Genomic DNA, 126,408 nt, shown 5'->3' with positions numbered 1-126,408 from the left:
CTGTGTTTTACTTTGTTAAGATGGTTTTTATGGAACTGCTGTCTTTTTCTCTGTGTCCAAATTTCCTCTCCTTATAAGGACACTAATCATGTTGGATTTCGAGCCACCCTAATTCAGTTTGGACTCATCTTAACCAGTCACATCTTCAAAGATCCTATTTCCAAATGGGGTCACAGTCCTGGGAGCAGGGGTTAGGACTTTAACATATCAATTCAATCCATAACAATAGAGATTTATTTGACTTGATTTGATTCATGTGAGAGCTACTTGACCTGGTAGTCTAATGCCTTGTTTCTCAGAGTGAAGCACTTTGACACCCCTGGGAGCCTGTCCGAATCTCGAGCTCCATCTCAGACTTCTAGAATCAGAATCTGCATTGTAACAAGATGGCCAAGTGATTCTTATGCTCACAAAAGTATGAGAACCGCTGGTCTAATGAACGTTTTAGTACTTCCAATTTTAATAAGTTCAGCACCTGGCAAATAGAACTCATCATCTTCTTTGCTCCTTAAAACCTCAGTCATCCAAGCCGGAGATCTTGGAAACTTTGCTTCCCACCCCCCATGATGCCTTTCAAAGCTTAACCAAGTCCTATCGATCCTCTGTTTTTAAACTCAAATCTGTATCATTTTCTCTTCCCACTGTCTCCAGGCCCTCATATTTTCTTCTTATGGATTGCTACACTTTTCCTACTTGCTCTCCCAGTCCACAGTCAGGTTCTCCTAATGAAGTCAGAGTAATTTTCCAAAACTGCAACTCTGATCCTATCATTCTCCTGCTATCACCTTTGATATTTCACATGCCTTTAGAAGTAGATCTAAACTTTCATATGAAATACAAGACCCTTTTTTTAAAATAAAATTCCTACCCACCTGTCCAGTTACATCCTCCTTCTGCTATAAGCTCCAGTCATACTTGCCTCAGTTTCTAGGTGCCTGGTCGCTTGCTCTTCCCTCCATCTGGAATTCCTTTGCTCTCTTTCTTCACCTGGCTAATTCCTGCCTCTCCTTGAAGTTTTGGTTTAGATATCTCCTACTCTGAGAAACCTACTCTTTCTCAGTCTGGAGTAGGTGCCCCCAAGTCAAATGAACAAAATAAGAGATTATTGCTTCCTTTTTACCACCTGTGTTACCAACCTATGGAACCAACCACCAACTCTTATTATTGAGGCTTATCTAGGAGGAAGCTGAGGAAAACTACTCCATTTCAATGTAGAAAAAGAATCTGTTTGTGTTATTGGCTTCAAAATAGTATTTTGGTTACTAAGGACCCATGAGGAAAAAGAATCTGTATACACAGCTAATTATCTTCAGACATTGGTTGTCTCCTTGGTTCAAACATGGCGGTAATGAGGCTTAGGCCTTGGGTTCAGTCCCACGTGGCAGGTTAGCTTTGCCCTGCCTGTCACACAGTTAAAAACTAAACTTTGATTCAGCCCCTTAAAAATGCCTGGCACTCATCCCAAGAGGGCCTGAGTGAGATAGCAAAGGTGAGTCCATCAGCACAATTGGAAAAACAATTTAAAAGGACATGACTCATTTCAAGATCAACGGACAAAAATCAGCTGTGTGGACATAAACCACAATGAGCAATCCAAAAAGGAAATTAAGAAAAACAATTCCATTTACAATAGCATCTAAAGAATAAAATATCTAGCCATAAATTGAATGAAGAAGGTGAAAGAATTGTACACCAGAAACTACAAAACACCACCTTAAGAAATCAAAGAAGACCCAAACAAACGGTACAACTCTGTTCATGGATTGAAAGACTCAAAAATTGTTAACACTTCAATATCTAAAACAATCTACAGAGTCAACACAATCCCAATTAAAAATTTAACAGCTGGTTTTGCAGATATAGAAAAGTCAATGCTCAACTTCAGGTGGAATTGCAAGGGACTTGGAATACTCAAAACAATCTTTTTCAAGAGCAAAGTTGGAGTGCTCACACTTCCTGATATCTAAATTTATTACAAAAGCGACAGTAATTAAAATAGTGTGGTACTGGCATAAGGATATATATATGGACCAATGGAATAGAATTGATAATCCAGAAGTAAGCCCATATATCTCTAACCAGTTGATTTTTGAAAAGTGTGCCAAGTACATTCAGTGGGGAAAGAACAGTCTTTGTAACAAATGGTGCTGGAAAAACCAGATGTGAAAGGATGAAATTGGACCCCTACCTCACCCCATACAAAAATATTAACTAAAAATGGATCAATGACTTACTATAATAAAATTTTTAAAAAACCATAGAACTGTAGAACACAAGCAGCGAACTCATATGTGAGCTATAAACTATGGTTAATAGACTAATTATAAAATATTGCCTCATCAATTGTAACAATTGTGTGTGTGAGGAAAACTCTGTGTGGTAAGGAGAATGTATGGGAACTTGGAACTTTCTGATGATTTTTCTGTAAACCTACCCATGGCCTTGACCAATTCCTTATTCCCATGGAACTTCAGCTTATTCATTGGTGAAATGCAGGAACTACAATATCAGACAATTTTGGTGAGTATTATATGAGAAAAACAAAACCAAAAGCATGAGAAACACAGTGGCTGACACAGTGGAACAATCAACAACTGTCAGCTGAATCTCAGTATTCTTTACAATACTGAACATGCATCTTAGTTGGAAAGATGAAACCTTAATAGACATGACTAACAGGTGATCATCTCCCCTTTCAAGAGAAAGAAAAGGTATCTCTAGGAAATGTACTTGCAACTAAACTGGGGCACCTGCATGGTTGGCAGCAGGTAGAACCATACAACCTTTGATTCTCAAACTGGCTTTAATCCTCAAATTAGTAAAAATTCCTTCAATTGCAAATGACAGAAATCCAACTCAAACAACCTATGCAAAAGGGGTATTTACTGGGTGTGTTAGTTAGATTCGGTTGTCAACTTTGCCAGGTGAGCATACCTAGTTTTGTTGCTGTGGACATAAACCAATGTTACGTGAACCTCATCTGTTGCTAATTACATCTGCAGTCGGCTAGGAGGCATGTCTGCTGCAATGAATGACGTTTGACTTAATTGGCTGGTGCTTAAATGAGAGAGCGCAACGTAGCACAGTTAAGCAGCTCGGCATTCCTCATCTCAGCACTTGCAGCTCAGCCCAGGCCTTTGGAGATGCAGAAAGAAGTCACCCTGGGGAAAATTGTTGGAACCCAGGGGCCTGGAAGGAGACCGGCAGGTAAGGTCCATAAAACCACCTCCAATTGTAAGATTCATAAGATATCTCCCTACATTTTCCTCTAACTGTTTTATGGTCTCAGACCTAATGTTTAGATCTTTGATCCATTTTGAGTTAACTTTTGTATAGGGTGTGAGATACGGGTCCTCTTTCATTCTTTTGCATATGGATATCCAGTTGTCTAGGCACCATTTATTGAAGAGACTGTTCTGTCCCAGGTGAGTCGGCTTGACTGCCTTATCAAAGATCAAACGTCCATAGATGAGAGGGTCTATATCTGAGCACTCTATTCGATTCCATTGGTCGATATATCTATCTTTATGCCACCACCATGCTGTTTTGACCACTGTGGCTTCATCATATGCCTTAAAGTCAGGCAGCGTGAGACCTCCAGCTTCGTTTTTTTTCCTCAAGATACTTTTAGCTATTCGGGGCACCGTGCCCTTCCAGATAAATTTGCTTATTGGTTTTTCTATTTCTGAAAAATAAGTTGTTGGGATTTTGATTGGTATTGCATTGAATCTGTAAATCAATTTAGGTAGGATTGACATCTTAACTATATTTAGTCTTCCAATCCATGAACACGGTATGCCCTTCCATCTATTTAGGTCTTCTGTGATTTCTTTTAACAGTTTTTTGTAGTTTTCTTTGTATAGGTCTTTTGTCTCTTTAGTTAAATTTATTCCTAGGTATTTTATTCTTTTAGTTGCAATTGTAAATGGAAGTCGTTTCTTGATTTCCCCCTCCGCTTGTTCATTGCTAGTGTATAGAAATGCTACAGATTTTTGAATGTTGATCTTGTAACCTGCTACTTTGCTGTACTCATTTATTAGCTCTAGTAGTTTTGTTGTGGATTTTTCCGGGTTTTCGACGTATAGTATCATATCGTCTGCAAACAGTGATAGTTTTACTTCTTCCTTTCCAATTTTGATGCCTTGTATTTATTTTTCTTGTCTAATTGCTCTGTCTAGAGCCTCCAACACGATGTTGAATAACAGTGGTGATAATGGACATCCTTGTCTTGTTCCTGATCTTAGGGGGAAAGTTTTCAATTTTGCCCCATTGAGGATGATATTAGCTGTGGGTTTTTCATATATTCCCTCTATCATTTTAAGGAGGTTCCCTTGTATTCCTATCCTTTGAAGTGTTTTCAACAGGAAAGGATGTTGAATCTTGTCAAATGCCTTCTCTGCATCAATTGAGATGATTATGTGATTTTTCTGCTTTGATTTGTTGATATGGTGTATTACATTAATTGATTTTCTTATGTTGAACCATCCTTGCATACCTGGGATGAATCCTACTTGGTCATGATGTATAATTCTTTTAATGTGTTGTTGGATACGATTTGCTAGAATTTTATTGAGGATTTTTGCATCTATATTCATTAGAGAGATTGGTCTGTAGTTTTCTTTTTTTGTAATATCTTTGCCTGGTTTTGGTATGAGGGTGATGTTGGTTTCATAGAATGAATTAGGTAGCTTGCCCTCCACTTCAATTTTTTTGAAGAGTTTGAGCAGGGTTGGTACTAATTCTTTCTGAAATGTTTGGTAGAATTCACATGTGAAGCCATCTGGTCCTGGACTTTTCTTTTTGGGAAGCTTTTGAATGCCTGATTAAATTTCTTTACTTGTGATTGGTTTGTTGAGGTCATCTATTTCTTCTTGAGTCAAAGTTGGTTGTTCATGCCTTTCTAGGAACTTGTCCATTTCATCTACATTGTTGTATTTATTAGCATAAAGTTGTTCATAGTATCCTGTTATTACCTCTTTTATTTCTGTGAGGTCAGTGGTTATGTCTCCTCTTCCATTTCTGATCCTATTTATTTGCGTCCTCTCCTCTTCTTCTTTTTGTCAATCTTGCTAAGGGCCCATCAATGTTGTTGAGTTTCTCATAGAACCACCTTCTGGTCCTGTTGATTTTCTCTATTGTTTTCATGTTCTCAATTTCATTTATTTCTGCTCTAATCTTTGTTATTTCTTTCCTTTTGCTTGCTTTGGTTAGTTTGCTGTTCTTTCTCCAGTTCTTCCAAGTGGACAGTTAATTCCTGAATTTTTGCCTTTTCTTCTTTTCTGATATAGGCATTTAGGGCAATAAATTTCCCTCTTAGCACTGCCTTTGCTGCATCCCATAGGTTTTTATATGTTGTGTTTTCGTTTTCATTTGCCTCGAGATATTTACTAATTTCTCTTGGAATTTCTTCCTTGACCCACTTGTTGTTTAAGAGTGTGTTGTGGAGCCTCCACGTATTTGTGAATTTTCTGGCACTCTGCCTATTGTTGATTTCCAACTTCATTCCTTTATGATCTGAGAAAGTGTTGTGTATGATTTCAATCTTTTTAAATTTGTTGAGACTTGCTTTGTGACCCAGCATATGGTCTATCTTTGAGAATGATCCATGAGCACTTGAGAAAAATGTGTATCCTGCTGTTGTGGGGTGTAATGTCCTATAAATGTCTGTTAAGTCTAGCTCATTTTTTGTAGTATTCAAATTCTCTGTTTCTCTATTGATCCTCTGTCTAGATGTTCTGTCCATTGATGAGAGTGGGGAATTGAAGTCTCCAACTATTATGGTAGATGTGTCTATTTCCCTTTTCAGTATTTGTAGTGTATTCCTCACGTATTTTGGGGCATTCTGATTCGGTGCATAAATATTTATGATTGTTATGTCTTCTTGTTTAATTGTTCCTTTTATTAGTAGATAGTGTCCTTCTTTGTCTCTTTTAACTGTTTTACATTTGAAGTCTAATTTGTTGGATATTAGTATAGCTACTCCTGCTCTTTTCTGGTTGTTATTTGCATGAAATATCTTTTCCCAACCTTTCACTTTCAACCTATGTTTATCTTTGGGTCTAAGATGTGTTTCCTGTAGACAGTATATAGAAAGATCCTGTTTTTTTAATCCATTCTGCCAGTCTATGTGTTTTGATTGGGGAATTCAGTCCATTAACATTTAGTGTTATTACTGTTTGGGTAATACTTTCCTCTACCATTTTACCTTTTGTATTATATATATCATATCTAATTTTCCTTCTTTCTACACTGTTCTCCACACCTCTCTCTTCTGTCTTTTCGTATCTGACTCTAGTGCTCCCTTTAGTATTTCTTGCAGAGCTGGTCTCTTGGTCACAAATTCTCTCAGTGACTTTTTGTCTGAAAATGTTTTAATTTCTCCCTCATTTTTGAAGGACAGTTTTGCTGGATATAGAATTCTTGGTTGGCAGTTTTTCTCTTTTAGTAATTTAAATATATCATCCCACTGTCTTCTTGCTTCCATGGTTTCTGCTAAGAAATCTACACGTAGTCTTATTGGGTTTCCCTTGTATGTGATGGATTGTTTTTCTCTTGCTGCTTTCAAGATCCTCTCTTTCTCTTTGACCTCTGACGTTCTAACTAGTAAGTGTCTTGGAGAACGCCTATTTGGATCTATTCTCTTTGGAGTGCGTTGCACTTCTTGGATCTGTAATTTTAGGTCTTTCATAAGAGTTGGGAAATTTTCAGTGATAATTTCTTCCATTAGTTTTTCTCCTCCTTTTCCTTTCTCTTTTCCTTCTGGGACATCCACAACACGTATATTTGTGCACTTTATATTATCATTCAATTCCCTGAGCCCCTGCTCAAATTTTTCCATTCTTTTCCCTATAGTTTCTGTTTCTTTTTGGATTTCAGATGTTCCATCCTCCAGTTCACTAATTCTAACCTCTGTCTCTTGAAATCTGCCATTGTAGGTTTCCACTGTTTTTTTCATCTCTTCTGTATCTTTCATTCCCATAAGTTCTGTGATTTGTTTTTTCAGACTTTCCATTTCTTCTTTTTGTTCATCCCTTGCCTTCTTCATGTCCTCCCTCAATTTATTGATTTTGTTTTTGAAGAGGTTTTCCATTTCTGTTCGTATATTCAGAATTAGTTGTCTCAGCTCCTGTATCTCATTTGAACTATTGGTTTGTTCCTTTGACTGGGCCATATCTTCAATTTTCCCAGTGTGATTTGTTATTTTTTGCTGGTGTCTGGACATTTAATCAGATTTCCCCGAGTGTGAGACCAAGCAGGCTGAAAGATTTTGCTGTGAAGTCTCTGGGCTGTTTTTTTTTATCCTGCCCAATATGTGGCGCTTGTCTGTCTGTGGGTCCCACCAGCAAAAGATGTTTTAGCTCCTTTATTAATGCCACTATTGGTGTTTGGTTGGACCCAGTCCCTGCCACTGTCAGAAACTCCCTCCTCTCCCTCCGGGCAGCCGCCTGTGGGGGAGGGGCGCCGGTTGCCAGCTGCTGCGGCCCAGGGAACTCGCCGAATCGAGACTCGCCACCAGACCGGGAAGCCACCTGTGGGGGAGGGGCACCGGTAGCCGGCCGCCGCGGCCTGGGGAACTTGCCAATCCGAGACCCGCCGCCAGACTGGAAAGCCACCCGTGGGGAAGGGGCGCCACTCACTGGCCGCCACGGCTTGGGGAGCACGCTGATCCGAGACTCGTAGCTGATATGGGAAGCCGCCCGCAAAAGAGGGGCACCGGCTGCCGTGACTTGGGAAACTTGCCTCTCCGAGACTCTCAGTCGGTCCTGGAAGGAGGGAGGGAGGGGCGCCGGCCGCCAGCCGCCAAGGCCCGGGGAAGCGCGCGCCGCTCGGGGAGCTCACCACAGCGGAGTCTCGCAGACGGTCCAGCCAGTCCAGACTGGGGTATGCTGTGTGTCTGGTCCCTGCCGTGGCCCTGGGAGCTGTTCTGCACTGTTTCTGGTCACTTAGTAGTTGCTCTGGAGGAGGAATAAGACACGTGTACCTTACTAAGCCGCCATCTTGGCCCCCCCAAGTTGAATTCTTGATATTCTCACAAGCAGTGGGGACAACCAAAGCTATAGGCTGAGCCCCCAGTCTTGGGGTTTGTTTATATAAACTTAACCCCACAAGGGATAGGCCAAACCTACTTAAAATTAGGTCTAAGAGTCACCCCCAAGAGAACCTCTTTTTTGCTCAGATGTGGCCTCTCTCTCCAGCCAACACAGCAAGCAAACTCACCACCCTCCCCCTGTCTAAGTGGGACATGACTCCCAGGGGTGTGGACCTTCTTGGTAACGTGGGACAGAAATCCTAGAATGAGCTGAGACTCGGCATCAAGGGATTGAGAAAAACCCTAGAATGAGCAGAGACCCAGTATCAAGGGATTGAGAAAACCTTCTCGACCAAAAGGGGGAAGAGTGGAATGAGACAAAGTGGCAATGGCTGAGAGATTCCAAACAGGGTCAAGAGGTTTCCCTGGAGGTTATGCTTACGCATTAAGTAGATATCACCTTGTTATTCAAGATGTAGTGGAGAAGATGGTGGTTTAACAACGTGCACATTTTAGTTCGTCCTCCTGAACAACTACTAAATAACCAGAAACAGTACAGAACAGCTCCTGGAGCCACGATACTAACCGGACACACAGCGTACCCCAGTCTGAACCAGCTGGACTGGCTGTGAGCACCCCCCAGAACCGTGAGTTCCCAAAGCTGTGGTGGCCAGCGCCCCTCCCCCATAGGCCACTTCTCAGAGGGGAAAGGAAAGGACTTTACCAGCAGCAGGGACTGGGCACAATCAAACGCCAAATGTGGAACTAATTAACAAATTCTGACTACTAAAAATAGGCCCACAGCTTAGGTGAACCTGATCAAAGCAGAGGTTGCTCATTTTTGCCCCGGTGCCAAGGGGGCAGGACTGACAGAAAAAGGGGGAAAAAAAAGAAGGAAACAGAGGTTTTTGTGACTGTGTATCTACAAAGGCTTGACTGCCTCTGGATACAGCAGCAGGACTTTTCAGGCTGCAACTGCCCCATGCATAGGCAGAAGTGAGCTCTTTTGGGGGCTTATTTGGAACTTGTGCCTTCCCCAGGGGAGGGGTGAAGCCCCACCCAGGTGGAATCCCTCCATCAAGGAATTCAGACACCAGGGCTTGGTAATTTGAAGCCATTAAAACCAGCCTACAACCTCTCCTCTGTCTCCACCACACCCCCAGCAGGGAGAGTCTGCCAAAGTTAAAGGTACCACAACATCTTATTCTGGTGGGACCGGCAGTCAAACAAGCGCCACATACTGCGCAGGATAAGAAAAACAGAGTCCAGAGACTTCACAGGAAAGTCTTTCAACCTGCTGGGTCTCACCCTCAGGGAAAACCAACACAGGTAACTCTTTCCTCCTGATAGGAGGCCAGTTTGGTCTGGGAAAATCTGGCTGGGGTCTATAATATCTAAGTAGACCCTCCTATGTGTGTGGGGGGGAAAGGCACCACACAAGCAGGGCAAGAAACAAGAAAACAAGAACTGAAAAATTATCCTTTGTTAAATAAAACTTAAGCCAAAGGTCCAGATAAAGCTGAACGGAATGTCAAAGAACAGATAGACAACAAATTCATCCAGCAAGAAAACCCTAGGTAAGAGAAGTGAAAGCAATCTCCAGAATAAACTAATTAAGGTAATTAAATGCCTAGACACCAGCAAAAAATAACAAATCACACTAGGAAAATTGAAGATATGGCCCAGTCAAAGAAACAAACCAACAATTCAAATGACATACAGGAGCTGAAACAATTAATTCAGAATGTACGAACAGACATGGAAAACCTCATCAAAAACGAAATCAATGAATTGAGGGAGGATATAAAGAAGGCAAGGAAAGAACAAAAAGAAGAAACTGAAAATCTGAAAAAACAAATCACAGAACTTATGGGAATGAAAGACACAGTAGAAGAGATGAAAAAAACAATGGACACCTACTATAGTAGATTTTGAGAGACAGAACATAGGATTTCTGAACTGGAAGACGGAACATCTGAAATCTGACAAGAAACAGAAACTATAGGAAAAAAATGGAAAAATATGAGCAGGGACTCAGGGAATTGAAAGACTATATGAAGCGCATGAATATACATGTTGTGGGTGTCCCAGAAGGAGAAGAGAAGGGAAAAGGAGGAGAAAAACTAATGGAGGAAATTATCACTGAAAATTTCCCAACTCTTATGAAAGACTTAAAATTACAGATCCAAGAAGTGTAGCATACCCCAAAGAGAATAGATCCAAATAGATACACTCCAAGACATGTACTAATCAGAATGTCAGAGTTCAAAGAGAAAGAGAGAATCTTGAAAGCAGCAAGAGAAAAGCAATCCATCACATACAAGGGAAGCCCAATAAGACTATGCGCAGATCTCTCAGCAGAAACCATGGAGGCGAGAAGACAGTGGGATAATATATTTAAATTATTAAAAGAGAAAAACTGCCAACCAAGAATTCTATATCCAGCAAAACTGTCCTTCAAAAATGAGGGAGAAATTAAAACATTTTCAGACAAAAAATCACTGAGAGAATTTGTGACCAAGAGACCAGCTCTGCAAGAAATACTAAAGGGAACACCAGAGACAGATATGAAGATAGAAGAGAGAGGTGTGGAGAAGAGTGTAGAAAGGAAGACTATGAGTAAAGGTAAAAAGAAGGAAAATTAGATATGACATATAAAATCCAGAAGGCAAAATAGTAGAAGAAAGTACTACCCATGCAGTATTAACACTGAATGCTAATGGATTAAACTCTCCAATCAAAAGACATAGTCTGGCAGAATGGATTAAAAAACAGGACCCATCTATATGCTGTCTCTACTCAAAGGACATCAGGCCAAGGACACAAATGGACATTTACACACCAATGTTTATAGCAGCATTATCAACAATTACCAAGAGATGGAAACAGCCAAAATGTCCATCAACAGACAGTTGGCTAAACAAACTGTGACATTTACATAAGATGGAATATTATGCAGTCGTAAGACAGAATAAAGTTATGAAGTATGTAACAACATGAATGGACCTTAAGGACATTATGCTGAATGTGATTAGCCAGAAACAAAAGGACAAATACTGCATTGTCTCACTGATATGAACTGACATTAGTGAATAAACTTGGAATATTTCCTTAGTAACAGAGACCATCAGGAGATAGAAATATTGGGTAGATAGATATTGGGTAACTGGAGCTGAAGGGATACAGATTGTGTAACAGGACTGAATATAAAAACTCAGAAAGGGACAGCAAAATACTACCTAACTGTAATACAATTATGTTAAAACACTGAATGAAGCTGCATATGAGAATGATAGAGGGAGGAGGGCTGGGGCATAAATGAAATCACAAAGAAAGACGATAAAGATTGAGATGGTGTAATCTAGGAATGCCTAGAGTGTATAATGATAGTGACTAAATGTACAAATTTAAAAAATGTTTTTGCATGAGGAAGAACAAAAAAATGTCATTACTGCAGTGTGCTGAAAATGGATGGTACTTAATATTTTAAAATTTCAACTAATGTGTGACACTAAAGCAAAAAATGTTTATTTGGTACAAATCTATACTTTGACTAGCGCATCTCCTAAAATAATTTATGTAGATAGTTGATTGAACACCTTAAGTACATGGAACTTTGTATAGGACATGAGATTTTGTTGGTTTGTCCAGGTGATGCCCTGATGAATCCCAGAGTGATCTGATCAGTGAGTGGAAAAGTATTTGCAAAGTCACCTTCGGGGAATGGTGAGAATGGGGGAAAACTCAACTTCCCCAAGTTGAATTCTTGATATTCTCACAAGCAGTGTGGACAACCAAAGCTAAAGGCTGAGCCCCCAGTCTTGGGGTTTGTTCATATGAAACTTAACCCCACGGGGATAGGTCAAGCCTACTTAAAATTAAGCCTAAGAGTCACCCCCAAGAGAACCTCTTTCGTTGCTCAGATGTGGCCTTTCTCTCCAGCCAACACAGCAAGCAGACTCACCACCTTCCCCCTGTCTGCGTGGGACATGACTACCAGGGGTGTAGATCTTCCTGGCAACGTGGGACAGAAATCCCGGAATGAGCTGAGACCCAGCATCAAGGGATTGAGAGGACATTCTCGACCAAGAGGGGGAAAAGTGAAATGAGACAAAGTGTCAAGGGCTGAGAGATTCCAAACAGAGTCTAGAGGTCATCCTGGAGGTTATTCTTATGCATTAAGTAGGTATCACCTTGTTATCCAAGATGTAATGGAGAGGCTGGAGGGAACTGCCTGAAAATGTAGAGCTGTGTTCCGGTAGCCATGTTTCTTGATGATTGTATAATGGTATAGCTTTCACAATGTGACTGTGTGATTGTGAAAACCTTGTGTCTGATGCTCCTTTTATCTACCTTGTCAACAGATGAGAGGAACATATGGAATAAAAATAAATAATAGGGGGAACAAATGTTAAAATAGATTTAGTTTGAAATGCTAGTGATCAATGAAAGGGATTAGTAGGGGGTATGGCCTGTTTTTTTATTTCTTTTTCTGAATTGATGCTAATGTTCTGGGAAATGATCATGATGATGAATATGCAACTATGTGATGATATTGTGAATTGCTGAGTGTATGTGTTGGGAATGTTTGTTTCTTGTAATTTTTTTTTAATTAATAAAATTAAAAAAAAAAGATGTAATGGAGAGGCTGAAGGGAACTGCTTGAAAATGTAGAGCTGTATTCCAGTAGCCATGTTTCTTGATGATGATTGTATGATGATATAGCTTTCACAATGTGACTGTGTGATTGTGAAAACCTTGTGTCTGCTGCTCCTTTTATCTACCTTGTCAACAGACGAGTAGAATATATAGAATAAAAATAAATAATAGGGAGAAAAATGTTAAAATTTAATCTGAAATGCTAGTGATCAATGAAAGGGAGGGTTAAGGGGTATGGAATGTATAATTTTTTCTTTTTTTTCTGTTTTCATTTTATTTTTCTGTTGTCTTTTTATTTCTTTTTCTGAATTGATGCAAATGTTCAGGGAAATGATCATGATGAAGAATATGCAACTATGTGATGATATTGTGAATTACTGATTATATATGTAGAATGGAATAAGCATATCTTAAAAAAAAAAAGAATTTGAGGAAGATTTCTTGATCAAAAAGGGGGAGAGAAGTGAGATAAAACAAAGTTTCAGTACTGATAGATTTCAAATAGAGTTGGGACGTTATCCTGGAGGTATTCTTATGCACTGTATAGATATCCCTTTTTAGTTCATGGTGTATTGGAGTGGCTAGAGGGAAATACCAGAAACTGTTGAGCTGTGTTCAAGCAGCCTAGATTCTTGAAGATAATTGTATAAAGATATAATGTTTACAGTATGACTGTATGGTTATGAAAACCTTGTGTCTGATGCTCCTTATATCCAGGGTATGGATGGATGAATAAAAAGTATGGATAAAAATAAAAAAAAAATAGGGGAGACAAAGGGTAAAATAAATTGCGTAGATGGAAACAAAAGTAGTCAACGAGAGGGAGGTATAAGATTTATGGTATATATGAGTTTTTTTCTTTTTTCTTTCTTTTTTTGGAGTGATGCAAATGTTCTGAAAAATGATAATTTTTTGTGATCATTTTGTGATCATTTTGTGATGAATGCACAGCTATGTTATGCTATTGTGAGCCACTGGTTATACACTGTGTACAGAATGTATGTGTGTGAAGATTTTTCATAGAAAAAAATAAGAGGCCAGTGCAGATATGTGGGTGCCCAGCTGGGAGGATGTAGCTGTGCATGTGCACAGGTTTGGGTAGCGGGGAAGGACCCTAGTATGCACATGGTCAGAGCTCAGGGGGGTGGGGCAGGGTTGTGGGTGTGTGAGTTGGAGGTGGGTGTGGCCTGGATGCACAGGTCAGCACTTGCCCAGAGCTGAGGGGGCGTGGCATCTGTGGTGCTGGATGCTGATGTGCATGTGCTCAGAGCTCAGGGGGAGATTGGGCGGGGCTGAGTGACTGTATGGGCTGGTGGCAGACTAAGGTGAGCTCCTGCAGCCCGGATGCGCAGGTGACAGCCTGCAGGGGGGCATTAAGAGGGAGGTGGGGGTAAAGAGGCTGGACATGGGTGCGTGGGTCTCGGGAGAGGCTGGGTGAGACTGTGCAGTTATGTGGGAAAGGTGGGTCGGGCTGGGACAGGCTTGTGCACATGCGCCGGGTAGGGGTGGGGAGGGGTTTCAGGGTGGGGGTGCTTAGAGTACAGTGGGTGGGCAGGTGTTGGTCATGGGGAAGGGGCCGTGAGTAGGGATCCGGGTCTCCATTTGAAAAGGGACACACTAGGCTGCTTGCACTAGCTGGACTGTCTCCAGTTCTTTTGCATCTCAATTCATCAGCTTTTGCAACCAGGGTCTCCCCATGTGGTGTAGAGGATCCTCCCAGGTCACATTCACCCTGGAATCATTCTCCTCGTTGTTTTTCTGTCCCTTCTCTAGGTTCCTTGAAGCAGGGTTGACCTCGACCTGTCCTATTCCGCCATCTTCCCAGACCCTATATGATCCATTTTTTAATTAATTTTTGTATATGATAGATTTAGGTTGAACTTAAATTTTTTTTTTTGGCCTATGGAAGCCCAATGTTTCCAGCATCATATCTTCCTTCTATTGAATTACTTTTGCACCTTTGTGAAAAACCAACTGAATATTTATATCGGTTTGTTTCTGGGTTCTCTATTCTGTTCCATTGGTCTGTGTTATTTTTCTGCTGCCAATACCACACCTTCTTGATTACTATAGATATATAGTAAGTTTTAACAACACACAGACTTCCTCCCTTGTGATTCTTCTTTTTCAGAATTGTTGTAGCTATTCTAGCTCCTTTGCCTTTCTAGATAAATTTTAGAATCTTTGTCTACATGTACAAAAAAATTCTTTCTGGGATCTTGATAGGACTTGGGTTGAATCTGTAGTCCAATTCTGGAAAAATTGACAACTTTACTAATTGAGTCTTTGAATCCATGAACACATTGTATCTCTCCATTTAATAGATCTTCTTTGATTTATTTCATCAGCATGCTGTGTTTTTCCTCATACAGATTCTGTATGTGTTCTGTGCTGTGAAAAAAACCTGCCAAGAGGATGAAAAGACAAGCTACATACCGGGATAAAATATGCAAATCACTCCTGACAAAGACTGCATATCTAGACTGCATAAGGAACGCTTATAGCCTAACAGTAAAAAAAACTAGCAATCTAATCATAAAATAGTCAAAAGTCATGAACAGATATTTCACCAAAGAGGACATCCAGATGGCAAATAAGCACATGAAAAGGCATTCAAGTTTATTAACCATTAGGGAAATGCAATCTGAAACCACAAGATGATATCACCACACACTGACTAGGACAGCTAAAATAAGAAATAGTGACAATGCAAAATGCTGGCAAAGATGCAGAGAAACTGGATCTCTCATACATTGTAGAACAGCCCCTCTAGAAAGCAGTTTGACAGTTTCTTACAAACCTAAATAAGCGCTTTCCATATGACGCAGCAATTGTACTCTTGAGTGTTTATCCCAAAGCATGTATGTTTACACAAAATCCTGTCCACAAATGTTTATGGTAATTTTACACATAATAACCCAAAACTGGAAACAACCCAAATGACCTTCAATGGACCTAGGTTGAAGAAACTCTATTACACAGAATATAGTGAACTACTTATCACTCAGCAATAAAAAGGAATGAACTATATATGCATGCAGCAACCTGGATGGACTTCAAACACATATGCTTAGTGAAAAATGTTCATTTCAAATGGTAACTAACTGTATAATTCCTTTTATATAGCATTCTGTAAACAACAAAACTGCAGAGTGGAAAAAATAGATTAGTTGGTTTCCAGGTATTATAGAAGGGGTGAAGTGGTAGCTGGGTTCAAACGGAGAGGTTACGTGGGGGAGTTCTTCTGCAGTGATGGAACAGCTCTGTTTCTTGATTGTACGTGAATTTAGGCATGTGAGAAAATTGCATTAGACATGGACACGAATGTAGGTGGGAAAAATGGTGAAAACTGAATAAGGTCTAGTTGTCAGTCATGTATCAAGGTCAATTGCCAGGTTTTGATATTGTCCTATAGATATGCAAGATGTCACCATGGGGAGAAGCTGGGTGCAGGAGACCTTTACTGGAAAGCTCTCCATCTCTAGTAGACAATTGACAAAGCAACGAGGAAAGAGAAATGAGTTGTAGCCAGAGGGTTGGAACTTGGAGAGTGGATGGGAAATCCCTGGAGTCGCCAGCAGAGACATGGGAAGGGTCATAAGGATGCAAAAAGTATTCATCATATGGTACAAATATTCATTTGTTGATATTTGTATGTGTTGAGCACATAGAATTAGCTTAAATGATTCTCTTGATTCTAATATGTTACTATTTTGGTCATAAAATTCTCATGGTTTCTCCAAATGCTTCTTATTATTTGCTTAACTATATTGTACGTGGCCATAAATTTTATGGGAATGTGTAAAATCTGGGATTTTAACATTGCTTTAAAAAATAAAGCTAGTATCAAGTACCAATTCATTCTTCATCATATGTTTACTGAAGGCCAATTAGTTGGCATTTGTCAGGCACAGACTGTATAGAAAGAGGTTTTAAAAACTCTTCCAATTTTAAAATTATTTAGAAGAAAGTTTGTGTAAATAATAAATAATATAAATAACAGTTCAGGGTGGGCCATGGTGGCTCAGTGGCAGAATTCTCGCCTGCCATGCCGGAGACACGGGTTCGATTCCTGGTGCCTGCCCATGCAAAATAATAATAATAATATAATAACAGTTCAGGCCTCAAGCCTTACCAATTTTATAATGTTGATTAGATGATGTGTCCCAACAAAGGAAGAAAACCAGAAAAGGTAATACGAATACACTAATATGTAACCTAGGAGAGTTCTACTTGAAAAATATTTGCTATCTTTTTGCTCTAAGGTGTCTATTTATTCAGGAGAAATTGCCTTTCTTACGTATTTATACTTTGTAAATTGACCTTGGGGAGGAAGAAGGTATCATCTTAAACAGTAGCAGGAAATGACAGCCACGTTATACGTCTGAGAACCAAAGAGGAGTCTTCCGCTTTGACATATTTCTAAAATAATTGATATATTCTTTAGAAACAGTTCCTCCATTGATTAGTAATTTTTCCCCCAAATGGTAAAACTCAGAAAGCCATTCTCTAACTTTTAAAGTTTAAAATGATGCTCCTCTACTGCCCCCTCTAGGTTCTCACATTTTTCTCCAGAGGGACAAATTTTTAAATAACAAAAAAATCACCCAAAATAGAACATACTGCATGCCACTTTTCATCAGGGAAAAAAACACCCATTCATTCAATCTTACATTTAGTCTATTTTTTTCCTTATCCATCCTTCCATTCAAATAACTCATGGCACAGTGTGAAGATAGTTAAAAAAAACAGGTGTTCTAGTGTGGAAGGTCATCTCCCATCAGTAGATTCCCATGGGTAGAATCCAAGCAAACCAGCTGGCAAGGAAGTTCTGAAAAAGCACTTTGCCAAGTCCCAATCCCAGTGTTACAGAGCAGAGAACAGAAAGATAAGCCTGGAGCTGAGAGGTAATAAGTAAATAATCATAATTATGTGAAATGTGAACATGGGCATAGTTTCTTGAATGCTTAGTAAATGTTTCACAGCTTATCGTTATTTCATATAATTAGTTTGTAATATTTTTATATGTCAAAAATTGGGAGAATATTGGGCATTTCCATGATTCAGCTTATATGTATACTCACACTATATAAAATAAATGAAAAAGAAAAAAATAAAGTTCTAAATCAACATAATGACCCTATTTTTAACATTTTTAATGATAACCACTACTGAGAATTAACCTATATATTGTCGATTACTGGAAAGGGCAAAAGATATTTAACCTGTATAGTGGTTTATGGTTATGGACCCCAGAAAAACATGTTCTTAATCTTAATCCATCTAATCTAAATTGGACCTGTTGATGAGGTTACTTCAGTTAAGGTGTGGCCCAACTGAACCAGGGTGGGTTTTAATCCTGTTGAGATTAATCCTCCTAGAAAAAGCCAAAGAGGGAGAGAGAGCCATAGGGAGCAGCCAAAAATTGGAAGTTAACCAGGAGAGACCACCATGTGCACTGCCATGGGACAGAAAAGCCAGGGGCCAAAGATCACCAACAGCCAGCTCAAGAATACCAGTCTTCAGGGAAAAAGCATCCCTTTGACAATGCCTTGATTTTGGACTTCTTCTTGTCTCAAAATTGTGAGCCGATAAATTCCTGTTGTTTAAGCCAACCCGTTACATGGTATTTGTTTCAGCAGCCAGGAAAGTAAAACAACTTCCACTTTAACAGAGTTGGATATTAATAATTAATTCCTAATCCAGATGCTGTAGCTTTTATTAAAAAAAAAAAGTGATATTTATAACTCTGGAAGGATTCATAAAAACTGATAAAATCTTTCCTTCTGGGGAGGATGCTAAAAAAAACAGAAAAACAAAATCCTTTTCAGGCAACTCAGATTTAATTGTAAGCTTATTGCAAGGGCAACGGGCTTGAACATGCCAACTTCAAAGGTTTCTTTCTTGGTAGAGACTTTTGTAGGAAGAAAATTGGCTTATCTAATCATTGCCTACTAATTAAACAAACAAAACAAGGAAATTCAAATAGCTGGTTAAAGAATTCAGGTGAGAGGTCAATTGTCAATTAGGTGCATGGTTAATTTCTCAGAAGAGCTATTAATTCAATTTATATCCCTATCCATTAGAAAGACATGCATGCATTTTATCAGGATTGTTCATTTCCTTCCAAAAGGAGGTTATGGATTATGTCAAACAAAAACGTCCTGTCCTGACCAAGTTAGTGAATTTTTCTTTCATAAAGGGAGCTGAGACTCAAGAGTGGGAAGACTTTTCACTGAATAATACCAGTCTTGAGTCTTGTACTACATGAAAGTGGTCCATTGTGTAAAAGGCAAGAGAAACAGATTTTAAAAGCCAATTAAGGCTCTCTCTAGAATTTGTGCCTCATCTGAAAATGTTCACACGTTTTGTAATGTATGAAAAGTAAAGGAAAACACATTCCTTACTTATCCATCCACTTACCCCTGCCACGGAACAGGAGACCATAGGTCAAGGTTTTTTGTTTTTTTAACAAATGATTAACATTTTTTAAAGCAAAACTTTCAGTTGTGTACCAAAGTAGAAAGTTCAGATTAGAAGTAGGTTCTCAGTATTTGCTGGTTTTGGGACTGCTTGAATAAGGGTGGGGGGTGGGCCACAGAGCCCACAGGTGTAGCTGCTAAAATAGCCACTGAGCAGGCAGTGCCCCCAGCACTTTAATTACATTATTGCCTCAAATTCTCATCACCACTCTCCCCCACACACAAATCAGAGGCAACCTTTGAGGGGCATCCAAAGGAAGCTATTTAGAAATGATGCAATCTATTCTAGATAGCTCAGACAAAGGTGTGGCTGCTGAGATGGAAATTTTGCAGTGGAAACAGGTCCAGGAAAGAAGCAAATGTTTTTTATGCAATAATGCAGACGCTGGGATAAGGGAAACAGTTCCTGAACATCTGGCTGAAGGCCGAAGTGGCAATTTTCAAAACAGAGAAGAGCCTGTGGGTCCAGGGTCCACAGAAGTCCGGGGCTCCTTTACAGGCCTGTAGTGAGGTGGGGTTATTGCGGTCTTGCCAAGGGAAGCCCTTTAAGGGATGGCGACTGGAGCTGCATGGCTGGGGATAGCTCCTCCTCCCTTCCCAGTCCCCCAGCTTTGTACACCTTTTGCGATTTCTTAGAGTTTATCACTCCGCTGGAGTTGAGTGGATTCGGTTTGCGGAAGCCAAGACTAGCTGCCGAGTGAGGGGCAGGCCAGAGCCCCTCACCCACCCGGTTCTGTAGAATTGCTGGACACATGATTACAGATCAGCCGACGACGCCACCAAGCCTGCTCTGAAAGGTCTCAAGGTTTCTTTTTCTTTCCAAAGGATAAGAGACAAGCCCTTCTTTGAAACAGAAAGGAGCCTTAATATCATCAAATACGATGTCCGTTACATGTCAGGATCCTTTGTCATTGCTATTCAGGACAGCCATTGCTCTCCAAAGAAACAATTACTATTATCATCTCTGCCCATTATAATAGCTTCGCATGCCTTGTTGCTATTTTATGTTTTTACTCTCTTCTTGAAGTATCAGTGACCATTTGAGCTTTTATTTTATAGGTTTTACCTTATTGGTCATTACAATAGTGGGAACCTCTTCCCGTGAGAATCAATTCAAGAATACTAAAAAAAAATTGATGGGCTGCAATTTTCTTAAAATAGAACTAGCTTTTCTGACGCTTTATTAATAAACTTTAAAAAAGCCTATTGGAATTTTGATAGGGGCTTGTTGGATCTGTAAGTCTTCTAAGAACATGGAATGTGTTGCAAGTTTTCTGAGAACATGAGATGTCTTTCGTGTATTTAGGCCTTTTTAATCTCTTGAGCATATATCTAGGAGAGGATTTGTCCCATCCTAAAGTAATTCTATGTTTAACGTTTTGAGGAACTGCCAAACTATTTTCCACAGTGGCTGAACTATTTTGCATTCCCACCAGTACATTTTGCATTTCCCCCGCATCCTCACCAACAATCATTTAAAAAGAAAATCAATAGCCATCATAGTGGGTGTGAGGTGTTGTTTCATCGTGGCTTTGATTTGCATTTCCCTAATGACTCATGATGTTAGGCATCTTTTCATATTGTTGAAGAAATGTCTCTTTGGAGAAACGTGAATTTCAAGCCCTTTGCCCATTTTTAAAAATTGGGTTTGTTTGCCCTTTGGTTATTGAGTTATAGTTCTTCGTAAATTCCGAATACTAGATTTTCATCAGACATATGATTTACAAGTATTTTCTCCCATAGTTTGTCTTTTCAATTCCTTGATGTCTTTCAATGTGCAAACTTCTAATTTTGATAAGGTTCATTTTTTCCTTTTTTGCTGTTTGGGTTTTTGGTTTTAAAGAATCATAAGCATCTACTGCCAAACCCAAGGTCAAGAAGATTTTCCCCTATGTTTTCTACTGAGGGCTTTATCTCTTATATTTAGGTTGTTGACCCATTTTGAGGTTTTAAATCATTTTCCCATTTTTTGAAGACTGTTCTTTCCCTGTTGAATGGTCTTGGCACTCTTGTCAATCGATTGGCCATAGATCTATAGATTAATTTCTGTACTCTCAATCCTCTTTCATTGGTCTATATGCCTATTTTTATGGTAGCACCACACTGCTTTGATTACTACAGCTTTGTAGCAAGTTTAGAAGCTGGTAATTTTGAGACCTCCAACTTGTTTTTTTTTCATGATTGACTTGGCAATTTGGGATCCCTTGTAATTTCATATGAATCTGAGGACTGGCATTTCATCTCTGGAAAGAAAGTTTGTTGGAATTTTTCTTTATATATAATTTTTTATTAATTAAAAAAATACAGGAAAGAAATGCAAACATCCTTAATATATGCTCATTCCGTTCTACGTATACAATCAGTAATTCACAATATCATCACGTAGTTGTATATTCATCATCATGATCATTTCTTAGAACATTTGCATCAATTCAGAAAAAGAAATAAAAGGACAACAGAAAAATAAAACAAAAACAGAAAAAGAAAAAAAATTTTTACATACCATACCCTTTCCCTCTCCATTTCATTGATCACTAGCATTTAAAACTGAATTTATTTTAACATTTGTTCCCCCTATTATTCATTTTTTTATTAATTAAAAAAATTAACTAACATAACATTTAGAAATCATTCCATTCTACATATGCAATCAGTAATTCTTAATATCATCACATAGATGTATGATCATCATTTCTTAGTACATTTGCATCGATTTAGGAAAAGAACTAGCAAAACAACAGAAAAAGATATAGAATGATAATATAGAGAAAAAAATAAAAATAATAATAAAAATAAAAAATATATAAAAAAGAAAAAAAAAGGAAAAAGAAAAAACAGAAAACACAAACAAACAAACAAACAAAAAAAAACTATAGCTCAGATGCAGCTTCATTCAGTGTTTTAACATAATTACATTACAGTTAGGTAGTGTTGTGCTGTCCATTTTTGAGTTTTTATATCTAGTCCTGTTGCACAGTCTGTATCCCTTCAGCTCCAATTACCCATTATCTTACCCTGTTTCTAACTCCTGCTGGTCTCTGTTACCAATGACATATTCCAAGTTTATTCTCGAATGTCGGTTCACATCAGTGGGACCATACAGTATTTGTCCTTTAGTTTTTGGCTAGACTCACTCAGCATAATGCTCTCTAGGTCCATCCATGTTATTACATGCTTCATAAGTTTATTCTGTCTTAAAGCTGCATAATATTCCATCGTATGAATATACCACAGTTTGTTTAGCCACTCGTCTGTTGATGGACATTTTGGCTGTTTCCATCTCTTTGCAATTGTAAATAATGCTGCTATAAACATTGGTGTGCAAATGTCCATTTGTGTCTTTGCCCTTAAGTCCTTTGAGTAGATACATACCTAGCAATGATATTGCTGGGTCGTATGGCAATTCTATATTCAGTTTTTTGAGGAAACACCAAACTGCCTTCCAGAGTGGTTGCACCATTTGACATTCCCACCAACAGTGGATAAGTGTGCCTCTTTCTCCGCATGCTCTCCAGCACTTGTCATTTTCTGTTTTGTTGATAATGGCCATTCTGGTGGGTGTGAGATGATATCTCATTGTGGTTTTGATTTGCATTTCTCTAATGGCCAGAGACATTGAGCATCTCTTCATGTGCCTTTTGCCATTTGTATTTCCTCTTCTGAGAGGTGTCTGTTCAAGTCTTTTTCCCATTTTGTAATTGGGTTGGCTGTCTTTTTGTTGTTGAGTTGAACAATCTCTTTATAAATTCTGGATACTAGACCTTTATCTGATATGTCGTTTCCAAATATTGTCTCCCATTGTGTAGGCTGTCTTTCTACTTTCTTGATGAAGTTCTTTGATGCACAAAAGTGTTTAATTTTGAGGAGCTCCCATTTCTTTCTTTCTTTCTTCAGTGCTCTTGCTTTAGGTTTAAGGTCCATAAAACCGCCTCCAATTGTAAGTTTCATAAGATATCTCCCTACATTTTCCTCTAACTGTTTTATGGTCTTAGACCTAATGTTTAGATCTTTGATCCATTTTGAGTTAATTTTTGTATAGGGTGTGAGGTACGGGTCCTCTTTCATTCTTTTGCATATGGATATCCAGTTCTCTAGGCACCATTTATTGAAGAGACTGTTCTGTCCCAGGTGAGTTGGCTTGACTGCCTTATCAAAGATCAAATGTCCATAGATGAGAGGGTCTATATCTGAGCACTCTATTCGATTCCATTGGTCGATATATCTATCTTTATGCCAGTACCATGCTGTTTTGACTACTGTGGCTTCATCATATGCCTTAAAGTCAGGCAGCGTGAGACCTCCAGCTTCGTTTTTTTTCCTCAAGATACTTTTAGCAATTCGGGGCACCCTGCCCTTCCAGATAAATTTGCTTATTGGTTTTTCTATTTCTGAAAAATAAGTTGTTGGGATTTTGATTGGTATTGCATTGAATCTGTAAATCAATTTAGGTAGGATTGACATCTTAACTATATTTAGTCTTCCAATCCATGAACATGGTATGCCCTTCCATCTATTTAGGTCTTCTGTGATTTCTTTTAACAGTTTTTTATAGTTTTCTTTGTATAGGTTTTTTGTCTCTTTAGTTAAATTTATTCCTAGGTATTTTATTCTTTTAGTTGCAATTGTAAATGGAAATCATTTCTTGATTTCCCCCTCAGCTTGTTCATTACTAGTGTATAGAAATGCTACAGATTTTTGGATGTTGATCTTGTAACCTGCTACTTTGCTGTACTCATTTATTAGCTCTAGTAGTTTCGTTGTGGATTTTTCCGGGTTTTTGACGTATAGTATCATATCGTCTGCAAACAGTGATAGTTTTACTTCTTCCTTTCCAATGTTGATGCCTTGTCTAATTGCTCTGTCTAGAGCCTCCAACATGATGTTGAATAACAGTGGTGATAATGGACATCCTTGTCTTGTTCCTGATCTTAGGGGGAAAGTTTTCAATTTTTCCCCATTGAGGATGATATTAGCTGTGGGTTTTTCATGTATTCCCTCTATCATTTTAAGGAAGTTCCCTTGTGTTCCTATCTTTTGAAGTGTTTTCAACAGGAAAGGATGTTGAATCTTGTCAAATGCCTTCTCTGCATCAATTGAGATGATCATGTGATTTTTCTGCTTTGATTTGTTGATATGGTGTATTACATTAATTGATTTTCTTATGTTGAACCATCCTTGCATACCTGGGATGAATCCTACTTGGTCATGATGTATAATTCTTTTAATGTGTTGCTGGATTTGATTTGCTAGAATTTTATTGAGGATTTTTGCATCTATATTCATTAGAGAGATTGGTCTGTAGTTTCTTTTTTTGTAATATCTTTGCCTGGTTTTGGTATGAGGGTGATGTTGGCTTCATAGAACGAATTAGGTAGCTTTCCCTCCGCTTTGATTTTTTTGAAGAGTTTGAGGAGAGTTGGTACTAATTCTTTCTGGAATGTTTGGTAGAATTCACATGTGAAGCCGTCTGGTCCTGGACTTTTCTTTTTGGGAAGCTTTTGAATGACTGATTCAATTTCTTTACTTGTGATTGATCTGTTGAGGTCATCTATTTCTTCTTGAGTCAAAGTTGGTTGTTCATGCCTTTCCAGGAACCCGTCCATTTCATCTAAATTGTTGTACTTATTAGCGAAAAGTTGTTCATAGTATCCTGTTATTACCTCCTTTATTTCTGTGAGGTCAGTGGTTATGTCTCCTCTTCCATTTCTGATCTTATTTATTTGCATCCTCTCTCTTCTTCTTTTTGTCAATCTTGCTAAGGGCCCTTATTGATTTTCTCATAGAACCAACTTCTGGTCTTATTGATTTTCTCTATTGTTTTCAATTTCATTTATTTCTGCTCTAATCTTTGTTATTTCTTTCCTTTTGCTTGCTTTGGGATTAGTTTGCTGTTCTTTCTCCCGTTCTTCCAAGTGGACAGTTAATTCCTGCATTTTTGCCTTTTCTTCTTTTCTGATATAGGCATTTAGGGCAATAAATTTCCCTCTTAGCACTGCCTTTGCTGCGTCCCATAGGTTTTGATATGTTGTGTTTTCGTTTTCATTTGCCTCGAGATATTTACTAATTTCTCTTGCAATTTCTTCCTTGACCCACTCGTTGTTTAAGAGTGTGTTGTGGAGCCTCCACGTATTTGTGAATTTTCTGGCACTCCGCCTATTATTGATTTCCAACTTCATTCCTTTATGATCCGAGAAAGTGTTGTGTATGATTTCAATCTTTTAAAATTTGTTAAGACTTGCTTTGTGACCCAGAATATGGTCTATCTTTGAGAATGATCCATGAGCACTTGAGAAAAAGGTGTATCCTGCTGTTGCGGGATGCAATGTCCTATAAATGTCTGTTAAGTCTAGCTCATTTATTGTAATATTCAAATTCTCTATTTCTTTATTGATCCTCTGTCTAGATGTTCTGTCCATTGATGAGAGTGGGGAATTGAAGTCTCCAAGTATTATGGTATATGTGTCTATTTCCCTTTTCAGTGTTTGCAGTGTATTCCTCACATATTTTGGGCATTCTGGTTCGGTGCATAAATATTTAGGATTGTTATGTCTTCTTGTTTAATTGTTCCTTTTATTAGTAGATAGTGTCCTTCTTTGTCTCTTTTAACTGTTTTACATTTGAAGTCTAATTTGTTGGATATTAGTATAGCTACTCCTGCTCTTTTCTGGTTGTTATTTGCATGAAATATCTTTTCCCAACCTTTCACTTTCAACCTATGTTTATCTTTGGGTCTAAGATGTGTTTCCTGTAGACAGCATATAGAAGGATCCTGTTTTTTAATCCATTCTGCCAGTCTATGTGTTTTGACTGGGGAATTCAGTCCATTAACATTTAGTGTTATTACTGTTTGGATAATATTTTCCTCTACCATTTTGCCTTTTGTATTATATATATATATCTGATTTTCCTTCTTTCTACACTCTTCTCCATACCTCTCTCTTCTGTCTTTTCGTATCTGACTCTAGTGCTCCCTTTAGTATTTCTTGCAGAGCTGGTCTCTTGGTCACAAATTCTCTCAGTGACTTTTTGTCTGAAAATGTTTTAATTTCTCCCTCATTTTTGAAGGACAATTTTGCTGGATATAGAAGTCTTGGTTGGCAGTTTTTCTCTTTTAGTAATTTAAATATATCATCCCACTGTCTTCTAGTTTCCATGGTTTCTGCTGAGAAATCTACACATAGTCTTATTGGGTTTCCCTTGTATGTGATGGATTGTTTTTCTCTTGCTGCTTTCAAGATCCTCTCTTTCTCTTTGACCTCTGACGTTCTAACTAGTAAGTGTCTTGGAGAACGCTTCTTTGGGTCTATTCTCTTTGGGGTGCGCTGCACTTCTTGGATCTGTAATTTTAGGTCTTTCATAAGAGTTGGGAAATTTTCAGTGATAACTTCTTCCATTAGTTTTTCTCCTCCTTTTCCCTTCTCTTCTCCTTCTGGGACACCCACAACACATATATTTGTGCGCTTCATATTATCATTCAGTTCTCTGATCCCCTGCTCAAATTTTTCCATTCTTTTCCTTATAGTTTCTGTTTCTTTTTGGAATTCAGATGTTCCATCCTCCAGTTCACTAATTCTAGCCTCTGTGTCTTTAAATCTACCATTGTAGGTATCCATTGTCTTTTCCATCTTTTCTACTTTGTCCTTCAATCCCATAAGTTCTGTGATTTGTTTTTTCAGACTTTCTATTTCTTCTTTTTGTTCAGCCCATGTCTTCTTCATGTCCTCCCTCAATTTATTGATTTTGTTTTTGAAGAGGTTTTCCATTTCTGTTCGTATATTCAGAATTAGTTGTCTCAGCTCCTGTATCTCATTTGAACTATTGGTTTGTTCCTTTGACTGGGTCATATCTTTGATTTTCCTGGCGTGATCCGTTATTTTTTGCTGGCGTCTGGGCATTTAATCAGATTTCCCTGGGTGTGGGATCCAGCAGGTTGAAAGATTTTCCTGTGAAATCTCTGGGCTCTGTTTTTCTTATCCTGCCCAGTATGTGGCGCTGGTCTGTCTGAGGGTCCCACCAGTAAAAGATGCTGTGGCTCCTTTAACTTTGGAAGACTCTTGCTGTGGGGGAGGGTTGCCAGCTGAAGCGGCTTGGGGAGTGCCGATTCAGATCTCCCAGCTGGCCCGGGAATCTGCGCGTGGCGGGGGGGTGCCGGCCTCCGCGGCTTGGGGGAGTGCCAATCCAAATCTCCCAGCCAGCCCGGGAAGCCAAGCGTGGGGGGGGGTTGCCGGCCGCCGCGGTTTGGGGGAGTGCTGATCCAAAGTTCCCAGCCGGACCGGGAAGCCACGTGTATGGAAGGGACCCCGGTCGCTGGCCTCCGCGGCTTGGGGGACCTCTGATCCAAATCTCCCAGCCGGCCCGGGAGGCCGTGCGTGGTGGGGGGCGCCGGCCGCTGCGGCTTGAGGGGACTGCCTGTCCAAATCTCCCAGCCGGCCCGGCAAGGAGGTGGGGAGGGGCTCCGGCCGCCAGCCGCCATGGCCTGGGGAAGCGCGCGCCCCTCGGGGATCTCACCGCAGCGGATTCTCCCAGCCGGTTCAGCCATTCCAGAATGGGGTACGCTGTCTTTTTGGTCTCTGTCGTGGCTCCGGAAGCTGTTCTGTACCGTTTCTGTTTCTTCAGTAGCTGTTTTGGAGGAGGAACTAAGACCCGCGCGTCTTACTAGGCCGCCATCTTCTCCGGAAGTCGAGGATGGTATCTTGAGAGTGGTAACTCGATTTAGGGTGTTTTACTAGTTAGGGTTCTGAACCGGAGCACCAGCTCAGCGTGCCCATCCCAGGGGGCAGCAATGGCGACATCCAGCAAGGTGAGCTGGAGGCCCTGCCAGAGGCTGGGCCTCAGGGGATTTGAGCAGTCGAAGTGGACGGAGGTGCTTGGGCCCTGGACTGTTCGGACCGGTGAGCTCTGAGCAGTCTGTTGGAATTTTGATAGGGACTTTGTTGGATCTACAAGTCTTCTAAGAACATGGGATGTGTTGCAAATTTTCTGAGAACATGAGATGTCTTTCATGTATTTAGGCCTTTTTCATCAGTGTATTTTTTTAGTTCTCAGCAAACAAGTCTTTAACTTGCTTAAATTTATTCCTAGATATTTTATTATTATGCTATTGTAAATGGAACTGCCTTCTTGGTTTCCTTGTTGGATTGTTCATTGCTGGCATATAGAACACGGTTTTTGTGTGTTGAACTTGTATCCTGCAACTTTGCTGAATTCATTAGGTCTAGTTCCCTTTTCATGGCTTCTTTAGATTTCCCATGTCATATATAGGACCATGTCATCTGTGAATATAGTTTTACTTCTACCAATTTGGATACCTTTTGTTCTGTATGCCTAATAGCTCTGGCTAGAACTCAGTACAATTTTAAATAGCAATAGTAGGAAAGTGGGTATCAGTGTTTGTTTTAGTCTGCCAAAGCTGCCAAAATGCAACACACCAGAGATGTACTGGCTTTTAATAAAAGGGGATTTATTTAGTTAAAAACAGACAATTCTTCGGAGGAAAGGCGGCTAACTTTCATCAGAGGTTCTCTTTTACAAGGGAAGGCACAGGGAGATCTCTGCTGGACTTCTCTCTAGCCTTCTGGGTTCCAACAGCTTTCCCGGCCTGGGCTGAGCTGTGAGTGCTAAGATGGAGTATGCTGAGCTACTTGGGCTGTGCTGCGTTGAGCTATTTCATTTAAACATCCAGCCAATTAAATCAAACATCATTCATTGCAGCAGGCACTCCCCCTAGCTGACTGCAGATGTAATTAGCGACAGATGAGCTTCACATGCCATTGGCTCGTGTCCACAGCAACAGAACTAGGCACCTTCACCTGGTCAAGTTGACACCTGGACCTAACTACCAGTGTTGTTCCTGCTCTCAGGGAGAAAGCTTTTGGTCTTTCACCATTATGTTAGCTATGGGTTGATGCTATCCAAACTTAATTCCATCTCTTCAAACATGTGTACTCATAATAGCAAACCTAGTTTCAGATGAGGTAATGGCTTGCATTTCGGGGCCATATTTAAAGGATCAGGTATCCTCAAACACTAGAATCGCTCAGTGCCAAACAAGTAAAGCTGAGTCCATATAAGCAAAATGTGCCTATGGTCTAACTCCAATGACTTTACCAAGTTTCCCCAAACCATTATTTCCAACAACTATCCAACAGCTTTCCAAGCTGAGGTTGATCGGTGAATCTGCAATGAGATATTTCAGTAAATTATACTTTCAAACTGTTAATGGAGTTAAAACAATATATGGTTAGGTAGTGAAAACAGCTAACGCTTACTGTGCCTGGCTTCTAGTTAAAAAAGTATTAACATTCTCTATAAGGTATTGTGCTGTTATCATCCCCATTTTATAGAAAAGACAACTAAGGCATAGAAGGTAACTCACTCATTCAAGATCTCAGTAGATGTTAGAGAATTCTGAACCCAAGCATTGGCTGTGACCAGGGGTCAGCAAACAATGGCCCACCTGTTTTTGTTTAGTATTATCTATGATTGCTTTTCAGCTACAGTCAGATTTTAGTGTGGCAGAAAAGCTATGGCCTGCAAAGTCCCAAATACTATCTGGATCTTTTCAGAAAGTATGCCAATCTGTCTTAAACATACAGTACCATGATGTTTCAACATATGCAGCCTTTGAGCATCTTAGTGTACCTAAAGATCACAGGATTAAGTTGTTTATCCTGCAATTCATAACCTGTATTTTTTTCCCCATCCATTAAAACAACTCCCAGGAAGTAGGGAAATTACTTTCTAACCCCTGAAAAATAGCACCACTTTTGGTGTCCATTACAGTTTGAATACTAGAGGACAGAAATGTATAGACCAAGAATATACAATAAAAGGCCCCAAACCATGAAGGAATGCATTTCAAAATTATGCTGTTTAGTATGATTACTGAATAATTTTATTCATCTTTTAGTCTCCAGTGTCTTGGACCAGCTAGTGGTAAAACCTAAAATTGTGGAATTGTAGCCCATAACAAACTGAAATTTGTTCTACAACTAATTGTTGCAGTGTGCTTTGAAATTTATTTTGTGTATTTTTCACAAAAAAAGAAAAACAGTCAATAGTAATGATGAATGCACAGCTATATGATACTGAGAACCACTGGTTGTACATTTTGGATGATGACATGGTATTGAATATATAACAATAAATTGCATTAAAATAAAAAAATTACACTGTCTTTATCTGGAATTTTGAAAAACGTTTTGTTGTGTTTTACCTAAAAACACTGATTGTTTTCTAAGAAATGAGTAATTAACTACCATGTATCTGCATGTGTTTGTTTTCATCCATCCCAGTAAGTAATTCTGCAAATAACAATAACATAAAAAAAGCCTAAATGCTGCTTAGCAAATGACTGTCAACTAGGTTAAAATTAAAAAAGGATAAGTCCAGTTCAGGATGATTTTAGAATTGATACATATACACATCATAAGTTCAAGTGCTGGAAATAAATATCCAAGTCTACTTTCAAGTCTGATGTTTATATCATGCTTATAATTAATTTTCTTCTTAAGACAGTGATACTATACTTTTAAAGCCAAAAAAGATAATTTAGGGAAATGAAACATGGCAGGTCTTGGCTCTTATTCCTTTGTGGCAAAGAACAGCAAATTGAGTTCTGTGAAACAAGAGCCAGAAAACAGTTTGAGGTTAATAATTCTTCATTATGCCAAAGTAAAACACTTAGATGGCTTACCTTTTTCAAATTATCTATTCATGAGCTGAGACTCAGCAGCATCAAGGGATTGAGAAAACCTTCTCGACCAAAAGGGGGAAGAGCGAAATGAGACTTAAGTGTCAATGGTTGAGAGATTCCAAACAGAGTCGAGAGGTTATCCCGGAGGCTATTCTTACGCATTAAGTAGATATCACCCTGTTATTCAAGGTGTAATGGAGAGGCTGGAGGGAACTGTCTGAAAATGTAGAGCTGTGTCCCAGTAGCCATGTTTCTTATTGATGATTGTATGATACAGCTTTCACAAAGCGACTGTGTGATTGTGAAAACCTTGTGTCTGATGCTCCTTTTATCTACCTTGTCAACAGATGAGTAGAACATATGGAATAAAAAAAAATAATAGGGGGAACAAATTGTTAAAATAAATTTAGTTTGAAATGCTAGTGATCAATGAAAGGGGGTAAGGGGTATGGTATGTATAGTTCTTTTTTGTTTTCATTTTCTTTCTTTTTCTGAATTGATGCAAATGTTCTAAGAAATGATGATGATGATATGCAACTATGTGATGATATTGTGAATTACTGATTATATATGTAGAATGAAAAAAAATTAAAAAAAAATTACCTGTTCATAACTTCCAACTCAGCAACTGGGATTTGTGATTAGAACATAACATGCTTAAGTAAATATGAACCCACTTTCTTTTATTATGGGACCAGGTGCAACAAGAGCGTTTATTTGGTTTTGTATTTACTGATGTTTCTATTAGTCAAGATACAACTCCAGAGTTAAATCTGCCTCTCATTAATTACAGCTTTACAACAATTTTACTTTTACATTTTTTATAGCCATTAAAATACTCCTAGAAGCTAAGCCTACTTATTATGCCTGAGTCACCCCTTTTGGTGCTCAGATGTGATCTCTTTAAGCCAACTTGGTAGGTGAATTCACTTCCCTTCCTGCTATGCAGGACAACTCCCAGGGGTGTAAATCTCCCTGGCAAAATGGGACAGGACTCCCGGGATGAGTTGGAACCTGGAATCATGGGATTAAGAAAGCCTTTTTGAAAAGGGGGAAGAGAGAAATGAAGTCTCAATGGCTGAGAGATTCCAGAGTCGAGAGGTTATCTGGAGGTTCTTATGTATTATATAGATATCCTTTCTTGCTAGAGAAAGTACCTGAAACTGTTGAGCTGTGTCCCAGTAGCCTTGATTCTGGAAGACCGTTGTTTAACTATATAGCATTTACAGTGCAACTGTCTAAACTGTACTTTGTTGCTTTTCTGCAGGGTATGGACAGACAAGTAAAAAAATAAAGAAAAATAAAGGGGGATATGGGGTAAAATAAATTTAAAAAAAAGGGGAGATTGAAATACCATTCAAGAGTGGGAGGGGTAAGGTGTATGGGATGTATGAATTTTTTTTTTTCTGGAGTGATCCAAGTGTTCTAAAAGTGATCATGGTGATGAATACACAACTCTGTGATATTGTGAGCCATTGATTGTATACTGTGGAAGGACTGTTATGTCTGTGCAGGTTTCTCAGTAACATATTAAAAAATACTCCAATTGCCTTATGCTTAGTTTGTAAAACATGTGCATGCACCTTAATTCTTTATATTACAAAATCCCCAGAAAATCTGTCATATTTTTTCCTCCAGAAATAGCTGATTCATAAACATATTACTTGTTGACATGCAAGACCACTAAATTTGGTTCAAAAAGGAAAAAAGCATACATATTCATCTTGCATAGAGAGAACGATGTATTACATTTCTCCAAATAATTCCAAGACTTACTAGTTCTTGGAACATATTACAGTTAATTAGCCTTGAACTTCAGCATCATGTCCCTGATGAACTTTTTCAATTCCAACTGTTACTTTTTTTTCTACCTTGGATGTAGCTGCTCTGCACTTTATTGATTTGTAGCCATTTGATTACTTCTCTTCCACGGATCTCAGAACAGACCTTTCTTATAATTACATCTTCTGATTGTATTAGTTTTTAAACTAGAAGATAGGGAGGTTGTATATGGATCTGTAAGCACATCACATAGTGCTTTGCCAACATGGGATTCTCAAAAAAAAAAGTTTTTTCAAACTTCACACTTGTGGTATTTTTAACTTGTTTTCTTCAAGCATAGTAACAGTTAAATTAAAAACAAAACCAAAAATTGTTTATTTGACTGGCATTGTTACTTGAACTCATTTTCAAACCATTCTATGTAAGAAAGCAGAAACTGATTATCTTGATACATTTTTACTCCAATTCCCATTTTACTCCAATTGGAATGCAGGATAATAAAGTACCTCCAATTATTTTGCAGAAGAGTCAAACAGGTGCCTAATGAAAGTAATGACTGCACAGATGAAGTCATTCAATATGCTGTTTTGCTAGATACTGAATCAAACCTTCAGATTAATGGTGGTATCCTCAAAACTGAAAGTATGTTTGCATGGTATTTGCTAACAAATGAAACACTTTAATATATTTCCATTCTGTTTTCTATTGCATTTCAGATCCAGTTTTAATAAAGTAATGCAAATCATTTAAAGAAAAAAATCTTTAATTCTGATCTAAGCATAAAATTCACTTTTATATCAGGGTTAAATTTAGTACAAACTATAAAAATGTTAACACTGAAGTTTCAACAGAAATCTATTAAGATTCTTTAGAAAAAATATTTAAAGAACAGCAAACCATTTACCGCTATGAGGTTAATACATTTAAAAAATCCACATTTTACTGAACTTATCAGTAAATAATTTTAGCCATAATACTAATAAAATTAAAGTATCGAAAGCTGTATCTGGCTCTACAGCAATTACAATTGCAATGAAAATACTAAGCCAAATCTTTTAAAAATCTAATCAGAACAACCTAGTTTAAAAACTATTTGCTGCAATTTGCAAAACTTAAAAGGATACCAATCATGAATGGAGTAGGTATATCATAACTTAGCTTAAAGTGGAAGACAATAAAAACTAAAATACTTTAAAACTTGAATTGCACAAGGAAAATCTCTGGGAAAATAAGAGCATTCAGAGCCACAGCTATTACTTTAAAAAATATTATACTATTCCTATTAAAAACATAAATGAATAAAAGCCAGACAGTACTGAATTTTTACACAAGCTTCTTTTGTATTTCAATGTTGTTTATTGAGGAGTGAATGAGACTACTGTCAGACATGCCAACGACACTTCACATTCAAGGGCTGGAAGCTGAAAGCTTTCCAAATTGAGTCACTGCTTAAGCCTTTTGGGAAAAAGAACCAAAAGTGACATCAAATATGAGATCTTCATGCTTGCCTTTGTCTTCAGTTTTTCAACTTTTGGTTCTACTGGTTTGCCGGGTAGAAGGCTTCTTTCTACCTTACAAAAACTCACACTCCAATTAACAGAATCAACACTAGGTGTACAGCAATTTAATGTATATTTATGCTGAGCAACTGATCTTAAAATTGTTTTTTCTTCAATTTCCTTATGTCTAATGAGAAAATTTATCTTATTTCCCTTTCACCTTCACATGGGTGGGTTATACCAATAGAAAAATACTCTTCAGTGCTACTGTAGGTTTACAGGGAACTTCTTCAGTGGTATGATAGAAATCCATTTAAAAACCATTCTGAAACAGAGTTTCTTTCTGTTGTTGTGGCTTTGCAGAAGAATGGCCTACACAAACTACCGTTCTTTTTTTGCTCAAAAACAAAACAAAGAAACCTAAACAAAAGGGTAAACGTTTATTTGGAGTTAGTTTTCTGGTAGGTGATATTAAGGCCCTTCAAGCAGAATTCAGGAGCTCTTGTATGGCTGCCTGCTGCTCAGGACTGAGCTGTGCTATGCATTCAGTCCATAATCCTCCAGAAGTCTAAGGAAAAAAAAAATTTTTCAAAGATTTAGATATGGTGGCACAGTAATCTGGAAATATTTCAATATTCACAGGCAGATTGCAATGATGTCAAAATACATTCTAGGTAGATTAACTTGATGAATATCATTGTAAAAGTAAGAAATCTTTAAAGTTCACTTCATTTACAGTAATTTTTACATTGATAAAAGTTTTCCTAGGCAGGTGACACAATAAAGTAACCTATAAACCATAAATTTAGGAAATAAAAATCATTTAAGAACTTTTGGTAGCTGCCAAGTTTTTATTATCTCGCCTTTTTCTCTTCAGGTGTGGAGAAAAACTATTGCGTTTTGAGTGTGTTAAGCACCAACTGGAAGGCTGAAGACACCTCAAAATTAAGAGGAAGGTTTTAGTTCTAATAAATTATGAGAACATATGGATAGATATTAATGCTTGGAGACGAGAGGATTAATAAAAGAATGACATTTTCTCAGCTCATTAGCTTTCTGTTTTCTTCTAATATAAATACAAAAAGAATAAATTTTAGTCTCCTCTTCTTCAATCAAATCAGCTTACCTGTACTTGGCGAACAACATTAGCCAGACGTTTGGCACAAGGATCTTCATGTTTAATTGCCTCATGCATTTCTCCTTCTGCAATTATACTGAATATTTTGGGCAGATTGGTATTGTTTGGGCCAAGAACAACTGGGTGATTACTGACAAAAGAAAATGGAAGAAACCTTAATAAATGAAAATTTTTAGAAAGTGCTCAAACACTCAAACTTCATTAGCCCTTTTCCCCAACACTGAATTTTGTCATAGGACAAGGTCTTTATGAGAGGGTTATGCATTCTCAACTGTATTGTAAATTTAGTAGTAGGAAAAGTAGCTAATTTCACTTAATAGCTGCTCATTTTCTCCACAGGTAAATTAGGGAAAATACTTGGCTCCTCTCTCAGGATTGCAGTAAGGGCCAAACAATAGAATGCCTAAGTGCCTTAAAAGGAATACTGTGAATTATTTTTTTTTAAAAAGAAGATATTTTTAAAAATAACTTTCTCAGCACAAATTTCATTTAGTTACTTCAATATAGTTTCTGAAATAAATTTAAGGTTCAAAAGACAATATAGATGTTTTTTGAGAATAAGTTAAGAAAGAAAGAAACTCCAGGACAGTGTAATGGAAAAGAAACCTAATATACATTTAAACTAGAATTCCAGTCTTTGTCATTAAGAGAATTTCATCAAAGATGTTATATGAAATGGAGATGATCAAATAGCATGATCAAACACTGTAGGAACAGGTAAGGAATTCTAGGTAATTCCTAGAAAAGGAAGATGCAGTTATATTACTTGATAATTTTCTCAGGGGGAGGTTTCTAATATAAACATAATATTTAGGTGAACCTGAACTTGAACAGGTATGAAGAAAACATATTTCCTGGCCTATTTCTACAAACTCCAGGAGATGGGGGGGTTGTAATCTTGGCTTATTTATGAACTCAAAACAGTAATTAACAGTTAAAAGTCCAGAACCTGACTAATATTTAAAGGAATCTGGACTTCGAAAAACAGACACCAAAGAATGTGCTTTCTGATTTGATAATTTCTATACCTAATAGTTTGCTGCAACTCTTTGATATACAGATAGGAAAAAAGTAGCATTAATAATGCCAGATCCCAGGAAATTTCACTCCAAAGAAAAATATCAGAATTTGAAAAGACTGAATAATGATACTAACACAATGTATGTTAACATCTTTCTATAATAAACAGGGTGGAGTTAAAGACTACCAGACAATACCTTCTTAAAACATTATTTTCCATAGTGCCCTCATCTCTTGAACTTAATTCCATGAAGAATAATTTAAAATTAGATCTCATTATAAGGCAATCTTAACTGAGATATGGTTTCCTAACATGATTTATAAAGACAGCATTATTACAAACGTATACATCTGAAGACTGTGCACAGAAAACATGGGGTAAAAACACAGGAAATTGGAAGAAGGCAGAAACAACAAAGTACTGTTTTTTTTTTTACATGGGCAAGCACCGGGAATCGAACCTGGGTCCTCTGGCATGGCAGGCAAGCACTCTTACCTGCTGAGCCACCGTGGCCTGCCCCGAAGTACTGTGTTACGTGAAGGGGGAAGATGTAAGGTGTATCTGTGCTCTACTTACTTTTCAATTAGGTCACACAGATAACTGAAAGTCTGAACAGCTTCCTCTTTATCTTCATGCAGGGGGAGCCAAGATAACCAGTGTGGTAGGACCTCTTCAACATTTACACAGTCAGGTTTAAATTTCATAATTTTCCCTACTGCTGAAATGCAGTTCTCTGTAGCATTGACATTTTCTTTGGTCTTAGAATCTGCAGACTGAATAACTCTTACCAGCAGTGGAAGTGCTTCTAAAATAAGCATTTGAAAACGGTCAGTTAAAATCTCATTTTCATGCAAATGAACATAAATATAAACTATTGCCATCTTTGGCAGTTACAGATTTCAATGAAGAAATGTTAATGTGAAGGGAATGTTTTTTATTTTTCTGCTACATCATGGAGTATAAATGGGAGATTTTCCCAGCATGGCCAGCACATCATGGATCAGATGCATACAACACTAACTTAGCTACTACATGACATACATTAGTATCCACCAGATTTACACTGTGATCACTGAAGGGTATTTAAGTTATTGTTGGTTTTCTTTTTCTTTTGCATGGGCAGACACCGGGAATCAACCTGGGTCTCCAGTATGGCAGGGGAGAATTCTGCCACTGAGCCACTGTTGCACTGCCGGGTATTTAAGTTTTAAAAGCTGCCTATAACCTATATTTCTGGGCTAACTTTAAAGGGACCCCAGTATGTTTTAAAAGTCCTGTTAGGTCTTTGGCATACCCCTTAATTAGAAATGAAATGTACCCTAGAAGGTTGGGGTTGGGGAGGCTGGAGGCTTTGATCCCACTCAGACTTCATTTTCATTTTGAAGAGAAAAAAGATGATAAATACAAAAGTGCTACAGCTGAAGTATTTAAAAATGGGGAAGAGAATCAAGCAGAAATAGGCATGTAATGTTTGGCAGTATAGATAGGTATAAAAGAAATACCTGGGATGAAATGCATGTAATCTAATTTAAAAAAGTACCTGTACAAAATGGACGATAGTTATCTCCACCATACTGTGCCATGACTCCTAAGCCATATGCAGCAGCTTGTCTGACTTCTGGGCTGTTGTCACATACATATTGAAGCATTGGCCTTAAGAAATATTCTGCATATTTAAATGAGGCTGGACTACAGTGTTCTATAACATCATCAAAGATGCACAATCCCCATTGTCTGTCTGGCCATGGCCTATGTGGACACTGCAAAAGAGACATCGTTTAAGCTTCTAATACTGGAGTACATAAGGAATGTAAAGAAATATTCAATATAGAATATTTATACTGATATTCCTGATACAGGCAATGATAAAAAACACCCACAAAAATAACCACTTCTCACGAATGAATATTCTTTAAGCTAGTATACAGATTTAATGAAGTACAGATTTAAGACACCTGTGTGAATTGTTACAGAACTCCACAAAGAACTGACCATAGCAGAAATGAATATAAATTTACTTCACAAAAAAGATAATGGTGATGCTATATATAAAAATCAACAATAAAAAAGCTGCAAAGATGTTAACTGTATGTTATTGATTTTACAGGCTATCGGAAGTTATATATGCCTAAATCTTCTTTTAGATGTATTGCATTACTAAATGCAATAAATACAAGGCTGAAAAAAAAGACAATCACCTGATGATAGAAATACATTTACAATATATTTCTTAAAAAAAAAACACAACAATACATAAGTCCTCAGTCAGAATCTATGATTACTGGTTGAATACAATCATAACTAAATCTCCTGGGACCACTGAAAATGTAATAATTCTATTACCATTTATCAATGTAATAAGGGCATATTCTGAAATAATGAAAAATCACTTGTATATTTCTAGAATAGGTTCTAAATTAATTGCCCTACAGAAAACCTGGCCTTATAGAAAATATAATTAGCAATCTTCAAGTATATCAAGTGAGAAAATATCAACAGCAATGTAGTAAACTTGATAAGGCTAAAGATGAGGTTATACTTACAATTAGGTTGACAATTAACGGAAGCAACTGTTCAAACCATGGTAACACTTTTTCCTTGTAGCTACTGAATATTGAGTGTAAAATATCTGACACTTTGGTCAGAATATAAACATCATTATCATCCTAAAAAAAAAACCACATCTATATGTATTATGTATTAAAAAGTATTCCCACCACTATTAACAGTAATATTTATATAAATCTAATTACTACTTAATTAGAAATTCAAATTTATTATTTTATTAAGAGCATGTGAAGAGTATAGGGTCTGAGGTAATCTTAATGATTGGGTGTCATATCTTTTGCACACATATGAAAAGATAAAAGCTGCCTTGCAAGTATTAGATTGACTGCAATGGTTTTCCTTGGAACATAATTAGAAATATATGGTTAAGAACATGATACCAAGTATCAAAGTTTTAAAATGGAAGTGTTTTCACTTTATTATCATTTTTTCTTTCCTTGTAAGAATGTTTCTAATTCTGGGGTGAGATGGTGGGGAGAAGTGAATTAATTACTTATATCATTTCATTCCTGACAGCAGTTTGGACATACCAGCATGTGAACAACCTGAAAAGAATTAGAATAACCTGTACATTTTAGACTGGTCGACCATGATGGCCTGATATATATTCTGGACCCTAAATATATAGAATATGTTCGATGGTGTCAAGTAGTTTGATGAGGAAATTAGTAACAGGGTGAAGGAAAATTGTATCAACCATTGAATGTATGTCTATACCACTTGTAAGGAAATCCGCATTATTCTGTGGAACAGCAGAAAGACAGGTGAAGTTCAAGAAAGACCTGGGCTTATGCCCCAAGTCTGTTAACAATGTGACTTTAGGTAATCATTTAACATCTGAGTTTGAGTTCATCTTTGAAATGATGAAAAAACCAACAAATACTAATGGTTTTTGTGAGGAATATGTAAGAGAAAATGCTAGGTGAACTCCAAAGTGACGATATAAGCATGAGCTACTGCAATAAAATTTACATTTAGCACCCAAAAGACAAATCAGTCAATATCAAATTCCTCTTTTTGTAAATCAATAAATACCATATACATTAGGCTTTTCTGCTAAAGATGATGGCTAAATAATCATATCAGAATAGTAATTCAGCTGAATTTCAAACTCAAATTCAGGCATTTATAAATCTTTCAGATGAAAATGGTCATGTAAATTAAGCTCTGAAAGGAAAAATTTACCTCATCTTGTAGTGACTCTTCAACCTGTTCATCATAATCTTCATCTTGTCTTTTAACTAAAACACACCCAAACAAGTATTTTTTAAATGGCTGTCAAAATGGTCATCAAGGATTACATTCAGAAATAAAAGCAAAGAAAATTACCTTGTCGCAGTTCTTGATTTTTAAAATGTTCTTCAAGTTTTGCTTTCAGTATACCTCCCAGTTCTTCAAAGTGTTCATTATTAAGGCATCCATCTCCCATTACTTCAATACACTAATGAGGTAGATAGACAGTAAAGAGAGCAACTATTAAAAGATTAAGGATTTTTTTGGGGGGTGCATGGTCCAAGAATCGAACCTGGGTCTCCCACATGAAAGGTGAGCATTCTACCACTGAACCACCCATGCATCCAAGATTTAGGATTTTTAGAGTTAAAAGTTAGAAAGTTCATTAAAATTCAAATGGAAATAGGGAACACTGTCATTGTGTGCATGTGTGTGAAGGGTACTTTCTGTGTAATTTAAAAACTACTCTAAATTCTATAGAAAGAAAAATCACATGGAAATGTGAACATACAATTCTGTGCCAATGAAGTGGTTAAATAAGGAGCTCTGCTTGGTTTGTAGATGATGGGAATAGAATTATTTTAAAGAGAGGAGTTAAAAATACACTTTTCAATGTTTTAAACATATACCAAGTGCCAGGCATTATGCTAGGCGCTAAGGAATTGAAGATAAAAGATGTAAACCACCTTCTTAGAAGCTCAATTACTACAGTTACAGAAGAACATTCAAAGTATGAAGAAAGCATTAAAGAATGGTTAAGTATGCCCTGGAAGGGCCTTACATGTGGAAGAAATAATACGGGCAAAATCATGGAAGCATGCACTCTTCAGAAAAATAAGAAACTGAATTGCAGATGTGTAAATGGGAAGAAAATGCTGAAGAGCCTTTAAGCCAAACTATAGAGAGGGCTATGGAGCTGTGACTGAGTATAGGAGGGGAAGTGACTCAAAGAGCAAGTTAATGCTTGAGAAAATGAAAATGAATCAGGAAGAAAAGAGACTTTAGGGGTAGTCCGGCAGAGGCTAGATCAAAAGTGCAAATAAGAGATAAGGCAATGGGGAAAAAACAAAGAATTTAGGAGGGAGAATAGGACAGAAACAAGTAAACAGATGAGAGGTGAGTTAGAAATGATACTCAGACTTTGGTACTTGGATTACTTGGTACCTGATGGTGACAATTAATAAAGGCTAGAATATAAGAGTAGTTAGTAATTTTTTTTATTATAAGAAATATATATATTTTTGTTTTAATCATAAAAACAAAAACAATGAAAACACCAAAATATCAAAATTAAAGAGACATGTTCAGTAATATACACTACAGCTTATATAGCATAATCAAACGTTCTCCCTAATTTATTTAATAAAATAAAGACAATTTTATATATATTCTTTAAGAGAAAAATATCCACCTTTGCAAAAGAATGCATTATTTCTGAGAGGACATCTGAATCTGGTTCTGTGCCAATAGCCTTGATTAGAGCATCACACATAAAATGCCACATCTGTGTGAGATATTCAGGGCCACGAACTCTTGCACATTCCAGGAGAAGAGGCATGGATTCTGCTGCTGCCACTCGAACACGTTTTACTGTTAAGGAAATGTAATCACTAAAAGGCCTCAGAAGATGATTCCATCCTTTTACCTAAGTTAAAATGCTCTCTTGCATGAAAAGTAGTATAGGCAACTTATGTTTAAGACAAGAACTTACGTTAAATATAATGTGTGTATAAAACAGAAAAGCCTCCCTGCCCATAAGATATAACTCCCTATCTTTTCTGTCATTCATGATATATAGCAGAAATAATTCTAGTGGAAGAGAGGGAAGGGCTACACATATTGCTCAAACATAACCTTTATTAGCATGTCTCAAGATGTACCTATACCAAATTTTTAGATAAACTCAAATACCTATCTCTAAATAAATGCAACTGAATCTATAACTTAATTGAGAAAACTAGTAAGGGCATCCTCTGGTAGTAGCCTTTTCAGTTTTCAGTAAAGAGGCTGGTTGCCCCCTCCCTCTAATCACATTTATAAAGGTCCTGGTGATTTCCTCTTTAAAAAGTCCTCTGACATCAAAGGAAGCCTCTGCTTGGCAATGGCAGTCTCCTGTAAAGGACACCATAATATGATACTATATGAGAAATGACAGCAAAATGGCTATGGAGTCAGGCAGATCTCTGTTTGAGTCCTGGCTCTATTACTCTCTTGGGCTGTCCTGATTTTCCCCATTAATAAAATTATGTGTATGTGTAAAGATAAAAAAATATGAAATTAAAGGGACATGCAGAGTACCCAAGTTTATACTCCAAAAATATAATTGGTACAAACACTGAGACAGTAATGGTGATGTATACTAATACTTGAAAAAGCTACAGCTTTGCTAAATCTAGACAAGTTTTACGTTAAAAACTTGTAGGATATCATCATGGAAATAAAATTTCAATAAAGGGACCATCAGTTTGACAACTTGTTCAGTGTATTCCACAAAGCCTTCCTTTAATTCCTTAGCATAGCAAACCTAGAACAGAAGTATTGGGGGGAGAAAAAAAGATTTATGTTAGGTTTTAGGTATTTATTAACAAACAGCAACAGTTTAAGGACCACAGAATGCTATTACCTAACTAGAATTATATTTAAGGCTGCTTGCAGTACTATCAAATTAATCTTTTTAAAAAGAATTTTAAAAAGGTAAAGGGTTGTGAAATAATTCTAGTATGTCATTCAAAGGCTGGAATGCTTTATAGTTCAAAGTAATTTCTTGGTTGCAGGAGAATTTGCAAGTTTTAGCACTCTGAAAATAAATACTTCAAACAAAATATATATTTACCACTAAATTAAGGAAAAATAATTTCAAAAGACAAAAAACCTTCATCACTTATTTTGTAATCTGTAACAAACAGGCTTATGCTATTTTGTATTTTTAAAAAATCACTTCAACAGTATAATGAAAAAGCAGCGTTATCTTCTAAACAATTGTTTCTTCATTCTTTTCCATTTTAGCAAAAGATGTGATCATTTTGTTTAAAGATGCTGCATTTATATTTGCACTCCAGTTCACAGAAAAGATAACCACAAAAATCCGAAATGTTTATAAATTATAGGCCTAAGTACTGAATATAAGAATAGTTGAAAAAATAAATCAGAGAACACAATAGTGATACCATGCAGAATAAAACTGAAGCCACTTATTTCCATATTTCCACTCAGATTTACCTAACCGCTAAATTTGTAATATACCATAGTTCTTACTTCTATCTTTCTAGAAAATATTTTATCTACTCACTCTTTGTCTATAACACATACTCAAAAAGAAAACACACACAAAACAAAAATTAAAATACACACACACACACACACACAAGACCATTCCACAAGAGATAATCATTGTTAACATTCTGGTTTTCTATGTTTACTTTTTTTCCCACATGATTAAAATCATACCAATTTTATTTTACTTTTAATATCATGAACATACTTCCATTCATTCATTCAAAAAGTATTTCTTGGGTGCCTACAACACACCAAGCACTGATAACATACTGATACAGCAGTTAACAAAAACAGATAATCCTTGTCTTCATGTAATGTACTCCAGGATATAAATAGCTTATTGATCCTTTTCCTACTAATAGGTATGTAGGCTGTTATTATGTTTTTGCTATTAAAAAAACATACTGATAATGAAAGATTTTGTTCACATGATTTCTTTAGGATGGAAGTCAGAAGTGGAAATGTTAGGTTCAAAAGATTCTGACATTTTATTTTTTAAGGAATATAATCTTTGCCTTTGTTTTAAAACAATTTCTTCAGCATTTAGGCAAAGCATTACCATGAAATTTATATACATGTATTACAAAAGGCTGTAAAAATAAAATTAAGTAAAAATTATGATCACTTACCAACATCTGGCAAGCAGTTGACTTTTCTTCCAGTCCTGCAGTTTTAATACCAAAACTCTGCTGATCTCCAAGGTTCACAAATTCCCAACCATCATCATCACTCATATTCTCCATGTCTTGGGCTATTAATAGGGAAAAAGACAAGCATGTTAAAAATATTAAAAAGAGAGAAATTTTACAATTGATAGTTCCCTATGAAGACACCTACTATCTAAAAGAGCTACTTCGGGTTTAATTGAAGCTGTCTTCATTAAAGGCCCCATAACCACTGGAAGGTATTGCTGAAATTCTTTTCCAAGGATTTTGCACATTCTGGCCCATGCTGAGATCATGTAAGAAATCTGGAAAAAAAATTCGTAATTATATTAAAATTGATTAAAAAAAACTATATGGGGTAAATAAAAAAGAAAGCTATTTCCCTCTTTCACAGAAACAATGTTTTGCTGATGTGTTCATCACATTTTAAGCAATAAGTGCATTTCCTGAGGTCATACACTATAAATGAATCAATAATGAAACCACTATGAGCTCTGTAAGCTGGACTATAGATAAGGAGGGAAAAAAAGACCAGCACCCTTGCCTACATTTTCCAATTTCTGAGAAGCAATTATATAGTTTCTTAACATCCCAATTACCCAAATAAAACCTACTTAACCTTGTCAATTATTGGCTCTGGTTTTCTTGAACACAGGAACTTATTTGATCTGTGCAACCCTATTGCCTAGCACCCCATTCATTAAACAGAAAACCCAAGACAAAATATTTCTTTCTCTTCGTTCTTAAAATTTTCTGTGTAAGTAGCTGGGTATATTTAAGAAAGCTCCTGCCATACTGCATTTACACAAAACTTAGTCACCCTCAAATTCCCTACAGAGATGCTGCTCCTAATTCATCATCCTTGTAACTTAAAAAGTAATTTCTAAACCCCAACATCAATCTCATACACACTAACATGCATTTTCTCCTCGCCCCTTATTGAAAAAAAAACAAAAAACCAATAACTTTAAGTGTTAACCTTCATTCATCTCATAAATGTCAGGTGTGCTCTATGTCCAGCCATTCTACTATATGCTGATACAAAGGTGAGTAACACATAGTCCTTAGAGCTTACACTTCCTCATTCTTCCCACTGTTAACAGTTGCTAAGTATCCTTCTAACATTTTATCTATGTACATAAAAAGATGTTATTTATGTACTATTTTGCAAAGAAACCAAGAGAAATAAAAAACCCACATGCTCTTTCTACTATATCTATCCTGCTTATCCACAAAGTTATTACAACACAGTATACTAAGTTCCCACCATAGAAACTGAACAAATCAGGAAAAGTCTTGAAAATGACATGAAACAAATTGGATATTAGCCAGTGTGAACGGGGACAGGAGGGGATGAGGGTTCTAAGGTAAAGGAATGTTTATTCACAGACAAGAGAGAGGAGTGTATGGCACATTCCATAAATCAAAGAGTGTGGCTGAACAGAGCTAAGTGCAGTGAGGGAAGCAGAATTAGATCATGAAAGTCCTTATTTGCCACATCATAGAATTAGGAATCTATCTCAAAGGCAGTAAGAATCTTTAAAGAACAGACAACATGATGAGATTAACTTGTTTCCTTTAGTTCAGTGGTTGTTATGTGCACTATGGTAATGTACTAACACTGGCGTGAAGAGAGAAAAAACTGAACAGATTTAAGAGATATTCAGAAGACTGGAGGATTTCTAAGAGGAACTGGGAAGTAAGGGATGGGAAGAATTCAAAGATTATGCATGGATTTCTGGCCTGGTCAGAAGTAGAGATGGGACTGTCATATTTACTGAGAATGGTTTCTGTATTTCTTTTGACAGGGGAGAGAAGCCATGTTGGACTTAAAAGGCCAGTGGACATTCAAATGGAGATACCCAGTAAGTGGCCGAATAAATGAATCTTTAGTTCTAGAGATAGCGCTAGAAATCACGAGCATATAAATGAAAACTGGAGCCATGATTGTGGATCACACTGTATAAGGAAAGTGAGAAAACCAGAGAGCCTAGGATAGAATCCTCAAGAGTAGCAACATTTAAGAGAGTCAGAGGAAGAGGGAGTAGGCAACAATGGACTGAGAAAAACATGGCATGAGAAGCAGAAGGAAAACAAAGAATGTCTGAAATCAAGAGTTGATATTAACTTAAGGAAATTATTAGTCAATTTTTCTTTAGCACTTGTGCTATCTGCATAAATGAATAAAGACAAATGTATTCAGGTTGCTTTACCTGAGGATCATCATCTTCCATATCATTGAAGTCTGTCTGAGTCTTCAGTAATAGCTGCATCACATCTGATGCATCCTGCATGAACTAGAATAAAATATTTGGGAAAATCAACACCAACATTATTGGTATATATCAAATTAGGGAAGCACTTGTTACCTAATTGTTTCTTGTGTAATGACAAAACTTTCAAAAACAAAAAATTCTCATTCATACTGTAACAGACTTGTAGCTCTTTCTAGAAAAATGCATTTCCAGTGAAGGTCAAAGTGAATTGGACTATATGGTATTTCTAATGGCATTGGATCTGTTGGTTGGGTTATATATTTCAAACAGTAAAAGGCCAAATCCAGAACAAATTTTGGATTGTTTAATAGGATTCACTGCATATGATTTTTATTGCATATGATTTTAATTTAACTCTTTGTGCTGTCCTGGCAATCTCTGTTATATAAACAGGGAGCATTTCAAAGACAGTTTTAAAGCTAGAAATATAGAGTATGCAATACAAAAAATGTCTTATTGGTTAAGTTCCCTGTCCCACAGAAAACATTTTAAAACAAGTTAAACTGATGTTGGTTTTGGAGGAGACAAGATAGACAGGTTTCAAACTGATAGCGATGAGGGCTAAAGGACAGAGGAACTTAATTTGGATTAGCTTTGACAACTCTTGAGGTTCTGACTGGGAAGAAAAAAAATGCACTAGTCAATGGTCCTTGCTAATTATTTTCTGGAATTATATGTATAAAGGTTTGTGTCTTAGCTGCTTTTGGGATTAACAGAAAAGTGGCATGCTTCTAAGCACATATTTAACTGGATAAAAACAAATATGGATATTGAACTCTGTATGTCTCCCAAGACATACATTACATGTGTGGTAGGGGAAGAGGTGTTTTTCAAGACCATAACTGGATTAAGAAGAAACCTTCATATTAAAAATGAAAAAATGAAGGCAATAATTTATTTACATAGAAAATAGGAGTGATATGAGCGCAAGGCGCTGTTAAAGTCAAATAAAAGGGGAAGGGTTCCAGAAAACCAATTATAAGAAGGAAAAAAAATCTTCCAGTACTCTCAATAACTCCACAGCTAAATTACATATGGTAAATTCAGCATACTGCAAATTACTCACTTTTTCTTTCCCAACAGCCAGACCAATGAGGCTGATGCATTCAATAGTTTTTCCTCTCAGAAGTCTGAGTTCCTTCTGAACTGCATTCTCAACAATATGCTTTAGTGATGGCATAAATAAATCATAGTAGGGGACAAATTTTTCTTCTGCGGTATCTGCAACTGATGCAATGGATGTCACAACTTGTTCCAAAACTAACTTGGTGCCTTTCTGAATCAACTAAAAGAGATAAAATTACTTACATGAAAAATTGAAAGGAAAAAAAATTCAAATTTGAAGCAACCACCCTCTCCCAGCATGGCTGCGGCACCCTGACTCTGTGCCATCTCTGCCGCACAACCCCACTCCACCATGTGTTGGCAGCCAGGCACTCCCCAAACCCCAGCGAATGGGCCCCACACTCTGCAAGGCCTGAGGCCGAATGATGCTTCCACTGCCACGAGGTGGAAGGCCCATCCTCGGCCTTTGGGGCAAACTCACCCTCTCCACGGGCTTGGGTGTGTCCGCTCTCCTGGCCCGAGGCCTCCTGACTTCAGACCTCAGCCTCCATGATCATAGGATAACAAACTACACCCTTTAAACTCCTGAATGCTTTCTAAAAATGCAAGCTGAGACCACTTATCCCAGAAGACAGAAGCAGAGTCAGTAGATTCTGGAGCAAATTTCTACACAAATACCCTGTGTTGAACTGTCTATGGAGGAACTGTTCTCTCTCTTCTGTTAGTATCACACTCCTCACTCTTTTTTTAACATGGGCAGGCACCACGAACTGAACCTGGGTCTCTGGCAAGCCAGGAGAGAACTCTGCCACTGAGCCACTGTTGCCTGCCCTCCACTCATTTTTGCTTTATCTCAAATAGCAGCTAGTTCTTTCAAGTATATTTCTGGAATCCTTGACGTTTTGTATCCATGAAGCTTCATGTCTAACCTACTTACTCATTTTTTTTTTCTAATTTACCCCCACTACTTACATTGAAGTTTGAGCTAATGGCTGCCCTACTATGTCCTGGAGAAAACCCTTTTTAGCCCATTTTTACAACTCAGCCAGAATCTGACTCCCTAAAAGAGACAACTAATGAGCCCTATTGCCCCATCCAGCACCTATTTCTCCATTTTGGAGAAACAGATGAGATCAAGCTCTTCTTTTGCACCAATGATTTAGCCACTATTCTCTGACCTCACTAGTAACAAATACTGGATATTTGCAGCTGGGCCCATGCGGTCACCTGGCAATATATATATTCCTCATTGTTTCATATGAATACCTGATGCAGTAACTGCTCCAGATTGTCTTCATTTACTTCAACTACAATCACACTTTCAACAGAGGACTTCACTTTATGAGTTTTCCAACCCCTTCAAGAGGTAATCTTACTCTCATGGATCTCAGAGGAATGCCTTTCCTCCTCTACTAGATTTTTAAAGGCTACCCTCTCTTTTTATACAACTCTTGGTCATATACTTTATCTCACCACTCGACCTCAGCAAATTCTTCCTTCAGCCTTTAAATATACACATTATCCCTCTGCGGGAAAGGAGAGGAGGAAAGAGAGATTCTTGACACTACGGTCCTCTACTCAAGCCTAATTTTAAAGTCATTTTTTATCCATACATTTCTGATTTATCTAACCTAACCCACCACACTTCAACTTGGTTTTGTTTCTTTCTGTGTTAAGATAAACTAACATTTCCTTTTTATTCTTACACTGCTGCCACCTAACATTAAACTCAACCTTGTTTGAAACTCCTTCCATTAGCCTATGAGACACTGCATTTTTAAAATCTTCCTCATTCTTTGAACAATCCCTGAGACTAGTGTTGTGCATGCAGTGTGGTCTGTAAACTGTTACTGGCCCATAGTGAACTAAGCACAGAACCTGAATGTTAGAAACTTTTGTAGCAATTTGACAGTCATTTTATATCTTGATTCTAATAATTTTTTTAAAAGGGCTTTTATTTTATATGTCCCCTCCACCATCCCACCCCACCCCCATTCCCTTTTTATACAAGTCATTCAGTTGTACCGTATTTGACAAAAGCATTGGTACAACATGCATGGATTGGGGGTAAAAACTGATCCACTCCAGAGACAGCTTGAGAATCGCTGTTCTGGACTACAAACTGGGGTTCAATTCTTGCTTTTTTTTCTCTCTTTCACACTCTATTATACTAATACCATTCAATTATTGTTTTCAGATTGTACTCCTTACTTATGCTGCTAATTTTTGACAATCACATTATCACCATTTCTCACATAGCTTCAGAATATAAAGTGGTTCTTCCACATTCACACAAATAAGAGTTCACACTTCTCTGCTTTATTTTCAGGGCAATCTGAATGGATATTACCTAACCTCCTGGCCATATCTTTTTTTTTTCTTTCAATTTTATTGCAGAATATCCACACACCTAACAAACCATTCAAAGTATACCATCAATGGCCCACAGTATCACCATACATGTGCATGCATCCCCATTATCAGTTTTTTTCTTCACATAGTTGTGTATTTACCATCATGATCATTCTTAGAACATTGGTATCACTCCAGAAAAATAAAAAGATAAAAGAAAAAACCCATATATCCCAGACCTCTTACTCTTTCCTGTCATTGACCACTATTGTTTCCATCTACCCAATTTCTTTTTTTCTAACCCCTTATTCTCATCTATTTTTGTCCTTATTTTTTTTTTAACTCATCTGTCCATACCCTGGATAAAGGGAGCATCAGACACAAGGTTTTCACAATCAGACCATCACTGTGAAAACTACACAGTTATACAATCACCTCCAAGAATCAGGGCTACTGGAATACGGTTCAACAGTTTCAGGTATTTCCCTCTAGCTACTCCAATATACCATATACTAAAATGGGATACGTATATAATGCCTAGGAATAACCTCCAGGATAACCTGTTTGAAATCTCTCAGCCACTGAAACTCTGTTTCATTTCTCTTTTTCCCTTTTTGGTCAGGAAAGCCTTCTCAATCCCCAAACCCTGGCTCATCCCTGGGGGTCATAGTGGAGAGGGCAGCAAGTTCACTTTCTGGCCATATTTTTAACGGCCCATGCTCTGGTTAACCATAAATTCTTCCACTCAGAACAGTGTGGAAATCCTCCTTCTGTCTTTATGGCCACAATGAATTCTCTATTTCTCTAGGTCTTCTTCATCAAATCAATCTAATACAGGGTTTGGGAATATTAAGATCTTAAAACTTACCTCTTGAAGTTTTAGTACCATGATGGAATGCAAATGTTTCACCAAATTATCTAAATATGGAATTAGTAGTGACTTGGGACAGTCTTCAGTAAAATTAATGAGTGCAGCAGCTGCATGGGCTTGCACCCGTTGATTGCCTTGGTCTTCCATTGTCTGCAACAGAGCTGCAATCACCTGAAAAATGAAACATAAATTTTGAAATGTCTACCCCTCTCCTCAAAGTTTGATTTCAGTTCTTTGAGGACTTGTTACTTGCCTTCTCATGGAACTTCTTTTGGAAACCAGGTGCAAAATCTGTAGCCATCTGTCCCACAGCATTACAGGCTGCATACCTTACTCTTGGATGCTGGAAAATGTTCCCTTGTATTAGTAAAGGCAGTAAGTTCCCAAGGGTAACCAGAGTAATAATTATGAATTAAATATTGGTACTTACAGGATCCTGAAGAAAAAGCAAAACAAAATTTACTATCTCATTTAGAATCCCTTCCATTTGCTGGTGGCATCCTTCACCAATGGCAGATAAGGCCATCAATCCTGCATACCGGTATTTCCAATCGGCTATAGAAAAGAATTAAAAATAAAAGCACAGCAATTAGATAATTAAAACATTATAAATATTTCTCCCTGTGCCAAAGAGTTATTTATAGCATGTAATGGGTTGGCAGTAGATAGGTTTTAAGGGACAGTTCCAACAAACAGAAGGAATAATAAAAAATACCATTGGTGACAATTAAGAAAACAAGAAATTTTACCCCTAAGATCTACTATAAGAAATAAATATCTGGATTTTCTGTATGACACACTGTCTTGTTTAAAGAATACAGATTTACTGATTCCTACAGTTAAATTTCTTTTAGGAGAAAAAATATAAAGCAAAGGAGAAAATTTAACAAAATTTCATTTAATATTATATGAATATTGATGAACCTTACTGTACTTTAGTGTTAATAACGACTATCTGATTTCTGGTTAATGGATTATTAGCTAAGCAATGCTTATTTTACTAGTTATTCTATTCTAATTAATATTTCCCTACATCCTATTTCTAAATATTTATATATACACTATATTGTTTACTTCAGGTTGCTGCTAATTCTTTGTGGAATGATGCAGGATACACATACATACATCAAGCTATGATATACATATAAAGACAATGTTTCTCAAAGTGTGGCCTGAGAACCCTGGGATTCCCTGAAATGTTTTTAGGGACGTCTACTAGGTCAAAACTATTCTCATAACATTAAGACACCGTTTGCTCATCTCACTTTCTATGTCTGAGGTACAAAGGAGTTTTCCAGATAGTATAAGGGTGAAATATCAAGAAATTTAATGCAGAAGTAGATGAGAGAACTCAGCTATCTAAACCACATGTTTAGATGTTTTGAAAAGACATTTTCAAAAACACAGAACAAGTCAGTCTTGTAATTTTGAGGGTGGGGTGGAAAGAGTCATTTTCCATTAAATAAGTCATTTCTGTTAATAATGTATTTATTATTTTAAAATAAATATTTAGAATAGCTCTTAGTTTTTATTTCTAATACAGTAAACACTGATAGATATAACCTTAAAAAAACACTTTGAGATCCTCAGCAATTTTAAGAGTACGAGAGGGGGGTTCTGAGAACAGGAAGTTTGAGATTAGCAGTTTCAGGAAATTAACTAAATTTTGTAAAAAATATAAATTAGAGTAAATATTTCACTTTGGGAAATGAACATGTAAAGATGAACAGTTATGAAAAATTCTACTATAAACAATTCCTAAAAAATTCTTAATACTGCTGTAAAGTGTAAGAAATTTTTGATAAACATAACCAGCTTTAATTACTCTATGTACCAGGGAGTCAGAATTTCTCAACTGAGGAATAATGACCCCAGGAAACCAATAAATCAATTCTACTTGCATACTGAACTTATTAAAGAAGCGAAATACTTATTGATGTAGAAAGATGTCTATATTTGATTAGAAAGTGAGAGAAAAAAGATATACTTTCTATATGCCCAATCAATGTGCAGAGTTCCTCAAAGTAAGATGTTCAGTAGAATGTAATGCTAATGGTAGGAGGCTGGGAAATAGTTTTCCTCCTTTAAATTTTATAAAATATTTTAAAAATATGATGTTTATTATTTTGAGCAAAAACAACACAACTTATAAAAAAATAAAATGGGGCTAAATGTAGATATACATTAAATTTCCTAGTCAAAGAACATATTCAGTGGGGCAAAAACTAGAGAATGTATTATGCAAAAAGATATTAACCAAATGACTTCCACAATATCATTCACTACTATAAATGTTCAAACTAAGAAATGTGTATCATTTACCACTGTTAAAGCACTTTTCACATATATTAAATTCATATTTTGATCCTACCACCAACCCCAGGTACTGGATTTTTAAAAGCATCATTTTCCTACTTTATATATAATGAGATGAAGATGTAGATGACTTGCTGAAAGTCATTTACTTTATTATTAACAAATCTTTATTGAGAGTATATTTACAAATATGAAAAAACCTTCTAAAACCCAGAGTAAAACTCTGGAACTATAAATCTCAAATCACTTTCACAACAAATCAATTTGTAATGAGTAGTATAAGCCAATGGGGAAACACTCAAAAGTTTGCTGACCTTGTGCAAACTTTTAATGTTTCCCAGTTTCACTTTATGAACCACTGTTACAGACTCAGATACAAAATTACATTACTAAAAGGGATCATGGGTTTTGACCATGCCTTTTCAGGATAAATAATGATTTTAAAAGGATAAGAAAGAACTAAGTGAATAGCAGAAAGGTGAGGGTTTAAATTTAAACTTATTTAAGAATTTAAAATTATTGAGAGTTCTCAATGATCCACTTTTCTTTGAAGTTGGTTCTCTCCTATTCCATTTTACTATCCAGTATCAATGGTATGACCCTCAAGTCTGACTCTTCTAGTAATCTACCCTAAAGATACAAATACTTACACAAGGTGGGATTTCTGTATCATTATTTTTAATAAATAATAGCTACTGACATTTAATGAGGAATTATGTAATGTTATATGTCTTTTAAAAATAAGGTAAACCATATATGCCAATATGATTAACTGTGGCGCAAAAACAGGATAAGCAGGGTGTACCTGTCAGGTATTGTCACACTTTAAAGAAAAGTCTCAAAGCATTGTTAATGTGATATATTCATAGTAGTCACCTAAGAACGTAAGTTGAGACTTTTAGCTTATATGCTTCTGTATTTGAAGTTTTTAAAATATCAAGTATATTAAGTTTGAAATTTAAAAGACAACCATGTATACAACAATACTTTTTGATATTTTATAAGCACTTTTTTCAGCTGACAACAGCTGACCACATATTTGTTAGAGAAAAATCGGTGGAAATACAGAAGTGGTTTCTTTTCTGATTATACTGGTTTGAATTTCTTAATTAAAAAAAAAAGAGATACTGGACAAAGAGAAATTATAGGAATTAATTAACTAATAATAATAATCTTAATTAATTAATAATAAGTATGCCAATATTCCATAAACATTCCAATAATGATGTCTTATTCAAATTCAAATCAAAAGATTTCTGGCTAGGGAGTAAACTGTAAATTTTCTAATTAGTCATTTTTTTCTACATACTGGAGGGAGAACTAAATATTTACAGTAGTGAGGAAAAACATTCTTTAATGGCATCAGACCGAATGATTAAAAGGCTAATAAACAGAATGTTATCATGGTAGAATACAAGAATTAAACACTGAATATTAGACAAATATTATTAAACACAGTCCAAGTGTTTGTTAGAAAAGACTTTAAAATTTAAAAAGTGACAATCCACTATTCTAACATTTGAAGGAAATATAACTTACGATTTTGAAGCATTTGCATTATGTGTTCTTTGATCATTGGTAGAACAAGCTTTCCACCAAGTCCACAAGCCATTCGGTCTAAAGCACTCTCACCAGCAACTGCATTGCTAAATAAGCACAAAAATACTGTATTCAAAATTTGTGAAAAAGGCTATGTAGTACATATTATTACTAAGCACATTATTAAACTAGGGTTGAAAAATACGTATAACTCAATCAGTCTTTCAAATGTGATTTTGATGTAGTTGAGGGAAAATTGGGTAAATAAAATTTTATCATGATTTACTAAGGTCTTTGAATCTTATATTTCAAGATCTTTCTCCCTCTCTCTCCATATATAAACACATGCACCACTAACTGGTTAAAAATTGTTCTCAGAGATAGTTTTGATACTTTCAAGGCTCAGAGGTATAACCAGACATTTTAGGAGAGCCTTTCATATCTTATTTTCTGGAAATATATCCTTCAACTTCATCAATGAACGAATTATACAATACTGAAAAGATGCTGAAAATGTGTACGATTTTCCCTTTTCTCTGTGAGCTCACCCCATACACCTTAAGAATATAAACTGCACTGTCAAAAAATACGCATAGATGAAACACAATTGCTAAATTTTCACTGAATACTCAAGAAATTTGGGCCTAAAATCTTTTGCACACTTATTCTGGTTTGGCATAGTAAGATTAGTATGGAGTTTGTCATGTACATAATCTTCAAGTGTGTTCTGTGAAAAATAAAGCTATAACTAGAAATGATCCTTAGGATAGTTGCTTAATAGATTTTAAAAAACTGATCTTGAAAATATTTCTATGAACTATTTTCATCTAGCCTAAGAAAAATAGCTTCTCAGGTTATATAAATTTAAATGTTTTCACAAGGCAAATTAAAGAATTAATAGTTCCAAGAAATGATCATGATGATGAATATGCAACTATGTGCTGATATTGTGAATTACTGATGATATATATGTAGAATGGAATGATCAAAAGAGGAATGTTTGCGTTTGTTACGTGTTTTTTTGGTATTTAAAAAAAAAAAAAGAATAAATAGTAGCACATCACAGTAACTGGAATGGAGAAACATGAGCTAATATATATTTTTTCAACAGCCCTATTAGGTTATTTCCAGTAGAAGATTACTTTCATTAACTTCATAAATTTCTAAAGAGTATTTATCCAAAATTTAAGCCTTAAAAACATGTGATATATTAAGTCCAATGTCCTTAATTTTTCTTTGTTAACCTACTATGCGTTGTTGTAGTCTTTCAGTGGAATAGTCTACTAATTGCCCACATAATCCCAGACAAATTAATTTCTGAATCTATAATATCCATAGATAATATACCTTCAGGACCACTGAGAAATCAATTATAATAGTACCAAATTTCATAAACATATAAGAGACCATTTTTCTTAATGTACAGCAAATGTATGTTGGCTTAATTTTTCTGTAATCATCTGTATTTGTGGTGGCCTCCTAAACTTAAACAATTCTAGTGTTACAGTCATCTGGTATACAATCTTACCGCAATTGCACCCTCTATCCTAAAGTTAAAGTGCATTGTATTATACTAATGGTAATGAGAGGAAGGAGTAAGGGTATGGGATGTATCTTTTTTTTCTTTTGTTTTTTAATTTCCTTTTCTGGAGTGATGCAAATGTTCCATAATGGTGAATGCACATCTGTGATGATACTGTGAGCCAATGATTGTATACACTAGATGGACTGTATGGTGCGTGAAGATATATCAATAAAAATATATTAAAAAAAAGCAAAGAAAGACGGCATCATCTCACAAGTGCGTGCATACAGAAATGCATAAAAAATTGCATCGTATTGTGAAATTATGGTACTCTGCAAGGAATTTTGCAGAGTATTTTGCTGAAACTATTCTAAAGTCTATGCATAAAAAAGGCATTTATCACAAATAAGATTTTTAACACATTTTTTTTCTCAGTGTGTACAGCTCAAAATTTTAATGTGTAGTGAAAGCACACTGGAAGGGTGATGAACATGGGTCTCCAAAGGAGGAGAAGTCTTAATACATATTTTAAAATAAACTCTTAAAAACTCTTGGAGAAATCTTAAGAGTAAGACAGGATAGAACAGACAGCTACTTATTTGCTGTATTTCATGTCAGGGGTTTTTCTAAAAAGATAAATTTGCTTGCTGTTGTTCTAGGTATCTTTCCATTCCTAATTAAAAAATGCAGTATTTTATTTACTGTTAAAGTATATTTTATTAACCTTCATTGTAAACATAAATTCTATTAATATATTGAAAATGTTAAAATGCTGTTTTAAAATTTTGATGTAAAATTGTAAACAACAGGTAGCTTAAGTGTCTCCCATGTTTCATAGTGAAAAGTTTATCTGAGGGTTTATGTAACAGAGCAGTGAAGGGGGATGGACCTTGTAACTCCAAAGCTCCCACTGCCAACTTGGGTTTTCTCTAGTACATCAAGCAAACCTCTGCACAGTATCTTGTCTGTGTAATTACCTGTCAAAATCATCATCTTCTAGTTCATCAGCATTTGCCCAATCCTCATCCTCTTCCAGATCAACCATCATTGCTAACATCTGAGGAACTAAAGTAAGTAATTATTTCATACTTGAAGACTGTGGCTTTACTATTTGGTAAATTTGACACTATCTGGTGATGTGTCAACATAACCATTTATAAACAAGAATTTTAAAGTCAGAAGTGAATAGCAAAGTATTTACTTTGCCTCTAAGAGTGAGATAAAAAAATTTATTTGCCTGTGTCCCTAAAATCTGGTTTGTTAAACCTTTTGTCAAATTTATTTTAGATTTTTTTTCTCTTTAAGAATTAACACTAAGCATACGTTGAATGAACTATGAACTTTCCAAATCCTACTGCATTTTCTCTCTCCATCATCAGGAGTACCACCATAAAATAAAAGTTTATCGTTCCCAGTTTTTACACCCAAACTATAGATTTATACATCTATATACAAAGCACACTATTTTTAGATTTCATTTTCTATATAAAATGGTATCATACTGTAGCCATCCTTTGGCAATTTGCTTTTTTCTCAAACCACACTGACTTCATCTTAATTACTTTACAGCATTCTATTATTCAAGCACACAACTTAGTCACTGTCCTATTGATGGACATTTTGGTTGTTTCCATTTCTTTTCTATTACAAATTTGCTTTGAGGAATACAGAAATTTACTTTTGTATATGTCTCCTTTACAAATGTGAATTCTGATCATGAAACTGTTATGAGCATCTTTAACATTACTAAAATTCACCAAAGTGCTTTCCAAAATGGTTGTACAAACATACATTCCCATCAAAAAAGGAACTCTGAATATTTCACAATGTGTGAAGTATCCTGGAGCTACATTAAGAATTCCCTCTGCTCCACACCCTTATCAACACTTCATATTATCAAACTTTTAGATAATTTGAATTCCACAATTACACTTGTTTTTATTGAGACTCAGCAGAGTTCATGAGCTATATGGATTCCTCTTTTGTGAGTTTCCTGTTCTTAGACTTAGTCTATTTTCTAGATACCAAAGTTCTGTTGATTATGTGCAGTGAAATTATGGTATACTTGGTTGCAAAAAAATTCTGCTTTAGCATTTGCAAATTCAGCAATGTTTCCATCTATGGCTTGTGACTTGAAGTCTTAGAAAAATCTTCTTCTACTATTAAGCTTAACTTCTGATATATACCATAAAATTTAGGTCTTAGATAAAAATCAAATCCCAAATTGATCTTAATAGTATATTTGAGGTTGGGATATATTTTTCCATGTAAATAATCAGTTGTCTAAACAAGCTTTGATGGTTATCTTTTTAAGTCAACTCTGTTTCCATGTGAGTGTATCTGTTCCTAGACTCTATCTTTTGTTCCATTTGATCTATGTGTCTATACCTGCACCATCAACAAATTATAAATCTTTTTAGCTGATAGGGCAAGATCTCCACCTTGTTATTCAAAAAGGCCTTGGCTACTCCAGGCTCCATGCTCTTCTTCATAAATATTTAGCTCAATCCTGTCATGACTAATCCTATGAAATGCTGACTGAAATTGTACTGAATGTATATATTAATTTGAGAATTTACATTTAATCCTAGTAATGTTATTTCAATTTTCTCTATTAAGGTCTTACACATATTCTGATTTATTCAAGTCATGTGCAAGGTACAAGTCATGTCTGCTATGGTGAGATATTTTTTGTTCTAGTTAACTTTCTAAATGATTAATACTGGCATATAGAAACCTACTACTTTTTATGGTCTTCTTATACGGACAACTTTGCTAAACCCTTTAATCAGTTCTAAGAGTTTATATGTTGAGTTGATTCTCTATGTTTTCAATGTAGTTAATCATATAGGACTTTTGTTTTTGGTTTCCAATTCTTATCTTTATTTTTCTCTTCTTGCATTGTCTAGGACTGTCAGTACAACAGAGGCAGTGATAGTGGGATACTTTTTTGCTCCTGACTTCAACAGTAATGCTTCTAAAATTTCAACCATGACCTCATTGTAAGATTTTTAAAAGGCAGATCACTACAAAATAAATCTGGTGATGTGCAACATAATTTTCAAGAGCACTGAGCACAGTGTTACATCTGTGTACTAATCCTATCTTGATGTTAAATACAACAAAATGTTATTCTCAGTTTGCTACTAAATGTCTTTATATCTCCTCTGAAATTATGATTCTATTAATTTTGCTTAATATTTAACATGTCAATGATATAATGTACTATGATAGAAGTTTTTTTACTTAAGCATACCAGGTTTCAGGGTGTAGGCATTTGAAAGCATAGCCAAAATTTTGGTATATACATATAAAGAAGTATTGATATGCATTTCCCCAGATCCATCAGATTCTTCAAGTATTCACTATATTCTCAAACTGAAATTACACAATCCTCAGCCAACTTAAAGTTACCGCTTTACAACACAAAACTATCTTAAAGAACCTTTAACTTACTAGTCTGTGCAATAATATTGGTATGTTTTCTTAACATAGCAGCTGCTGTCTCAGACAGGGTCACAATGACTTCAAGTGCAAGCTGGCGCTGCATATTATTGAGACTAGTATCTCCGCATAACTACAAAGAAGAAATATTCAAAATCATTTAATAGTCAAAATTATTCAGTGAAAATAATAAACAGGAAATTTACTGAAGTATTTACCTTTAGACTTAGCTGTAGAGTAGCTTCTAAATGAGGACGCAAATACTTTGGAACAGTATCTGCAATCTCAACGAGAGATTTTAGAACCGAATCATCATTCTGGTAGCATGAATCATTTACAGCCTATAAAAGATGAAACAGAAAATGCCCATGTAAATATCAAGGTGCGCAAAGTCACATTATGATACCTCATTTAGCCAAAGAGGCAGATAACAGAGAAATACTACTAAACAGTAATTTTAGTTAAGTATGGATTTAGCGACATGCATTATGCGAATGCTTTATCTACTGCCACATGTACATCCTACTTTTGATTTATGTTAACACAAAACACAAAATTAAGATTTAAATCTAAATCAAAATTAAAACCAGTGGAGACTATAATCACAACAAAATTCAAAGCAACCAAGGAATTCTTTTGTACAGCTACATGTAATCCCTTCCTCTCTCCTTTCTATATTCAGTCCTAGTCTCTTTTATAGTAAATACTAATTGCTACATTTAACGTGTCTTATATTACTGCACTTATTTCTCTCTGAAGTCAAGTTTGGTCACTGTGGTACAAGTGCACTTATGTATTTAACATTGCCAATTTTAGAGCAACAACTTCTAGAAGTTCTAATACTTTAACTTACCAGAGGTAAAATACCTCTGAGATTAGAGATTTACACAGTAAGAAACAAAAGATTTCAAATAAACTATTAAGACAATCAAAAGAAAAAAAATGTTTGTTATTGACCTACAGTTCTTTTTCAACTTGAGAGCTTGAAAAGTTTTTACTACACTCTGTTAGTAACTTTATTATTTAGAAACCTTCCATTTTAGCTTCTCTAAGTCCTCTCTAACCCACTAATTCTCAACTGGGGTGCCTCAACTTCTCCTGGTAGGTATTTTTGGTTGCCACAATAACTGAGGGTGGGCAAAGCCCAGAGGTACCAGATGCTCTTTTTTCTTCAATGAAAAATCTTTTGATGAACTGTGCTGCTCCTCATAAATGCCATACATTTATAAAAACGAAAAATTTCCCAAGAATGTAACTACTGTATAAATCAAGGACTGGTAAATACTTTGTTCTCTCCAGAACATTACCATTTCAGGAAATCATTATCACCACGTGCAAGTATGGTGTTCGACTTGCCATTCAGCTCTATCAGTCCCCATTTTTGGCTATATGCATTTGTATAGACCACTTAGAAACCTATAGTCTACTGTATCTTTTAGTGTAGTTATGCCTGAGAATTTATAAATGGAAATACATGCCATTTTATTATATATTATTTTCTTTTATTTCTTCTTTGCACTATCCTTTCCTCCTAACATAAAATGGGCATTAAACCTTATATGTTGAGTGACTAGTCAATAACACTTGATTTAAGCATTATACAACTGCTTATATCATTTGTATCATAGACCTTTTGAAACTCTAACCTAAATATTTTGAGACTAAGAGTCTTTCTCTTTCAAAGGGTGATACACGTAAGCTCAGTGGGGACAGAGATTTGTATGTGCTGTCCAATCTTGTATCCCTAGTGCCTAAACTATTGTCAGCACATAGTAGGCAATAAATACTTACTGAATAAATGAATGTGTTACAGAACTCTGGTATGAATTTTAATAAAAGAAAATGAGTAAGGATATAATTAACATCTATACTATTTTCTTACCTGTAAGAATCCAGGTAATAAGTCTGAAAAATGTTTGAACAGAGCAACATTATGCTCATTTGCAAGTATAAATGCAGCTGTTGCTCTAGCGGATAATGTCCTGATCTAAAAAGAAAACAGTAAAAAATGTCAAACATGAGATATTTTTGATATCTGTTTCTTACTCAAGATGAAATTTTTATCGGCATAACCAGTATTTATATTTTAAAGTATAAAAGTCAAACCAATTTCCCAATACACAAACTTCTTTCACAAGTTAGATGTTAAATTAGATGTTACTCTTAATGGAATTGAAATTATTTACCGATGGATGTTCCTGATCTTGCATACACTGAACTAACATCCGTTTGATGACGTCTAAATAGTGCTGCTGTTGATTCCCAAAAATTCCAGGAAAGTTCCTAAAAAACGATCCAAAGCACTTTTTAAAATAACATTATTTCTTAGTGAGGTGTCAGCTAGAACTTCTAATTAAACATTTGCCCAACTCAAAACTATTATGCATTAGTCCTTAAGAGTGAAAATCATCTACCCATTCTCCAATTGATCCTCTCTTGGGTTTAGCACATGGAAATACAACAGACAGGATGAGAATGGGAGTAGATCGTAACCCAGGTGCCACAATACTGAGCCACCTGTTCCCCATCCTAAGCTTTACCTTAGTCCCTCTCAGTCAGAAGGTGACCTGGAATACAGGATGGGGACAAGAGCAACTACCAAGCTTCAGATGGTAATTGTAGTAACTATTGTTCCTAGCCTTGGTAACTCAGGTAGTCTAAATTTTCTGCTGTATTTCATAAATTTGGTAAGCAATTAAACTGAATGCTTTAATAAATTCAATCTTGACTTTGAGTATAAATAAGATACATATGATAACTAAAGTAGAATACTGTATAATATCTATGCTGTATTGTGTATCACTTTGATCCTCAAGGTGTGTCTCACTTTGAAAAATAATGTATATGACACTGAAAAGTTTCCATTGTTTTATATTTTAAATGCAGTAGATTGACTACAGAAAAACAGTAAGTCAAAAATATTAATGAAGATAATCATCCAATTCTAAACATGGACTGTTTTTTCACAAATGTTAAAATGCTATATTTTTATAAAGCTTGGATTCACCAGCATTCTACTCTTCTTCCACATACATCTAATATTAAAGTCGTTTTCTAAAAAATATGTTTGGTGCTGTATCCACCTCTAAATAAATAAGAAACAGTCTCAGGAAATTGTTTTCAGAATCAGAAAAGAAAAAGGAAAGAAATAAAATTGCAGAGATCCCTCATAAACAAAGGAAGGTAAGGTGAAATAAGCTTTTTTTTCTTCTTTCTCAATTTTTTTACAACACAAATGCAAAAGCTTATCTGACAGCACCATTTTATGTCTAAAAAGTAAAGCCAGGCTAAAACAATCAATTAAAATATTCTTCGGGCATCCATGACATGAAGTTCTTCAGAAAATTACATCAATGTATATACCAGAAAATGTGAAGGGCAGCTTCCCGCAGTCCTACATTTTGAGAGCTGACTGAATCAAAAAGGAACTTCAAACCCTCAGGCCACTGGTTGTTTCCATCCTCATCTAAAAGCAAAGAAATTCAAGAATTAAAGTAACTTCAAAATATTAAAGGTGATTCTAAGATAAGTTTCACTCAAAATATCTATCATTAGAAAATATCAACTGTTCTACATTTTAAAAAATTCTATTAAAATTAGGTCCTTTAATCATGAAAATGACATCATAACCTTGTAATAAAACAATTGTGTACATTTGGGTTACATAAGTATAGCTTGTATTAGTTGTTACCTTCAAGGAGTTGGATTTGGAGATAACTTAGCAGTTTTAACTTTATAAATTATGTGATTTTTTGAGTCTTTTATATATATTGTCATTTGGGGGTTAAAATAAGCGAGCATGACAGGGAAGGTAGAGTTTAACAAATGAATATGATTGCTGAATCATTAAATTGATATCTTTTAGTCTCCAGTATTTTGGAGCAGCTAGAAGTAAAACCTAAAATTGTGGGATTGTAACCCATACTAAACTCTGAAATCTGTCCTACAACTAATTGCCATGCTATGTTTTGAAAGTTATTGCTTTTATGTGTAGATGTTATTTTTCACAAAAAAGAAAAAAAGTAGAAGGTAGGGTTTAACAAATGAATATGACTGCTGAATCATTAAATTGATATCTCTTTTAGTCTCCAGTATTTTGGAGCAGCTAGAAGTAAAACCTAAAATTGTGGGATTGTAACCCATACTAAACTCTGAAATCTGTCCTACAAATAGTTGCCATGCTATGTTTTCAAAGTTACTGCTTTTATGTGTAGATGTTATTTTTCACAAAAAAGTAAAAAAAAGTCAAATGTGATGATAAAAAAATACCTATTCCTTCTAGCCTCCTATATTCTGGAGCAGCTAGAAGGAAAAATCTGAGATGATGGTACGGTAGCCCATGACAAACTCTGGGATCTGTCCTCTAACTACTTGTTGAAGAGTGCTTTGAAAACTATTGTTTTTTTCTTTCTTTGCTTTGTATATGCAATATACAATTAAAAAAAAAAAGTGACCATAACTTATATATTTTGGCATGGGCAGGCACCGGGAATTGAACCCTGTAACTAATATTATAGATAGCAAAATCCTGAAAAAAATCATTGTGGCTTTCAAACTGGAAAAGATTCAGGAGTACAATTCCAGGACCAAGAGAGAATGCGCAAAGCTTGAGTTGTAAGTACTACAGATGTCATCAATGTGCTTATTTTTAAGTAAGATTTTAAAGCATAAAATTTTTATTCTTTGTACCACAAAAATCTTCAGTGCTACTTATGAGATTCATTGGTTAAATGCCGTAAAAAATGTAGAAATTACAAATAAGCTTGTTGACTTTTTCTGAAGTGACACATGCTCTTCAACAGACAGAAAAACAAACTTTAATCTGCCCCCTTCAATATAAAGATGGTATTTTTTTGGGAAATAAAATAACTGCTCAAAAAAAAATGGTAAGGAAAGAGCACTTTGAAACATTTTGGAAATGTTTCCACTGAGCGACAATGAGTTAAAAATGACAACTTACTTTAAAAAATTTATATCTGTATACTTTAACATTGAAAATAGTTTTCTAAAACATTCAAAATTAAGAATGTCAGCGGATTTTGAACTCATTTATTTAAAATGTAAAATTTTAATACATTCCTTTTTAGTTTCTAAGAATTGACTGAAATCAGAAAGGATGACAGCCTGCCAGTTAAATTAAAAAAGAACTTCCGAGCTGACAGGAGGACTCAGTTTCTCACTCTGGGCATCTCCACAGGGCTATATTAAGTGTTATAAAGACACAGCAGCTACAGCAAGTGATTCAAGTGGGAGACCATGGTAGAAACTGAAATGCTTTTAAACCTAACCTGAGTCACACATCATCACATCTACCATATTTTACTGGATACACAGGAAAGCCATGATTCAGTGTGGGAGAGTACTAGGAGGTGAGAGTCACTGGGGGTCATGTAACTGAAAGATATTATCTTAAAGAATCAAGAAGCATTATTTGTGCCATTCTTATTCTTATGTATACAGAAAACTGGAATTCCTACTTTAAATCTAGAATGTCTTGATGTTGATTTTGATATATCTGCTATTATCAATTCTCAATTGGTGAAATTATTAAATTTTTTAATACTGAAAAGAAATAACTTCTGCATTTTTGGTAGATTAAAAAATTAGTGTCATAATTTACAAAGCAAAACCAACTGTCTTCCATTCAGCCCTTATCTTCATTAGGTATTCTTTTTAGCCATTAAAAATGACATCTAAATGAACAGAGTTTACAACCACAACTTTCAATCCCTGTTAAAAAATGACAAAGCGTATTCAATTATACGATTAATATTGTTAGTATGACAAAGAAGGGTTTTTAATTTATCAAATGCATTTTTAAATGTTTCCTTTGATCTCATCCTCTAAATATCTCTCTGGATATTTTATATAATATATAAATTAGTATAAGAGCATATGCACATAATTTATAAATAAATAACAAATTTATATGTAACATTGAGTTGGATTGGTGTGTAAACAAAAGCACCAATCTCTACTTTCATTTGCATGTTTAATCTAAACTTTAGCTAGACCTGTGCCTCCAAAACTTTATAGATTAAGCTGGAAAATAAGTTGACTGACAACTGTCAAACAAATTACAGAATTATTTTTCACATTGAAGTTTTGAAAAACATTAGGTAAGTATTGACTGTATTTCACAAATATCTGCCATCTTTAGCTCTAAATGCATAATCGATAATCACACTCATTTTGAACAGAATAAAAAGTACAGAGGTACGTATGATTCTTCCTGTAAAATATCCCATTAAATAAAAAGGAAGGAGTTTATATATTTGCATGTTGTTTTACTAATAAAAATATTTTTTAAAAAAAGGGAAGGAATGTGCAAGGGTAGTTCAGTGGTAGAATTCTTGCCTGCCATGCGGAAGACCCAGGTTCAATTCCCAGCCCATGCACTTCCCCCCCCAAAAAAAACAAACCAACAAACAAAAATTCAACAAATGGTGCCGTAATAACGGGATACTCATATGGAAAAAGAATGAAATGTGACCCCGCCATACAGCATATTAAAGGAAAAAAACAAGAGGGAAGGATACACCCCTTAACTTCTGTCACATAATAAAAAAAATGCATTTGTATACACACCTATTAAATTCCTGGCCAGCTCTGCAGCAATATCACAAACTTTTTTCCTCATGCTCGATTGCGTTTCCATCTGAATAATCATTAGTAGTTCACTCTTGATAGCAGTCTGAACATCAGAGGGAAGAGTTGGATAGACTTCATCAAATGCAGAAGACAAAAGACGTCTTAGGAGAACGGCAGCCATTTGTCTAGCCTATAAACAGATAACATTGCTAATAACTTGGTGTCTTACTAGATTTCCAACAAACCAGATTTACTCTGCTACTGATGAATTTCATTGTTTCACTTTTATAATTAATTTCAAGGGCACTTTGTTAGTTTTTTTTAAAAGGTAAAAAGAAAACTATTGCTAATCACATTTGTCTATTATATAGAAAGTGCCATCTAATAAACCATTTGTTTATAGCTGAGGGAAACCCCTGAGCACAAATAGGAACACATTTTTCAGCAATGATAAACCTGTCTTTAGTTACTATTTTTAATACATTCTTTGGGGAAGAATAAATTTTAACATCAATGGCAAACACTGTAATACTCTTTTTCTACCTCTCCATCTGGCTCTCATTCTAGTAAATGAATGCGCCTTTTCTACCCAACTTTACACTTGCAGACTGGCCTATGCATTGCCCTTTCATCAACCTCCTAAATAAAATGCTATCAAATCCATCAACTTCATGCTTCATTCATGCAAATAAACATTACAAATTCCCAATTTCTAAAATGTACTAATCAAATTTAATATATATATTCTTGGATTCCCATTTTCAATTTTGTGGAGTATTTAAGTTTGCATTTTCTGTATAATACTGTTCAGATTCTCAAAAGAAAAGTTGAGGTCTATTACTTAGCCTTAAAAAGGAAGGAGGAAAAGAAAAAAAAGAAGGCGGTTCTACCTCTCTGTCTAAGCCAATGTGGCAAGTGAACTCCCTGCCTTCCCCCTGCCTATGTGGGACATGATTCCCAGGGGTGTAAATCTCCCCGGCAACATGGGAAAGAAACATCGGGATGAGCCAGGATCTGGCATCAAGGGACTGAGAAAGCCTTCTTGACCAAAAGGGGAAAGAGAGAAATGAGACACAATAAAAGTCTCAGTGGCTGAAAGATTTCAAACAGAGTCGAGATGTTATCCTGGAGGCTATTCTTGTGCATTATATAGATATTCCTTCTTAGTTTATGGTGGATTAGAGTGGCTGGAGGGAAGTACCTGAAACTATTGAGCTATGTTCCAGGAGCCTTGATTCTTGAAGACAATTGTACAAAGATACAACTTTTACAATGTAACTGTGGGATATGAAAACCAAGGTGTTTATCCAGGTATGGATAGATGAGTAAAAAACTATGGATAAAACTTAAATAGATAGGGGGAACAAAGGGTAAAATAAATTGGGTAGATGGAAATACTAGTGGTCAATAAGAGGGATGGATTAGGGCTATGGTATATATGAGTTTTTTTTTCTTTTTATTTCTTTTTCTGGAGTGATGCTAATGTTCTAAAAAATTGTCATGGTGATGAATACACAGTGATGATATTGTAAGCCACTGACCATACACCATGTATGGAATGCTTGTGTGTTAAAAGTTATGAATATAAATATTAATAAAAAAGGAATGAGATTCTAATACATGCTACTACATTGATGAACCTTGAAGACATCACAACGTTATAATAAGTCAGATACAAAGAGTATAAGGTGGGGGGGGATGGAGACAATGCATAACTGGTAAGGGATGAGGGTGAGGGTAATGCACCAATGTGAACGTGCTTGATGCCACTAAATGGTATGCTTGGATGTGGGTGGATGGGAAAGTTTATGCTGCATATATGTTTCTACAATTAAAAAAAAGAGTAACTAAAGAGACTATGATAATTAAAAACAATCCATGATCCCAGACTGGAACTAATAATGGACATGAGTGGACCAAAAGGACATTATTGAGACATATGAAAAAAACTAGAGTATACACTTTAAGCTTTATACCAATGCTAAATTGCTTGAACTTGATAAATATACTTAGGGTGGTTATACAAGTGATTATCTTTGTTCTACGGAAATGTAGATGGAAGTATTAAGTGTTCAAGGGGCTTGATGTATACAATCTCCTCTCAAATGTTTAGAAAATAAATAGATGGATGAATGGATAGATAAACGAATAGAAAGACTGATATGGCAAAAGTGGGAAATATTTAAAAGCTGGTGATCTGGGGATGTGGGTGGAGAGTATGCTAGAGTTCTCTGTATGGGCTGTGTATTATTTTTGCAATTATTCTGCATGTTTGAAATCATTTCAAAGTAAAAATAAACACCATTAAGAAATTTTATATCAAATGAATAAACCAATATTACTATGATCAATGACAAGAGTTAAGTTACACAAGTACAATTCACTAATTTTTCTCCAACTACTTTTCACTGAGAACCCCTTCTCCGAATTATTTTTGTCAGGTGACAAACTTTTTTCTTTAATTTATGCTTTAGAAAGATTCCAAGTGGTAACATTTTTATAGAAGTAGTTAAAAACCTTGTGCAATCCTAACTAGCATTTCTCACACTACACTGAAAACGACAAAGGGTAGCTCACAATCGTTATCAGATTCTTAAATCAAGATTTTAATAGGATTCATCAGAAGTTCTTAAAAATAAAAATGAGCAATTTTCATTTTAATCCTGGCTTTATTATTTGTGATTAGATAGTACAGTCTTCAAGAATTAAAAGAGCCAAGTGTCTTTAATGATAAATTAACTTACATGTTTGTTCTTCATATTTGATATTCATTTTGAATTACAGGAAAAGAGCATGTTACAAAGGTGAAGATGTATCTTTAGTCACCTATTTTAAAAAACGGGAGCATTTCTATATTGCTTTCTAAGGGTTATTCTCTTATAACCCTTAGAAATTTCTCTCAATTACCAGTTTAAACTGACTGACTAGAAATAAAGCCAGGTAAAAACTGTAGAAATTCAGCGTAACTTCCATTTCCATCAGGAATTAGTTTAAGCATTTTATATATATTGGGAACTATGTTAGCAAACAAGTCTCCCTTTAACAACTGTAAATGCAATGTTTCTAGACTTGTGTATTGTGACATTTTTTCAAAGTAAACAGAGGCTATTCAATTACATTCAATATTTATAGAAAAAAATTAGCTGCTAAGTGCACAGAAAAGTGGTAAGAAACTATTAAACCCTAAGAAATATTCTATTTTACCATAGGAAAAAAAAGAGCCTCAAAAAGTTTAAGTAAAATAACAGTTCCGCGAATTTTAATGTGATCCTTAAAATTCAAGTAAAAGTGAATTTGATAAAGTAACCAGGTAATTTGCTAAGAACTGATTTTTTTTTTTTTTTTTTTTTTTTTTAAAGGGAGGAAGGGAAGGAAAGACAGAGAAGGAAGGAAGGATGGAAGGAAGGAAGGGAGGAAGAAAGGGAAACATTTTTAAACATTTTCTTGTTTTATTATATTTTGTTTGTTTGTTTGTTTTTTACATGGGCTGGGGCCGGGAATCGAACCGGGGTCCTCCGGCACGGCAGGCAAGCACTCTTGCCCGCTGAGCCACCGCGGCCCGCCCAGAACTGATTTTTAAAAGATTCCAGAATCTCTTTAGTCCTAAACATATTTTCAGCAGATACTCTTCACCACCTAGAGATGGCCAGAAGTGCACATTTTTAAAGACAGATGAAAAGTATGTTTTCAGAAATATTTGGCAGCACATTAAAACACCGAATGAATTAAATTTCTTCCTTTAGAATGGACTGCTTTAAGAAGAAAATTTTTAAAGGTAGATATCACTTAATTTGAGTAATTTTTAAAATTAATTCTTTATAAACTCATTAACTGTTATCCACTCTGTAAACATCGTATTATGTGGGGGGGGGAATCTCATTCTTCATACAGTATACTTTCAAAAAAGAATTCCACATTATAATTTCAAAGCAGATTTCAGCAAATAAAAAGTTAAAGTTCTGGTAATGTTTATGCAGTAAGTAACAGCTCTCAATCAATATGACCACCCACTTAGTACCCAACTTGTTTTAGTTTTTAAGAATGGCATATTCTCAAAAAGTAGTACCTCCTCAGCAGCTGTTGTATTTCTGATGGCTTGTAAAAGGAATGTGATCTTTGACTGGCCTGGGATATTCTCATAGGTTTCCTACATGAAAAAGAAAAACATTAAAGGTTAAATATATCATCAGAAAATTTCACGAGTAAATTGCAGTAAAAAGAAATGAGTGGGAATGATCCATGTATGAGGTCCAGTTTGGTGTTAACATTTTTTCTGTGACATACAAAAAACTCCAGATAAGTCTGGAAAAAGAGGAAGTCCAAGAAATTATTTACCCAAGTTCCTTCCTATCTATATCTATCTCTTCAATAGATTCATTTGATGTGTGTATACATTTCCCTAATTTATGGTCCCCTGGTTAACAATTCCTAAGATCTAAAGGGACCAAAAAATTGTTAGATGTGACTTAAACTACCACACTGCAAATTAAGTGTTTACTTAGTATCACCTTATATTAAGGGTTATCTTTTCAGCAATTTTTAGACCAGATAATGTAGAATTACCACTACTTAGAACCAGCAGGGACATACCTCTAATAAAGCAAATAAAGGAAAGGCAAAGAAAGTGTGCAAATGGTTTATACTATACTTTCCTTTGAGCATGGATTATACTAAAATCATATGATGCACAATTAAATAAAGTCAGGAGAAATTAGGCCAGGAGACTTTAATAACGTATGTGGGTCTATTAGCAAAAGGTTTTGTGACTCAGGATGCTTGTTCTCCTACTCATTAATACAATGAATGGAGAGGAAACTGATTAATAAAAAGTTAGTTGAAAAGAAATATAATCGTGCATATACAAAAATTCGAACAATGGCAGTCTTCTGTTATGAAAAAGAAATCAATATTTTAAGTATAATTGGAATTCTTCACCTTACAGATGCCTTCCAGTAAATAAATAAATGATATTCCACTTTCATCTATACTTTTTAAGGGTCAAATGTAGATAATTTGTTGACTTCTTAGTAATCTAAATTAAAAGAGAATGCTACCATTCCTCTGTGGTCTACCTGGCTTCTCTGAACACAAGTAACAAGAAAAAGGGAGAAAAAACCAAGGCTACTTTAAGTACAAATCCACTTTATTCTTTTTATTTAATGTGCCATGGCATCTCTGAGATATTGACAGATAAGGAAACAAAGGCTCAAAAGTTAAATGACTTGCCCAAGGTCGTAGACAAATCACAGAAAAAACTCTGGTCTTCTGAGGCAAACTGTGTTCAAGATCCCTCTGGCACCCTGCTGTGTTTCACCCCTTGGAGTTTATCCCACTAAACAACCAGATCCATTTATACAGTGTGATACAGTTTTCAAACTTCTTAACATATTTCAACCTGAGGAAGAACAAATTTTGGGGGGAAGACTCTGCTTTTGCCCAGCGTGGACTGCTGACGTGACAGTGATACTATACTATGTTCATTATAATAGAGATATAAAAGCATAAAGTCAAATATTAAACTCTAGTCCATGATGAATTAAAGTCAATGGAGGAAAAGTTTAGTATAAGTAATATCTGCTTTTGAAACAAAGTTCTCCCCACTTAGTATGCTCTACTGTGATAATCCAGATATAGTATTATACCCATACTATAACATAACAGTGGTCAAGGAAAATGTTTTGGCAAAAAGAATATCTTAAAATAAAAAGCGTAACTTTCCTTAGCCTAAATAGACTCAATTCCACAAAGGCAGGGATGGTATCTCTTCTTTGTGCTATTAGTACGTAGCACATTCTGCAGTATAGCAAATATAAAGTATATTTCTAAGAAGATTATTCTTAGTACTAGCTCAGTTGGGTTCAAAGAATGTTGAGTGTCAAATCCAATCAGTAATTCTTAATATAATCACATAGATGTATGATCATCATTTCTCAGTACATTTGCATCGATTTAGAAAAAGAAATAGCAAGACAACAGAAAAAGAAATAAAATGATAATATAGAGAAAAAATAAAAATAAAAATACAAAAAATATATAAAAAAAGAAAAAAAACAAAAAAGCAAAACATGGGGAAAAAAAGTGTCAAATCCCACTTGACTTTACTATATACATATTCTTGTCTCTCAATGGCATAAATATTTATAGTAAACCTACTCTGTATATGGAAATGTAAAAGAGGGGACAAACTTCTTTTACCTACTGAACACCCTGGTTCTCCAACAATCAGGTATGTTTTTCAGTACATTACCCTTCTCCAATTCAAATCTCATTAAAGAAGTTCTGTATTAGAATCCATGAGGAAGAAAGTCTGTTTGGAGAAAACTAAGAATGCAAAATCCATGCATATGATTAATAAAATATTAAACCTTAGGTTACATAAAAATGTCTAGTTATGAATGCCATGATTACTTAATTTTGTACTATTTGTCAATCACCTTGTTCATGTTAACTATTGTTAAAGAGAAAAATTCTTAAATATCATTTAATAGAAATAAAATATAAAGCATATTACATGCTTTATATGATGGAAAAGTTTTAAAACTTAAAAAAGTTATTAAACATTTCAAATATTTCAATAGTTTATAACAGTTTATAACTTGCCTACTGTACTTCATTTCATATTTGAATATAAAACAAGCCAGCTTAGTTAGCAGTTTGGTATTTATGTGTCAACTAAATATTTTAGATTTATTGAATCGCAAAAAAATCCTTGCCAATCCTTTGTTAAAACATTTCTGTATTTGCTATATGAGACTGTATGAATCAATTTTATTTAAATTACTTGTAAAAGGCTTATTTCATTTGGCAAAAAAAAAGGGAGAGAGGATTATTAAGGTACTTTTATGTACAGCCATTCTTCTCTTAAAAAATATTTTCCTTTCCTAGGAAACTCTACCGACCAATTTAGTGTTATAATATATGGAGCTTTCCCCTAGTATTTACTTTTTTTTTCAATGAAGAAAATTCTATCTCACAGAAGTCATTTTTATATAATAATATATTTTTAGGACAAAGAAAGTAAAAATGTAATATCTGAATGTTTTCACTAGGAATAAAGAGACTAAGGAATAAAGAGACTAAGACTAAGAGTACTTATTTCAACTGTTTTTTATGGGAAAATGTGCTGAATGCTGCTATCCATCCCCAAAGTGATGTGATAGAAGATTTACAACAGGCACCAACTGGAATTCAAACTAAACCAGACACTGGTATTTAGTTCAATAGAAGTGAGATTCCCCACTAGGCTTGACAATAGTGACTTAAGCAACTGGAGGGAAGTGCGAGAATTAAACTTGCTTAGTAATTACAACGCTGTTCTGCTTTGTAACACATGGAAATTTCTATTATGAGTTGGGATTAAGGATTTACTTTGTGAAAAAGTATCTTGAGAGCTAGCAGAAAGCATTAAAATGTCCTTTTATAGGCATCATAATTATCCCACTGGCAGGAGTGCAAATTGATGCAACTAATAAATGCACATGACTTCTAAGGACAAATGCTACATTTAAATATTGTACAAATAACCCTGGGGAAATATGTAAAGATAGACACATACATGTATTCCTATGTATAGCACTATTCTTAATAGCAAGACAATGGAAATCTCAATATCCATCCACAGGGAGTTGGTTAAATAAATGATACATTAGGATGGAAAACTACTACATATACTCTATATGGCAATGCAAAATACTGAGTGAAAAATCCAAGTTGCAAAACAGTATACGTATTATAAGCCTATTTACACACACTTGCAAAGAGGACTCATAAGACACAAGTGGTTATCTTTGGAGAATGGAATTTAAAACAATAATCCGTACTGTTTTAATTTTACCTTGAACATGTATTATATGTATAACTTAAAAGTTATTAGGATATTAAACGATAGTTCTTTGACACTCTTTTCATACAAAACCAAATTTCCTGGGTAATTTAACTCCCATTAAGAACCTTAAGTGAATATTAGTATACACTTAATTTATTCCAAGTATTAATGTTATTGTGGTTTAAGGACAACTATAATACTCTCAAGGCTTTTGAGTTCATAAGAGGACCTGTCCCTCACTTTCATTAGCTATATGTGAAATAATGATTTGCTCTGTAAAAATACCTTGTTGAACCTCCTTCACTGAACCTTATAGAAATTTTCATGGTTGCACTGAACTCCATGTATGATCAAGTTTGAAGTCTGATACTGCACTTAAAAGAAACTGGAAAGTTTCTGTCCTTCCCTCCAAGTATTTTACAGAAACCATGATCTTAACACCGATAATAAAATCAGTGAACCAAGTAGTGCTTCTGCTACTTGGTGAAAGAGCTTGCAGATACATCTGAAATAGTGTCTCTTGAAACTATATCCACAACGCCACATTTTGGAGTCCAGGAGACAGAGATGGTTAAAAAAGAGAGATTCAGGTTAGATTTAATGAATTTGAAGACTTAAACATATGGTATTGGCCCAGTTAAACAACGGAAGTCCCAATACATCCCATTTATGTTATGAGACCACAATCTCTAGAGATCAAAGAAAATTTGCCTGAAGGAAGAACGGAGTAAGGTGGAAACTGCTTAGAAAGAAACCTTAAAGACAACTTCATAAAACTGGGGGTGGGAAATCCAGCTTCTATTAAAACTAGAAATGAGAAAAGAACTGAATGGAAATAAGTGGAAAGAAGGCGACAAGGGAAGAGGCACATTTGAAAAGGAGGTGATGGGGCAAGGGCGAACAGACTTGTGAAAGGCGAGTGATGGTGTAGGAGATAGCAGGGGTGACGGGGTCAGGCAGCAGCCAAGATTTGGGAGACGAGGAGGGTTGGGATGAATGGAGACAGAGGGTGAAAGAGCGGGGGAGGCTTACACCACACAGAACGCGGTAAAAGGGCAAAAGGGAGCCTCGGACAACCTAGGTTGGGGCCCCGGGGTCCGCCCCACACCCCAGCATCCCTCCCAGCAGTCCGGCTTCCATATCTGGGCGGGGGCAGTGTGTCATGAGCCGCCGCACGTGTGTGCGAGACGCGGCGGGGAGGGTAACTGGCGCCCGAGCGCAGAGGGAGGGCGCCGCGCTTGCAATGGCTGGGAGGGTCCGGGGGCACGGCTTAGAGCCGCGGGGTGCCGGCGGGCCGGCTCACACGTGGACTCGGTGGCTACCGCCCGCCGGGCCGGGCCTGCGCCGCCGCGGTTGAGGAACTGAGGCCCGCCGCGACCAGTGGTCAGGGGGAAGGGTGGGCGCGCCGGCTGGGGGCGCGGAGACGGGGGCGGCGGGGCGCCAGGGGTGGGGGACGCGAGTTCGGTTACCTCTGCCTGTTTCCGGACCACATTGTCCGGGCTGAGCAGGTTTCCCAGGAGCAGGTAGAACTGTTGCTGCTCCGCCGCGGCCGCCGCCATTGCGCTAGACGTGAGAGAGAGAAGGAGGGAGGGGAGACGGGAGCCGTGAGGCGCGCTGGCGGGCCGGCGGGGAGGGGCGGGGGCGGGCCCAGCGCGGGGACCGGCACCAGCGGCGGCGAGGGGTTGGGGGGGTGGGGGACGGGCGGGAAAGGGCGGGGCAAAGGGGAAAGGAGAGGACGGGGCGGGGCCTCGAGGCCTCTCACCCCGCCACGGTCGCCAGCGCTGGCTCCTCATTGGCCCTAAGCGCGGGGGGCAGGGCCCGTGACTCCTCCTCGGGGGCCGCGCCGATTGGCCACGCACCCTGCAGTGCCGTCACTAGCGGCGCGCGGCCACCCGGCTTTGCGCGGGTTGGGTGGCGGACGACTTTACAGGCCGGCTGAGGCCGAGGCTGTGTCTCGGAAGCTGCAGAAGCAGCCGCCTGGCGGGCCTGGCCGCGGAGTGGGGCGTGAGGCCCAGCTGAGGAGGAGGGGCCAGCCCCTAAGCGCGGGAGATTTCGGCGACGAGGGCTGGCCATTCTCCTCTGCCGCTTTCCAACCCCTTCTCTCGACCCCAGGGGCGGCCCCTCCCCCAGCCCCCTCTGCCCCTTCGGCCCCCGGAAAGGGAGCCCCTTTGAAACGCACTCATTTAAATTCCACCCCCAGCCTTCACAGACCCTTCAGTGTCTCAGACTCCGGCATCTCTCCAGGGGCATGATTCAGGCCGCCCCTTCCTCCTCGCCGAGTTCATCAGTGACTCAGGCCTGAGTTTCCCCGGAAGAGAGGGGTTACTCAGCTCTGGGCTGGTTCACCAGGCCTCCCCCTCCCCTCCGCAGCCCACTGTCACCCTGAGGTGTCCACGTGGCACAGATGCCCCGATCCTCCATCTGGATTCGTTAGGTTACTATTCCCTTGGATTCTTGGTTTTGGGTCCCGTTCTCACTGCGGTTGGGGAAGCCAAGAGCGATGCCCCTCCACCTCCCTGAAGCAGAGTTGATGTGTATTTTGATTACTGAGTGGTCCAGAGACCTGATTTGAAGTCCAGCACTTTAATATATAGACAACACTCCACGTTTTTACAGGCTGGGGTTGCCAATGGCTGAGAGAGCAGTGTTCAGATTAAATGGCACGTCTCTTGAGTTCCTACTGTGTCCAATGTATTGGGCTAAGGGTGACAGAAGAAGAGAATAATTATTTGTGCCTCAAAAGGACATGACATTCCCAGTGAGGTTCCACATTGGGTGAGATAGTACTACACGTGTGGGGCAGTTGATGGCATATAACTTAGGGAATTTCACTTCTTGTTGGCTATTATAGTGTAGTTCTGCTCTTCAAAAGTATTTAAAGCACTTGCTCTCAGGTGAATGGTGTTTAAACCTTGGCTGTACATTAGATTCATCCAGGGCAGTGTGTCCAGAATCTCTCTGTGCTGAGGCCCTGAGATCTACATGCCAGCCAAAAAGTGTTACAGTCTTCGAATATGTATGAGAGAAACCTCACTCAGGAAATTTTTACTGATAGTCATATGGTTGTTTACAGGAGATCTGTAGCTGTCTTTGTACCACAGATGTTTTTTAGATATGAGAGTTTATCATTGTATGTCAACGTTTTTATTTCCTCAATGATGGGTCATTATGTGCCTTGATTTGAGGCAGATTTTCTGTTTTGTTTTTTATGTTTTTTTGTTAATTGGCCATGACTGGGTTCTGATACTTTTTGTTCAAGGTTTTAAAGATTTTGGGAATAACTTACTAAAGCAACCATTTTTAATGACTAGGTTGACAGGAAAACAAGATAAATTGCCTAAAGACTATCTCAGGATATAGCCTGATCTCCAGCTCCTTTTTTTTATTTTTTAAATTTTATTTATTTATTTATTGCATGGAGAGACACCAGGTATCAAACCCGGGTCTCTGGCATGGCAGGTGAGAATTATTCCACTAAGCCACTATTGTACTGCTCTCCAGTTCCTTTTTAACACCTGCTGTGGTATGGGTTTATTGGCAATGATACTGTAAATTAAGCATAGTTGGTTAATAATTAAGTAATGTAAATTCCAACATAAGTTTAGATTTTTAAAAGTAGGGATATTGTTTTTTTTTTTGATGAGGCAAAGCATAAATTTGAGATTATTTTGGGCTAGAAACAAAACAATTTTGAATTAGTGCTGCATCAGCTGCTAGAATATGAAATCACAGGCCAGCTTTATGTTGATATTGTAAATATCCAGTCAAAAGGGAAGGAAAAGACTTGTAAGCGTAATGAATGAAGAGATTCCCAAAGCATGGGGGAAGTTCTTGTAAATTTGGGGTAGATAGCAGGTATTTTGACAATGGAGACCAGATCTGGCATCCAGAAAACCACCTTGTGGGAACTGTATTTTTAGCAAGCTTGCCATTTTGGAAAATTTGTAATGCTCAGCCTTTTGAGGGATTTACTGTACTTAGAAACTTGTTTCCCATGAAGAGAGTTTTATAATGGTGTTTTCCCATAAGAAAATAGCTTAGTGTGTATAAAAACAACCCACAGGGATATAGATTTTTTTTCCACTGAGGTGATGTGGAAGAAGGTAAAGAGCCTAGAACTTGGGTTGGATGGATTTGGATCCCACTCTCTTACTAGTTGTATAAACTTGAGTGCTTATTATCGCTAAGCCTCAATTTCTCATCTATAGAATGGAATAATAATAGCTGTCAAGGTATAATATTATGAATCACAAACATTTTAATATGAAATTATAATTGCACATTAACATGGAGGGATAATAAAACTTGTCTTGCTACTGTCCCATTAGCTGCTATTGCTTTGGGCAGATTTACTGTGAATGGTCAGCTTCTGAGCCTCTCTCTTCCAGCTTATTAGACCTGATGCTACCTCTGTTAGTTCCGAAGGCATATTTGTTTAGTCAGTTACAACCCCATGTAAAAAAGGATGAGAGTGGAAAAAAGGAAGACTGGAATTTTTTCTCTTAACTGGTATATGAAATCTAGATAATTGAGGATTTTTGATGTTCATCAGGAGGTACTGCAGAGCCTGGTCATGACCTATTAATATTCCAGGAGATAAGACTCAAACATCTAAGTATCAGCATCCCCTCCTACTGCTGCCCTTTTTGGGGGGCTTCCATATTGGAGGGAGTGCTGTGTAAATGAGAAGCTGGAGAAGTTAAGCTTACAACATCTCTGTGAAACCTTCTTAGGTAGAATTTAGTCTTGTTTATCATTCTCCCAAATGAACAATCTGTAATTTTTTTTCTTACCTTCAGGACTCCTAAAGAACCTCAATTCCTAGTCCTGACAGTTGAAGCATTTGTACTCTATATCACAACTTACTATGAGGGTTAATTTAGATAATCTAAATGAAAATATTATCAACTGTAACTATACATAAATGTAAGTTGACTTACATATTATTTATGTTGACTAGTTAAGAGCCAACAACAATAACAAAACTGTCAAAAAGTTGTTTAATGAAAATAAATATGCGGAAGGAGTCTTATTTCTTTAGCTGCTTTTTATCAAAATTTTAAGTCCCTGCTCTGATGCAGTCTTACTGTCAAGATGTCCTGGCCAGTCCCCTGACATTCGTGAAGCAGTTTACAAACAGTAAGCCCTCAGCAAGTTGCTGAAGTGTACATGCACGGGAAATTTTTTTATTGAATTAGTTTTTCCCTCTGTGTCTTTCTGCTTTTTTTCTGGCTGCCTGTCTCTCTGTCTGCCTGTCTCTCTTATAGTTTTATATATGAAATTAATGGAATATCTGTAGGTGGTTGAATTCATTTTAAGAAAGCAGCAGTTTGAAGACTAGAAACACCAGCTCTAGAGCCAGGCAGTATGAGTTCAAATAATGACTTCATAACATGCCATGTGATCTTGCCCAAGTTAATTAACCTTTCTCACCTCCAGTTTCCTTTTGAATGAAATGGTGATTACAGAAGTAAGTTATGCCATAGGTTAAAAATTTGGCATAGTGCCTGGCACTGAGTAAATGCTTAGGAAGTGTTAGCTGTTAGCTATCATTGCTAATGCAGATTGAAACCTCTAAAATTTGTATAATTTGTTTACACATTTATCTATTAGATTATTACATATTTTACTGCAAATATATAAGCAGTCAGTGGACAGCACTGAATAATATGTGGTTAAGAAATTTTTTTTAGTTTGATTTGATGAACGGGGGCATTTTAAGGCCATTTTCAACTTTGAATAATCAATTTGCACTGTCCAACATGGTAGCTGCTAGCCCTTATGACTATTCAAATGGAGATATGCTTTAAATGTAAAATACACATGATATTTCAAAGGTTTTGTATAGAAAAAGAATGTAATTGATAATTTTATATTGATCACATATAGAAATGATAATATATTGGGTTAAATATTAAATCATTAATATATTTTACTGTTTCTTTTTACATTTTAAAATATGACTACTAGAAAATTTAAAACTACATTTATAATTTGCATCTGCAGCTTGCCTTATATTTCTTTTGGACAGTGCTTTGTTTTAGAAAATAAACTCACTAGCTACACATAGGGGTTCTAAACACCTTGTTCATTTAGATGTAGGAAATGATTTTTTACCAATTGAAACTGATTACCTTATAGTGTTTTCCGTTGCTTCCAGCTTTCTGTCTTGATTCTCAGGGATTTGGAGACATGGTACAGTACTTTCTGATTTCTTGCTTAGGAATTTCCTTTTCCTGCTGGTTTGACAAAGAGATTTGTGGACCTTTGAAGATAATTAAAACTCTAGATAACATTCTGTAGCATATATCCTAATAAATTAATACAGGGACTGGCTAAGGGTTGGGAGGAGGAAAAATATATATTTTTTATGTTAATCATTTTCATTTAAATGTGGTGAATGGATTAATAAAACATCATTTGCTCCGTTTTAAAACCTGAATAATAAAATTAACAGAAAGATTTTTTTTAATTAAATGTTTTTCCTTAGAACACAAATAGGTTGGAGGTAAAAGGATGGAAAAAGATATGCCATGCAAATAGTATTCAAAAGAAAGCTGAAATCTCTACTAATAGCAGACAAAACAAAATTTAAAACAAAAGTTGTTTTGGAGACAAAGGGACATTTTACTGTGATAGAACAGAAAGCTACAACAATTATAAACATGCAGATCTAACAACACGGCCCCAATTTTATTTTTCTTTTATTATTATTTTTTTGCGTGGGCAGGCACAAGGATCAAACCTGGGTCTCTGGCATGGCAGGCGAGAACTCTGCCTGCTGAGCCACGATGGCCCATCCAATAGCCTCAATATTTACATGAAGCAAAAACTGACACAAAAGGGAGAAATAGTACAAAAAAAAAATAGTTGGAGGCTTCAATCTCCACTTTCAAAATGGAGAGGACAACTAAGCAGAAGACCAACAATAAATAGATACCTTGAACAACACTAAAAGTCTAGTGTCTATTAGGCTTCTATAGAACAGTCTACTCTACAGCTGATATATGTTCTTCTCAAGTACATATGGAACATTCTCCAGGATAGGCCTTAAGTGAGACCATGCAACAAGGCTCAAGTATAAGGATTGAAATCATACAAAGCATATTCTCTGACAACAACAGAATGAAATTAGAAATCAATGACAAAAGGAAATATGTGAAATTCACAAATATGTAGAAAATAAACAATACACTCCTAAATAACAAATGAATCAAAGAAGAAATCATGAGAAATTAAAAAATACTTTGACTTGAATGAAAACAAAAATGATAAATCTTTCGGGATGTAGCTAAAGCAGAGCTCGTGGAAGACATTGCTATAAATATCTATATTAAAAAAGAAGAAAGGTCTCAAATCAATAACCTAACCTAGTTTCTTAGAAAGTAGTTAAAGAGGGGGCAGACAAAACCCAAAGCAAGCAGAAGGAAAGAAATAATTAATGGAATGGAATTATATGAAATAGAAGAAAAATAGAGGAAATGAACAAAACCAAAAGCTTGTTCTTTGAAAAAATCAACATTGACAAACCTTTAGCTAGAATGACCAGGATGAAAGAGAGAAGACTTAAGTTACTAAAATAAGTAATGAACATGGTGATATCACTACCAAGTGAACACAGGGACATCACTACCAAGTTTTCAGAAATAAAAACAATTTTCACTATGAACGATTTTATGGTAACAGATGAGATACCTAGGTGAGGCAGAGTTTAAGGCTGTTATGTATCCCAGAATAGGCCATGTTGTTTTTTTTTAAAAAAAAAACAACACTTTTTTCCATTGTGAAATAAAACATATAGACAGAAAAGTGATAAATTCCAAAGTACAGTTAATGGTTATAGAGCAAATTTCAAAGTATAGTGTGGGTTACTATTCCACAATTTCATGTATTTCCTTCTGACTGGTATAATACACTAGAAACTAAAAACAAATACCTATATGATTCTGTAGTCATAATCCTTTGTTAAATTCTAACTTCTCTGTTAAATTCTCCCTCTCATTTGATCATTCTTTCAATCCTCAGGGATATTTGGGCAATTTTAACTTCATGTTGAAAAGGATGTCAACATTGTGGAGTAGGGGGATGCAAACAGGTTGATGTTCTGGGAGAGACTGGTACCTCTATAGTTTCAGGGTTTATCTAGTATAGGAACAGTCTAGAGGTTTAAAGTTTCTGAAAAATTGAACTTGAGAAATCAAACTTTTATAGAGTCTTAAATTGAGCCATGGGTTTTATTTACAGTTTTCAGGAACACTGTTGGCTGGGGTTTGGCATATCATGGCAATTTGTAATATTCGGCTGAAGTTTGCAGAAGAGTAACCTCCAGCATGACCTCTAGACTCTGTTTGAAATCACTTGACCACTGAAACCATTTCTTTTCCCCTTTTTGGTCAAGCAGGCATTCTCAATCCCATGATGCCAGGGCCAGGCTCATACCTGGGAGTCACATCCCATGTTGCCAGGGAGACTTACATCCCTAAAAAGTTATGTCCCATGTAAAGAGGATGGTATTGAGTTTATTTGCTGAATTTGACTTAGAGACCACATCTGAACAACAAAAGAGGTTCTCTAGGGGTGACTCTTAGGTATGTTTACTAGAAGGCTTAGCTTACCATTACAGAAATAAATTTCAGAAGGGCCTCAAGATTGAGGACTTGAAGGCCATGTTCTTTTCATTCATTCTGTAGGTGTAGACCTATTATGGGTGGGATCTTTTTGATAAGGTTATTTTAATTGAGATGTGACCCACCTCATTCAAGGTGTGTATTAATTCTTTCACTGGAGTCCTTTATAAGAGGATAAAACATATACAGAAGCTAAGAGATGAAAATTGAGAGAGTTCTTGGAGAAAAGCCCTGGAGAAGTTGAGAGGATCCACAGAAGGTCAGAAAGGTAGCCACTGAAACCAGAAGCTGAAAACAATGAAACCTGGGAGTGAAGAATCAGCAGATGCCAGTCATATGCTTTCCCAGAGGTGTCTAGGATGCCAGCAACCTATCTCCAGAGTCTAGTTATCATCTTGTGGATGCCTTGAATTATACCTTTTTGTGGCCTAACAACTGTAAATTTTAAGTTAATTCCCATGTAAAAGCCAACCCATTTCTGGCATATTTTATTCTGACAGCTTTAGCTACTGAAAACACGAGATGAAATATGCATTCCTACCTATACAACTATCAAACTGATTCAATAAAAAGTCTGAATAGAACTTGTTTTAGTTTGTTAATGCTGGCAGAAATGCAATATACCAGATATGTGTTGGTTTGTATAAAGAGAATTTATTGTTATAAGTTTATAGTTCTAAAGCCATAAAAATGTCCAAACTAAGGCATCCAGAAAAAGATACCTTGACTCAAGAAAGGCTGATGGTGTCCGGAACACCTCTGTCAGCCATGTGGCTGGTATCTGCTGGTCTTTTGTCTTTTGTCTTCTGGTTTCAAGCAGCTTCCTTGGGGGCACTTTCTTTTTGTTCTCAAAACATCTCTGTCTGTCTTGGCTCTTGACTTTTTCAAAAAAAAAAAAAAAAAAGGACTCCAGTAAGTGGATTAAGTTTATTTGCAGATGAATGAGCAGAGCTACATTTCCAAGGAAGCCACCTAAGCAAAAGGTCCCACCCACAATTGGGTGAGTCACTTCCTCATGGAAACAATTTAATAAAAAAAATCACCCAATTGGGTGGGCACATCTCCATAGAGACAACCTAATCAAAAGGTACCAGCTTAAACAAGATTGGATTAGGAAAAAGAGCATGTTTTTTCAGAGGTACATAATAGTTTCAAACCAGCACAGACCTGTAAGTCAAGAGACTGAGTTGGTCATCAAAAACTAACCACAAAGAAAAGTGCAGAAACAGATAGCTTCACTAGCAAATATTTTAAAAAGAATTACCACCAATTCTGCTCAAACTTTTTATGAAGTAGAAGTGGAGTACACACTTCCTAACTCATTCTAGAAGACCAGTATTATCCTGATACCCAAATGAGATGATCACAAGAAAAGAGCACTATAGACCAGTATCTCGTATGAACATAGACACGGAAATCTTCAACAAGATACTAGCAAATTGAATCCAGCACATAAAAGGACTGTATATGAGGACCATGTAGGATTTATCTGAGGAATGCAAGATTGGTAAAATGTGAAAATCAATCAGTGTAATTGTGCCAGTTTGAACCTATTCTTTACCCCAGAAAAGCCATGTTTTAATCTTGATACAATGTTGTGGGGGCAGTTTTTTAAATCCTAATTCAGTTCTGTAGGTTGGAAATTTTGATTAGATTATCTGCACAGAGATGTGATACATCTTTTGATTAGATGGAGATATGACTCCACCATTCCAGATGGGTCTTGATTAGTTTACTGAAATCCTTTAAAAGAGGAAACATTTTGGAGAGAGTAAAAAATGACAGAGTTGACAGAAACTTCAGAGCAGAGCTGACACAGATGCTGACACTTGGAGAGCAGAGACACAGACTTTGGAGATGCTTGGAGCCCAGAAAGTATCTCCATGAGATGTTAAGCAAGCCAGAACCTAAGGAGAGCCAAGGGAAGCCAAGCAATGAAAGCCAGCCCAGAGAAGCAAAGTAGGAACCCCCTACAGGAACAGAGACTGGAAGCAACAGCATCCAGGAGCAAGGGACCAACAGATGCCAGCCTTGTGACTACCCAGCTGACAGAGGTGTTTCTGACCCATCAACCTTCCTTGAATTGATGTATCTTTCCTTGGATACTGTGGTAGAGTCAGTTGTCAACTTGGCCAGGTGAACATACCTAGTTTTGTTGCTGCGGACATGAGCCAATGGTACATCTGTTGCTGATTTACATCTGCAGTTGGCTAGGAGACGTGGCTGCTGCAATGAATGAGTTAATTGGCTGGTGCTTAAATGAGAGAGCGCAACATAGCACAGCCCAAGCAGCTCGGCATTCCTCATCTCAGCACTCGCAGCTCAGCCCAGGCCTTTGGAGATGCAGAAAGAAGTCACCTTGGGGAAAGTTGTTGAAACCCAGGGGCCTGGAGAGAAGGCCGGCAGAGATCATCCTGTGCCTTCCCACGTAAGAAAGAACCTCAGTGGAAAGTTAACTGCCTTTCCTCTGAAGAACTAACAAAATAAATCCCCTTTTATTAAAAGCCAATCCATCTCTGTTGTGTTGCATTCCAGCAGCTAGCAAACTAGAACAGATACCTTAGCCTGGACATTTTTATAGGCGTAGAACTGTAAACTTGTAACTTATTAAATTTCCTTTATCAAAGCTGTTCCAATTCTGGTATATTGTATTCCAGCAACTTACAAATTAAAACAGTAATATACCAAATTTATAGAATAAAGTATAAAAATTACATGGTCGCCTCAGTTGTTGCAGAAAAGTCACTGACAGAATCCCACACCGTTTTATGATAAATAATACCCAACAAATTAGGAATAAAAGGTCACTTCCTCAACCTAATAAAGGCCATCTATGAAAAATTCACAACCTCTTATCTTTAGAGATAAAAGATTGGATGCTTTCTCCCTGAGATTAAGAACAAGACAAGGATACTCTTTCTTACCACTGCAATTCAACGTTTGTACTGGAGGTTCTAACTATTCACAGATGGTATGATCTTGTATAGAGAAAATCCTAATGAATCCGCAAAAGGACTATTAGCGCTAAGAAGTAAATTCAGCAAGGTGGTAGGATACAAGAACAACATACAAAATCAATTATTGCTTCAAAAAGTTAAACAGAATTATCGTATGACCTAACAATTCCACTCCTAGGTATATATGCCTCCTAATAATTGAAAACAGAAACTCAAACAGCTACTTGGATACCAACATTCATAGCAGCATTATTCACAATAGCCAAGATGGTAGGAAATAATCCAACTGTCCACCAACAGTTGAATGGATAGCCAGAATGTCAAATATACATACAATGGAATGTTATTCAACCATAAAAAGCAATGAAGTTCTGATACAGACTACGGCATGGATAAACCTTGAGAACATACTAAATGAAAGAAACCAGACACTAAAGGACATATATTGTATAATTCTGCTTATATGAATTACTAGACTAAGCAAATTTTTAAACACTGAAAGTAGATTAGAGATTACTAGGGGCTGGAGGCAGGGAGGCTGGGGAGTTATTGCTTAATGAGTACAGAGCTTTTGTTTTGGGTGATGAAAATATTTTAATAATGGATAATGATGATTGTTGCATAACTTGTGAATGTAATTAATGCCACTGAATTGCACACTTGAAAATGATTAAAATGGCAAATTTTATATTATTTATAGGTGTATATATCACCACCTTAAATTAAAAAAAAACTCAAGTTTATGTCTATATACTAGCAATGAACAATACAGAAAATGAAATTAAGAAGGCAATTGCATTTACAATAACATAAACGAATAGGATACTTAGAACAAATTTAGCCAAGAATGCAAGATGTGTACACTGAAAACTAGAAAACATCATTGAAAGAAATGGAAGACATATAAATGGAAGATATTCCATGCGCATGGATCAGTAGTCTTAATATTGTTAAGCTGGCAATATCCCCCACGTTTATATACAAATTCAGTGCAATCTTTATCAAAATTCCAACTGCCTTATTTTTCAGAAATAGACCAGCTAAGATGATGCAATTCATATGGAATTGCAAAGGACTTAGAATAGACAAAACAATCTTGAAAAATAACAAAATTTCAATGCGTACTACAAAGCTACAGTAATCAAGACACCATGGAACTGGCATAAGGATAAACATATAGATCGATGAAATAGAATGAAGGATCCAGAAATAAACCTTACAATTAGGGCCACTTGATTTTTAGACAAGGGTGCCAGGATAATTCAATGTGTAAATATTAGTCTGTTTAACAAATGTTGCTGATACAACTGGATAACCCCATGCAAAAGGTTGAAGTTGGACCCTTACCTCAGCTGTACACAAAAACTCAAAATGTATGATAGACATAAATATAATCACTAAAACTATAAAACTCTTAGAAGAAAAATAGGATTAAACCTTTATGACTTTGTTAGGCAATGGTTTCTTACATATGACATTAAAAGTGCAAAATAAAAAAAAGATAAATCAGACAATCAAAATTAAACACTGTGGGCGGGCCACGGTGGCTCAGCAGGCAAGAATGCTTGCCTGCCATGCCAGAGGACCTGGGTTCGATTCCCGGTGCCTGCCCATGTTAAAAAAAAAAAAAAAAATTAAACACTGTGCTTTAAAGAACATTAAGAAAGTGAAAAGGTAACCCACAGAATGGAAGAAAGAAATTGCAAATCATATGTCTGATTAGAGACTTGTATCCAAAATATATAAAGAATTCTTACACTCAACAACAGAAACACAAATAGCAATTAAAAAAAGGGAAAATCATTTGAATAGACATTTCTCCAAAGAACTTATACAAATAGCCAATAAGCACATGAAAATATACTCAATATCATTAATCATTAGAAAATGCAAGTGAAAACCACAATGAGATACCACTTTCTACCTACTAGGATGGCTATAATACAAAAGACAGACACCACCAAGTGTTGAGAAGGACGTGGACATATTGGAACCCTCTTACATTGCTATTGAGAATGTAAAATAATGCAGCCACTTTGGAAAACAGTCTGGCAGAGTTCCTCAAAAGTTAAACATAGAATTACCATGTGACCCAGAAGTCTTACATACATACTCAAGAGAAATTAAAGCATGTCTACATGAAAATTTGTATATGAATGTTAATAACAAAATATTATTTATGATAGGCAAAAATTTTAAACAACCCAAATGTCAACCAACTGAAGAATGGCTAAACAAACATGGTATACCTATACAATGGAATGTTATTTGGTAATAAAAAGAAATGATGTACTGATACAAAAATATTTTGCTGTGGAAGAAGCCAGACAGATTGGCCAATATTGCTTGATTCCATTTATACGAAATGCCCAGAATCAGCAAATCCATAGAGATAGGAAGTAGATTAGTGCTTGCCATGAGCTGGAGGGAGAAGGGAATGACAAGTAACTGCTAATGGACATAAGGATCTATTTGGTGTGATGAAAATGTTCTGGGAGTTGATAGTGGTGATGGATACACAACTGCGAATCAACTAAAAGTCACTGAATTGTACACCTTAAAAGAGTGAACATTATGGTATGTGAATCACATTTCAATTATTTAAAAAATGTTTTTCCATAGCGATCTGAAGGAAATTATTAATCCAGAGCTTAATTACTGAAAGTTTTTTTCCTATTTTTTGCAATATTTATACCTGAGTTCAGAATCCATGGTTAATAACATTAATAAGCTTTAAACATCCTGAACATTCTTAAATCACTATTTGGATGGACGGATGAGAAGATTTAGATATGGTTTAGTCTATATATTTTCTTTTCCATCTATTTGCAATGTATAAGTATCTTACAGTTTGGATGCAAAAACATACATATTTTACATCATGCATTATGATGATATACATAGTAAAGTATTAATTGTGACATCAATCCATACCTCCAGCTTTTAGCTACTGGCAGTATGGATTTTTAGCAGTCTGTAGTTAATGAGAAAGAAACGAAAGGGCCTTTATAATAGTTCATGTTCATCAATTCCACTCACTACTTTATGTAACATTTTACTCTATTGGTATTTATTTACTAAAGATTTCATTCATTCATTCATTCATTTAACAAATATTTCCTTGGCCCTTTCCATGTGGTAGGCACTGTTAGACTGTGGGAGTTCAGTGGTGAACACAAAGGGTTCCCATCTTTGTGGAGTTTATGATCATTAGAAGGAAGACAGACAAATGAGAAAATTGAATAGATAGCTTCTTTAGGGATAAGTGAGAAAAAGAATAACAAGCTCAAGAATAACTGGGGTGGAGGTGGGGTGCTACTTTAGGGATCTAGGCTATTGTGGGAAGGTAACATGTGAGCTGAGACTTGAAAGATGTGAAAGGAGACAAATGAAGAAATGGGGCAAAATTTCCCCAAAGTAGAGGTACAGGCAGAGATATAAAACCTCAAATTCTGGTGATCCAGAGAAATTCACTTTAAAGGACATGCAACCCTAAATGGTTTCTGAAATCATCACTGTATTACAGCACAGTCCATAATTGACTTAATGGTCCTCAAATATTGTAAAAAATAGGGAAAAAACTTTCAGTAATTAAGCTCTGGATTAATAATTTCCTTCAGATCGCTATGGAAAAACATTTTTTAAATAATTGAAATGTGATTCACATACCATAATGTTCACTCTTTTAAGGTGTACAATTCAGTGACTTTTAGTTGATTCGCAGTTGTGTATCCATCACCACTATCAACTCCCAGAACATTTTCATCACACCAAATAGATCCTTATGTCCATTAGCAGTTACTTGTCATTCCCTTCTCCCTCCAGCTCATGGCAAGCACTAATCTACTTCCTATCTCTATGGATTTGCTGATTCTGGGCATTTCGTATAAATGGAATCAAGCAATATTGGCCAATCTGTCTGGCTTCTTCCACAGCAAAATATTTTTGTATCAGTACATCATTTCTTTTTATTACCAAATAACATTCCATTGTATAGGTATACCATGTTTGTTTAGCCATTCTTCAGTTGGTTGACATTTGGGTTGTTTAAAATTTTTGCCTATCATAAATAATATTTTGTTATTAACATTCATATACAAATTTTCATGTAGACATGCTTTAATTTCTCTTGAGTATGTATGTAAGACTTCTGGGTCACATGGTAATTCTATGTTTAACTTTTGAGGAACTCTGCCAGACTGTTTTCCAAAGTGGCTGCATTATTTTACATTCTCAATAGCAATGTAAGAGGGTTCCAATATGTCCACGTCCTTCTCAACACTTGGTGGTGTCTGTCTTTTGTATTATAGCCATCCTAGTAGGTAGAAAGTGGTATCTCATTGTGGTTTTCACTTGCATTTTCTAATGATTAATGATATTGAGTATATTTTCATGTGCTTATTGGCTATTTGTATAAGTTCTTTGGAGAAATGTCTATTCAAATGATTTTCCCTTTTTTTAATTGCTATTTGTGTTTCTGTTGTTGAGTGTAAGAATTCTTTATATATTTTGGATACAAGTCTCTAATCAGACATATGATTTGCAATTTCTTTCTTCCATTCTGTGGGTTACCTTTTCACTTTCTTAATGTTCTTTTAAAGCACAAACTGTAAGGCAAAGGTGAGGCTGATGTATTCCACGAAAGAAATATGGGTATAGCTAGGGGGTAGTAAGCAAGGGAAAGGGCTTGTAGATAAAAAGGGACCAGACCACATAGGGCATTGCTGCAGTTTAATAGTATGACATATTCTTAGTGAAATGGGGAGTCACTGGAGAAAGAAGTCATTCATATGACCTGATAAACATTATAAAAAGATCACCCTGGCTGCTAACTAGAAATCAGAGCTTGCCAGGGGAAGTGTGGAATGGTGAAGCATTAGGAGGCCATTGCAATACTCTAGGCCAGAGATGTTGGAGACAGTCAAGTATCTTGAGTGGCCATATTTAGTTATATTTTTAATGCAAGTAGAGCTGGTGAGTTATATGGGACAAAGGCCTGACCTTGGGTTCAGGTGATTCTCACTTCAATTGCAGCTTCACCACTAATCAGTATGATTCTGAACTGGGCTTTAATACTTCTCTAGGCCTCCATTTCCTTATATGTAAATTGGGAGAGTTGGCCAGGATTCTTAGGGTGCTTTATCAGCTACAATATTTGAGGACCATTAAGTCAATTATGGACTGTGCTGTAACACAGTGATGATTTCAGAAACCATTTGGGGTTGCATGTCTTTTAAAGTGAATTTCTCTGGATCACCAGAATTTGAGGTTTTATATCTCTGCTTGCTTTTTCAGAAACTTTTTTTCCTTCTATTTTCTGTGACAGTCAGCTTACACTTTTAGCAGCTGCCAACATAACATGACAGCTGTCTCTTCTTGTAAGCTACTCTCCTCATCTGGTTTGTTGTGTCAAAGCTGCGATGTGCCTTGGAAACCAGATAACCAAGTACATTATTCTTTTGGTAGTGTATGAAATAGGTACAAAGTAGAGAGCTGAATATATTTCCTGAGTATATTTATGATAGCCAAAAATTTTAAACAACCCAAACGTCAACCAACTGAAGAATGGCTAAACAAACATGGTATACCTATACAATGGAATGTTATTTGGTAATAAAAAGAAATGATGTACTGATACAAAAATATTTTGCTGTGGAAGAAGCCAGACAGATTAGCCAAATATTGTTTGATTCCATTTATACGAAATGCCCAGAATCAGCAAATCCGTGGAGATAGGAAGTAGATTAGTGGTCGCCATGCATGAACTTTATGACAATTATTTGGCCACTTTGGTATTTTTCATTTGGGGATTTATCATTGTGTGCTAAAGATTTAACTACTAGAAACCCCACACAATGCCCCATGCCAGTCTCTCACTACTAGTGTTATCAAGTTTCCAATATTTATACATTTAAACATTTGAATGACAGTGGAGCAAATCTGTTTAGGAAAGTCTATATTAAACTATCCAAGAAACCCATTGCCATCTGACAAGTTCCCTGTATCTAACAATTTTCTTCATGAGATGACCTTTGGGCTTTTTTGTACCTACACAGGGGATCGTGTTACAGAAAAGGCAGTTCTAGCCACCAATAAGTATGTGGTCTTTTGACTATTTGATGATTGAATTTTCCCATAATGAAAATGAAATGTTTTCCCTCATTTACTTAAGCAATGATCTTTTTTTTTTTGACCAGTGATCTTTGAAAATGGCGATATACCCTGAGCTTTTGAGAGGTCACAGCCACAATGTATAGAAGTCTACAATGGGGACTCCAAAGATTTAAGCAGAATACTTTGAGACACTTGAGAAATTCAAGTCCCTAAGAGTCAGACTGCTTTTAGGTACTTTTTTTCTCTAGGAAAAAGTGAGTAGAAAATCCTTGTGAATTAGGCTTTGACTAATTGGTAAATAGTGAGAACAAACAAATATCATAACTGTAGCAAAAAACAGTAGGAGCTCTTCATAATAGAAGGGAAAAAAAAAGAACATAATTAGTAGTAACGAGGGACAGAACTAACATATATTTGATAATTATAGTCTTACTTGGGTACTGCAAGGATCCTGATCAGTGAGAACAACTGTGTCCATACATGGGTCCTGGAAAGGTTTTTCCCCGGAACCACCTAAATGAAATAAAGACTCATTTCTGACTTGTTCAGGAAGGCTTCACAGATTACTGGGATAATGGTCTGCTTTCTCTCAGAAAACTCTAATCTTGTGATGCTTTCTTAAGTACATGGAGGCCATCACCAATGAATTTCAGGAACAATACCAAAGGAACAGTGAGCAGTCATGGAATACTCATTCCTTTATCTTTGTTGTCCATCTAGTAGGGTCTCAAGATTGTTTTTCAGGTCTTTCCTTCCTCTTACATACTACTAGGGTGACACCATTAAGAGGTAAGAGAGCTAGAGTAGCTTCCTAGATCTCACACGCAGAGTTTCCCTCAGTATCACCATAATTTGTTCCTTACTGCAGATTAGGTTTAAAATTTTTTTTCATCTAAATGTGAGTCTTTGAGATTACTTACAGAGTGAAAGCTGTTCTCAGCACTGTGGTTGCTCCAGGTGTGGGAAGTTATTAATCCCACAGTTCCGACCTCAGGCGTCACCATGGAGACACAGGTCTGCAATTATGACCTGCGGCACGTTAGCAGTGGCATGTCATGCTGTTGGCATATTTCAATTTGCCTGCCCTACAGGCTTTATAGTCCCAAGATGTATAGACATTCCAACATTATCAGCTAATCCAAGCATACTTGAGGCACTTAGAAGGGAAAAGGCAGCTACCGACTTTTGAGAATTTAAAACTCATGCTATTGAGGGCTACGCAGCTTGAGTACAAGTGTGTCAACTTTTATAAGTTTTGAAACCATATATGTAGTTTCTTTACCTATGAATTTGGATTCTATTCTATTACTCAGTACTGAAAAAAGAAACTGACCTCTCAAACAGAAAAAGATAAATTTAAATGGAAGCAAAATACATTCCGTATTAAATAAGTTTATGGCATTTAGGTTTGTACTTTAAGTTCTTATTTGACATATTAAATTTGCAAGTTTGCATATGTAGTTTCTCTACATTTATGTTTCATCATTCGATTGATTAATTCTTGTAGAGAATTAATTTAAACCAAACTTTCAATGGCAACATTTTTCCCTTGGTCAAGTGCGAGGGTTTAAGCACTTTCAAGAGCTCTCTGCAAATCCTGAATGTTCTTCAGCACCACTGTTGGCTTCTTCATGCTCACTTCATCATATATAGCCTGTCTTAATATTTAGCTTAGTTTGTAGGCAGGGGTGTTGGCCCTGGAGTGGCCTCATGTCATTTTACTCAAGGGACCTACCAAGAATCCAGAACCAGGGTGGTATAATGGTGGCTCAGTGGTAGAGTTCTCACCTGCCATGCTGGAGACCCAGGTTCGATTCCCAGTAAGAAATCCAAAGCTAGAATGTATGCAGGTTAGGAATCAATGAATCACCTTGTAAGGTGATTATAAAATGTGTGAAGAGTTTTTTTTAGCCTTGTAACTTTCACAAAGCCTCCAACAGCACCATGTTGGGGCAGAGCATTCAGAACTTCATGGCTTTTCTGGTCTACAAGAGCTACTGTGAGGAGCAACCAGGGAAGAAGTTACCATTTTCAGTGGAAAACAAGAGGTGGTTACTAAATATGACTTTGTATTTTGGGTCTGGATTTGCTGCACCTTTTTTTATAGTAAGACACCAACTGCTCAAAAAAACAGGGAGGTTTCAGTTCAACCGTGAAACTTCATTTTTAAAAAACGCAATACTGAAAAGTGGTTAGAACTCTGTTGAAGTTATATAGCATGCTGGATATGTTTGTAAATAAACATACTACATTGGACAAAAAAAAAGAACAAATCCCAGCAGTTCCTCAGGCTGCTTTGATATAATTGGCCAGTTGCTTGATTTTATGAAAGGTGCAGGCAGACTTTAACTGCTCTGCTTACCTGGCCAGCCCTTGGACATTCCAACCCTATTCTAAAGACTGAATTCACAAGTATATCTACGTATTTTTATATCAGTAGGCACAGAAAGTGGGAGAATAGTTGAGAAGGAAGTATCAGGAAGGATAAGGGTGGAGTACAAAATCAGGGAGAGAGGACTATGGTAGATGTTTTACCTTTTGTTCTGGTTTATCTAGCCATAGAGAAACCATGAGAATCTTGGATAATTAGAGAAGTCTTGGTCTGTTCTTCTCTTTTATAAAATGTAAATCTTTTAATGATTGTTTCAATACATTGTTCTTCTTCAGGTAACATTAGGATCTGTTTCAATACATTGTTCTTCTTCAGGTAACATTAGGTTCTGATCCTTGAAGTCGTTCCCATAGTCTTCACAACATTTCCTTGAATATTCCTATTTGGGGTTCTGGTGTCATGTTGGTGATATAAATGATAATTTGTTTAAAAAAACAGCTCCTGTTCTTAATTCTTAAGATTTCACTGAGCTTATATTTACGTTCACATTATCCATTCTGGGGCCCTCGGTTGTCCCAGAGGTAGTCATAACTTTAACTCTCAAAGCTCACCACTGCATCTACCCATGAACAGACATGGACACACTTGTTTCCTTCTATCAACATTAACCTTACTTTTAAAACAACAGAGCCCATAGATTTAAAACTATTACTTTAAAAATGTGTTTTTAAGTATCATGTTTAAAAGAAGCAACATAGTTTATTCTGGGGAGAGGCCTAGAAGCAAAGTGCTGGCTTTTCTCACTTGTATTAGTCAAGGTTCTCTAGGGAAACAGAACCGATATAAGATTTATTATGGGAATAGGCTCACGTGACTGTGGGGTTGGGCAAGTCTGTATTCTGTAGGGCAGGATACAACATGGGAACGCTGACGAAGGGGACAATGAATTCTCCAGGAAAAGTTGACTGAGTGAAGTGGAGACCGAAATTCTTCTTTCTGACTGCTGAAATTATAATTTCTCCCTTGAAGGACTTCAAATGATTGGATGAGACGTCTCTTATTGCTGGAGGCAATCTTAGTTGATTTGAGATGTAAACAGCCATAAATAGAATCAACTGACTGTTGATTTAAATCCATGAAATATCCTCACAGTAACAGGTCAGTGCTTGCTTGACCAAGCAACTGGACACCATAACCTAGCCCAGTTGACACATGAACTAAACCATCACATGACTTAAGGCTTCAGCCTTCATGAACATGCTTATATTGAGCGCCTGCTGAATTGGGGTGCATATTTTCATGTTATTTCATACCTTTAGTGAAACAACTCCAAGGACTACCAAATCCCTTTAGCTGGGGTTCAAGATGGGCCAGCCTACAATGCTGTAATTCAGACATAAGCTGGGTTCATTTTTCAGGTAGTAATTTCAAAGTGCCATGGAAAATATACCACATTTGCCCAGTGGCTCTTTTCTGTGCTAGTTTTTGTACCAATATGGAAAGACTATTCTGCAGGAACAGAAGGTCTTCCTTAAATGCTTTTTCATAGGCTTCTCTAAAAAGTTCATCTTTGTAGGAAATGGGGTTCCTGTGTAGCATTTTGTCTGCTGCTCCCATTCAAAAAAACCAAGCCTGACACATTAAATCCCTTTTTAACCTTAGATTCAATGAACTGGGAAGGACCTGAAAAATTTTAATTTATACATTTAGTATTCACACAATTCAGATAATACAAGACTAGGTCTGAAGCAACCCAGAAATATGAATCTAATTTGCCCTGAATTTCTCAAAAGGAAAAGTCTTTTGGTCTCTCATCCTAATTTTTAACCATTCTGACTACCAGAAAATTCTTTCTTATACTAAACTTATTCTTTGATTCTTACTCTAACTAAAGCTCATTTCCTCTTATTTTGTTTTTGGTAGAGATCTTATACTCAGACGCCTTTATTGAATTAGCCATTTGGAGGAAACAATTACAATGCCTTTAACCTTTTCTCAGATAGCACATTTTTAAGCTATTGTTCAACTTTGTAACTCTTGGAGCTTCTTAACCACTCTGCGCCTCCAAGACTTCATCTAAAAACTAAGAATGTTGAACTAGCTCTCAAAGACTCCTTCTAACACTGACGTTCTACAAGAATGTCAATACCCTAAAAATGAGATATTTTTTCTGAACCATTGAAAGTGCAACTATTATCAGCCATAAAAAGAAACTGGAGATGTTCTGGAGTGGCACTGCTTGTGCTGGTGACAGATCACTGGCTGGTGGAGTGGTGGCAGAGGAGAGTGGGATCTCTGCAGTATGAGTATTGCCGGAGAGTCCCACCAGCATGGGCTGAAGCATTCAGCATTCCCAGATGGAAACCTTGGGTCTAGGAATTGGGTGGCAGCGGACTGAGTAATGAAGAGAGAAAAAAAAAAGTTCTTGAGACTTATAGGTGCAGGAAAGAAAGAATACCCTGGCAGTCTTATTTTAGGAGACCACAAATGAACATTTCACTTCTGAACAGGGGAAGAAGACAAGAAAATTGATGAAGAACTGGAGTGTCAACATCAGCAAAGTATGGACAATGAATTAATAGGAAGATACCAAGGACATTGCAGTCTTTGCTTGATGAGCTAGAGGATCATGATAGAGTAGGTGATATGGCTGGAGATGGTGGTGGTGATGATGATGATTCACCTGATCCTGAAAGTCCGTATGACTCTGAAAGTGATTCAGAGTCTGAGAAAGAAGAATCTGCTGAAGAACTCCAAGCTAGGAAACACCTCGATGAAGTGGAAGTTCCTTCAAACAAAAAGGAGACAACAAGCAAGATTAAAGTAATAATGATGCCAGTAATTGGCACGGTGTCATTGTTACCTGAAACAAAACATTGTGTTTGGTGATGGTAAGCTAATAGAGGAAATAGACAATAACAAAAGGGGAGAAAGAAACTCCCCTTTAAGAGGCTGTGATGATAAGTGGCTGATTCCAGGAAGACTGGCACTCTGATTCTGAACAAAATTCCCAAAAGAGGAATTTCCATATCATTTAACAGACATAGTGATGTCAGTTAAATTCAGTGGTTCATAACTTAGTCTTTGTATTAAAAGTTAGCCTTATCGTCATAGAGCACATTGGAGGACTGCTTACAGAGAACAGACCTTTGTATTATAATTTTTTAAAAGACCCTTTTAAATAATTACAAAGAGTTTATGCTTTTTGATGCTATGGGTTACACTTTTATAGGTGTGATTATAATTATTTTTGTAAAGAATAAGAGATGTATAAATTAAGAAATAAGTACAATACTCAACTTCAGAAAGAAAGAGAGAAGGAGAGGAAGAAAGTGAGAAAGAGAGAGAAGGAAAGAGGGAAGGAGAAAGGAAGGAAAAAACAAACTGGGAATGGACCGAAGTAACCAAGTGTTAAAATCAGTGAACATGGTGAGGGCAAAGAAAAGGACAAAGGGTCAGAAGACTTGATCTTTGCTTTTATGACTAAAGTGAGCCTGGAGCAGGCATATGACCTTTCAATGTACATTTTCTTTTATGTAAAATGAGTACTGTGTAACCTGTACACCTCCCTCTAAGAAATTGATGTTGAATGATTACATTGTAGTGCAAAGATTACAACAATAGTTTATATAGAATTCAAAACAAATCCAGCTGCTGTTGCTGGATTTTGACCTGTAGGTCCTTGGCTATGCTGCAAGAAAAGAATTCAGGATACTTCGGTCCATTTCCAGTTTGTTTTTTCCTTCCTTCCATCCTCCCTTCTTTTCTTTCCCTCCTTCTTCCCTCTTTCCTTCTCTCTCTTTCTCACTTTCTTCCTCTCTTCCTCTTTCTTTTTGAATTCAGGAGCACAGCAAAGAGAGCAAGGTAGAAAATTTACTGAGTACACATGCACAGAAGGAGCATCGGGCATTCTTGCAAGAGGATAGAGGCAAGGGGCCCCTAACATGGGACCATCTACTTTTTTTTTTTTTTAATATGCTGTATTGCAGGGGTCACATTTCATTCATTTTCCATGTGAGTACCCCCCATTGCAGCACTATTTTGCTGAATTTTTGTTTATTTGGTTTTTCATTTGTCTGTTTGGGAAATGCATGGGCTGGGAATCGAACAAAACCCAGGTCTCCCACATGGCAGGCAAAAATCCTACCACTGAACTACCCATGCACCCCAGGGACCATCTACTTTTATTGCTTTGCTTCACTTCCTTCACCCTTCCTTGTTCGAGGTCCTTTCTCCTCTCTTCCCTTCTCTACACAGCTGTGCCTGGTGGTTGATAATGCATTTGGGTGGGTTGGTTAGTCCCACCCTTCCGAAGATAACTCACTCAGGTGGGCATCCTTTGGTCCCAAATGGGTCAGCTGCCACTGGGTGTTGCCCTTAAGTGAGTAGCCCCCCAGGCAGGCTGTCTGTGACTGACATGGACACTCCCCTCCCAAGCTTGATTAACCATTCTAGTTTAAGGGCTCCTTCATATATATATATATATATTTTTCCCCCTCTCCCCTCTCTCCCTGTTCTAGCCTGCCTCACTGCCTTTGAAAGAAAATTTATGTCATCTAGATTTTTTTTGAGCCACTGCATATTAGTCTCATCATCTCCTAAAAATCAATGAGTATAGTATAGAAAAATTAAAGCAAACATGAAAATGAAAGCTTACTAGGACCTTAGTGAAGTCATGATAAATGTGAACAAAGCTAAAAAACACATGAGACTTTAATGAAATATTTTCCTTTCAAGTTTGACCTTTGTAAAAACCTATGTTTAGTGTAAACATTGTTAAGCATATTTCCAGTTGACTCTTCCCCCACATCTATATTCCTTTCATTGTTGAGTTGTCTTATCTTTCTGATTAGATCTTAGAAACCAGAGGTCAAGGGACCATGTCTAAACTGTCCTTTATAACAATCCAATAACTATACCAAAGTCATGTAATCTGGTATTTGCTCAGTAAATATTGATGTTATTTGTTGCCTTCTAAGGGAAGAGGTTAACCTGCTAAACAGGAATAGGATAGTGAAAACTTGGCAGCCCAGATAGAACTTTCATGGGTCTAATGATTTCTGAGCACTCCAAAGATGATTTAAAGCATCTTAGGCAATGACAAATGTCTCATGATTCTCATGAGGTCTTGAGTAATAGTGAGAATTAGAAAACTGAACAACAAATACAAGAATTTCCATACTAAAATGAATGCTGATCTTCAAAGTAGGGAGATTGTATGCTTTTTCCAGTGATACTGCCATTACTCTAAATGGTATAGAAATTCCTCTTTTTGGAATTTTGTTCAGAATCAGATAGCCTCTTTATTTATAGTCACAGCCTCTTAAAGTGGAGTTTCTTTATCCCCTCTTGTTATTGTCTATTTCCTCTATTAGCTTATCACCACCGAACACAATATTTTGTTACAGGTAACAATGGCACCATGCCAATTACTGTCTATTTGGAGTTGGAGCTGGGCCCTGTCTAAGAGGAGGGTAAACTAACATCCACAGAGCTGAGATTGACATTTTTTCTGGATGCTTCAGGTGTGGTAGTCAATCCTTACAACAACCCTTAGGTCGTACTTTTCTCAAGGATAGGGGTGCATCCTGGGCCATATACACACATTCTGGGCCAGGGGTGAGTCCAGAAGGGCTATGCAAAGTGTAAAAGGCATCATGCCCGCTGAGGGTCACCTGGTGCATTGCTCCCTGGAATGCATCTCAGGACACAGCAACACTGTGGCAGATTCAGCATAGAAACACCTGTGCTCTCTAATGGTTGGGGAGGTTGCTAGCTTTGGCCAAGTTCCCAGCCCACTTTCTAGTGCAGGGATTAAGTGTGCGTAAATGGGTGGTGGCCAGGCAGTCCTGAGGTCAACTCTCTGCTCCTATAGGAGAGAAATCTTGAGTGAAGGACCTACCTTTTTCCTTTTTGTAACCTCTCCCGGTCTTCTCCTCCTCCCAGGGGTAGTCTAATCTCCTCCTAATCTATCATTTAAGGGTAAACAGTTATGGTCTTCCTCTCAGTTGTTTGTTTTTGAAGCTTTCAATGAACAAACAAAAAACAACAAACCAAGTTGTGACTTTGAAAGCAATCATTACATGTTTGGGTCAGTTAGAAAAGTTTGGATGCAGAAAGGTAGAGATCATGAACTCATGAAAAGCAGATTATGAAATGTATGTATAGGAGAAGTTCATTTTCAGATCCTGGAGGCTCTAAGATCCTGTACTTATTAATTTGCATGTCTAATTTTCTAATTTTTGCAGTGCACAGTTAATAATAAAGGGTTATTTTTTTTTTTTTTTTTTTTTTTTTTAAAGGAAAGACAGAGAGAAGGAAGGAAGGATAGAAGGAAGGAAGAAAGGAAGAAAGGGAAACATCTTTAAACATTTTCTTGTTTTTATTGTATTCTGTTTCTCCGTATTTGTTACATGGGCTGGGGCCGGGAATCGAACCGAGGTCCTCCGGCATAGCAGGCAAGCACTTTGCCCGCTGAGCCACCGCGGCCCGCCCAAGGGTTATTTTTAAAAAACGTTTTTTTATTGTGAAATACAACAGATATACAAAAAAGCAGTAAGTTTTGAAGTACATTTTAACAAGTAGTTATTCAGCGGATTTCAAATTTGATATGGGTTACACTTCCACAATTTCATGTTTTTCCTTCTAGTTGCTCCAAAACACTGGAGACTAAAAAAAAATATCAGTGGAATGATTCATACATACCCATTTGAGATTCGTACTCATTTGTTAAATCCTATCTTCTCTGCTACTTTACCTTCTCCTCTGATCCTCCTCCCAATCTTTAGGGTTATTCGGGTTTTGTCCATTCTAACTTTTTTCATATTGAAAAGGGATGTCAACAATATGGGCTAGGGGGATGGAACTGGTTGATGTTCTTGAAGAAGCTGGTACCTCTGGGTTTCAGGACTTAGCTGTCCTAGGAACCATCTGAAGGTTTTAAGTTCCTGAAAATTAAACTTAGTGTGTGCAACTCTTTTAGCATCTCAGATAGAGCTTTGGGAGATTTAAAAGATTATTTTTAAACAATGGTTCTACTGATACATTTTTTAAAGACTCTATTTAGGAAGTCCAAAGGTAAACACAGTTTACTTTTCTTTACATTCCTGTTATGATTCTCTTTTCACATGAGGTAATGGATTCCTTAGACTAAAAAAAGGAACAGTCACTCACTGAAGTGGGAAAAGGAGCACAGGGAAAGAGAGAAAGATAAGCCACAAACAAAAGACTGGTATCCAGATTACATAAAGAATTCCTACTGATTAATAAGAAAGACACACTATCGATAGAAAATAGAATACAACAGGAAATGAAGAGAAACTTCATAACATAGAAAATCCAAATGGCCATTAATGAAAGAATGTTCAATCTAAAATGAACATTGAAGGAAAATGCATATTGAAGCTACAATGAGATATGGTTACATGCCCACCAGAATGACTAAAATCAGGCTTGGTATACTGATGGGAGTGAAGAGTGGTACAACCCTTTGGAAAATAATTATGTCATTATATAGTTGAAAATAAACATACCCCAGGACCCAACATTTTCTTCCCTGGGTATGTTCTTTTGAAAAATGCATGACATAGGTGTTAGGTTCCAATGATATTTGCAAATGCACTGCCCATAATAGCTCCAAACTGGAAACAACCAAAATCCACCTGCAATAAAATGGATAAATAAATTGTGACACTTGTAGTCATGTGACAGAATACAGGACCGCAGCAACACACACTATGGATGAACTCACAAACATAATGTTTAGCGAAAGAAGCCAGACCTAAAAGATTTTATACAATTGATTCCATTTTGTATAAAGTTCAAAATATAAAAATAAGCTATATTGTTTAGGGAAGCATGAAAGTTGACAAATATATAACAAAAAGCAAAGCATTGACTATTGCAATGTCAGATAGTGGAGAAGGAGAGGGTTATGAGTGGGATGGGGAGGACACATGCAGGAATGCGTGCAGGGAGCACTGTCCTATCTTCTGACTTAGGTGGTGATTACTTTAGAAATCTTTTTTTAATTAAAAAATTCAAATTAATTATAGATTCACAGGTAGTTGCAAAGGTTGTGTGTACCCTTCACCCAGGTCCCCCCAGTAATTACCTTTATACAATTTTTAATATAATTATACATGGATTGATAGTGGTACAATGATTGTGTATACCTTTATATCATTTTATCACGTGTGGATTTGTATAAGTACCATCACCATCAAGGTGCAGAGCTGCCCTGTCAGTACTAGTACCCCCTTCATAGTCACCCCTCATCCCCACCCCACTCTTTCTAACCCCTGGCAACCACTAATCCCTTTTTCCATGCCTAGAACTTTGTCATTTTGAGAATGTTATATAAATGGAATCAAACAATATATGACCTTTTGAGATCAGCTTTTTTTTAAAATCAGCATAATGCCCTTGAGATTTTCCCAATTTGTTCTGTTTATCAATAGTTTGTTCCTTTTTGTTGCTGAATAGTTTGTGTAGTATGGATGTACTGCAGCTTATTTAGTTATTCACCTATTGAAGAACATTTTGCTGTTTCCAGTTTGGGTAATAACAAACAAGGCTACTATGAACATTCCTCTTTAGATCTTTGTGTGGAAATAAATTTTCACATCTCTGGGATACCTAGTGCAATTGCTGGGTCATATAGTAGTTGTATGCTTAGTTTTTTGAAAAAGCTGCTGAACTATTTTCCAGAGTGCCTGTACTATTATACGTTTCCACCAGCAAAGTATAATTGATGTTTTTTCTCCACATCCTCACCAAGCATTTGGTATTTTCACTTTTTATTTTAGCAGTTTTAATAAATATGTAGTGTTATATCATCAAGGTCTTATTTTGCAATTCCTTAATAACCATTAAGGAATTCAATTCTTATTTTCATTAATAATCATTAAGGAATTCAATTCTTATTTTGCAATTCCTTAATAACTATTAAGGAATTCAAACCAATGAGGTTGAACCTCACTGAAGCAGGGGCAATATTATATCTTCTGACTTAGATGACTTTAGAATTGGGTTCCAAACTATGCATTTATGCTTTATGCACAGCTCTGTGGTTATTTTATTTCATAATCAATAATTAAAAGAAGAAGAAAGGAAAAATACTGAGTATTTTGAGATATTGCATCCCTATATCCATTTTTAAATGTAGGGTAACTTGAGAGTAAAGAGGTTAAATAATGTGGCTAGTGGTGGAGTAGGGGCAGCTATTTTCACTTGACCACATCACCACCGTGTAAAACAGGCTTCCAAGGCAGACCTCCTTCCTAAGTAGACTGATATGGGGTTTTTGAATACCGAGAGAAGAAAAAAACAACTTTCTTCTAATATGCATTGCATAGGAGCTTCATGCTGGAAAGTGACATGTTCATATCATAGAAAGTTGAATATAAGTGAGACAGCCAGCACCTCACTTCCTGCTAGTTGTGAAGGACTTTGAAGAGATGGAAATTTAAGAGCTGTTTAAAGGCTTTTTAGAATGGGACTGAGATGGGTGAGCAATGGGGCAGGGAATCATTACTTGTCATTATAAGCACTTCTGTACATTATCTTAACTTTGATTAGAAAGAAAATACAGGAAAGACAGGAATTTTGGCACAGCACATAAAGTAAGGAGATATAATAAAATTTAAGCAGATTTTCAGAAGTAAGCAATTTCTAGGAATTTGCAAAATACCATCCTCAAACTGTGAGTGAAATTATTAATCTTATTTCTGCATCTTTATGGATTTCCTATGTAATATCACGGGACTAGGTGATCCTAGCAGCTTGCCTGGTCTTCCTGCCTCCTGTCTCTCTCATGTCAGTTCACTCTGCAAAATACTTCCAAAAAGTTACCATGATTTCCATCAAGACATTGCTCTCCGTCAAAATTCCCGGTGGTTTCCCACTGGCCACTGCATAAAATCCAAACGTCTCATCATGTCAGATGAGGATCTCCATAATTTTACCCCAGTTGGCCTTTAGCACCTCCTCTTTCCCTTTTCTTGTCCTGTAAGCCCCCTCTCTTCCAGGCAAACTGGTTCACTTGCTCCATCTTTCAAAGTCGATGCCTCTAATTATTCTCTGTGTAAAATGCCTTTTCATCCGATGCTTCCTCGAATGCTATCTATCCATAGACTTTCCTCATGTAACCTCCTCAGTTGGAAAGCATCTCCCCCTCTTCTGGCCTTTGTATATACCTCTGTTGTAGCATTTAACACATTTACTTGGTAAACCTGTCTCCTTGCAGCCAGGACATATTGTGCATCCATCCAGCCTTTGAAGACTCATAGAGCCTAGCATTGCACTTGACATCAGCAGGGACTCAATAAACATTTGTTGAATTAAGCACACCACATGTTTCTTTTTAACAAACCAGATATTTTACTATATTAATCTTTATGGTTATAGATTCCCCTAGGAGTTTTATAACTACTATATTCAATGACTCTGTTGATTCGTGCTATTAGAGCATAGATAACATGAAACAGTAGATAATTCCTCAATATTTGTGGGTTAGCTATATAATCCTTATAGCTTATTATTTTTATGGGTATGAGGTTTTTTTTTTGTATATTCATCATCAGGATCATTTCTCAGAACATTTGCATTAATTCAGAAAAAAATAAAAGGAGAACAGAAAAAAATTCATACATACTATATCCCTTACCCCTCCCTGTCATCAATCACTAGCATTTCAGTCTACTAAATTTATTTTAACATTTGTTCCCCATATTATTTATTTATTTTTAATCCATACGTTTTACTCGCCTGTCTATAAGGTAGATAAAAGGAGCATCAGACACAAGGTTTTCACAATCACACAGTCACATTGTGAAAGCTATATCATTATACAATCATCTTTAAGAGACATGGCTACTGGAACACAGCTCTACATTTTCAGGCAGTTCCCTCCAGCCTCTCCATTACACCTTAACTTAAAAGGTGATATCTATATTATGTGTAAGAATAACCTCCAGGATAACCTCTCGACTCTGGAATCTCTCAGCCATTGACACTTCATTTTGTCTCATTTCTCTGTTCCCCTTTTTAGTCGAGAAGGTTTTTGTCTCATTTTGCTCTTCCCTCTTTTGGTGGAGAAGATGCTGAGTCCCAGCTCATTCTAGGATTTCCATCCCATATTGCCAGGAAGGTCCACACCCCTGGGCATCATGTCCCGCATAGAGAGGGGGAGGGCAGTGAGCTCGAACAGCTTATTTTTATATTGTACTGTTTCCTAATCAGATTTGTTCTTGTCTGGGAACTGACCAAACAGCATAGAGTGAAAGTGTCAAATCATGTTGTGTATAATCTTTTTTTTTCCAGTTTTTTTATTGTGATAAATAACATATATACAAAAAAGCAAGAAATTTCCAAGTACATTTTAACTCGTTATAGATTTTACAGTTTGGTATGGGTTACAGTTCCACTATTTTTTGTTTTTTCTTTTAGCTGCTCCAAGACACTGGAGACCAAAAGAAATATCAATATAATGATTTAGCATTCACACTCATTTGTTAAATCCTATTTTCTCTGTTACATTCCTCCTCTTTTTTTGTGTGATAAATAACATATATACAAAAAAAGTGATAAATTTCAAAACACATCACAATAGTTAGTTGTAGAACAGATTTCAGAGTTTGGTATGGGTTACAATTCCACAATTTTAGGTTTTTATCTCTAGCTGCTCTAAGGTACTAGAGACTAAAATAGCAATATAATGATTCAGCAGTCATACTCGTTTGTTAAACCCTACCTTCTCTGTACAGCTCCACCATCACCTTTGGTCTTTCTCCCACTCTTTAGGGGTATTTATGCTATGCCAATTTGAACTTTTATGTATTGGAAGGGGCTGTTGATATATAGGATAGGGAGATGGAACTAGCTGATGTTCTGGAGAGGCTGGCCTCTCTGCATTTCAGGACTTATTTGGTCCAGGGACCCATTTGGAGGTTGTAGGTTTCTGGAAAGTTACACTAGTGCATGGAAACTTTATAGAATCTTATATAATGCCCTAGATATTCTTTAGGATTTTAGGAATGGTTTTGATTGGGGGTTGGGAAGTTATAATAGGTAGTGATATCTAACTGAAGCTTGCTTAAGAATGACCTCCTGAGTAGTCTCTTGACTCTACTTGAACTCTCTCAGCCACTGATACCTTATTTGTTATGCTTCTTTTCCCCCTTCTGGTCAGGGTGGCATAGTTGATGCCAAAGTGCCAGAGATATGTTGAGTATATTCCAATATGAAATATTTTCTCAAGGATAATCAAGGATTGCCATCATTATAATTGTAAATATAATGTAATATGCTCTTGCCTCTCACTTCTCTTTTCTTGCAAGTGTCCATATACTCCTCTTTGCTTGTGTATTTGATAAACTTTCTGCTCCTTTACCTGACTGTGCTGTACCCTTGAATTCTTTCTTATGGCAGGTCCAAGAACCTATGAATCCAATGTTGCAACATATTTTGGTGAGCCAGCCAGGAGTCACTTCTCCTTTCTGACCGTCTGGACTGGTAAGTTGTGGCTGTTGAGCAGGAGGTGTGGCACATGCTTTTGCTTTTTTCTTCTTGCGTGGCTCATTGTTCTCCTCTCCTAAGTCCTCATGAAAGTGTCTCTAGAAGTCTGGGGACTCTGATCTGGTTCCCCCAGGACATAATATCAATCCACTCTGAGTTCTCCAGCTCCTTCGTCGGAGGTGGTAGGAGCCTGTCTCCATGTCATGCAGGTCCAACAAGACTCAGAGTGGTGGGTGATGCTGCCTTTGAGACATGCTGGGGGCTTCTTCCCATGTCAAGCAGGAGTAATGGAAGCCAAATCAAGTCCCCCTTTCTCTTTCTCTCTCTCCTCGACTCTCTGAGACTTCCCCACATTCTCTCCTTTCCCCTCCTCTGGGGGCCCAGACTCTTCCTGCTGCTAAATCTGTTCCTCTTTTCACCACTTCAACAGAGGTCCTCTCCCTGCCTCTATGAGATTCCCCTTCTTTCTCCTCTGTTTTTCTATGCCTCATGAGACATTTCATCTTTTGTAACACAGGATTCTGTGCTAAGGATTATTGTATGAAACGAAGTATTATCTTTGACATTCTAGGGAATCACTTCTGGTGTATTCTTTGCTGTGGTTATTGGGTACTTTGCAATGGGAGTGTCTCACCTTCAGGCCTTGATCGTTCTACTGAGACACACTGCAGCTGAATATAAATCTTCCCTTCTAAAACATACTCACTTTTTAGCCCTCAGGAAACAGGGAACTACAGTACAGCTGAAAGCATTGTCCCAGTTATCCTAGACTTCTCTCAGGTGGAGTGGGGCCCCACCTTGGGAGTGTAGGTTTAGACATCTCTGGAGAGGAATGTCACAGGGATGCCTGACAACTTTATTTCCCATGTTCCCAAGACATTGAGCTGGTGGAGAAGGGCTCCTGGAGAGTGTTCTCCTGAATTCTTCCCGTCAAAGCCCAGGAAACCCCCCCAGAAGCATAGGTCCAGATGTCTCTCAGAAAAGGTGACCCAGGGATGCTTGGCAACTTTGCTCCCTGTATTCCCAAGGCATTTGGATGGAGGAGAGGGAAAAGCCTAGCTCTGATGTGTCTTGGGACACCAGTTGGTCACACTGGAGCTAGTGAGGCTCTTCTATTTCCTTTCCAGGGAAAATGGGAAATGCCAACTGTTAATATAAGCTAAAAGATGGGAAGCATGGTAGTCTGATGGGATGCTCAATTACAATATCATCCTCCAGTCTGTAAAAGACAGTGTTAGTAGTCACAAATTCCCTATGCTCAAATGTTTGTAGCTCTGTAGCTAGAAAAGGACCTGAGAGGGTTCCTTGTAGGAGAGGGCATGCAGACTTCAGGAATAGAGACCATATGTCATCTGTTTGCTTAAAGACTTGAGAAAATATACCACCAAGCCAGATAATTATAATAAGCTAAGGGAGATCACTCAGGAGAAAGACCCAGCCCTGTTGCAGGGGAACTTAGTAGAAGCCCTAAAATATATACTAATGTAAGCCCAAATTCCTGGGGAAGGTCAGATTTTGCTGGGCACCCATTTCATCAACTAATTGTCCCTTGACATTTGGAAGAAGCTACGAAAGTTCTCCATGGGCCTGCAAAACTCCCACTGATGACCTATTAGAAACTTCCTTTTCTGTCTATAACAATTGAGACAAGTCTGAGGAGGAGGATAAGGTAAAGAGAGGTAAGAAGAAAACCAGAGAACAGGCTCAACGGGTTGTAGTCACTATTAAAAGTGCCCTGTCCCTTCAAGGTCACCCAATTTGTGGCTCCAAGTCTCAAGTGCCTTGCTTCAACTGTGGGTCAGAGGGCCACTGGTGGAAAGTGTACCAGAAACCTCAAAACAAAGCTCAACCTCTGGACCCACTAGGGCCTTGTCCCTTGTGACACCAGCCCAGGCCCTGGGCCAGGAACTGCACTGGCCGAAGACGACTGAGGGTACCCAAGGCTATGTGTGGCTCAGCTGACATCACATATGACTATCAACCTAGAGGAGCCATGGGTGAAGCTCAACATGGCAGTTAAGATTATTAATTTCTTAGTTAAATACTAGAGCCACTTACTCTGTTCTGAACTGCCACCTTGGGTCTACCTTCACTCAGACTTCTCTAGTTATGGGAGTTGATGGCAAAGCTAAAAGTAGAATCTTCACTACTCCTCTCCTTTGTAAGCTTGAAGACAGTCTAACATCTCACCAGTTTCTCATTGTCCCTGAATGCCCTACTCCCTTCTATGGAGGGATTTTCTTCAATCCCTGGGGACCACCTTAAGACTAGTAGACCTGGCTAGTATTTACCCTTTGTTTTCCCCAAGGTCCCTACTAGGTCTAGGCTTCTTGGCATCCCAAAAGAGATCCTTAAGCAAATAGACCTGTCTGTCTGGGATGAAGACATCTCTGGATGAGCCTACTGAGTAGCCCCTGCCTATATTCAGGTTCTCGGTTCTAGGTCTTAAAGACACATCTTTTTTGCATCTCTTCATCATGACTCTCAATACCTATTTGCTTTGAATGGCAGGGACTTAAGGAAACCCCAAGGGTTTTGAGATAGTTCCCATATCTTAAAGAATGTCTTAGCAACAGGCCTTACTAACCTCCAATGGTCTCAGAATACAGTCTGGCAATATGTTAATTTTTTAAGGTAATATATTCCTAGTATGAAAGTGAATTTTTTTTTGTAGTCAGTGATGACCACAAGCCCTAGATGGATATAGAAAGTTGTGAAGGGTTTAAGAAAGTGAATTTTGTTTGTCATTGCCAATTACAAGCCCTGGATGGACATAAAAAATTTTGGAACATTTGAGAAAATGAATTTTGTTAAAATAATGTAGTTTCTTGATATGCTTTTTTTTTCTTTTTTGTATGCTGTATGGCAGGGTCTCATTTCATTCTTTCTCCATGTGAATATCCCATTATTGCACCACCATTTGTTGAATTTTTTAAAAATTAATTTATTTGTTAATTAAAACAAATTTAGCAATGACCAAAAACATTAAAATATGATCATTCCATTCTACATATATAATCAGTAATTCTCAATATCATCACATAGTTGCATAGTCATCATTTCTTAAAACATTTGCATCCATTCAGAAAAAGAAATAAAAAAGTCAACAAAAAAAGAAATAAAACGAACACAGAAAAAAAAAGATTATACATACCATACCTCTTACCCCTCACTTTCATTGATCACTGGCATTTCAAACTAAATTTATTGTAACATTTGTTCCCCCTATTATTTATTTTTATTCCATATGTTCTACTCATCTGTTGACAAGGTAGATAAAAGGAGCATCAGACACGAGGTTTTCACAATCACACAGTCACATTGTGAAAGCTATATCATTATTCAATCATCATCAAGAAACATGGCTACTGGAACACAGCTCTACATTTTCAGGCAGTTTCCTCCAGCCTCTCCATTACATCTTGAATAAAAAGGTGATATCTACTTAATGTGTAAGAATAACCTCCAGGATAGCCTCTTGACTCTGTTTGGAATCTCTCAGTCATTGACACTTTGTCTCATTTCACTCTTCCCTCTTTTGGTTGAGAAGGTTTTCTCAACCCCTTGATGCTGAGTCTCAGCTCATTCTAGGATTCCTGTCCCACGTTGCCAGGAAAGTCCACACCCCTGCGAGTCATGTCCCATGTAGATGGGGGAGGGTGGTGAGTTTGCTTGTTGTGTTGGCTGAAGAGAGAGGCTACATCTGAGCAACAAAAGAGGCTCTCTTGGGGGTGACTCTTAGGCCTAAATTTTAAGTAGGCTTGACCTATCCTTTGTGAGGTTAAGTTTCATATGAACAAACCCCAAGACTAGGGGCTCAGCCTATAGCTTTGGTTGTCCACACTGCTTGTGAGACTATCAAGATTCAACTTGGGGAAGTTGAATTTCTCCCCATTCTCACCATTGCCCAAAGGGGACTTTACAAATACTTTTCCACTCACTGATCGAATTACTCTGGGATTCATCAGGGCATCACCTGGACAAACCAACAAAATCTCATGTCTTATACAAAGTTCCATGTACTTATGGTGTTCAATCAAGCTATCTACATAAGTTGTATTAGGAAATGCACTAGTCAAAATATAAATTTTGTACCAAACAAACATCCTTTGCTTTAGTCTCACACATAAGGTGAAATTTTAAAATATTAATTACCATCTATTTTCAGCACCCTGCAGTAATGACATTCCTTTGTTCTTCCTCATGCAAAAAACGTTTTTGAATTTGTACATTTAGTCACTATTATTAAACACTCTAGGCATTCCTAGATTATACCATCTCAATCTTTATTGTCTGTCTTTCTTTCTGATTTCATTTATGCCCCCAGCCCTCCTCCCTCTATCATTCTCACGTGCAGCTTCATTCAATGTTTTAACATAATTGTATTACAGTTAGGTATTATTGTGCTGTCCATTTCTGAGTTTTTATATTCAGTCCTGCTGCACAGTCTGTATCCCTTCAGCTCCAATTACCAATATTTTATCCTATTTCTATCTCCTGATCGTCTCTGTTACCAACGAAATATTCCAAGTTTATTCACTAATGTCAGTTCATATCAGTAAGACCATACAGTATTTGTCTTTTTGTTTTTGGCTAATCTCACGCAGCATAATGTTCTCAAGGTCCATCCATGTTGTTACATACTTCATGACTTTATTCTGTCTTAGAGCTGCATAATATTCTACCGTATGAATATACCACAGTTTGTTTAGCCACTCACCTGTTAATGGACATTTTGACTATTTCCATCTCTTTGCAATTCTAAATAATGCTGCTATAAACGTTGGTGTGCAAATGCCCATTTGTGTCCTTGCCCTTATGTCCTTTGAGTAGATACCTAGCAATGGTATTGCTGGGTCATATGGCAATTCTATATTCAGCTTTTTGAGGAACCGCCAAACTGCCTTCCACAGCGGTTGCACCATTTGACATTCCATATCAACAGTGGTTAAGTGTGCCTCTTTCTCCACATCCTATCCAGCACTTGTCATTTTCTGTTTTGTCGATAATGGCCATTCTGGTGGTTGTGAGATGATATCTCATTGTGGTTTTGATTTGCATTTCTCTAATGGCCAGGGAAGTTGAACATCTGTTCATGTGCCTTTTGGCCATTTGTAGTTCCTCTTCTGAGAAGTGTCTGTTCAAGTCTTATTTCCATTTTGTAATTGGGTGGGCTGTCTTTTTGTTGTTGAATTGAACAATTTCTTTATAAATTCTGGATGCTAGACCTTTATTTGATATGTTGTTTCCAAATATTGTCTCCCATTGTGTAGGCTGTCTTTTTACTTTCTTGATGAAGTTCTTTGATGCGAAAAGTGTTTAATTTTGAGGAGTTCCCATTTCTTTCTTTCTTTCCTCTGTGCTTTTGCTTTGGGTGTAAGGTCTATAAAACCACCTCCAAGTATAAGATTTATAAGATGTTACCCTACATATTCTTCTAGCAGTTTTATGGTCTTAGACCTAATGTTTAGGTCTTTGATCCATTTTGAGTTAACTTTTGTATAGGGTTTGAGATATGGGTCCTCTTTCATTCTTTTGCATATGGATATCCAGTTCTCTAGGCACCATTTATTGAAGAGACTGTTCTGTCCCAGGTGAGTTGGCTTGACTGCCTTATCAAAGATCAATTGTCCATAAATAAGAGGGTCTATATCTGAACACTCTATTCGATTCTATTGGTTAATATATCTATCTTTATGCCAGTACCATGCTGTTTTGACCACTGTAGCTTCATAATATGCCTTAAATTCAGGTAGTGTGAGGCCTCTGACTTCATTTTTTTTTCTCAGGATACTTTTAGTTATTCAAGGCACCCTGCCCTTCCAGATAAATTTGGTTATTGGTTTTTCTATTTCTGAAAAGTAAGTTGTTGGGATTTTGATTGGTATTGCATTGAATCTATAAATCAATTTAGGTAGAATTGACATCTTAACTATATTTAGTCTTCCAATCCATGAACACAGTATGCCCTTCCATCTCTTTAGGTCTTCTGTGATTTCTTTTAACAATTTCTTGTAGTTTTCTTTGTATAGGTCTTTTGTCTCTTTAGTTAAATTTATTCCTAAATATTTTATTCTTTTGGTTGCAATTGTAAATGGAATTCTTTTCTTGATTTCCCCCTCAGATTGTTCATTCTAGTGTATAGAAACACTACAGATTTTTGAGTGTTGATCTTGTAACCTTTGCTGTACTCATTTATTAGCTCTAGTAGTTTTATTGTGGATTTTTCGGGGTTTTTGACATATAATATCATATCATCTGCAAACAGTGGTAGTTTTACTTCTTCCTTTCCAATTTTGCTGCCTTGTATTTCTTTTTCTTGTCTAATTGCTCTGGCTAGAACTTCCAACACAATGTTGAATAACAGTGGTGATAGTGGACATCCTTGTCTTGTTCCTGATCTTAGGGGGAAAGTTTTCAGTTGTTCCCCATTGAGGATGATGTTAGCTGTGGGTTTTTTCATATATTCCCTTTATCATTTTAAGGAAGTTCCCTTCTATTTCTATCCTTTGTAGTGTTTTCAACAGGAAAGGATGTTGAATTTTGTCAAATGCCTTTTCTGCATCAATCGAGATGATCATGTGGTTTTTTTGCTTTGAATTGTTGATATGGTGTATTACATTAATTGATTTTCTTATGTTGAACCATCCTTGCATACCTGGGATGAATCCTACTTGGTCATGATGTATAATTCTTTTAATGTGTTGCTGGATTCGATTTGTTAGAATTTTGTTGAGGATTTTTGCATCTATATTCATTAGAGAGATTGGTCTGTAGTTTTCTTTTTTTGTAATATCTTTGTCTGGCTTTGGTATGAGGGTGATGTTGGCTTCATAAAAGAGTTAGGTAGCTTTCTCTCCTCTTCAATTTTTTTTGAAGAGTTTGAGCAGGATTGGTACTAATTCTTTATTGAATGTTTGGTAGAATTCACATGTGAAGCCATCTGGTCCTGGACTTTTCTTTTTGGGGAGCTTCTTAATGACTGATTCAATTTCTTTACTTGTGATTGGTTTATTGAGGTCATCTATTTCTTCTCAAGTCAAAGTTTGTTGTTCATGCCTTTCTAAGAAGTTGTCCATTTCATCTACATTGTTGTATTTATTAGCATAAAGTTGTTCATAGTATCCTGTCATTACTTCCTTCATTTCTGTGGTGTCAGTGGTTATGGCTCTTCCATTTCTGATCTTATTTATTTGCATCCTCTCTATTCTTCTTTTTGTCAGTCTTGCTAAGGGTCTATCAATCTTATTGATTTTCTCATAGAACCAACTTCTGGTTTTATTGATTTTCTCAATTGTTTTCATGTTCTCAATTTCATTTATTTCTGCTCTAATCTTTGTTATTTCTTTCCTTTTGCTTGCTTTGTGGTTAGTTTGCTGTTCTTTCTCTAGTTTTTCCAAGTGGACAGTTAATTTCTCAATTTTTGCCCTTTCTTCTTTTTTGATATAGGCATTTAGGGCAATAAATTTCCCTCTTAGCACCGCCTCTGCTGTGTCCCATAAGTTTTGATATGTTGTGTTTTCATTTTCATTTTCCTCAAGATACTGATTTCGCTTTTAATTTCTTCCTTGACCCACTGGTTGTTTAAGAGTGTGTTGTTGAACCTCCACATGTTTGTGAATTTTCTGGCGCTCTGCCTATTATTGATTTCCAACTTCGTTCCTGTATGATCTGAGAAAGTTTTTTGTATGATTTTTATCTTTTTAAATTTATTGAGACTTGCTTTGTGACCCAGCATATGGTCTATCTTTGAGAATGATCCATGAGCACTTGAGAAAAAGGTGTATCCTGCTGTTGTGGGGTGTGATGTTCTATAAGTGTCTGTTAAGTCTAGCTCATTTATTGTATTATTCAGATTCTCTTTATTTTCTTTATTGATCCTTTGTCTAGATGTTCTGTCCATTCATGAGACTGTGGAATTGAAGTCTCCAACTATTATGGTAGATGTGTCTATTTCTGTTTTCAGTGTTTGCCACATGTATTTTGGAGCATTCTGGTTCGGTGCATAAATATTTATGGTTGTTATGTCTTCATGCTGAATTGTTCCTTTTATTAATACCTAGTATCCTTCTTTGTCTCTTTTTACTGTTTTACGTTTGAAGTCTAATTTGTTGGATCTTAGTATAGCTACTCCTGCTCTTTTCTGATTGTTATTTTCATGAAATGTCTTTTCCCCACCTTTCACTTTCAACCTGTGTTTATCCTTCGTTCTAAGATGTGTTTCCTGTAGACAGCATATAGATGGGACCTGTTTTTTAATCCATTCTGCCAGTCTATGTCTTTCCATTGGGGAGTTTAATCCATTAACATTTAGTCTTATTACTGTATGAATAGTACTTTCTTCTACAATTTTGCCTTTTGGATTTTGTATGTCATATCTATTTTTTCCTTCTTTTTACCTTTACTCATAGTCTTCCTTTCTACACTCTTCTCCATACCTCTCTCTTCTCTCTTTTCATCTCTGACTCTAGTACTCCCTTTAGTATTTCTTGCAGATCTGGTCTCTTGGTCACAAATTCTCTCAGTGGTTTTTTTGTCTGAAAATGTTTTAATTTCTCCCTCATTTTGAAGGACAGTTTTGCTGGATATAGAATTCTTGGTTGGCAGTTTTTCTCTTTTAGTAATTTAAATATATTATCCCACTGTCTTCTCTCCTCCATGATTTCTGCTGAGAAATCTACGCATAGTCTTATTGGGCTTCCTTTGTATGTGATGGATTGCTTTTCTCTTCCTGCTTTCAAGATTCTCTCTTTCTCTTTGACCTCTGACATTCTGATTAGCAAGTGTCTTGGAGTACATCTATTTGGATCTATTCTCTTTGGGTTATGCTGCACTTCTTTTTTTTTTTTACTTTTTTTTTTTTTTTTTACATGGGCAGGCACTGGGAATCGAACCCAGGTCCTCGGGCATGGCAGGCAAGCACTCTTACCTGCTGAGCCACCGTGGCCCTACACTGCACTTCTTGATTCTGTAATTTGAAGTCTTTCATAATTGGGAAATTTTCAGTGATAATTTCCTCCATTAGTTTTTCTCCTCCTTTTCCCTTCTGTTCTCCTTCTGGGACACCCACAACATGTACATTTATGTTCTTTATATTGTCATTCAATTCCCTGAGTCCCTGCTCATATTTTTCCTTTTTTTCCCTATATTTTCTTTTTCTTGCCAGATTTCAGATGTTCCATCCTCCAGTTCACTAATCCTATATTCTGCGTCTTGAAATCTAACATTGTAGGTTTCCATTATTTTTTTCATCTCTTCTACTGTGCCTTTCATTCCCATAAGTTCTGTGATTTGTTTTTTCAGACTTTCAATTTCTTCTTATTGTTCTTTCCTTGCCTTCTTTATATCCTTCCTCAATTCATTGATTTGTTTTTTGATAAGGTTTTCTATGTCTGTTTGTACATTCTGAATTAATTGTTTCAACTCCTGTATCTCATTTGAATTGTTGGTTTGTTCCTTTGACTGGGCCATATCTTCAATTTTCCTAGTGTGATTTGTTGTTTTTTGCTGGTGTCTAGACATTTAATTACCTTAATTAGTTTATTCTGGAGATCACTTTCACTTTTATTTAGGGTTTTCTTGCTGGATGAATTTGTTGCCTGACATTTGGTTCAGCTTTTTCTGGACCTCTAGCTTAGATTTTGTTAAACAGACGAGAATTTTTCAGTTCTTGTTTCCTGTTTCTTGCCCTGCACGTATGGTGCCTTTTTCCCACCACCCCTAGGAGTGTCTATGTAGGTATTATAGACCCCAGCCAGATTTTCTGAGACCAAACTGGCCTCCTATCAGGAGGAAAGAGTCACCTGCGTTGGTTTTTCCCTGAGGGTGAGACCCAGCAGGTTGAAAAACTTTCCTGTGAAGTCTCTGGACTCTGTTGTTCTTATCCTGCCCAGTATGTGGTGCTTGTCTGCCTGCAGGTCCCACCAGCATAAGGTGATGTGGTGCCTTTAACTTTGGCAGGCTCTCCCTGCTGGGATGTGGTGGAGACAGAAAAGAGATTATAGGCTGGTTTTAATGGCTTCAAATTACCAAGCCCTGGTGTCTGAATTCCTTAAGGGAGGGATTCCACTTGAGTTGGGCTTCACCCCTCCCCTGGGGAAGGCACAGGCTCCAGACAAGCCCTCAAATGAGCTTGTTTCTGCCTATGCCTGAGGCAGTTGCAGCCTGAGAAGTCCTGCCCCTGTATCCAAAGGCAGTCAAGACTTTGTGGAAACACAGCCACAAAAACGTCTGTTTCTCTTCTTTTTTTTTCTTTTTTCTGCCAGCCCTGCCCCCTTGATGCCATGGGCAAAAATTAGTTATCTCTACTTTGACCAGGTTCACCTGAGCTGGGGGCCTATTTTTAGTAGTCAAATTTTTTCATTAATTCCACAATTGGTGTTTCATTGGTCTCAGCCCCTGCTGCTGGTAAAGTCACTCTCCTTTCCCCTCTGGGAAGCAGCCTGTGGGGGAGGGGCACCAGCTGCCATGGCTTGGAGAACTCATGGTTCTTGGGGGGTTCACAGCCAGTCCACCTGGTCCAGACTGAGGTATGCTGTGTGTCCAGTCACTGATGTGGCCCCAGGAGCTGTTCTGTACTGTTTCTGGTTATTTAGTAGTTGTTCTGGAGGACAAACTAAAACATACACATTGCTAAGCCACCATCTTGGCCCCCAATCAGTTACATTGGTGTTGAATTTTTTCATTAGTTTTTTTTTTGGGAAGTGCATTGACCTGGAATATTGATCCCGGGTCTCCCGCATGGCAGGTGAGAATTCTACCACTGAACTACCCAAGTACTCCTGTTGGTCTGCTTTTAATAATAGGTTATAAAGTTTCCTTAACCATCTAAATATTCTATCCAGAAGGCAAAGATTTTATATCATATCAGAATAATATCCTTGTTGATGTTTATGTTGACCTTATCCTTTATTTCAAAAGATAAGTCTTCTCACTCTTAATGGAAAACTGTTACAAAAAGTTTGTTCTTTCACCTGTAAAAATGAGATGCTAAAATAATATAACATATTACATAGAAAGAGTTTAGAAATATTACAATAATTACAAGAAATTTTATATTATTTGTCATATATTTAGAGATTGTATAAAATCCCTAAAAACTCGACAATGTTCTCAGTGACCATGTTATATACTGATACTGATATGTATGATGTTAAATGTTGTTAGTCATGGTTTTAGTTATTCTTAGAAAAAATTACAGATCATAAAAATAACCCAATTTACTTGTTAATTATACTACTTTGCTGTAAAGCTTCCAAAATTTAAACTTTCCACACATGCTGTCTAATTTAACCTATCCATTCAGTTTATTTAAACAATCCAATTCTGCTTTATTTGACATAGAACCTAGAGTAAATAATAATATCTTAATTAGAAAACAAAAAGTATTTGAAAAAATCCTTTAAAGAACTAGAGAAAAACATGAATCCATTAAACTTCCCCACCTGAGGAATTCTTGCTATTATCTAAAGCAATAAGAATCCCCAATTTAATAAGCCAAGCCCTCAATCTTAAAGCTTGCCCTTATGAAGCTTATTTTTATAATGGCAAAAGTAAGCCTATTTATAATTAATGTCTAAGAGTCATCCCAGGAGAACTTCTTTTGTTGCTCCGGTGAGTCTCTCTTTAAGCCAAACTGTACAATAAACTTACTGCCTCCCTACCTCTGTGGGACATGACTTCCAGGGGTATAAGCCTCCCCAACAATATGAGACTGACTTCAAGGTATGAGTTTTCTCTTTGCATCATAGGAGGATTAGTTGATCAAAAAAGGGAAATAAAATTTCAGTGGCAAAGAAATTTCATATGAAGTTGGGTGGTAATTCTAGAAGTTACTCTTATGCAAATTTCAGCCAAATATTGCAGACTGCCACAGTGTGCCAAGGCCCAACCAAAAGTGTTCCTGAAAATTCTAATACCCTGAGCTCTGTCTTGTTCCTTCTGTTCTAACCATGTGTACAATTTTTCACCCAGTTTTTTGTTTGTTTGTTTTAGATTAAAAGGCTTTCACACACCTAAGACTCAGAGTTAGGGCTGTAAAGCTATGAAAGTCAGCACTACCTCATACAGGAACTATTTAAAAGTTAAAAAAGTCATTAGACACTGAGTAGAGACATGAGTGAAGCTAATATCGATAAGACTAAAGTATATCAGAAGACTGGGTAAAGGATGATATCATACATGTTTTAAAACTTCAACTTCTCTGTGAGACTAAAAGGAGAGATGTTTATTTGGTGCAAAATTTATATTTTGGGTAGCATTTCATAATTTAACCTGTATGGTCAGTTTAGTTAACACCATAAGTACATGGAATCTTGAATAGGGCACGAGATTTTGTTGGTTTGTCCAGGTTAGTGTGATACCCTGATAAGTCTCAGAGTGATTTGGACAGTGAATAAAGAAGTATTTGCAAAATCCCCTTGGGGGAATGGGGAAAAGGGGGCAATATTCAACTTCCCCATTTGGAGAATATCTGATATTCTAGCAAGCAGTGAGGACAACCAAATCAATAGGCCGAGCCCTTGATCTTGGGGGTTATCCCTATGAAACTTCTTCCTGCAAAAGATAGGCTAAGCCTACTTATAATTAGGCCTAAGACTCACCTTTAGAGACCCTCTTTTGTTGCTCAGATGTGGCCTCTCTCTCTCTCTAAGCTGACACAGCAAGTGAACCCACTGTCCCCCCCACCCCCATATTAGACATGACTCCCGGGGGTATAAATCTTCCTGGCAGTGTGAAATAGAAATCCGAGGATGAGCTGGGACCCAGCATTAAGGGATTGAGAAAGCCTTCTTGACCAAGAAGGGGAAGAGAGAAATGAGACAAAATAAAGTGTCAGTGGCTGAGAGATTTCAAACAGAGTTGAGAGGTTATCCTGGAGGTTATTCTTACACATTATATAGATATCCCCCTTTTTAATTTATGGTGTATTGGAAGGGCTGGAGGGAAATGCCTGAAACTTTGAGCTGTGCTCCAATAGCTTTGTAAGACTGTATAATGATATAGCTTTTAAAATGTAACTGTGTGATTGTGAAAACCTGTGTCTGATGCTCCTTTTAACTAGGATATGGACAGATGAGTAAAAAAATATGGATAAAAAATATACAAATAATGGGGGAACGAAGGTTAAAATAAATTGGGTAGATGGAACTACTAGTGGTCAATGAGAGGGGAGAAGGGTATGGCATGTATGAGTATTTTTCCTTTTTCTTTTTTACTTCTTTTTTCTGGATGATGCAAATGTTTAAAAAAAATGACTATGGTGATGAATACAGAGCTATGTGATGATATTGTGAGCCACTGATTGTATACCATGTATGAACTGTTTGTATTTTAAGAATGTTTGTGTGTTTATATGTTGTTTTATTAATAAAAATGTTTTTTTAAAAACGCTTTCACAACAAACCTCTCCTTGCCACAGGCTACACTCCTGTACCTCCTGCTCAACCAGTCACCCTCAATAGCATAGCCAGAGACTTCTGTGCTCTCATAAGTAGGGCCTGTGAACCACTCACAGCTTGAAGCAGCTACAGAAGACAGACCATCAATCCAAATTCTCTTAAGGTTAAAGGGGGTTGGAGCTCTCTGAGGGGGAAGTTGAGGCACAGTTACAATGAGGGCAGTGGCTGGCTGAGTAAAGGGCAAATTCCAAGAAACAGGCCACCAGGAGAAAGATATCTATGTGAAGAACAGCAAAAAAAAAAAAGCATCTGGGGGCCGATTGACCTGAGTGAGTCATCTATGCTCAAGCATCACAAGGGAGGAAGAAGGGTGGAACCAACTTGCCCCATAGGTGAGTCATCTACGATCAAGCATTAGTGAAGGAGGGAAAAGGGGAGAGTAGTAAAATAGTAATTTCAAAAAATTTCAAAAGGAACAAAAATCTATAAAAGCAGATTGCCCACATTGCTGGGGCCTCTTGCCTCTCACCTCTCTTTTCTTATGAAAGTGTCAATATGCTCCTCTTTGCATGCATATTGAATAAACTTTCTGCCTGTTTTATAAAAAAGCTACATATATATATATTTTAATGATCAGGACGCGTTCATCTTAACCCACTTATATTTTACAGCTTACACTAAATTCTGGACATTGAGAAGTGATGTTCATAAATAGAGACTCTTAGGTCATCTAGAAGGTTCTGTCTTTAAAGAAATTCCAATTGTATTCCACTAACCTGGACTTGCTAGGATATTTTAAAAAGGTTCCAACATTTTAAAAAGATGCTGAAGCTAGAGAGTGTCTCTAGTCAAGTTACAGTAACCCAGAAATTCAGTTATCCAAAGTATCTGGTCTTAGTTTTCCAGTACTTTCTGCTGTAACAAAGAACACAGAATGGTTGTTGTGGTAGTTTAAAGCTGTTATGTACCCCAGAAAAGGCCATGTTCTTTTAATCCATTCCTGTGGGTATAGACCTATGGTAGGTGGGACATTTTGGTTAGGTTATTTCAATTCAGATGTGACCTACCTCATTATAGATTGGTCTGAATCCTCTTAACAGAGTTCTTTATAAGAGGATAGAAGACAGAAAGAGAGACAGAAGATAAAAGAGATGAAATTAAGAGAAGCTCACAGAAAAAGCCCCAGAGAAGAAGCCACAGATGGAAAACCAGAAACTGGAGCCACAAAACCCGGGAAAGAAGGAATAGCAAACATTGCCATGTGCCTTGCTATCTGACAGGAGTCCAAGCTTGCTGGTAAATGGTGTTCAGGGAAGCTATTATCCTGTTGATGCTTTAATTTGGACACTTTCATTACCTTAGAATTGTAAACTTGTAAACTAATAAATTCCCTTGCTAAAAGTCGGTCCATTTCTGGTATATTGCTTTTCATCAGCTTTAGCAAACCAAAAAAGTTGTCTTAACAGGGATTTACTGTCTCAGTATCAGAGGCTTAAAGTGCAAAATTAAGTGTTGGCAGGCCATGTTTTCTCCAAATCTCTAGTGTTCTGGTGATGTCTATAATTCAATCTGCCTCTGTCACATGGTCGTCTGCCTACTTCTGTCTTCTCACTCCTACTGCTGTGTTGAAACTTCCTCTGCTCATAAGGACTCTAATCATATCGGATTTAGGCTCACCTGGATTCATTTGGCCTCATCTTAATAGGACCTTCAAAGATCCTATTTACAAATGGGTTCACAGCTAAAAGACTGGAGGTTAAGACTTGAACATGTTTTTGGGGAGGACATGATTCATGAGGTAATCCATAGAATACCTCATTCCTTCATCCCTGCCTTTGGGATATTGAGATTGGAATCCAAATAGAATGTCCTTGACCCATGAGCTATTTGTTGGAATTAAACATCAGGGAAAGGGACAATTATAAGCACTTTACACTTGTTAATTTTTTAAAATTCAACTAACACACCAACCCCATGAAGTAGGAAAAAATATTATTCCCATTTTATAGATGAAGAAGCCAAGGTATAGAAAAGTTGAGTAAATTGCCCCAGGTTTCAGGGTTGAGATGTAACACAGGAGGTCTGATTCTAGCTGGTGTTCTTAGGCTCTGGGTTATACTATTTCTCATGAAATTAAAACGATAGCAACATAAGGTTTCATATAAATGTTAGCAAAGTACTTCTTCTTTTATTATTTTTTTATTTTGCAAAGTACTTTTTATAGTAACTTAGCATGCAGTAGGTGCTATATGAATGCTATTTATCTTTTCTCCCCTCATTATATATATCCCTGTTATTCACTTGACTTAATATATATATTTAATAGGTAGTGTTGGAAAGCTTTATTTTTTATTTTTTAACATTTTTTTATTGTGAAATATTACATATATACAGAAAAGTGATCAATTTTAATGTACAGTTTAACAAATAGTTATTGAGCAAATTTCAAACCATAGTATGGGTTATAGTTCCACAGTTTTAGGTATTTCCTTCTGGCTGTTCTAATACACTAGAAACTAGAAAGAAATATCTATATAATGATTCAGTAGTCATAATCCTTTGTTAAATCCAAACTTCTCAGTTACAACTCCACCCTCTCATTCAATCATTTTCTCAGTCTTCAGGGATATCTGGACAATGACCATTCTAACTTCTTCATGCTGAAAAGGGGTGTTGACTTCATAGGGTAGAGGAATGAAACTGGTTGATGTTTTGGGAGAAACTGGTAACTCTGGGTTTCAGGCCTTATCTGACATAGGAGCCATCTGGAGGCCTTAAGTTTCTTTTGTTTCATTTTTCTAGTTATTTTCTTTATTGTGAAAAATAACACACATGCAAAAAAGCAATAAATTTCAAAACACACCACAACAATTAGTTACAGAATAGATTTTCAGAGTTTCCTTTTAGCTGCTCTAAGACACTGGAGGCTAAAAGAAATCTGAATCATTATATTGATATAATGATTCAGCTGTCAACTCATTTACTAAATCCTATCTTCCCAGTTACGACTCTACCTTATCCTTTGATCTTTCTCCCAATCTTTAGGGGTATTTGGACTATGCCCATTCTAACTTTTTCATGTTGGAAAGGGCTGTCAATAATATAGGATAGGGGGATGGAAGTAGTTGATATTCTTGAAGAGGCTGGCCCCTCTAGGAACCCATTTGGAGGTTATAGGTTTCTGGAAAGTAACCATAGTGCATGGAACCTTTTGTAGAATCTCAGAGTCCTAGATGTTCTTTAAGGTTGGCAGGAATGGTGTTGTTTGGGGTTTGGCTAACCATGATAAGTAGCAACATCTAACTGAAGCTTGGGTAAGAGCAACCTCCAGAGTAGCCTCTTGACTCCATTTGAACTCTCTCAGCTATTAATGCCTTATTTGTTACACATTTTTTCCCTTCTTTTGGTCAGGATGACATTACCAATCCCATGGTGCCAGGGCCAGGCTCATCTCTGGGAGTCATATAACATGTTACCAGGGAGACTTTCACTCCTGGATATCATGTCTCACCAAGGGGGGTGGGTAATGATTTCACTTGCAAAGTTGGGCTTAGAGAGAGAGAGGCCACATTTGAGCAACAAAGATGTCCTCTGGAAGTAACTGTGAGGTATAACTATAGGTAGGCTTAGCTTCTCTGCTACATAAATAAGTTTCACAAGAGAAAGCCTCAAGATCAAGGGCTTGGCCTTTTGACTTGGGAGTCTCTAATGTTTGAGATAGTATCAGGAGTTTCCCTGGTGGTAAAGTTTAATAGTTCCATATTTTTTCTCCCATCCCTCAAGGGACTTTGCCAATATTTTTTATTTATCTGTTCAGCGTACTCTGGGAGGTATTAGGGCATTACATTAAGCTATACAGTATTACAAGTTCTCATTCCCATTCTGGGCTCCCTGTGTTTGGGTTCTTTAAATTATCTATCCAGACAGATTGAATTAGATTATGTGCCATAGAAAATTTGGTTTTAGATGAAATATACCTCTCTTCCTTTGGTTTCATAGAGTAGGTAAAGTTCTAAATTACAGACCATGTCCTCCTTACCTCTGTATTCTGATTTACCTTAGTCCTGACCAGATCAGCTTCGTTCTTCTAATTGAAACCTGATCTCTTGCTCAATTTCTTTTAACAGTTGTTCTATGTGGCGATGCTGACCTTCAGAACTGCAGAACTCCTACTCTGTTGACTTGATATTTTGCAGCACAATTATACTTAGGAACCACGGAGTAAAAGAGTTACTGTGTTGTTTCAGAAATTATGTAAAGCATTGAGGTTGGCCATTTCTTGGAATTTTTCTGTTGTTAGACAAATGACCCTCAAGACAGAACTTTCTTGAAAAGAAGAGATTAAACAGTTTTCAACAACTGTACAACATTTTATTCGATCTTAGGCCAGGCCAGCTCTGGAGACATGCAGTAACATGACCATATCAGTAGGATTTACTTCGACTTCTGAATTCTGATCTTATAGCTCTGAATTTTTAAAAATGTTGTAAAAATAACTGTGTTCCCCTTTTGTATCTTTGGCAAGTGAGATTTTTTCCCAGGTCATGTCCTGTATTTGGTAGTTTTAACTAAAAAGTTAATTGAAAATTAAACTGAGGATGGCTTCTGGAGCTGGATATTGTTGGATGTGGGATTTTACTGTTCCTATTTACAAACTAATTGTGCTGGTTTGAAAGGATGTATGCCCCTTAGAAAAGCCATGTTTTAATCAAAATCCCATTTTATAAAAGTAGAATAATCCCTATTCAATACTGTATGTTTGAAACTGTAATCAGATCATCTCCCTGGATGATGTGATTTAGTCAAGAGTGGTTGTTTAGCTGGATTAGGTGACGGCATGTCTCCACCCATTTGGGTGGGTCTTGATTGGTGTATTGGAGTCCTATAAAAGAGGAAATGTTTTGGAGAATGGGAGATTCAGAGAGAGAGCAGAGAATGCTGCAGCACCACAAGGCAGAGAGTCCATGAGCTAGTGGACCTTTGGAGAGGAAGAAGGAATATGCCTTCCGGGGAGCTTCATGAACCAGGAAGCCAGGAGAGAAAGCTAGCAGATGATGCCATGTTTCCCATGTGCCCTTCCAGTTAAGAGAGAATCCCTGACTGTGTTCGCCATGTGCCTTCTCACTTGAAAGAGAAACCCTGAACTTCATTGGCCTTCTTAAACCAAAGTATCTTTACCTGGATGCCTTTGATTGGACATTTCTATAGACTTGTTTTAATTGGGACATTTTCTTGACCTTAGCATGGTAAATTAGAAACTTATTAAATTCCCCCTTTTAAAAGCCGCTCTGTTTCTGGTATATTGCATTCCATCAGCTAGCAAACTAGACCACTAATAAATTAGCCTGCTATTTCATTTATGCTGGAGGAAGACAAAGATTGCTTGGTGAGAGATAAGGACTTTATTATTCATGGCAGAGCAAGCAGCATGAGCATCAGTGTATCTATGCTAGTTCTCCTTATCACCAAGTCCTAAGAGGCCTAGGTGAATGTGATGTGTTCAGTGGGTTTGAGGCAAAGCTGAGCAACATGTAGAAAAAGATAGAAATGCCTCTTTCTCACTACTGAAATCCGCAGTTCTCCCTTTAAGGACTCCAAATGATTGGATGAGGAGAGCCTCTCACTGTTGAAGACAATCTCCTTTGTTGATTGTAGCTGTAATCAGCCATTGATGCAATCAACTAACTAATGATTTAAGTCCATGAGATACCCTCACAGTACAATCAGTGCTTGCTTGGCCAGATATCTAACCAAGCTGATACATGAAATTCACCAGAACACTGCATTAAGTTATATAGTATGTACACTTTCCTGTTCAGATTCTTTCACTCAGTATGTTTTTGAGGTCCATCCATGTTGTGTGTATCAGTAATTTGTTTCTCTTTTTTGCTGAGTAGTATTTCATTGTACGGATATACCACTTTTTTGTTTGTTTTCTGTATGCTGAATGGTGGGGTCACATTTCATTCTTTTTCCATGTGAGTATCCCATTACTGCAGCACCATTTGTCAAATTGTTTTGTTTGGTTGGTTTTTTGTGTGTTTGTTTGTATTCTGGGGAAGTGCATGGGCTGGGAATCGAACCTGGGTCTCCCTCATGGCAGGCGAGAATTCTACCACTAAACTACCCTCACATCCCCCACAATTTGTTTTTCCATTTTCACGTTGACATGCATTCAGATAATTTCTATTTTTGACTACTATGAATAAGTTTGTGTGGTAGTTTGAAGCAGTTATGCATCCCAGAAAAGGCCATGTTATTTTTTTTTTAAATGAAGAGTCTGTATTCCAGCATATTTAATGAAGTTTCTTTTATCATAGCAAAATGAGACAGAAAGTAGAGGGAATCACATTCCAGAATTTCAGGAAAGAAGGCTTGCAGTTTAAAAATAGCATTACAGTGCAGTCAGTACATCTTTCAGCCACCTACATTCATTAGGCATCATATATAATGCCCAAAATTCACAGTCTATCAACATTCTTAATTTTAGATAATTTCATTGTTCCCAAGAGAAGTAGATTGGCAAACAATGATGTATATATCTGATTGACTATTGTGTTGCTACAAATACAAATGAAGTTGTGAAGCATGCAACAATGTGAATGAATTTT

The 126,408-nt window shown here is 36.8% G+C and overlaps 1 protein-coding gene and 2 pseudogenes across 5 annotated transcripts; 2 read left to right on the top strand and 1 right to left on the bottom strand.

Annotated features, from left to right (window-relative positions):
* Positions 1–34,567: 34,567 nt before the first annotated feature.
* IPO5 (importin 5) lies at positions 34,568–92,578 on the bottom strand. Of its 5 annotated transcripts, none has more exons than XM_077158556.1 (29): positions 92,470–92,578; positions 91,983–92,062; positions 79,986–80,116; positions 75,321–75,414; positions 70,093–70,173; positions 66,024–66,216; positions 62,799–62,901; positions 61,622–61,718; positions 61,318–61,422; positions 59,654–59,776; positions 59,448–59,568; positions 56,969–57,056; positions 54,467–54,573; positions 51,042–51,166; positions 50,865–50,954; positions 50,609–50,782; positions 47,390–47,608; positions 46,261–46,344; positions 44,220–44,352; positions 44,012–44,133; positions 42,534–42,630; positions 41,518–41,690; positions 40,203–40,314; positions 40,059–40,114; positions 38,849–38,971; positions 37,846–38,065; positions 36,882–37,110; positions 35,273–35,414; positions 34,568–34,714 (listed from the first exon to the last, which is right to left on the bottom strand). In XM_077158556.1, the coding sequence occupies exons 2-29, from the start codon at positions 92,025–92,027 to the stop codon at positions 34,628–34,630; spliced, it is 3,474 nt and encodes a 1,157-aa protein (XP_077014671.1). In that variant the 5' UTR covers positions 92,028–92,062; positions 92,470–92,578; the 3' UTR covers positions 34,568–34,627. The 5 variants fall into 5 exon arrangements, with proteins under 5 accessions (XP_077014671.1, XP_077014669.1, XP_077014670.1 ...); XM_077158554.1 differs by having other exon boundaries at positions 79,986–80,090; XM_077158555.1 differs by having other exon boundaries at positions 79,986–80,087.
* A 737-nt stretch (positions 92,579–93,315) lies between these two features.
* LOC143680562 (cytochrome c oxidase subunit 7C, mitochondrial pseudogene) lies at positions 93,316–93,745 on the top strand (annotated as a pseudogene).
* A 2,438-nt stretch (positions 93,746–96,183) lies between these two features.
* Positions 96,184–96,770, top strand: LOC143680561 (small acidic protein pseudogene; annotated as a pseudogene).
* The last annotated feature ends 29,638 nt before the right edge of the window (positions 96,771–126,408 follow it).

The sequence above is a fragment of the Tamandua tetradactyla genome, chromosome 4 (assembly GCF_023851605.1).
Source record: "Tamandua tetradactyla isolate mTamTet1 chromosome 4, mTamTet1.pri, whole genome shotgun sequence".
Lineage (NCBI taxonomy): Eukaryota > Metazoa > Chordata > Mammalia > Pilosa > Myrmecophagidae > Tamandua > Tamandua tetradactyla.
This window is presented reverse-complemented; position numbering and strand designations above follow the sequence as displayed.

Coding starts and splice junctions, on each gene's coding strand:
- IPO5 (XM_077158554.1), bottom strand. CDS start 92,553: ATGGTGACGCCTGAGGTCGGAACTGTGGGATTAATAACTTCCCACACC. Junction 40,315..41,517: donor TAATGCATTCTTTTGCAAAG/GTGGATATTTTT, acceptor CTACCTCATTAG/TGTATTGAAGTAATGGGAGA. Junction 35,415..36,881: donor CTGTGTGACCTAATTGAAAA/GTAAGTAGAGCA, acceptor TTCTTTTGTCAG/TAATCACCCAGTTGTTCTTG.